This window comes from Hyla sarda, chromosome 8 (genome assembly GCF_029499605.1).
Source record: "Hyla sarda isolate aHylSar1 chromosome 8, aHylSar1.hap1, whole genome shotgun sequence".
NCBI lineage: Eukaryota > Metazoa > Chordata > Amphibia > Anura > Hylidae > Hyla > Hyla sarda.
The window spans coordinates 84,575,484-84,697,379 of NC_079196.1; the positions used below are offsets into that span (position 1 = coordinate 84,575,484).

The 121,896-nt window shown below is 43.4% G+C and overlaps 1 protein-coding gene across 2 annotated transcripts; it reads left to right on the forward strand.

The window, feature by feature from the left end:
* Window positions 1-13,855: 13,855 nt before the first annotated feature.
* On the forward strand, window positions 13,856-120,904 carry BARD1 (BRCA1 associated RING domain 1). 2 transcript variants are annotated; one of them, XM_056534046.1, is made up of 11 exons: window positions 13,856-14,333; window positions 32,462-32,518; window positions 33,562-33,710; window positions 70,126-71,135; window positions 91,327-91,407; window positions 94,300-94,472; window positions 107,369-107,474; window positions 110,919-111,051; window positions 113,372-113,464; window positions 117,166-117,263; window positions 119,689-120,903. In XM_056534046.1, exons 1-11 carry the CDS (start codon window positions 14,203-14,205, stop codon window positions 120,016-120,018), a joined length of 2,361 nt encoding a protein of 786 aa, XP_056390021.1. In that variant the 5' UTR covers window positions 13,856-14,202; the 3' UTR covers window positions 120,019-120,903. The 2 variants fall into 2 exon arrangements, with proteins under 2 accessions (XP_056390021.1, XP_056390022.1); XM_056534047.1 differs by lacking the exon at window positions 13,856-14,333 and adding an exon at window positions 14,790-14,866 and having other exon boundaries at window positions 119,689-120,904.
* Window positions 120,905-121,896: the final 992 nt, after the last annotated feature.

Here is a 121,896-nt window from a genome sequence, read left to right on the forward strand (position 1 = left end):
TGAGCGGAGGGTCTGGGAGCGAGTGAAGTAGCTTTCCAGATCCATCTGGGGGGTCAGTGATGTCGAGGCAGATTTCTTCCCCCCGGCCGTGAGTTTTCCCCATGAATACCAGCAGGGCAGGTGCAAATATAACAGCAGCAGGCAGGAGCTCCGAAAAGTGCGACTTCACGCGGCCATGACCAGACACGCCCCCTCCCCGCCTTCTAAAAATCATAACTCTCTTATATTTCCATCCACAGACCCATATTGATGGCTTGTTTTTTGCGTCACCAATTGTACTTTGTAATTACATCACTTATTTTACCATAAAATGTACGGCGCAACCAAACAAATATTATTTATGCGGGAAAATTGAAAAGAAAACCGCAATTTAGCAAATTTTGGAAGGTTTTGTTTTCACGCTGTACACTTTCCGGTAAAAAATGACATGTTTTCTTTATTCTGTGGGTCAATACAATTAAAATGATACCCATGATTATATTCTTTTATATAATTGTACGGCTTAAAAAAAAAAAAACTCAAACCATTTAAACAAAATTAGTATGTTTGAAACTGCCCTATTTTGACCACCTATAGCTTTCTCATTTTTCTGTATATGGGGCGATATAGGGGCTAATTTTTTGCGCCATGATCTGTAGATTTTATCAGTATCACTTTTGATTAGGTTTCACTTTTTATAAATTTTTTTGGAATCAAATGAGACAAAAAAGCAGCAATTTTGGACTTTTATTTTTTACGCTTACGTCGTTCACCGTACAGGATAATTAACAATATATTTTAAATAGTTCAGACTTTTACGCACGTGGCGATACCAAATATGTGTATTAGTTATTTTTTTAACGCTTTTTTGGGGGGTAAAATTGGAAAAACGGACGTTTTACTTTCTTATTGGGGGAGGGGATTTTTCAACTTTTTTATTTCACATTTTTTATGTCCCCATAGGGGATTATTCATTGCAATCAGTTGATTGCTAATACTGTGCAGTGCTCTGCATTGGACACAGCACTGCTCAGTATTATCGGTGATCTTCTGCTCTGGTCTGTTCGATCTCAGACCAGAGCAGAAGACCCCGGGAGACGGCCGGAGCCAGGTGAGGGGACCTCCGGCCGCCATGCTGGATGATCGGATCACCGCGGCCGCGCTGCGGGCGATCCGATCATCCGTGCAAAGTACCGCACTGCCGCAGATGCCGTGATCTGTATTCATCACGGCATCGGAGGGGTTAATGGCGGACATCCGCGCGATCGCGGATGTCCGCCATTACCGGCGGGTCCCTGGCTGCTGATAGCAGCTGGGCATGATGAGAGCACCACTCCGGTGCTCGTGATCATGTCGGCGCGTAAATGTACGTCATTGTGCGTTAAGTCAGCGTTAGAAACTGCAAATTGCAGAGGATGAAAACTTGGACCCTCTTGGCGCTCACCCGATGGAAGAATTAGCCGTGGAGGACAGTGGATAAAATATTCAACATTACTTTAATCAGCGCTAAAGACTACGTGTTTCAAGGGGTGGGACCCCCTCTTCGTCAGGTCATCTGATATGATAGATGTCATACACGTCATATATATACGGGGGAAAAGCCCGCAAAACAATATATTAATAAATTCAAATATACAAATAGCATATGTAAAATCGCAGAATAACAATAATCATGATATACACCGTTTGTGGATGAAAGGTGTTTTCAAGTACAGATAAAATATCATTATAAGAAAAATAATAAAAATAAAACATGTGGACCCATTCCTCTTGGAGTCTCTTGATCTAACATAGTTAGCTAATAAGTATTCGATGGCTAAAGAGCAAAAACACAGGGCTGCTTACCAAAGACGGCACAGCACACATCGTGGCCAAGACAGGGATGGGAGACGGCCCGCAGCCAAAAAAACGGCCCAGCCGCAGCAAGAGGGCCATCGCCAAGCCGAGGAAAAAACAAACACCGGCTGCTCCAGCCGACACACACATCCACGGAAGGCGACATAAATATTGTGTCAAGTCGGTTGCTCTCATCCAGCGAGCTCATATCTACATACATACATATAGAAAACCAATAATGCTATTAAAAGGTAATACAAAAATTCCCACAAAATATCCAATTTAGACATAAAAACAAAATAATGATAACTGATGATTATTAGATTCTAGACGCTCAATTGGGTGAATAGTAGTTTTAACAAACAAGTTCAGTAATCTCATTCAAGCCGAACGGTTGCAGGGAATGTAATGTATAGATCCAATACATTTCCTTACGGCATAGAACCTCAAATCGATTCGGTACTGATATTGGAATATGTTCAATTGGCATAATTGTAATTAAATTAGATTCTTCTAATTTGTGTGTTAGTGCAATATGACGTGAAAGACCATGTTGTAAAAACCCTTTTTTAATATTGTTGCGATGTTGATTCAAAGGTAGATGTAGTTGTTGGCTTGTACGTCCAACATATTGCCTGCCGCATTTACAGGTTATTAAATAGATGGTAAAGGAAGTTTGACAATCCATATGGGTTTTTATGGAATATTTCTCTCCAGTATGGGTACTTGAAAAGCTGGTACTCCCATGGTTGATCGACCGGCAGCACAGGCATCTAGATTTGCCGCATTTGAACACTCCTTTCTTGGCTAAAGAGCTGGAGGTCCTAATCGGATTTATAGTCGATGTAAGTTTATTTCTGCGACTCGGGGCAATAATGTTGCGCAGGGAAGGGGCCCTACGGAAAGTGATGCCAGGTTTATTGGGTAGTGTTTTTCCCAAATAGGGATCTGATCTTAAAATTCCCCAATGTTTTTGAAGGATCTTCTTAATCAAAAAATGTCCTCCTGAATAGGTGGTAATGAAATTATTCCTGTATTTTTGTCCCCCTGTCAACGGTGGATTGTGCGTTAAGTACCACGTCACCATGACGTACATTTACTTCCATTGTTGTTAAGGGGTTAAGTATTAGGGCTGCAAGATTTGGGGGAAGATGTGCAATTGTGATTATGGAGGTAAATATTGCGATTGCGATAAAGAAATTGTGAAATCCCCCCATGTTACATCAAATCCACTAATTTCCTATAGCCAACCCCCTTCCCAATACCAAGTTCATTGACTGAACATAAAATAGAGGGAACTGGATATGAAATGGGGAGAAGTGAGCTTAAAGAGCACCTCTCATGATCTTGTTAAATGTTATAATCTTCCCAGTTCACCACCCCCATCATGATAAACCATCCCCTGTCTTTATTTTTATTAATTTTTAGTTTTCTACCTTGATATTGATCTGTATTTTCTGCTCAGATTCACAGACTGGGAAGGGGCATTACCCAGCAGCTGTGACATCCTCTGAGGCCATACAGGGGAGAACTTCCTCCCTCACTATGCTACATGCAGCCCAAAGCAGTTTAGTGTGTGAGATGAGCTATGATTGGCCAAGGCTGCACCCCCCCCCCCCCCCCTCAGCACCCCAGACTGCATTTCCTAATTTTGGACTTCTGCCACGCCAGCTTGAGTCAAAAGTCTGTGCAAGAGATGGGAGAAAATGTGCTCTGGACAAGTAGAGAGACACCTAGTGGCAGCTTTTTTAAACACATTTTTTTTTTTTTTTTTTAAAACAAAGTACATTAGAAATATTTACCATACAGGTGTGCAATAGCAAAAATTTGTTTAAATGAGAGTGCCCATTTAATTCCTCCTGGGCATGGTTCACTATAGTCTGCACACTCTCTGGAGTTGTTGAGTTGCTCTATGGTTATTTTCCAGCTACAGACCTATATGAGGCTTGTGTTATTGTACTTTGTATTTACATTACTTATCTTACCACCAAATCTACAGTCAAAAGAAATAAATAAGAATTTTATATATATATATATATACACATTTTTTTGTGGGGGGGGGGGGGGGGGGGGGGAGAAGTTGAACAAAAAAATAAAAAATAAAAAGCAATTGAGCAACTTTTTTATTGGGGGAGGGGACGGATTCTACACAGTGCACTTTTCAGTAAAAATTACATATCTTTATTCTGTGGGTCAATATGATTACAAATATACTCCACTTATTAAGGTTCTGTTCTACTTTACTTCTTTTAAAAAAAATTATAACTTTTTGTACAAAAATTTGTATGCTTAAAATTGTGCTCTTCTGGCCCCTATAACTTTCTTATTTTTCCGTACACGGGGCTGTATGAGAGCTTATTTTTTGTGCCGTGATCTGTATTTTTTTTCTTTTTATCAGTATCATATTTTAATCATTTTATACATTTTTTTTCTGGGACATGAAGTGACCAAAAATTTATCGTATTGACCGTGCAATTTAACCCCTTAAAGGGGTACTCCGGTGAAAACCTTTTTTCTTTTAAATCAACTGGTGGCAGAACCCAAGTCCCCAGCACTGCAAGGCAGCAGTGCTAACCACTGAGCCACCATGCTGCCCTTAGCATACATCTGCTATGCATGGTTGCTAAAATGGACAGAGATGTCAGCAGAGAGCACTGTGCTCGTGATGTCATCAGTGTTCCAAAAAGAAAGGAATTTCCTCTGTAGCATTCAGCAGCTAATAAGTACTGGAAGGATTAAGATTTTTTAATAGAAGTAATATACAAATATGTTTAACTTTCTGCCACCAGTTGATTTAAAAGAAAAAAGGTTTCCACCAGAGTACCCCTTTAAGGACCAAGCCAATTTTAACCTTAAAGGGGTACTACCGTACTAACAAATTATCCCCTATCTAAAAAGATAGGTGATAAGTTGCCTGATCACGCAGGGTCCCGCCGCTGGGGACTCCCGCGATCTCGCATGCAACACCCAGCTCTCATCAGGTCCCGGAGCGAACATCCGCTCCGGGTCTGAGTCGGTGATAGTGACACCACAGCTCCGCCCCCATGTGATGTCACGCTCCGCCCCCTCTATGCAAGTCTATGGCAGGGGCAAGACAGCTGTCTCGCCATAGACTTACATTGAGGGGGCAGAGAGTGACGTCACATGGGGCGGAGCCATGATGTCACGATACTCCGGCCCCTTGATCGGCAGTCATCAGACTCGGAGCGATGTTCGCTCCGGGCCTGATGAGAGCGGGGTGCTGCGTGCTAGATCACGGGGGTCCCCAGCGTGATCAGGCAACTTATCTATCCTTAAAAAGGTAGAGATGAGCGAACTTACAGTAAATTCGATTCGTCACGAACTTCTCGGCTGGGCGGTTGCTGACTTTTCCTGCATAAATTACTTCAGCTTTCCGGCTCTCCGGTGGGCTGGAAAATCGAATTTACTGTAAGTTTGCTCATCTCTACTTAAAGGGGTATTCCAGGAAAAAAACGATATATATATATATATATATATATATCTCAACTGGCTCCAGAAAGTTAAACAGATTTGTAAATTATTTCCATTAAAAATCTTAATCCTTTCAGTACTTATGAGCTTCTGAAGTTAAGGTTGTTCTTTTCTGTCTAAATCCTCTCTGATGACACCTGTCTCGGGAAACGCCCAGTTTAGAAGCAAATCCCCATAGCAAACCTTTTTTAAACTGGGCGTTTCCCGATACACGTGTCATCAGAGAGGATTTAGACAGAAAATAACAACCTTAACTTCAGAAGCTCATAAGTACTGAAAGGATTAAGATTTTTTAATAGAAGTAATTTACTAATCTGTTTAACTTTCTGGAGCCAGTTGATTTATTAAAAAAAAGTTTTTTCCTGGAATACCCCTTTAAGATAGGGGATAAGTTGTCAGCACGGTAGTACCCTTTTAACCACATAGGGACCCAGGGCATACAGGTATGCCTTAGGTCCCTGGTACTTAAGGACCCAGGGCATACCTGATATCGATCAGCAGGCACCCCGCGCAAATGCCCAGTGGGGGGGGGGGGGGGTCATCAGACAACTGAATTCACAGCTGCGATTTGCGCCGATTCCGGGTCATACGGGTCTATGGTGACCCGGAATAATAGGGGGATCGCGGTTGTCCATGACACCCACGATCCCCCTGAAGGGATAGGAGTGAGGTGGCAGGGGTGCCACAAGTTTTGGGGGGCTTTTTTCCTTTTACCCCTTATGAAAAGGAACAGTTTGGGGCTACACCAGCCTGTTAGTGTAAACATTTTTTTTTTTTTTTACACTAACATGCTGGTGTTGCCCTTAACTTTCTATTTTCACAAGCGGTAAAAGGAAAAAAAACAAAAAACAAAATTTTATGTGGGCGTAAAATGCTCTGCGGACGCACAACAAGGTTCAGGAGTGAGAGCGCACTATGTACATTTGAGGCCTAAATTGGTGATTTGAACAGGGGTGGCCGATTTTACAGCGGTTCTGACATAAACGCAAAAAAATAAATACCCACATGTGGCCCCATTTTGGAAACTACAATCCTCCCGGAACGTAACAAGGGGGGACATGTATCATTTCCAGTGTATAATAGAAGTTTTTTTACCCCTCTGCCTGTTGTCTAAATTTGGCGCAGCTGCGTTAAATTTATCATTCTTGTGCAGCTACTTTCTTGAATTGCATTTAAATTTAGAATTCTCCTCAGAGCATAAATTTACACGGCAGCTCTATTTAGTAGGAGTTTTGTCTGCAGCGTATCTGCACCAAAACAGTAAATGTGTCCTCGTTATTAGTTTTAGAATTTTTTTTCTTCATTATGTACAGTTTTAATCTCACAATAATACCACTTTTTGCACCCAATTATAACACATCAATTATACCAATGTCCTTATTCTTCATTTAACATCTGTGACACCCCTGTGCAAATCACCTCAAATGTACATGGTGCACTCTACCTTATGGGCCTTGTTGTGCGCCCACAGAGCACTTTGCGCCCACATATGTGGTATCTCCGTACTCTGGCTAAATTGTGTCCCAAAAAATGGGGATCTTTTTTCCCCATTTACCTCTTGTGAAAATGTAAAGTATGCGGCAACACCAGCATGTTAGTGTAAATAATTTTATTTTTATACACTAACATACTGGTGTAGACTCCAACTGTTCCTTTTCATAATGGGTAAAAGGAGAAAAAGCCCCCCAAAATCTGTAAGGCAATTTCTCCCGAGTACAGAGATACCCCATATGTGACCCTAAAATGTTGCCTTGAAATACGACAGGTCTCCAAAGTGAGAGACCGCCATGCGCATTTGAGGCCTAAATTAGGGTTTTGCATAGGGGTGGACATAGGGTTATTCTATGCCAGTGTTTCCCAAACAGGGTGCCTCCAGCTGTTGCAAAACTCCCAACATGCCTGGACAGTCATTGGCTGTCCGGCAATACTGGAAGTTGTTGTTTTGCAACAGCTGGAGGCTCCATTTTGGAAACAGTGCCATACCAGACGTTGCTCATATTTATTGGGGAGGGGGGCTGTGTAGCGGTATGTGTATATATAGTGTTTTTTACTTATTTTATTTAAGTGTAGTGTAGTGTTTTTAGGGTACAGTCACACGGGCGGGGGTTCACAGCGAGTTTGCTGCATCTCAATCTTGCAGCACTCCCTGTAAACCTCCGCCCATGTGAGTGTACCCTGTCCATTCACATTGGGGGGAGGGGAAACATCCAGATGTTGCAAAACTACAACTCCGAGCATGCACTTTGGCTGTCCGTGCATGCTGGAAGTTGTAGTTTTGCAACAGCTGGAGGCACACTGGTTGCGAAACACGGAAACAGACTCAGTGTTTTGCAACCAGTGTGCCTTCAGCTGTTGCAAAAACTTCAAATCTCAGCATGCAGTGACAGCAGAAGGACATGCTGGAACTTGTAGTTATGCAACAGCTGGAGGCATACTGCTACAACTCCCAGCATGCCCTTTGGCAGTCCGTGCATGCTGAGGGTTGTAGTTATGCAACAGCTGAAGGCACACTGGTTGCAAAACACATGAAAGTTTTTTACTTAACTTAGTGTTTCCAAACCAGTGTGCCTCCAGCTGTTGCACAAGTTCAATTCCCAGCATGCATGGTCTGTCAGTGCATGCTTTGGAGTTTGGAGGCACACGTGTTGGGAAAAAGAGTTAGGAAACGAACAATGTTTCCCAACTAGTGTGGCTCCAGCTGTTGCTAAACTATAATTCCCAGCATGGCCAGACATGCTGGAAGTTGTATTTTGGCAATATTTGAAGGGTCAGATGTTGACGAACTACAACTCCCAGCATGCTTGGGCAGTCTGGGAATGCTGGGAGTTGTAGTTTTGCAACAGCTGGAGGTCCACAGTTTGTAGACCACTGTATAATGGTCTCCAATCTGTGGTCTTCAAGATGTTACAGAACTACAACTCCCAGCATGCCTCGACAGAGTGGGCATGCTGAGATTTGTAATTTTGGAACATCTGGAAGAGCACAGATTGGAGACCATTATACAGTGGTCTCCAAACTGTGGCCCTCCAGATGTTGCAAAACTACAACTCCCAGCATGCCCAGAAAGCCAAAGGCTGTCTGGGCATGCTGGGAGTTGCGGTTTTGAAACTCCCAGTGGCAGCAGTGAGCGCTTTACAGCGATCTCACTGCTGCCAATGAAGATGCCGCCCTGCTGCCGGAAACTCACCGCTGGGACGCACGATCCCCGGGACCGCCTGGAGGACGCCGCTCGCGCCGGAACCGCTCGAGACACCGCATGGCCGGGTAAGTGACGCCGGGGGACGGGTAAGGGACACTTAGCAGAGCGGTGTGTGTCCCGATCCCCGTGATCCGGACTCACACACCGTGCTGCTATCAGCTAGTCAGATTTGACTAGCTGATAGCAGCGATCGCTTGGGGGGGGGGGGGGGGGGGGGTTGGGGGGTAATGGAACCCCCCCGTGGTCACATGGTAAGATGGCTGGCTATCAGTGATAACCACCATCTTACCGGGCGCTGGGGAAAAGTATAACGGAAAGCAGTAAATTTTAAAAATAAAAGGAGAATGATCTAGTGTTAAGTGGATTACAAAGCTATTTTAATGTGACGGATCTTGTTCAATGATAAGTAAGCTATCAAACATTTCCTATGTAAATTGTTGGATCATAAAATAACAATACCAATGTACAAGTGATCTAATGAATGTAATGAACTGTAAACAAATATTCTATATGCAAATTATTTTAAAAGTGCTTTGGAATAACCAAGAAGTAAAAATATAAAGCAATATAAAGCAAACCACATGAGGAATTGAGATCGGAAAGTGATAGCATTCTGGTGGTTCCTTAGTAGAACTTTCCTTCAGAAATAGAAAGGATCGCTACGTGCAGTTAAAGTTGGCTTATATTTATGGGGAAAAAGACGCACGTGCGTCAAAATTTTTGGTGCAAAGGAAAAGTACGCAGTTAATAAATCCATGTGTACTATAGATGTCACTCCAAGGTACCCTGATTCAGCCACATCTGGAGGACATGCTCTACCAAAACGTTTGCAAAAAAATGCGCAAAAAAAGGGCTTGCGCAAAATTTTGCGCAAAAAAAATACACACAAAACAGGGGTAAAATCTTTGATACATGTCCCCCAAGGTGTATAGTGAGTCTTAACACCCCACAGGTGTTTGACGAATTTTCATAAAATTTGGATGGGAAATTTTTTTTCCCACTAAAATGCTGGTGTTACCCTAAATTTTTAATTTTCACAAGGGAAAAATCCCCCAAAATTTATAATCCCATTTCCTCTATGAAAATACCCCACATGTGAATGTAAAGTGCTCTGTGGGTGAACTACAATGCTCAGAAGAGAGTGAGCGCCATTGGGATTTTGAAGAGAAAATTTGTCCGGAATTGAAGGCCACGTGTGTTTACAAAGCCCCCATAGGGCCAGGACAATGGAACCACCCCCCCCCCCCCCCCGTGATCCCCATTTTGGAAACTACACCCCTCACAAAATCTAATAAGGGGTACAATGAGCATTTAAGCCCCACAGGTCTCTGAAAGATTTTTGGAACAGTGATCCGTGATTTGCACAGCCCACTGTTCCAAAGATCTGTCAAACGCCAGTGGGGTGTAAATGCTCACTGTATCCCTTATTAAATTCTGTGAGGGGTGTAGTTTATAAAATGGGGTCACATGTGGGGGGGTCCACGGGGAAATACTCCATATGTGGCCCTAAACTGTTGCCTTGAAATACGACAGGGCTCTGAAGTGAGGGAGCGTCATGCGCATTTTAGGCCTAAATGAGTCATTTGCAATAGGGGCGGACCCGGATACAAGGATGGGGCTTGTCGCCACCAAAACCTTACGGCAGTGTTTCCCAAACAGGGTGCCTCCAGCTGTTGCTTGACTCCCAGCCTTCCAGGACAGTTTATGGCTGTCCAGCAATCCTGGGAGAAGTTGTTTTGCAACAGCTGGAGGCTCCATTTAGGAAACACTGCCGAATGAGAAGTTTTTCATTTTTATAGGGGGTGGGGGGGTGTATGAGCTTGGAGTCTGCGCTGCGGCGAAATATTTGCCACAGCTCAAACTTGTAGAAGGAAACTCACTGTTAACCCGCCCTGTACATTCACATGGGGGGGGGGGGGCACCCTAAACCTTCAGCTGTTTCAAACCTACAATTCCCAGGATGCACTGACAGACCGTACATGCTGGGAGTTGTAGTTTTGCAACAGCTGTAGGCACACTGGTGGGGAACCACTGAGTTAGAAAACAGACTCTAGCTCAGTGATTCCAACCCGTGTACCTCCTGATGTTGGAAAACTACAACTCCCAGCATGTACCGTCTGTCAGTGCATTCTGGGAGTTGTAGGTTTGCAACAGCTGGAGGCCCATGGGTTGGAATCACTGAGTTAGGAAACAGACTCTAGCTCCGTGTTTCCCAACCAGTGTTCCTACAGCTGTTGCAAAACTACCATTCCCAGCATGCACAGACAGTAAATGTTGCTGGGCGTGTAGTTCTGAAATATCTGGCCCTTCAGATGTTGCAGAACTACAACTCCCAGCATGCCTGAACAGTCTGGGCATGCTAGGAGTTGTAGTTATGCAACAACTGGGGAAGAACAGTTTGGAGACCGCTAAGTAGTGGTCTCCAAACTGTTGCAAAACCACAACTCTAAGCATGCCCAGACTGTCCAGGCATGCTGGGAGTTGTAGTCCTGCAACATCTGAAGGGCCAACTATTGCAGAACTACACACCCAGAATCCCTGACTTCTGGGCATGCTGGGAATTGTAGATTTGCAACATCCGGAGGGCTACAGTTTGGAGACCACCGTATAGTGGTCTCCAAACTGTGCCACTTCAGATGCCCAGACAGTCAGTGCATGCTGAAAGTTGTAGTTTTGCAAAATCTGGAGGACCACAGTTTAGAGACCACTACACAGTGGTCTCCAAACTGTGGCCCTCCAGATGTTGCAAAACTACAACTCCCAGCATGCCCAGACAGCCCTTGGCTGTGTGGGCATGCTGGGAATTGTAGCTTTGCAGCTTTTAGAAGGCCACAGTGAAGATCACCTACCGGCGATCTTCACTGCAGCCTCCTCCACGCCGCACTTTCCGGCCGCACTCCTCCTGCTGCTGCCGCTCCTCAATGCCGCTGCTCTAAGTCGCTGCCGCTCCGGGTAAGCTGGCCATGCTCCCCCCTCGCTCTGCCCAGACTTTGATCAGTGGGCAGAGTGGGGGAAATGAACTCTAAACCCCTCCCCCCCTGCAAGTGCCATTGGTGGTCGTACTGACAGACCAATGGCAGGGGATAGGAGGAGGTGGCAACACTGCATCCTCGCTCCTATCCTTAAGGATGGTTAGAGCTGTCTCTGACAGCTCCGATAATTCTTATTTTTCGGGTGATTGGGTCTGAATTTACCGGCGATTTCCGACATGGGGGGATTTACCGACGATTTCCGACATATATATCAGCAGTCATCCAGGTCCGATCACAGCCCGGCGAGCGGCGGTGATCGGAAATACGGAGGGCGTACTTGTACGCCCTCCGTTCTTTAATACTGGGAAGCGAGGGCGTATCCCTCCTCCCCCAACAGGTTAAAGTGACAGTGGTCAGATGTGCAAAAAAGGGCCGGGTCCTAAGGTGAAAATGGGCTGGGTCCTTAAAAGGAGTGGTCCAGCAGTGAAAAACCTATCTCCTATCCTAAGGATAGGGGATAAGTTTCAGATGGCGGGGGTCTGACCGCTGGGGCCCCGACAGCCCACGGGAAGGGGGCGTGATGACCACTGCACAAAGTGGCGGCTGACACGCCCCCTCAATACAACTCTATGGCAGAGCCGGGAGCACTGTCTTCAGCAATCTCCGGCTCTGCCATAGCGATGTATTGAGGGGGCGTCAGCCGCCGCTTCGTGCAGTGGTCAACACGCGCTATCTGGCCAGCGAGCCGGGGCCCCATACAGAGAGTTTGCAGGGGACCCAGTGGTTGGACCCCCGCGATCTGAAACTTATATAAGTTTTTCACCACTGGACTACCCCTTTAATAACGTATACACCTGAATGGAGTCGCAAGGTGCCACTGAGCTAAATGACATCCGCTGCTTTCTGCCACTGTACATGTGAGCATTCCGTTCTTGCGAGTACTTGTGGCAGAAGCCCTAAACACTGTGGCCAAAGGCTAGGTTCACACTTGTTAGGGCTTCTGCCACGCGTACCCGCGCAAACAGGCTGCCACGCGTACCCGCGCGAACAGGCTGCCACGCGTACCCGCGCGAACAGGCTGCCACGCGTACCCGCGCGAACAGGCTGCCACGCGTACCCGCGCGAACAGGCTGCCACGCGTACCCGCGCGAACAGGCTGCCACGCGTACCCGCGCGAACAGGCTGCCACGCGTACCCGCGCGAACAGGCTGCCACGCGTACCCGCGCGAACAGGCTGCCACGCGTACCCGCGCGAACAGGCTGCCACGCGTACCCGCGCGAACAGGCTGCCACGCGTACCCGCGCGAACAGGCTGCCACGCGTACCCGCGCGAACAGGCTGCCACGCGTACCCGCGCGAACAGGCTGCCACGCGTACCCGCGCGAACAGGCTGCCACGCGTACCCGCGCGAACAGGCTGCCACGCGTACCCGCGCGAACAGGCTGCCACGCGTACCCGCGCGAACAGGCTGCCACGCGTACCCGCGCGAACAGGCTGCCACGCGTACCCGCGCGAACAGGCTGCCACGCGTACCCGCGCGAACAGGCTGCCACGCGTACCCGCGCGAACAGGCTGCCACGCGTACCCGCGCGAACAGGCTGCCACGCGTACCCGCGCGAACAGGCTGCCACGCGTACCCGCGCGAACAGGCTGCCACGCGTACCCGCGCGAACAGGCTGCCACGCGTACCCGCGCGAACAGGCTGCCACGCGTACCCGCGCGAACAGGCTGCCACGCGTACCCGCGCGAACAGGCTGCCACGCGTACCCGCGCGAACAGGCTGCCACGCGTACCCGCGCGAACAGGCTGCCACGCGTACCCGCGCGAACAGGCTGCCACGCGTACCCGCGCGAACAGGCTGCCACGCGTACCCGCGCGAACAGGCTGCCACGCGTACCCGCGCGAACAGGCTGCCACGCGTACCCGCGCGAACAGGCTGCCACGCGTACCCGCGCGAACAGGCTGCCACGCGTACCCGCGCGAACAGGCTGCCACGCGTACCCGCGCGAACAGGCTGCCACGCGTACCCGCGCGAACAGGCTGCCACGCGTACCCGCGCGAACAGGCTGCCACGCGTACCCGCGCGAACAGGCTGCCACGCGTACCCGCGCGAACAGGCTGCCACGCGTACCCGCGCGAACAGGCTGCCACGCGTACCCGCGCGAACAGGCTGCCACGCGTACCCGCGCGAACAGGCTGCCACGCGTACCCGCGCGAACAGGCTGCCACGCGTACCCGCGCGAACAGGCTGCCACGCGTACCCGCGCGAACAGGCTGCCACGCGTACCCGCGCGAACAGGCTGCCACGCGTACCCGCGCGAACAGGCTGCCACGCGTACCCGCGGGAACAGGCTGCCACGCGTACCCGCGGGAACAGGCTGCCACACGTACCCGCGGGAACAGGCTGCTCACATGTACAGTGGCGAACATGTCACTGCTTCCATACAGATGAAGTGCCGGTGCCCGAATCTTTGGGGCATTCATGTTATATCCCATGAGGGGGTCCTGTCACCAGCCCCACGTCCTCTCCACCAGTCATCCACGAATCCACCTCAGGGAGCCGTCACCTCCTCCACGTCCTCTCGCCTCAGGACTCCCATGCAGTCCCCGCCGTCCTCCTCCCTCACACATTATGGCCGCGCCTCCTGCTTTCTGGCGCCATTTATAAGTTCCCGCCCGGGGTGAGCCGGACTGAGCCGTGTGTGATCCGGGCAGTGTGTATGTATGCTATCCGCCATGTTATTGAGGGTCCGCTCAGGGAACTGTACTGCAGACACCATGAAGAAGCTGCCTGACTGGAACCGGACCCGGACGGCGCTGCTGGAGCTGGAGGGGAGACTGCGCTGCTCCGTGTGGTGAGTATTACTGGCGGCGGGAACACGGCGGTCACCTCTCCCGTTATTATTGTGTGATATACGGGGTAAAAACCCGTGATTAACGTTACACAGGTACCCGGCGGTGGGCGGAGTCTGGACTGCATGATATCATGGGGGAGGGGAGGATTCAGAGAACAGGCTATTGCATAGGTGTGCGCTACAAGGTGACATCTGCCACGTGATCATAAGTGTGAGGGTCATGTGACCTGGCGCAGTAATAGTACTGTATTCTGCAGCATACATTGGGACAGATTTATCAAAACCTGTGCAGAGGGAAAACTTGCCCAGTTGCCCATAGCAACCAGCTTGCTGCTTTCATTTTTATGAAGGCCTGTGAAAAATGAAAGAAGCAATCGGATTGGTTGCTATGGGCAACTGGGCAAGTTTTCCTCTGCACAGGTTTTGATAAATCTCCCCCATTGTATGATATTACACCAGGGCTGGCTTCACACAGGTTCACATATGTAAGGGTGCCGCTGCTTTCACACTATGAGGCTCTCCCGTAATTACACGTACGTTTGAAACATAATTATTAACACACGTTAAACAACCCCATTCAAGTCAATTGTTTTTTTATTTTACCCTTTGTCACATGTTATAGCCCGTCATGACTAACGTACGTTAGTTGTGACGGGAGAAATAACGTGACATGCATACATTTTTCGCACATCACAAGAAACGGGTATATTAACATATGTTTATTTTTAACATTGAAGTCTATGGCCGACATAGATTAGAAAATACACCCGTTAATGCCCGTTATTATAACGGACATTATTTTTATTCATGCTCAGAAGAGGTGACATCAGTAGACTCCTGCAGTGCTGAGGGACAACTACTACTCCCATCATGGAACAGACTAGTTTCCATGATGGGAGTAGTAATTCCCCACTGCAGGAGTCTGCCAGTGGCTGGGGAGGTTACATTAGTGTTTGTACTACTACCCCCATCATGGAACAGACTCTTTTCCATGATGGGGGTTGTAGTACAGGGGCTGAGGGATTGATCGCACCGGGTCTCACTTCTGACACCCGATGCGATCAGAAGTTATTAAGCAGGGGAGCGGGCGGCATGCGCCGCAACCCTGAGATCACGATGTATTTTTTTACTTTCATTTTTAAATTCCCTGCGGGGATCCCTGAATGACCGGTACTGAGGAGCCAATCAGGGATCCCCCTGGGGTTTTAAAAATGGACAATGTGAGGGGACATATGTATAATAAAAGTGTTTATTTGGGGGGGGGGGGGGCATAGAGCGCTATATATCTAGCCCCCGACAGCGCATTAATAAAAATATGACCCCCGCCAGCGCATTTATAAGTATCTATACCCCCGCCAGTGCATTTATAAGTATCTATACCCCCGCCAGCGCATTTGTCCTTATTTTCTATTGCAGCGCTATGAGTGACAACCATACCTATCAGCTGCAGCCTGGCCAGATGATCCTGACAGATATACTATTCATTCATAGCGCCGGCAGCTGTATATGTATATAGATGTGCTGGGGGGGCAGACATATAGCGTTATCTGCCCCCCACAGCGCTTCTATATACATATGCAGCTGCCGCGATATGAATGAATTGTATATCTGTCAGGATTATCGGCCGAGCGGCTGCTAGATGCGCTGCTGACATATATATTTGTCATATATAGCGCATTTGTACAGCGTTATATATGACAAATGTCAGGAGCGCATCCAGCAGCCGCTCGGTTGATGATCCTGACAGATATGCAGCTGCCGCTCTATGAATGAATAGTATATGTCAGGATCATCGGCCGAGCGGCTGCTGGATGTGCTCCTGACATTTGTCATATATAACGCTGTACAAATGCGCTATATATGACAAGTATATATGTCAGCAGCGCATCCAGCAGCCGCTCGGCCGATAATCCTGACAGATATGCAGCTGCCGCGATATTAATTAATTGTATATGTATATAGAAGCGCTGTGGGGGGCAGATAACGCTATATGTCTGCCCCCCCAGCACATCTATATACATATACAGCTGCTAGCGCTATGAATGAATAGTATATCTATCAGGATCATCTGGCGGGGCTGCAGCTGAATACGTTCTGATAGGTATGGTTGTCACTTATAGCGCTGCAATAGAAAATTAGAACAAATGCGCTGGCGGGGTCACTGTATGCGCTGGCGGGGGGTATAGATATATACTTATAAATGCGCTGGTGGGGGTCATATTGGGGGCTATATATATAGCGCTCTATGCCCCCCCAATAAACACTTTTATTATACATATGTCCCCTCACATTGTCCATTTTTAAAACCCCAGGGGATCCCTGATTGGCTCCTCAGTACCGGCCATTCAGGGATCCCCGCAGGGAATTTAAAAATGAAAGTAAAAAATACATTGTGATCTCAGGGTTGCGGAGCATGCCGCCCGCTCCCCTGCTTAATAACTTCTGATCACATCGGGTGTCAGAAGTGAGATCCGGTGCGATCAATCCCTCAGCCCCTGTACTACAACCCCCATCATGGAACAGACTCAGTTCAATGATGGGAGTAGCAGTACAAACACTAATGTAGCCTCCCCAGCTGTCTGCAGACTCCTGCTGCTAGGGATTTACTACTCCCATCATGGAAACAAGTCTGTTCCATGATGGGAGTAGTAGTAGTCCTGGCTGTGGGAGTCTGTAGGCAGAGGTGTAAAAACGTCCAGTACATGACGGTTGTTTTGTAGCATCCCTTAATTCACCCGTTATTAAGCGTCTATTAATAATAAATAATAACATACGTTTATTAACGGGTGAACTTCATAGTGTGAAAGCAGCCTGATATGGACGATACCATCAGTATTACATCCGTACTTCAGCGCTGAGAATACTGCTGGACTGGGCGTGCAAAATAGATAAATGAAACATAATTCAATTCCTCATCACATACAGTACTTGAATAGGAAAATCACAAAAGAAGCAAAAAACGGTCTTAAGAGGCACTGCTTGTTGAGGTCACAAATAGGAGAGATACAGGCCAGCACAGGACTAGTAAATTTATTTGTAAAAAGGACAACGCGTTTCGGCACATACAGAGTGCCTTCCTCAGGTCCAAACGTGTACAGAACTCTTCATATAATGATGGGTGCAAGAGATACTGGAGAGGATCCTGTGTGACGCGGTGCTGGCGTGGGTCAGGCCTTTTTGCAAATAAATTTACTAGTCCTGTGTGTGCCTGTGTCTCTTCTACTTGTGACCTCAACAAGCAGTGCCTCTTAAGACCGTTTTTTGCTTCTTTTGTGATTTTCGTGTCGTACAACTGGCTCTTCCGCCAAGAGTCTAGCCTCCAATCCCCTCTACCCACCCACTCACAACAGAGACTTGTGAACCAAGACCCCACACAACCTGGGATCCAGTCTTGTCACCCAACGGGTGAGTATATCAACTAGGTGTGCTGGAGGGACATACCTAGTCGATACACCTTACATAGGGAGCGCCCCCTGTCTCTCCTTTTTTGTCTCTCTATTTCTGATACTTGAATAGGAGTAGAACATGCATCTGCATAAAGATAAGTACACACTGTGTTAGGCTGGGTTCACATTACGATTTTCAAATATGGTAACCGTATACGGTTTTCCGCAAAAAAACATATACGACTGTATCCGAAACCGTATGCATAGAGAATGCATTGTAAACCGTATTCCAAATGTTGTGTACAGTTGCATCTGTTTTGCCTCGGATAGGGTTTTGCCGATTTTTCAACCGTAGGCAAAAACGCAGTCGACCACGTTTTTGCCTCCGGTTGAAAAACTGTATGCGAACCGTATGCGGTTCTTTTAACATTGTTGTCTATGAGAACCGTACACAGAATTTCAGAATACAGTTGCACACGGTTTTTCTAATCTGTTTTTGGAATTGACACATGCGCAGAAGGAATTTCAATAGAACAATAGTAACTTTATTAAATTGCTTGAAAACTAATTCCAACAAAATAGCAAAACCGTTGGCAAAAACAGATAGAACCGTACATACATTTTGGAACCGTATACGGGGAAAAACCATATTTGTAGTCATACGGTTGCATACGGTTTTTGCCATACGTTTATTAGCAGAAAACCGTATACAGTAAACCGAAAAAAACATGGTGTGAACCCAGCCTTGGGGTGCATTCACACCACGTTTTTGCAATACAGTTCCCATATCAGGTTTTAGATGAAAAAACAGATTCCTCAAAACCGGACTAAACTGTATCAAAACATGTGTACAAATTTCAACCCGTATACAGTTAAAAACCGTATACGGTTTGCAAAATGATGTCTGGTTGCACCCGTTTTGTAAGAAAAAACGTATACGTTTTTAACTTTTCACTCCATTTTGAATAAAGTTTCACTTGTTTGATTGAAATTCCAAGAAAAAAACTGTGCAAAGTCCAAAACCAGATGTCACATACAGTTCTGTACGGTTCCCATTGACTCCCATGTTAAAAAAAAAAAAAAAAATGTATACGGTTTAATACAGTCTTTCACCTGGACCAAAAAACATGGTAGACTACGGTTTTGGGTATGGGGGAAAAAAATGACAAAAGCGTACAGGATGCAAAACGGACACAACCTGATTCATCTTTTGGCATACGGTTTTCAATGGAGAGTCAATGCATACGGTTTTCAATACGGTTCCGTACGGTTTTCACAGTGAAAACATATATGGGAACTGTATTGCAAAAAAATTGTGTGAATGAACCCTTAGTGATGTCAGATGCATCCCACCAAAATCAGTATCCCATACTGTCATGGAGGCCAACGAATGCCATTCATTTCAATGGTCACAACGGAGTCACCGTTTGAGATGTATCCTCTATTTTACTAGACTCAAAAGTGTGGTCGGCTGCGATATCCATTCTTCTGAAAATAGGGCATTGCCATTGAAATAAACTGCATTCATTGCCGTTCATTGCAGTTTATATAAGCATTCATTTTGTCAGGATGCCAATGGATACTTCTGATGGAATCACTGATGCAGTGTGAACCTAGCCTAAATGTTGTATGCTCATATAAACAGCCCCACTGGGTAACACAAGCTAGGACCACACTGCGGAATCTCCAGACGGAAAAATTCCATCTAGAGATTCCGAGTGCGGCCAGCACCAACTGAATCAGTCGGCGCTGGGACCGCGTGGACATTGCCATCCCCAATAGATGGCTATGTCTTCTGCGAGTAGGTCCGCCTGAAGAATGAGCACTGCCATTCTTCAGGCGGAAATTTGAAAGCGAATTTTGCGTTCACAAATTATGCTTCAAAAAAGTTTGAAATGGTGGAAGGAAAACCCATTCACTCGCTTGTACATTTCAAAGCGGAATTGCAGGGAGAAATTCCGTAGTGTGAACCTAGCCTTACATACTAGGGATCGACTAGGGACCCCCCCCCCCCCACCACTGCAGATCATTGATTTAAAGTGGGCGCTTTAAATCAATGAACTGCAGCGGCTTTTGCGGTGCCATAGACCGCCGCCAGCACCCGCTTCTCTCCCCCTGCCTGTCCGGGGGTCCTGAGTCCTATCACCGTGTCCGCCCCACAGCCGCACCGTGTCGAACCCCCCTCCGCGCCGCCCCGGCCCCATTGCCTCCCTTATCCCCGGTTTTATAATTGCCTGTTCCCGGGGTCCACTCTACATCTGGCTCCGGTGGCGTTCTCCTGAGCTGTCACTGTGTGCGGTGACGTCACGTCACTGTGCACAGTGTAACGCAGGACGCAGCAGGAGCCAGAAGTAGCGTTGACCCCGGGCCCCGGTAATTATAAAACCAGGGATGGGGGAGGCAATGGGGGGTGCGACGCGGGGCACCCGGAAAGTCCGCTCAAAGTATTCTGCCAGAAAATGAAACTTTTAACTTTTTCCGCTCCACAGACGTTACCATCTATATGGATGGCAATGTCTGCTTGCCGCACTCGGAATCTACAGCTGGACTTTGTCCAGCCAGAAATTCAGAGGTGTGAACCCCACCCTACCATCTGCAAAATACAAGTGTAATATTAGTGCTATATACACTAGTGTGAAAGAGCACAAAGGGGTATCTTCACATGGTTTTTGACTAAACATGGGACATATATTATAAAAAATCAATATTCTGTTTGTAGAAGGTTTGGGAGGGCACTGCTCTTTTTCTATTAATATAGAGTGCTAATTGCGGTTTCAGTGGCCGTAGCTGCTTAATTAGACTTCACTGCCGGGGCGCTAAGTGAAAACAAGTGCTAGTATACTTCTACAATATCGAAGGAGAATATTCACTTGCACTCACCGGTCCTGTGACTTGCTGTATTTCGGACGGTTCAATAATGCTGGGAGACGACTGGATGAGGGTGCTCAGAGGCTAACAGCCGTTTTCGTGCACAGCCGTGCGCTTCTTCCGGTGAGTGCAAGTGAATAGTCTCCTTCGATATTGTGTGTGTGTGTGTATGTGTGTATATATATATATGTGTATATATATATGTATATGTATATATATATATATATATATATATATATATATATATATATATATATATTAGAGTAGCCGTATTAGTCCAGTGATGCAAAATCATCAGTAGTTGCAGTATCTTGTAATACTTTTTTATTGGACTAACAAGATTTTGTAGAGACAAGCTTTCGGGATTCCTCCCTTTATCAAGTGATAAGCATTTCTGAGCTCACAAGGGGAAAACACACATTCTATCTCACAAAATATGCAGGGGTTAAAGCAACATATGTGGAGAATGGACATTAAGTTGGGCCATAAATTGTATAGCTATAGGACGACTATCGTCTATAGTCTATCGTCCTATAGCTATACAATTAGTATGCAATTGTATAATAAATATGTTGCATGTAAGCACAACCAAGGCTAAAGTTAAATTACTTCTAAACACAGTTTCAAAACACAACATTGATAAATCTCTCTATGACTACTAAAGTCACTACTTTTAATGCTGATAGGCTCTGAAGCTTTCTTAAAGGAGTATTCCAGCACAAAATAATTTATCCCCTATCCAAAGGATAGGGGATAAGTTATAGATCGCGGGGGTCCGAGCACTGGGGCCCCGGGATCTCCTGGACGAGGCCACGGCAGTCTGCAGGAAGTGAAGTTTCACGCCCCTTTCACGGCGTGTCGGCAGCCACGTCATGTGGGGACGGAACGCCCCCTTTCCAGCATACTGCTGCGGCCCCGTCCAGGAGATCCCGGGGGCCCCAGCGCTCGGACCCCCCACAATCTATAACTTATCCCCTATCCTTAGGATAGGGGATAAGTTATATTGCACTACAGATCTCCTTTTAAGGGTAGGGTCACACATACTTCATCCATAGTGCATTTCACACTGCGAGAAATAAACTTCTGATCTGCTATGAGCAGACACACAGGGCTACCCAGCTGCTGCCCTGTGTGTGCAGTAAGGTTTGGAAGCTGAATCATATGTCGGTGCCAATCTGCACTGTGAAATGCGCTGCAGATGCAGTATGTGTGACCCTACCCATGGAGGTAGGGTCACACTGAGCAGAATTGCAGCGCATTTGACACTGCAAGAAATCTGGCGAGCATTGGGAAATACGCTGTGTATGTGCTAGGTGCAGCCACACAGCTTCTCCCCCCCCCCCCCCCCCCCCAGCCCTGTGTTTACAATAAGGTTCGGGCCGGCCTCCGAACCTTATTGCAGACATTGGGCTGTAGCAGGGAAAGCTCTCTGTCTGCTCCTAGCGCATACACAGCGTATTTCCCAATGCTTGGCAGATTTCTCGCAGTGTCAAATACGCTGCAAATCTGCTCAGTGTGACCCTACCCTTAAAGGGGTTCTCCGGTGCTTAGACATCTTATCCCCTATCCAAAGGATAGGGGATAAGATGCCTGATCGCGGGAGTCCCGCCGCTGGGGACCCCCGGGATCTTGCACGTGGCACCCCGTTTGTAATCAGTCCCCGGAGCGTATTCGCTCCGGGTCTGATTACTGTCGATCACGGGGCCGGCGGCGTGTGATTTCACGCCTCCGCCCCCGTGTGACCTCACGCTCCGTTTCTCAATGCAAGTCTATGGGAGGGGGCGTGACAGCTATCACGCCCCCTCCTGAGGGGGCGTGACAGCTATCACGCCCCCTCCTGTAGGCTTGCATTGAGGGGTGGAGGCGTGATGTCACACGCCGTCGGTCCTGTGGTCGCCGGTATTCAGACCCGGAGCGAACACGCTCCGGGGACTGATTACAAACGGGGTGCCGCGTGCAAGATCACGGGGGTCCCCAGCGGCGGGACTCCCACGATCAGGCATCTTATCCCCTATCCTTTGGATAGGGGATAAGATGTCTAAGCACCGGAGTACCCCTTTAAGTTGTTGTCTGGGGAGTAAAAAAGGTCCTTCCTCAATAAATTATAAAAAAAAAAAAAAGTATAGGGAAATGCATTTGGCAGAATTTATGTCCAATGCACCAAAAATTCCTGACATCGATATTGACATTCAACAATGTCAGGGAAAACACTCTAGAAATTTGATATAGGAATGAAAAAAAAGATTTATTGATAAATAAGACATTGGGGAAGAATTTATCAAAACCTGTCCAATGGAAAAGTTGTTGAGTTTCCCATAACAACCGATCAGATTTTTCTTTAATTTTTCAGAGGCCTTTTCAAAAATGAAAGAAGTGATCTGATTGGTTGCTATGGGCTGTACAGGCCCCGGCTCGGCCACAGCTCTGCTCTTGTACACGATGTTTTGCACCCAGCCTGTCAGCTGGTCAAAACACGCCCCCTCCATTCATCTCTATGGGAGAGGTGGAGACACAGGAATGTTTTGTCTCCGCCTCTCCCATAGAGATGAATGGAGGAGGCGTGTTCCGACCAGCTAACGTGTTTTCGTGACATTCTACTTTATGTTAGTGGTAAATTTTCGTCGATACTTGCATCATTTGTTGGTGAAAAATTTGCGTTTTTCTAACTTTGAAGCTCTCTGCTTGTAAGGAAAATAGACATACCAAATAAATTATATATTGATTCACATATACAATATGTCTACTATATATTTGCATCATAAAGTTGGCATGTTTTTACTTTTGGAAGACATTAGAGGGCTTCAAAGTATAGTAGCAATTTTCACATTTTTCACAAAATTTTCAAAATCGGAATTTTTCAGGAACCAGTTCAGTTTTGAAGTGGATTTGAAGGGCCTTCATATTAGAAATACCCCACAAATTACCCCATTATAAAAACTGCACCCCTTAAAGTATAAAAAAAATGACATACAGTGTGTTAACCCTTTAGGTGTTTCACAGGAATAGCAGCAAAGTGAAGGAGAAAATTCAAAATCTTCATTTTTTTTTTACACTTGCACGATCTTGTAGAGCAAGTTTTTGAATTTTTACAAGGGGTCATAGGAGAAAAACACCCCCAAAATTTGTAACACAATTTCTCTCCAGTAAGGAAATACCTCATGTGTATGTCAAGTGTTCGGAGGGCGCAGTAGAGGGCTCAGAAGGGAAGGAGCGATAATGGGATTTTGGAAAGTGAATTTTGCTGAAATGTTTTTGGGGGGGCATGTCACATTTAGGAAGCCCCTATTGTGCCACCACAGCGCAAAAAAAATTATGAAAAAACACATGACATACTATTTTGGAAACTACATTCCTCAAGGCACGTAACAAAGGGTCCAGTGAGCCTTAACACCCCACAGGTGTTTTACACATTTGAATTTAACAAAAAGTTGTCACTGAAAAAAAAAGTTGTCAATGGAAAAAAAAAAATGTTTTCACTAAAGTGCAGTTTTTCCCCCAAATTTACCATTTCTACAAAGGGCAATGGGAGAAAATGCCCTCCAAAATTTGTAACCCCATCTCTTCTGAGTATGGAAATACCCCATGTTAGGATGTAAAATGCTCTGCGGGCGAACTACAATGCTGAGAAGAGTCACATTTGGCTTTTGGAAAGCAAATTTTGCAGAAATGGTTTTTGGGGGGCATGTCACATTTAGGAAGCCCCTATGGTGCCAGAACAGCAAAAAAAAAATAAAAAAAATAAAAAATAAAAAAAAACATGGCATATTATTTTGGAAACTATACCCCACAGGTGTTTGACAACTTTTTGTTAGTCAGATGTGTAAATGAAAATGTTTTCGTTTTCACGGACCACTGTTCCAAAAATCAGCCACTTGTGGGGCGTAAATGCTCACTGTACTGCTTATTAAATTCTGTGAGGGGTGTAGTTTCCAAAATGGTGTCACATGTAGGGGGGGGGTCCATTGTTCTGGCACTATGGGGGCCTTCAATTTCGGACAAATTTTCTATCCAAAAGCCCAATGGCGCCCCTTCTCTTCTGAGCATTGTAGTTCGCCCGCAGAGCACTTTACATCCACATATGGGGTATGTTCTTACTCAGAAGAAATGGGGTAACAAATTTTGGGGGGCTTTTTTCCTATTTTCCCTTGTGAAAATGAAAAATTTAGGGTAACATCAGCATTTTAGTGAAATTTTTTTTTTTCATTTTCCCATCAAACTTTAACGAAAATTTGTCAACACCTGTGGGGTGTTCAGGTTCACTATACCCCTTGTTACGTTCCGTGAGGGGTGTAGTGTCCAAAATGGGGTCACACATGGGTATTTTGGGGGTCTTTTTTTTTTCTTTTCTTTTACCGCTTGTGAAAATAAAAAGGATGAGGCAACACCAGCATGTTAGTATACATTTTTTACTATTTTTTTTTTTTTTTTTACTAGGGAGTTTTTTGTTTTGCAACAGCTGGAAGCTCTAATTTGGAAACACTGCCGTACAATACGTTTCTCATTTTTATTGGGGGGGGGGGGGGAAGTGTAAGGGGGTGTATATGTAGTGTTCTACCCTTTATTATGTGTAAGTGTAGTGTTTTTAAGGTACATTCACAAGGGTTTACGGTGAGTTTCCCGCTAGGAGTTTGCACTGCGGTGGAAAATTTGCCGCAGCTCTAACTTGAAGCAGGAAACTCGCTGTAAACCTGCCCGTGTGAATGTACCCTGTATCATCTCTAATGCTATTTCATTATATTTTTTCCACAGTCTCCCTTAGAAAACTGCCCCTATAAAAGTGGCCACTAAAGGTCCTCATAAAATGTCCCCCACCTGTTACTATGGTCCTTTCCGACTGTGGCAACAGCAGCATCTCAGTCAGAATACAGGAAGCGAGGGGGGGGGGGCATTATAAACCGGTGTGCGCTCCCTGTGTGAACTATGAACACACAGGGGCACATTTATCAATGATTTTACCCCTTTTTGATGTTTATTTTTTGACGCATAAATTTAAATTTGCGCAGTGTCACTCATTGCGTCTGTTTTATGCGTCTTTTTTGGTGGAACATTTTCATATGTTGTCTATTGTTCGTGAACCGTGGAGTGAAAGATCCACTGGACACTTATTTATTACCTGCGCAAGGTTTGTTTACGCTGTCAAACTTTGTGCATTACCGACATTAACGCAAATATAGAACATCAAGGAGCACACGTACCAACTGTCTGCAGACTCCGGCAGCCAGACTTCTACTACTACTCTCATCATGGAACAGACTCCTTTCCATGATGGGAATAGTAGTAGTCCCTCAGCACTGCAGGAGTCTGCTAATGTCGACCTCTTCTGAGCATGCTCAGAAGTAATAGGTCAGAAACGGATATTATAATCCGGGGCAAATGGATGACATTAAAGGTTCATCAGTTTGCCATAGACTTCAATGTTAAATTTATAATATCCATTTCTATTCCATAATTTTTGACGGGAGAAAAAATACTGCATGCCCAGTCTTTTCTGCTGTAAAGCAACAGGAAACAAACGTGTGCAAACAGGTGATAAAAGGATTGTAAAAAAAAATCCCATTGAAATCAATGGTATTATTTTACAGCTGTTTGCAACCCGTTTAAAAATGATCACATGGATTGCAGAACTAGCATCTAAGAATACCACTGTATGCACAGGGAGGGAGAAGGAGGTACAGCTGTTAGGTCTATGTATATGTGTAATCATGTGTATGCAGCAGAGCTGAGTGTGTAATTGTGTGTATGCAGCAGAGTTGAGTGTGTTTGCATACCCACAATCACACATTCAGCTCTGCTCCATACACATTGCACACTAATTTCTGCTCATGTACGTGATCACACACTCAGCTCTGGTACATGTACACAGTGTTTACCAACCAGGGGGCCTCCAGCTTATGCAAAACTGCAACTCCCAGCATGCCAAGTTTTTCAACACTTGGAGGCATTCTGGTTGGTAAACACTGATAGGTATGAGGAGGAAGTTTGTTGCAGTGTCTCACCCCAGTAGTAAGGAGATGGCATGAGGAAGGGGGTGTTAATGTGTGGGGGTACAGACTAGAATGCAATGCTCTGCATATACCCCAACTGTATAGGAATGTACATACACACACTGCTATACACATGGGGGGGGGGGGGGGGGGTGTATGTGCGCCCTAGGGAGTTCTGTAGGGTGCAATGCTCTGCAGTCTGCACATACCCCCCCCCCCCCCCCCCCAATGTGTATAGCAATGTGTGTACATTCCTATACAGGTGGGGGTATGTGCATAGCATTGAATCGGTCAGTGACTCAAGGCCTCTGAGTCTGCAGTCCCTGTTATTCACATCTGTACATACACTAGGGTGCAATGCTCTACACATAGCCCCATGTATAGCAGTGTGTGTACTACCCACACTACTATACATGGGGAGTATGTGCTGGTGTGAAATTTTCGATGTAAACTGGACTCTCACCCATTCGAAAATATCATATAAAGCAGACAATATACGTGGACATGCCCACTTCTAAAAAACTGATGTGAACAGTGTAAATCGTGGCACAAAGCTCTTTGAAAATGTGGTGGATACTTTTCGCTCAAAATTATATTTTTATTTTTTTTGGCGCAAAAAAGATCTTAATAAAGATTTATTTTACTATTGTGCAGAGCTTTGTTCGGTGCACACTGCTGCTCCGGCACTTCTAGCTCTGTGAGCAGTGTACAGCGGAAAACGCCACAGCTCTGTGAAGTGTGAGGTAGAGAAGGAGTGTATGGTAGTGAAGGGGGGGGGGGGGGGTTATATTTGCACAAAATTTATCAAAGGACAACTTTAGTAAATATTGAGCAAAAGTGTAAATTAGACAAGAAGTGTAAAGGGGTAGATCTGTGTCTAGACACCTAATGCTAAATCTCCCCCATAGTGTATAAGGAGAACAGCAGTAATCCTTCTTCCTCTCTGTGTAACATGTGCAGCATAAAACCAGATAGGAAAGGGTTACAGAGCAGAGTGCGGTGATTGGCTGACATCTCAGTGACACACAGTGAGGGAGGAAGTTCAGTCATGTACAGTGAGGGCAAAAGAGGGACACATCCCCTGCCTGAGAAAATATAGAAATTCAGTGTGATCTGATATAAGCTGATTTTAAAAGAAATACAGAAGCTAGACACATAAAAGCTTTATGTACATGATCAGGATGAGGTACTGAGTTACTAACTTTTTTTTTCTGGGCTATGATAGGTACGCTTTAAGCTCCTTCAGGTTGAATGGAGACCATCGGTGGACAGCTAATTTCGGGTCTCTCCAGAGAGTTTTTTTTTATTTTTTTTTATACTGGGTTAGGGCTCTGGCAGGGCCATTCAAAGATTTTAATTTTATTTATTTTTTATCAACTGGTGCTAGAAAGTTAAACAGATTTGTTAATTACTTCCATTAAAAAAATCTTAATCCTTCCAGTACTTATTAGCTGCTAAATACTACAGAGGAAATTATTTTATTTTTGGAACACAGAGCTCTCTGCTGACATCATGACCACAGTGCTCTCTGCTGACATCTCTGTCCAGAGTAGGAGAAAATCCCCACAACAAACATATGCTGCTCTGGACAGTGCCTAAAATGGACAGAGATGTCAGCAGAGAGCACTGTGTTCCAAAAAGAAAATAATTTCCTCTGTAGTATTCAGCAGCTAATAAGTACTGGAAGGATTAAGATTTTTTAATAGAAGTAATTTACAAATCTGTTTAACTTTTTGGCACCAGTTGATTAAAAAAAAAAAAAAAAAGTTTTCCAGCCGGCTTCTTACATGACAGTGGGCTCAACCTATCAACCGGCCGAGGCAGAACATCGCTGTGGTAGGTGATAGGCTGACGGCTGTCCGACATTCCCTTCCCCAGGAAGCTGGTCTGGACCGACTGGGAAGGTGATTTAAAGTTTATTTTGTTTATCTTTTGCAGCCCGGTCATAGGGATACAGCGTACAGTATAGAGTGTTAGCGCCGGCGGCCGCAACAAACAGGAGGACGAGGAGGGCAGCGCTGGGCTGATAACTCATTCATTCCTGAGGGCAGGGGTGTGGAAATTAAAAAAAAAACTACTTGTCCAAGGGACTAAAGCTGAACACAATCTACTTGTCCCTCAATTAAATCCACTTGTCCTGGTAGATAAAATAATTTCGAACAAAATAGTCTGATCCCCCCCCCCCCCCCCCCACAAGACCACCAGGGATTGTTATAAGATCCCTTTAGACACTGATGTCAACTTAGACAGCTGTTATCTAATGGTTTAATAGCGGCCACGGTGATCGCAGCATGCCAGGCTATTAGCGGAGGGAGAGCTGTAGCTCCTTTTACACCCGAGGCAAGTGCAGGAAACTTTTATTAGGAAAGGGGCTTATTCACATATATACGCACTTTTTAAAATATTTTAATCACTATTTTTCAGTCTTCATAGGGACTTGTGTGTTACTGGGGGTTGTTCTGCTTCTCCAGTTTATGTGGTGCATTTTGTGTCAGAAAATGCTGGAAGTTGCATTTAGTTACTAGATAACTACAACACCCAGCATGCACTGATGCAGCCTATGGTTGTGTGGGTGTTGCAGCATGTTGCACTGTATAGTTCTACAGTTAAGGTTATTGCGTAACATGCTGGGAGTTGTAGTTTTGGTTGGGGCGTGTTTGCGTGCATCCGTGGGGCTCTTGGTCGGCGGGTGAGTATGAAGGCGGCGGGATTCTGGGGGTGCAATTTAGTGCGGGTGACCGGAAACCACTAAAAATAAATAAAATTTAGATGGCACAACTGGTGGCGGTGGCAGTGCCCCCCCCCCCCCCCACATCATACATTACATACACACATCACAGATGCATCATACACATATATACACTCACACCATACATATGCACACAATCATACACCCGCCACTGGCCCCCCCACATCATATATTACATATACACACACATCATACATACACCGCTCCCCACATCATACATCACATACATTCACACATAGACAGACATCATACATTACATACACATCACAGACAGACATCATACACACATGATACATTACATACACATCACACTCAGACATCATACACACATTATACATTACATACACATCACACACAGACATCATACACACATCATACATTACATACACATCCCACACAGACATTAAACATTACATACACATCACACACAGACATCATACACACATCATACATTACATACACATCACACATAGACAGACATCATACACACATTATACATTACATACACATCACACATAGACAGACATCATACACACATCATACATTACATACACACACACACAGACATTATACATTACATACACACACACAGACATTATACACACATTATGCATTACATACACACAGACATTATACACACAGACATTATACACATCACACATACACTCACACCCTACATATACAACCACCCTGCATTGTCTGCCTCCTCACCTGAGCCGGCCATGAGTGGACATCAGAGCTGTAGTCCCGGCCGGTGTGAGGTTACATGGGTTGAAAATTCTCCCCTCACACCGGACGTCCTCTCCCCTCCCCTCTCCCCCTGCTCTGTGTTTTCCCCGTGCAAATATGCAGCCTCCCCGTGGTGGATTAGGTCCTGTGAAGAAGGGGGAGGGATAGAGCTGTGTGCGGGGGAGGAGCTGTGTGCCGAGCTGTGGACATCCTTTCTCTCCCCCTGTCTTCTTGTGTTATGTGTAGCTGCATCCTCCATCCTCCGGGAGGATTAGATAAGGGGGCGTGGTTCAATTATGTAATGCGAACGTGCGACCTCGGGCTCTGCGGTCAGCTGGGGGCCCCGCATTTAGTTAGATAACTACAACACCCAGCATGCACTGATGCAGCCTATGGTTGTGTGGGTGTTGCAGCATGTTGCACTGTATAGTTCTACAGTTAAGGTTATTGCGTAACATGCTGGGAGTTGTAGTTTTGGTTGGGGCGTGTTTGCGTGCATCCGTGGGGCTCTTGGTCGGCGGGTGAGTATGAAGGCGGCGGGATTCTGGGGGTGCAATTTAGTGCGGGTGACCGGAAACCACTAAAAATAAATAAAATTAGATGGCACAACTGGTGGCGGTGGCAGTGCCCCCCCCCACATCATACATTACATACACACATCACAGATGCATCATACACATATATACACTCACACCATACATATGCACACATACATACACCCGCCACTGGCCCCTCCACATCATATATTACATATACACACACATCATACATACACCGCTCCCCACATCATACATCACATACATACACACATCACACATAGACAGACATCATACATTACATACACATCACACTCAGACATCATACACACATTATACATTACATACACATCACACACAGACATCATACACACATCATACATTACATACACATCCCACACAGACATTATACATTACATACACATCACACACAGACATCATACACACATCATCATACATTACATACACATCACACATAGACAGACATCATACACACATCATACATTACATACACACACACAGACATTATACATTACATACACACATTATACATTACATACACACAGACATTATACACACAGACATTATACACATCACACACAGACATTATACACACATCACACATACACTCACACCCTACATATACAACCACCCTTCCTGTCGCCTGCATTGTCTGCCTCCTCACCTGAGCCGGCCATGAGTGGACATCAGAGCTGTAGTCCCGGCCGGTGTGAGGTTACATGGGTTGAAAAATCTCCCCTCACACCGGACGTCCTCTCCCCTCCCCTCTCCTCCCTGCTCTGTGTTTTCCCCGTGCAAATATGCAGCCTCCCAGTGGTGGATTAGGTCCTGTGAAGAAGGGGGAGGGATAGAGCTGTGTGCGGGGGAGGAGCTGTGTGCCGAGCTGTGGACATCCTTTCTCTCCCCCTGTCTTCTTGTGTTATGTGTAGCTGCATCCTCCATCCTCCGGGAGGATTAGATAAGGAGGCGTGGTTCAATTATGTAATGCGAACGTGCAACCTCGGGCTCTGCGGTCAGCTGGGGGCCCCGTCGCCCCTCCATACACTCTGAGTGCCGGTGTGAGGTGTAGACTTGCATCCGCTCCTGCGCCTCCCACCGGCAGTAAAGAAAAATAAGGGGGAAGTCGGTCTGTCCCTGCTAGCCCGATACAGGGCTAAATCTATAAACAATTCACCTGCCCAGCACCCAAAACTACTTGTCCTGGGCGTCGGGCGATAGAATTTCCACATCCCTGCGAGGGGGAGGGGCCAAACCGGTATTGCGGTATGGGGAAAAATTCATATCGTGCAGCACAAAAATTTCGGTATTCGGTATGAACCGGTATACCGCCCAACCCTAAGCCTACCTCCTGGGCACTTTCTGTAGCTGCAGCCTGGAAACCGAACAGAATTTTTCTCGGTCATGCAAGCAGGAAATAGAATGTGTGCTATTACTATCAATGTCCATGTATAGTTCTGCATATTGAATTTCTATAACTAATTATCTTTTCTTGTGCTGAAATAGTAAAATGCCATATGCGTGACAGTAATTGGGTCTGCATCCTTTATACCTGCTTTCTTAGTAAATTCTCTCCAAGCACAATATGGACAAATGAAAATTGATGGCGATGAGCTCAGAGTGTCAGATGTGTTTTGTCAAGTAGGTTGTCAAGAAGCTCAGCAAATTGGCAAATGAATATGTTTTCTTCCTTTTGTAGCGATTATAGAAATAGAGCACAAATGAGCTCTACTAACACTGATGTGGAGAGTGGCTTTAATGCAATGTCTTTTGTTATCCAGCAGTGTGTTGTGTTTATTTCATGCCCTTGGAATAGTAGATCTATGTATGCATCATTATTTATTCTTTTTTCTTACAGTTTGTCGTTATTAAAGGAGCCTGTGTGTTTGGGTGGCTGTGAACATGTGTTTTGTAGGTGAGTATTAGAAACAGTACATACCACATTCCTAGTCTTTCAGCGTAAACATGTAAATCATGGATGAGTATGACTAACAAAAATGGTTTACTTTTTTATCATGCCCTGTTCTTTTTACATTAGAAAAATAAAGCCTAGTCCTTGCATATGCACTGATTATTTTTCAGCAAGTGACCCGCTACTGATCTATGGCTTTTTTTCTTTTTTTTTTTTTTCTTTTGCGCAACCTTATTTTCTGCCTTACAGCTCACCTGAGTCATGAGCCCACGTGAGGAGGCAGAACTGAATGAAAAGTCATTCCAGAGCAAGCATAAATCAGTAGGAAGCCAGGTCTCCTGTATCATTGCGTGCTTTGTATTCAGGCTCATTCTGTGCAGTGGAGATATGCAAATCACACACAAACCTATATGTATATACTCCTCTTACAAAAGCATTTTCTTGTTTCTTTGTGTCACAATACCGCCCCCCCGCCCGCAATCTCCACTATGGGGCCCAGTTCGGCCTCAGCTCTGCTTCCGGGAGTGACGTTTCGCACCCAGCACTGACGCTGGTCGAAACACGCCTCCTCTATTAATTTCTATAGGAGAGACAGAGACACGCAAACTATGTGTGTCTGGTTCTCCCATAGAAAGAATGTAGGGGGCATGTTTCAAAACATGTCTGTGCTGGGTGTGACAGTCAACCTATTGAAGCAGAGCTGGCGCTGAGCCGGGGCCCCCTACGGGAGATTGCGGGGATCCCTGCGTTCGGATCCTCCGTGATCAGACACTTATCCTCTATCCTGCAGATAGGGGATAAGTTGTCTTCCACTGGATTTCTTTTTTAAGTTTATTCCGTTCACCAATCCCTGCGGGGCCGGTGGTTTTCAGTCTGGAGATCCAGCGGGCTTCCCTCTGAAGGAGATCTTTCAGGCTCAATTACATCAGGGATGTGGAAATCCTTTCACCCCATGCCCGGGACATACAGTTCTGGGTGACGGGCAGGTGAAGTTCTTTTCACATTTAGCCCTGTTGCTATATAACTTTTTTTCCTTTCATATCTAGGACATGTGTAGGTGAGAGTGTGGGTAGTGAATGTCCTGTATGCCACACACCAGCGTGGGTGAAGGATGTACAGATCAACCGGCAGCTTGACAATATGATTCAGCTGTGTAGTAAACTGCATACCTTAATCGATGGAGGAAAGAATGATGGTAAGTGATCTGTTAAAGAGTAATGTCATGATCTTGTTAAATTTAATAATCCTCCCAGTTCACTGCCCCAGTTCATTATAAACCACCCCCTGCCTTTATTGTTGTTATTTTTTAGTTTTCTACATTGATATTGCTCTGTATTTTCTGCTCAGTTTCAGTCAGATTCACAGACTGCGAAGGGGCGTTCCCCAGCAGGCGTGACATCATCTGAAGCCATACAGGGAAGAACTTCCTCCCTCACTCTGCTACACACATCCCAGAGCAGTTCAGTGTGAGATGAGTTATGATTGGCTAAGGCTGCAACCCTCTTCCCCCAGAACTCCAGACTGCATTTCCTGATTTTGGACTTCTGCCAGGCCAGCAGGAGTCAAAAGTCTGTGCAAGAGACGGGTGGAAATTTGCTCTGAACAAGTAGGGAGACACCTAGTGGCAGCTTTGTAAAACACAAATAAAACATAGAAAACGTGTGTGTGTGTGTGTATATATATATATATATATATATATATATATATATATATATATATATATATTTTTTTTTTAACCCCTTAACGACAATGGACAGAAATGTACGTCATGGTGACGTGGTACTTAACGCACCATGACGTACACTTACGCACCGCCATAATCGCGAGCACCAGAGCGGTGCTCGCGTCATGCGCGGCAGGTCCCGACTGCTATCAGCACCCAGGGACCCGCTGGTAATGGCGGACATCCGCAATCGCGTGGCTGTCCGCCATTAACCCCCTCAGATACAGTGATCAATACAGATCACGGCACCTGCGGCAGTGCGGTACTTTGAATGGATGATCGGATTGCCCCCAGCGCTGCCGCGGCTATCCGATCATCCAGCATGGCGGCCGGAGGTCCCCTCACCTGGCTCCGGCTGTCTCACAGAGTCTTCTTCTCTGGTCTGAGATCAAGCAGACCAGAGCAGAAGATCACCGATAATATTGATCAGTGCTATGTCATTATACATGGCACTGAACAGTATTAGCAATCAAATGATTGCTATGAATAGTCCCTTATGGGGACATAAAAAGTGTTAAAGAAAAAAAATGTAAAAAAATTTGAAAAATCCCCTCCCCCAATAAAAAACTTAAACGTCCATTTTTCCCATTTTACCCCCCAAAAAGCGTAAAAAAATATAATTAATACACATATTTGGTATTGCCGCATGTGTAAAAGTCTGAACTATTAAAATATATTGTTAATTATCCCGTACGGTGAACAGCGTAAATGATAAAAAAAATAACAAAAGGGTCCCGAATTGCTGCTTTTTTTGTCACATTTTATTCCAAAACAAATGTATAAAAAATGTATAAAAAGTAAAACCTAAGCAAAAGTGGTACTGATAAAAACTACAGATCATGGCGCAAAAAATTTAAGCCCTCATATCGCCCCATATACGGAAAAATGAGAAAGCTATAGGTGGTCAAAATAGGGCAATTTCAAACATGCTAATTTTGTTAAAATGGTTTGAATTTTTTTTTTTAAGCAGTACAATTATAGAAAAGCATATAACATGGGTATCATTTTAATCGTATTGACCCACAGAATAAAGAAAACATGTCATTTTTACCGGAAAGGGTACAGCATGAAAAAAAAAAACTTCCATAATTGCTAAATTGCGGTTTTCTTTTCAATTTTCCCACAAAAATATTTGTTTGGTTGCGGCGTACATTTTATGGTAAAATAAGTGATGTAATTGCAAAGTACAATTGGCGACGCAAAAAACAAGCCCTTACGTGGGTCTGTGGATGGAAATATAAGAGAGTTATGATTTTTAGAACGAGAGGAGGAAAAAACGGAAATGCAACAATAAAATTGGTCTTGTCCTTAAGCCAAAATGGGCCTGGTCCTTAAGGAGTTAAGGACGCAGGGCGTATCCATACGCCCCCCGTTTCCGAGTCCTTAAGGGCTCAGGGCGTATGGGTACGCCCTGTGTTCTTCCGGCCGCTCGCCGAGTGGGGACCGGATCAGGATGCCTGCTGATATCTTTCAGCAGGCATCCTGGCATATCGCCCAGGGGGGTTCTGAGGTCCCCCCATATAGGCAATTGCCGGTCAATTCAGACCGTCGATGTGCTGCAATTCCGTTCCCCGCCATTCAGCAGGCATCCCGGCAGAGTGCTGAGGGGGATCCTGAGAATCTTAGCTATAAAAGAGCGGTCCTCCACCGGAAGCTAAAGCTCACCCGCCGCTGATCAGTTCCGTAGTACTAATCAGTGTTTTTTTTTTTTTTTTTTGTGGTGCAGGCACTTTTTCGGGTTATAGCGGCTTTATTTTTTGCACCTATAGGCGGTCCGTGCCACCAGTAACAGGCCTGTGCTGTGTGGACGGACCGTACCTCTGTGTGTGGCCTGCCTCACTGCTGTCATTGATTTATCACTGATCAGCATTTTTTATATTTTTTTGGGGGGTTCAGGCGGGTTAATTTTTTCGAGGTTAAGTGTTTTTATTTTATTTTTTTCAGAAGGACACCACCAACTCAGTGTGACACTTGCCCCGATCATCCGGGCCTCTGCATTAAGGATTGCTTCAGGGAGTATCTCACTTCCATGGAGCACTACATTTTTAATCCTCTTCTCTGATTTTAATTCCTCAGAATTATACCCCAATGTTCCATTCCAGAGTACATTGGTTTTAAAATTTGGAAGAACCCCCCCCCCCCCCCCCCCCCGAAAAATACAAAAAAAAAAAAAAATCTTCTCCAATACCCCTGATATTTCCCCCCCCCAAAAAAAGGGTTCATGGGACAGAGAATAAACAGCATCGAGGGTTTGCAGTTGCCTCAAATGTGCAGCGCTCTCTCCCCACCTGAGCGTGGTGCGCATTTGAGGTAACAGGTTAGGGACGCCACACACATCACATTCCCAGAATGATGATTCAGGGCATAGAGTTTGGGGCGGGCATCATTTTTACTTTCGGCTTAGAGCTGGGCGGTATGACCAAAAATCCATATCACGGTATTTTTTGGAAGTTATGGCAGTTCCACTGTATTTTACAGTATTCTCCAAAAACCACCCCCCCCCCCCCCCCCCCCCCGTGACCCGTGTGTGCTGCTCTGCTTCTCAAACCCCCACCAATGAATTATCAGCCGCTGCGCTGTCCCCCGTATCGAACTAATCATATTTGACCCGCCGGCGCTTTAAATTAATTAGTTGCGTGCCGCGGTGCTGGAAATGATTAATAGATTAATAAAGGACATCTGTACTGTGCCCGGGCTGCAAAAATAAACTAAACTTTGGATCACCTTCCTATGTTTCCCCGTTGCTCCGGTATCGGCCTCACGGTTCTCCGCTGCGATCTTCATGCTGCTTCCTGGGGATGGCGCTCAGCCTATCACTGGCTGCAGTGATGTCCCGCCTCGGCCGGTGATAGGCTGAGTGCACTGTCATGATGTAAGGAGCCGTCCGGCTCCTTACATGACAGTGCGCTCAGCCTATCACCGGCCGAGGCGGGACATCGCTGCGGCCAGTGATACGCTGACGGCTCTGTGATGTTCCTGTCCCTAGGAAGCAGCGTGGGGCCGATACGGAGCAGCTGGGGAACGTAGGAAGGGGAGTCAAAGTTTATTTTGTTTATTTTTGCAGCTGGGGCACAGTACAGATTTCCTTTATTAATAATTTCCAGCGCTGCGGCACGCAACTAATTCATTTAAAGCACTGGCGGGTCACATATGATTAGTTCCCCGATGTGGGGGACAGCGCAGCGGCTGATAATTAATTGGGGGGGGGGGCAGGTTAGAGAAGCAAAGCAGCGCCTGTAGGTCACTTATGATTAGTTCCCCGATGTGGGGACAGCTGCTGCGGCTGATAGTTCTTTCATTCGAAGGGGGGGGAGGGGCCCGACCAGTATTGCAGTATGGGAAAAATTTATATCGTACAGCAAAAGAAAAACAGTATTCGGTATGAACCGGTATATTGCCCATCACTATTTCGGCTATACTCTGGGTCATCATTCTGGGAATATAATTGGCATATCAGTATTAAAATTGCAATTTTCATCCCCCCCATAGTACACTTCATCCATTCCTGGAAAATTTAATTTAGGGAACAACCGTCTGTTCCAAATCTCCACTTGACCCCTAAGACACCTTCCCTAGGGGGTGTACTGTTTGTAATAGGCTCACATGTGGGTGTTCCTTTCTGGCATTTTCCTCTGAATGTATGTAACATCGGCCTCAAATGCGAAGAGTTCTCGCTCATGAGCTCTGTCGTATTTCCAGGTGACAATTCGGAGTCACATGTTAGTTGTTCCCAGAAAGATGAAGCAGAGCATAGGTTGACAATTGCAATTTTCAAAAGCTACCCTTCATCCATTCCTGGAAAATAAATTTATGTCCTCTTTACCTCTATACCCATTCCTCATGGTGGGTACTTTCTGTAATGGTGTCACATGTGGGTCACATTTTTGTATTTTCCTCTGAATGTATGTAACCGTCAGCTACTGATATGCCATAGGCCTCAATTGCAGACTTACCTCTATGATGTCTGATCCTTGTTGTGCTCCTGCCCAGCACGTTACCCCATATGTAAAAAATTGGGTAACCCCAGCATTTTTGTGAAAAAAAAATAAAAAATCTAATTTTTCAATTTACGGGCCACTGTTCAAAAAACCTGTGAGGTGTAAGTACTCACTGTACTCCTTGTTACCTTCCTTGAGGGGTATAGTTTCAAAATTGTGGTCACTCCCTGTTTTTTTTTTAATTTTGTGTCCGAAACTCAACCATTGTAGTGCAAATCACCACTTTAGACCTCAAATCTCATCGGTGCTGTCTCACTTCTAAGCCCTGTTTTGCACCTGCATAGTGCTATACCTCCATATATGAGGTATATTCTTATTCTGGAGAAATTGAGCTACAAATTTAGTGGAGCTTTTTTTCTCTTGCTACTTGTGAAACTAAAAGATTTTTGGTTAATACCATCATTTTAGTGTTAAAAATCAAATTTTTCACTTTTTGGGCCCACTGTTCAAAAAAACCTGTGAGGTGTAAGTACTCACTGTAACCCTGGAGTGCTCTAGTTTTCAAAATGGTGTCACATTTGGTTTCTGCTGTTCTGGTATCGTGGGAGGTTTGAAAATGCACATGGCCCCCAACTTCAATTTCAGCAAAATTCTGTCTCCAAAAGACCAATGGCGCTCCTTCTGTTCCGAGACCTGTAGTGTACCAGCAGATCACTTAACCAAAGAAAGTTAACCAGATTTTGTTCCACGAGTACCATACAAAGTGGAATTCTGAAGTAAGAAATGAGGTCAGCACCAGATTTGTCACATGCCCTGCAGCATGTATTTTATTTTTATTAATTTATTTTTCCTCAGGAGCACAAAGTGTGAAGGGGAGGTGTCAGGCCCAGGGCCTGTATTTGTGTATAATATATAAATCCAAGACCTGGTTGAAGGTTTACGCAAACTATGTATCCATTGTGTTTGTGTATTCCAGTTTATTTTTTTTTGGGGGGGGGGGGGGGGGGGTCTGTCTGTTTTGTATTATCCCTCCTTTTAAGTCAGGCACTCTGGTCCCATCATAAAATCAAACTGAGATAAGGGACCTGGAAGAGAGAGGCCCCCACTTGGTATGGTCAGAGGGGAGGGGGAAATTGAGTTTTCCCTCCAGAAAAGCAGCTATAAAACTTACATGCTGTACACAAACCTTTGTTCAAGCCTGTGGCAAAAGCTGTACAAGACCCTAACAAACAGTTGGTGACTCAATCACCAAGACTGTTATGCCATCATGCTGTAAGGACCTCATTTTTGTTTTCTGAACTTGTCTTGCTGGACTTTTTTTTTTTTTTTTATAAATATTTTGTACCTGTATGTCATTTGTTTATTTTATATGTAGCGTACCAGTGTGATCCCTTTTTTTTCCCCCCAGATGAAATGTTTAATTAATCAGCTCTGGTCTTTGATCTCTAAATATATGAGCTCACTTTTCTGAAGGAGGCTCTGGTGAAACACGTTTATCAAAGGGTTCATTTGGTGACTTGCTGGGACTAGTAGTGGATAGCCAGAGGTCTGGTCCCTTGCACCATTACACTCTAGCGTCTTGGCAAGAGCGATAGGGTGTGATTGTGACAACTAGTGGCAGCGGTGGGATATATATATTTAGAGATTTTTTGTGGTTGCTGGGTTTTACCTGTAAGGAAATCTTAGCACTAAAAGAAATTGCATACATCTTGGGGGAGATTTATCAAAACCTGTGCAGAGGAAAAGTTGTCCAGTTGCCCATAGCAACCAATCAGATCGATTCTTTCATTTTACAGAGCTTTTTTAAAATGAAAAAAGCAATCTGGTTGCTATGGGCAACTCAGCAACTTTCCTCTAGACAGGTTTTGATAAATCTCCTACCTTGTGTGTAAATTCCAAAGACAGAGCGCAGTGCTGGTTTAAAAGACATACAAAAGAGTGCAAGACATTTCTGCCCTCCCCATCTCCTGTGTTACCTACTCTGTTTCATCTCGGAAATATGGAGGCATTTCGCAAGCAGTCCAAGACTGCACTGGAGCTAATGTGCCAACAAAAGGAGATCCCTACTGAGGGAAAGAACAAGAACAACTTATTGCTTATCTTGTGGAGTTTGATGCCCGTGCAGCCGAGCTGAGTGACATGACAAAGTCCTACAGCTGGAACTACCATCCAAGGACTGACATCTCCTTGGGAACACAGCAACATTACTCCCCATCAGGACAGTACTCCACATGAGGCCTTGGACTTATATGGGGACTGCCTTACAACACCTTGGGAATGTGGATGCTAATATGAAACTCCCATTGCTTCTCCAGTACCAAAGTGCAGAGAGAGAACCATAGGCACGAGCCGCAGAGGGAGAGGCACGAGCCACAGAGAGAGGCAGCAGAAAGAGAGGCCGAGCGGAGGCATGACTTGGAGGTTCTGAGGCTGAGAGGGGATGCTTTATCTGCACGGAGTGATGTCCATGATCAAGACGACCACAAACCTCGCTTGAAACCTTTCCTCATGTTGGATAAAGATGGTGATCTGGATGTGTTCATGAGAGGATTTGAAAATGTTTGCCGGCAGTTCCATCTACCTAAGGAACAGTGGGGGCAGTATCTAACCCCAAGGCTGCGAGGGAAAGCTCTGCATGTGTTTGCGTCTATTTCCTCTGAAAGTGACCAAGACTATGAGGCAATAAAATCTGCCCTGCTAAAAAGTTTTAATCTGACTCCAGAGGCTTATCTGAAAAAGTTTTGGACTTTGCAACAAAGCGCCACAGAAAGCTGCACTGAACATGCAGGTCAGCTAAGGACTGCATTCAGGCAATGGACTGGGGGCCTACAAGTCACTGCTTATGAGGCCCTGGAGGAATTGATGGTCCTGGATCAGCTTCTCCAAAAAAGGAGCTTTGAAGCCAGAGAGTGGATTTTGGACTGCAAGCCCAAGATGGCAGCAGAACTAGGAGATGACTTTGCTAATAACCAGGCACCAACAGCAAAGTGTGGATCTGGACAAGCTGGAGCAAGTACCTGGAGGGGAGCCACTCAACCACAAAGCACCACCAGGCCAGACGGGAAATTCTTGCCATCATCACCAAAAGCAACATGAGACACATTGGGTCAGGGGGACACCTGCTGATGTTACAGATGCAATATGATTGGGCAACTGAGTGCCACTTTCCCCAACAAGAAGAATTCTCCACCGGCAGCTGGAGGACACACAGCCGTTCTTCTGGTGTCCAGAGCAGTGGAGAAAAGAGGAAATAACCTGCAGAGTGTAACTGTGGGTGACCGGGTGACAGTGGGTTTAGATTCTGGAGCCTCATTTACCTTGGCGTGGCCTGAAGTGGTGGATACAGAGCACATCATCCCTGGAAGAACCATTGCTTTAAAAGGAATTGGAGGTGTGCGGCCTGCTGTGCCCATGGCCCGTGTGTACCTGGATTGGGGTACTGGCAAAGATTTGCGGGAGGTGGGGGTCTCTGAGGACATCCCTGGTAATGTTCTGCTGGGGAATGATTTGGGTCGGATGCTCTGTCATTATGCTCTGGAGGACACTACCTGCACACCAGATGGGCTAGGAGAGAGCTCGGTTTGTTCTGAGGTACTGTGCGAGACTTTTGGAGACATTGTGAAATGTGATGACTGGGAGGGAGTGCAGGGGATTGATAAATGTTTACCTGTGACTGAACCAGTGATGTTTTCCAAAAGTGAAATGTGGTGTATTGTAAAATGCGATGACAATGAATTGCCAATGCCAAAACCTAGTGGAGATGGGCTAGCGGAAGTGTTTGGTGTGCCCCTGGTGACATAGAAGGATGGGGGATCAGCAGTGAGTGATACGTCCCAATCCTGTGAGCCTAAGATGGCTGATGAGGAGGAGGAGGGAAGGAGTGATTGGCCTGTGTATAACGCCTGTAACATTATGTCTGGGATTGAGGGGGGAGGAAGGTAAACCCCAGGGAGGCATACCAATGGTGGCAGTGGTAACACGTTAGCAGCTGCCAGGGCTGCAGCTGTAAAAAGAAGAGAGGATGGTGATAAAAGGGGCAAGCTGTGTGACTTGCAAGCCAAAGCAGAGGAAGGTGGAGCTGCTAGTTCACCTAAGTGAAATGTGCTTCCCGATGCCACAAGATGGGAGGAGGGCAATGAGCATTTCCGGGAAGCTCTGTGCAGTGATCCTTCCCTTGAAGGACTGAAAAAAAAAAAAACATGCTGAACAGCCAGGTGTTGACACAGATGGGCATTGGGTATATTGGGAAAACAATATATTTTACTGTGAGTCCCTTTTCAAAGGCATGCTAGGGCTCCAGGAGAGAGACAGGCAGTTAGTAGTTCCTAGGCAGTACAGGAAAGAGCTGCTGAGGTTGGCCCATGAGACCCCCTGGCAGGACATTTGGGAGTGGCCAAGACAAAGTCCAGGTTGGCACACAATTTTTACTGGCCAGGTATGGGTACTGCTGTTGCAAATTACTGTATATCCTGCCGTGTCTGCCAGAGGGTGGGTAAGTCTGGGGATGTTACTCGTGGTCCCATAGTGCCCCTACCAGTCATATCTGTATCTTTTGAATGAGTGGCAGTGGATATTGTGGTGCCTCTAGCTACACCCAGCAGTGCAGGGAAACAATTTATTCTTGCTGTAGTGGATTATGCAACCAGGTACCCTGAGGCTGTTGCCTTATCCTCCGTCCAGGAAGATGCACTGATCAGTATATTCTGCAGGGTGGGGTTCCCCAGGGAAATGCTCACTGATCAGGGCACACAATTCATGTCCAATCTCATGCAAAGTCTCTGTAAGGGTGCATTCACACCACGCTTTTGCAATAGAGTTCCCGTATCAGGTTTTTGATGAAAAACTGATCCCTCAAAACTGTACTAAACTGTTTCAAAACTTGTGCACAAATTTTACCCCATATACGGTTAAAAACCGTATACGGTTTGAAAAAGGATGTCCGGTTGAATCAGTTTTTTTTAAGAAAAAAAAAGTATACGTTGTTTTTAACTTTTCACTCATTATGATTGTTTGTTTGATGAAAAAACTGTGCAAAGTCAAAAACCATATTGTGCAAACCGGATGGAACCGTAGGCACATACGGTTCTCCACTGTTCCCATTGGCTCCCATGTAAAAAATAAATAAAAAGTATACGGTTTTTCAAACGGTGACTCCGGTCAGCTCATCTTTGACCCGTATACGGTTTTGGGACCTGACCTAAAACCGTAGTATACTACGGTTTTAGGTCCGGTCAGGAAACCGCATACGGGTCAAAAATGAGCCAACCGGAGTCACCGTTTGACTCCGGTCAGCTCATTAAAGTAAATGGAGTTCAGCGCTGGTCCGGCTGGGGTACGGGAGAGCCTGGTTTGCCCCTCCCCCAGCCGGATCCAGCACCCGTTATGTAAAAACGAAGTGCGAATGCAGCCTTATTGGGTATGGGAAAATAAATGAACAAAACACTAAAAGACTCAAAACGGATGCAACCGATGCATAGTTTGTCATACAGTTTTTAATGGAGAGTCAATGCATACCATTTTCAATACGGTTCCATGCGGTTTTCAACTTGACAATGTATACGGGAACTGTATTGCAAAAACATGTTGTGAATGCACCCTAAGAAGGTGAATGTACAGCGCTTGGTAGCAAGCCCATACCACCCCAAACAAATGGTCTCTGCAAGAGGTTTAATGGGACCTTGAAACAAATGCTAAAAATCTTTGTAGAATCAGAGGGCAGAGACTGGGAAAAGTATTTACTTAGTTATTCACTTACAGGGAGGTACCCCAAGAGTCTACAGGTTTCTCGCCCTTTGAATTATTGTATGGTCGCAAAGTGCTGGGACCCCAAGATTTAGTTAGGGGGGAATGGGAAGGGTGGCTACATGCCCCTGAGACTTTTGCTGTACAGTATGTTGAGATTCAGGGACAGGATGCAGGCATTGACTGGGCTGTTTCATGACAACCTCATAGCAGCACAGTCCAGGCAGAAGTACTGGTATGATGCAATGCAAGGGACCATTTCTATGAAGTGGGACAGAAGGTAATGTTTCTGAACACCATCAGGCAGAGTAAGTTGCAGGCTGCCTGGGAGGGTCCCTTTTTACAGTGCGTAGAACCCACCACATATGTAGCAGCCCTTGATGATAAAGGTCAGAGGCAGAGATAGTACCACATTAATATGCTAAAGGCATACTATGACCCTGAGGAGGTGGTACTCGGTGTATTCAGTGCACCAGAGGAAGGGCTGGGTAGTGATCCCTTACTGGACCTAGTGGAGGAAGCTAAGAGCCAGGGATGCCTTCAGGATGTGGATATCCATCCACAGCTCTCAGATTAAAGAAAGAGGCAGCCAAATCAGGTACTAGACCCCTTCAGTGCCACCTTTTACTGGGAAGCCAGGGCGACCTACTCTAGCCACCCACCATGTTGATATGGGGGATCAGCCACTGCTAAGACAGGTAGCCTACCATTATCCCCAGAGGTAAAGGCCCACATACAGAAGGAGATCGAGGACATGTTAGAGCTAGGGGTAATTAAGAAGTCGGAAAGCCCCTGGGCCTCCCCAGTAGTTCTGGTGCCCAAAAAAAGATAAATCCACCAGATTCTGTGTGGATTACCAAAGGTTAAATGCAGGGACTACCTCTGATGCTTACCCTGTGCCCATAATAGGTGAACTGCTTGATCTGCTAGCAGGTTCCCAATATGTGACTATCATGGATTTGAGCCGAGGGTCTTGGCAGATCCCTATGACCCCAGAGGCCCAGGAGCGGTCTGCCTTTATCACTCCCTTTGGGTTGTTTGAGTGCTGTGTCATGCCTTATGGGATGAAAAATGCCCCAGACACTTTCTAACAACTGGTTGATCAGCTGCTAGAGGGCCACAGGGAATACTCAGTGGCATACTTAGATGATATTGCCATATTCAGCAAGACCTGGGAGGAGCACCTGATTCACCTGAACAAGGTGGTAATGCCAATAGCTGAGGCAGGGCTTACCAGAAAAGTGTCAAGTTGGCATGACAGAAGTGCAGTATCTGGGACATAAAGTAGGAGGAAGGTCCCTACGCCCTGAGCCCAGTAAGATGGAGTCTATTATGGGCTGGCCACTTCCTAAGACCAAAAAGACAGGTCATGTCCTTTTTGGGGACCGCAGGGTATTATCGTAGATTTGTCCCAGACTAGTACAGTCATGGCCATAAATGTTGGCACCCCTGAAATTTTTCTAGAAAATTAAGTATTTCTCATAGAAAATGATTGCAGTTACACATGTTTTGTTATACACATGTTTATTCCTTTTGTGTGTATTGGAACTAAACCAAAAAAGGAGGAAAAAAAAACCCAAATTGGACATAATGTCACACCAAACTCCAAAAATGGTCTGGACAAATTTATTGGCACCATTTCAAAATTGTGGAAAAGTAAGATTGTTTCATTTGATGCTCCTTTAAACTCACCTGGGGCAAATAACAGGTGTGGGCAATATAAAAATCACACCTGAAAGCAGATAAAAAGGAGAGTTCACTTAGTCTTTGCATTGTGTGTCTGTGTGTGCCACACTAAGCATGAACAACAGAAAGAGAAGAGAACCGTCTGAGGACTTGGGAGACATAATTTTGGAAAATATCAACAATCTCCAGAGATCTAGATTTGCCTTTGTCCACAGTGCCAACATTATCAAGAAGTTTGCAACCCATGGCATTGTAGCTAATCTCCCTGGACAGGGATGGAAGAGAAAAATTGATGAAAGGTGTCAATGCAGGATAAGCAGCCCCAAACAAGTTCCAAAGATATTCAAGCTGTCCTGCAGGCTCAGGGAGCATCAGTGTCAGCATGAACTATCCGTCAACATTGAATGAAATGAAATGCTTTTGCAGGAGGACCCCACTGCTGACACAGAGACATTAAAAAGCAAGACTACATTATGGCAAAATGAACTTGAGTAAGCCGAAATCCTTCTGGGAAACAGTCTTGTGGACAAAATGAGACCAAGATAGAGCTTTTTGGTAAAGCACATCATTCTACTATTTACCGAAAATGAAATGAAGCCTACTAGAAAAGAACACAGTGCCTACAGTGAAATATGGTGGAGGTTCAATGATGTTTTGGGGATGTTTTGCTGTCTCTGGCACTGGGTGCCTTGAATGTGTGCAAGGCATCATGAAATCTGATGATTACCAACGGATTTTGGGTCACACTGTACAGCCCATTGTCAGAAAGCTGGGTTTGCATCCAAGATCTTGGGTCTTCCAGCAGGACAATGACCCCAAACATATGTCACAAAAGCACCCAGAAATGGATGGCAACAAAGCACTGGAGAGTTCTTAAGTGGCCAGCAATGAGTCCAGATCTAAATCCCATTGAACACCTGTGGAGAGATCTTAAAATTGCTGTTGGAAAAAGGTACCCTTCCAATAAGAGACCTGGAGCAGTTTGCTAAGGAAGAGTGGTCCAACATTCCGGCTGAGAGGTGTAAGAAGCTTATTGATGGTTATAGGAAGCCACTGTTATTTTTTCCAAAGGGTGTGCAACCAAATATTAAGTTAAGGGTGCCAATAATTTTGTTCAGCCCATTTTTGGAGTTTGGTGTGACATTATGTCCAATTTACTTTTTTTCCTCCCTTTTTTCGGTTTAGTTCCAATACACACAAAGGGAATAAACCGTGTTACTGCAATCCTTTTCTGTGAGAAATAATTCATTTTCTAGAAAAATGTCAGGGGTCCCAACATTTACTGCCATGACTGTATGAGCTCACCTTTCTGAAGGAAGCACTGTGAAACACATTCATCAAAGGGTTAATTTGGTGACTTGCTGGGACTAGTATTGGATACCTAGGTCTGATGGCTTTAACCTTGCACCATCACACTCTTTCTAGCGTCTTGGCTGGACCGATAGGGTGTGATCTTGACAGGAGGGGAGGGGGGAGATCACCACACAAATGAATGGGGTAAAAAAACGTTCACCTACACCACTCTTGATGAATTCCCCTCCAATGTGTGTAGAGGTAACCTTACTGGAAAACAAGGATAGCGCATGTTTTGACTTTGGCACTACTCATCCTACAAAAGATTATTAATATTGGAGTTGTCTTGCCAAGGTTTATCCCCCTCTCCCTCTGGCAGTAAATGTGCATATTAATAATGGTCATGTCATGTGACACTGCTGTGTCACAATAAAAGATGTTATGAACGGACTTGTGATCAGTAACTAATCAGTTCACAAGTAGAATAAAAATTGGAAATCTTTCAGAAGTGTTGTATTTTAACTTTCTTGAAGGTTCTTGTTTGTTTTATTTCTGTTTCCAATTATAATTACTATAGTAGAGAAATGTGCAGTGCCTGGATTGGCAATACCTTTTGTTACACTTCATTTGCTCACAAGAAGGTAATTAAGCTGTGGATAAAAATATGCTTAGAAGGTAATTATTATGCCTTATCTCTTTTTGATGGACAATTGCTGCTATAAAAAATGTTGCTTTGTGTGAAGATATATCAACATAAGGCTTATGTGTAAAGGTCTTTTCTATGATTGAGAGAAAAATGTTAGCTTAATAATTGGATGGTAAATAGCCTGTCAAGGTTTTTTTGTTGTTGTTATTTAGTGAGCATGTTTAACTTTTTTTCTATAGCAATATCATCTGTTCAAAACAAATATAATACAGTGGTCCCTCAAGTTACAATATTAATTGGTTCTGGGACGACCATTGTATGTTGAAACCATTGTATGTTGAGACCATGGAAACCTGATAATTGGTTCTGAAGCCACCAAAATGTCATCCAAAAATGGGAAAAAAGTGAGAATTAAAGAAAAATAAATAGATAACTAATATAGATAAAGCAAGTCCTTACATATAAAAGTAAGAAAGATCTGCTGGGAGCTGTAATCACTGTCTATGTCAGAGTTTCCGAAGCAGGAAGCCTCCAGCTGTTGCAAAACTACAACTCCCAGCATGCCCGGACAGCCCTCACCTGGTGTCCAAAGAAGCAGGTAACCCTGGTACAGGTAAAGTGTACAGAACATGTAATACCTCCCTGTACTGTATGGGGCGCTACCAGACACCAGTCAGTGCATACTCTTCAGTAATACAGGTGATTTACCAGTGAATGCCCATTCTGATTGGTCATTTCTTCCAACCATTGAAACATTTCACAGATCTGGACTGTCTGTACATTGTATGTTGAGTCTGGTTTCAACTTACAATGGTCCAGAAAAGCCCATTGTATGTTGAAACTATTGTATGTTGAGGCCATTGTAGGTTGAGGGATCACTGTACTTTAACAAAAAGTGTCTGCTCTGTTTACATTACATAAACTCCTGGTGCATACACAATGCATATCCATTGTGCCCTATTTAAGGTGTAAGGTGCTTATAGACGGCTTACTCCGCTGTATGTCTATACCGCGGGATTCATTTCTGCCTTCTGTCAGAGGTGTATGTCAAGAACTGATGCCAGAAAGTTAAACAGATTTGTAAATGACTTCTATTAAAAAATCTTAATCCTTCCAGTACTTATTAGCTGCTAAATACTACAGAGGAAATTATTTTCTTTTTGGAACACAATGCCCTCTGCTGACATCACGAGCACAGTGCTCTCTGCTGACATCTCTGTTCATTTTAGGAACTGTCCAGAGCAGCATATGTTTGCTATGGGAATTTTCTCCTACTCTGGACAGTTCTTAAAATGGACAGAGGTGTCAGTAGAGAGTACTGTGCTCGTGATGTCAGCAGAGAGCTCTGTGTTCCAAAAAGAAAATAATTTCCTCTGTAGTATTCAGCAGCTAATAAGTACTGGAAGGATTAAGATTTCTTAATAGAAGTCATTTACAAATCTGTGTAACTTTCTGTCACCAGTTGATTAAAAAAAAAAAAAATTCCACCCTTTAACCCCTTAACGACGCAGGACGTATATTTACGTCCTGCGCCGGCTCCCGCGATATGAAGCGGGATCGCGCCGCGATCCCGCATCATATCACGTCAGTCCCGGCGCTCATCAATGGCCGGGACCCGCGGCTAATACCACACATCGCCGATCGCGGCGATGTGCGGTATTAACCCTTTAGAAGCGGTGGTCAAAGCTGACCGCCGCTTCTAAAGTGAAAGTGACCCGGCTGCTCAGTCGGGCTGTTCGGGACCGCCGCGGTGAAATTGCGGCGTCCCGAACAGCTGACAGGACACCGGGAGGGCTCTTACCTGCCTCCTCGGCGATCGGCGAATGACTGCTCCGTGCCTGAGATCCAGGCAGGAGCAGTCAAGCGCCGATAACACTGATCACAGGCGTGTTAATACACGCCTGTGATCTGTGTAAAAGATCAGTATGTGCAGTGTTATAGGTCCCTATGGGACCTATAACACTGCAAAAATAATGTAAAAAAAGTGTTAATAAAGGTCATTTAACCCCTTCCCTAATAAAAGTTTGAATCACCCCCCTTTTCCCATAAAAAAAATAAAACAGTGTAAAAAAATAAATAAAATAAACATATGTGGTATCGCCGCGTGCGTAAATGTCCGAACTATAAAAATATATCATTAATTAAACCGCACGGTCAATGGCGTACGCGCAAAAATATTCCAAAGTCCAAAAAAGCGTATTTTGGTCACTTTTTATACGTGTATACACGTCCATTTTTCCTGTGACTTAACGCAAATGGACGTGTATACACGTCCAATACATTTTCTATCACCATGTCCGTTGGCATGGTGATAGAAACGTCATCTCAGCTGTTCTAGACAGCTGACCGATGACACTATGCAGCTGGGGACCAATCAGACTGGTCCCCTGCTGCTGATCGTTGTCATTAGTCAGTCAGTCAGTCAGTGACTGACTAATGACAAGGACTTGCAGGGTTCCGGGCTGATCGGGTCTCTGATGACCCGATCACCCGGAAAATAGGGATGATCGGAGCCGTCAGAGACCGCTCCGATCATCCTGAAGGGTTAGGAGCGAGGTGGCAGCTGACCAATGGCAGGAGGGGGGCGGGAGGTTAAAGGGGAAATCCCCGCTCTGCCCGCCCCTGAATGTCGGCGCAGAGCGGGAGGAAGATGGTGGACGGTTCGGAAATCTCACCTCACACCCGGACCGACGATCGCAGCGGGACTGGCGGCAGGATCGGGACAGGCAGCGCGGGACCGACGGAGGCAGCGGCGGACGCAGCAGTAAAGATCAGCCGTAAGTGATCTTCACTGCTGCGTTCTAGGAGTTGCCAGCCAAAGGCTGTCTGGGCATGCTGGGAGTTGTAGTTCTGTAACATCTGGCCCTTCAGATGTTGCAGAACTACAACTCCCAGTATGCCTTGACAGTCTGGGCATGCTTGGAGTTGAAGTTTTGCAACATCTGGAGGCTTACAGCTTGGACACCACTGAACAGTGGTCACCAAACTGGGACCCTCCAGATGTTGCAAAACTAACTCCTAACATGTCTTTTGGGGGTCTGGGCATGCTGGGAGTTGCAGTTTTGAAACAGCTGGAGGCACCCTTTTTGGGAAACACTGAGTTAAGTAACAAACTCAGTGTTTTGCAACCAGTGCGCCTCCAGCTGTTGCATAACTACAACCCCCAGCATGCACGGACAGCCAAAGGGCATGCTGGGAGTGTTAGTTTTGCAACAGCTGGAGGTACACTGGTTGTGAAACACTGAGTTAAGTAACAAACTCAGTGTTTTGCAACCAGTGTGCCTCCAGCTGTTGCATAACTTCAACCCCCAGCATGCACGGACAGCCAAAGGGCATGCTGGTAGTGCTAGTTTTGCAACAGCTGGAGGTTTGCCCCCCCCCCCCCCCCATGTGAATGTACAGGGTGGGGGTCTACAGCGAGCTTCTTGCTACAAGTTTGAGATGCAGCAAGTTTTCCGCCACTGCTCAAACTCCCAGCGGGAAGCTCGCTGTAGACCCCGGCCGCGTGAGTGTACCCTAAAAACACTACACTATATACTACATTAAACAAAATAAAAAGTAAAACGCTACATACACACATACTCCTACACAGTCACCTCCCCCCCAAATAAAAAAAAAAAATTTCTCGTATGACACTGTTTCCAAAATGGAGCCTCCAGCTGTTGCAAGACAACTCCCAGTATTGCCGGACAGCGATTGACATTCCAGGCATGCTGGAAGTTTTGCAACAGCTGGAGGCACTCTGTTTGGGGAAACACTGCCATAGGGTATTTTTGGTATCGGAGGCAAGTGTAATTCTTGCATCCGGCTCCGTCCTTATGCAAAGCCCTTATTTAGTCTTCAAATGCGCATGGCGCTCTCTCACTTCGGAGCCCTGTCGTATTTCAAGGCAACAGTGTAGGGCCACATATGGGCTATTTTCGTACTCAGGAGAAATTGCCTAACAAATTTTGGGGGGGCTTTTTCTCCTATTACCCCTTGTAAAAATGTAAAATTTGGGGGAAAACCAACATTAGTGGGAAAAAATTTTTTATTTACACATCCGACTTTAACGATAAGTCGTCAAACACCTGTGGGGTGTTAAGGCTCACCGGACCCCTTGTTACATGCCTTGAGGGGTGTAGTTTCCATAATGGTATGCCACATGGATTTTTTTTGCTGTTCTGGCACCATAGGGGCTTCCTAAATGAGACATGCCCCCCTAAAACCATTTCAGAAAAATTCACTCTCCAAAATCCCATTGTCGTTCCTTCCCTTCTGAGCCCTCTACTGCGCCCGCCGAACACTTGACATACACATATGAGGTATTTCCTTACTCGAGAGAAATTGGGTTACAAATTTTGGGGGGATTTCTCTCCTTTTACCCCTTATAAAAATGCTGATTTTGAATTTTCTCCTTCACTTTCCTGCTATTCCTGTGAAACACCTAGAGGGTTAACACACTTACTGAATGTCATTTTGAATACTTTGAGGGGTGCAGTTTTTATAATGGGGTCATTTATGGGGTATTTCTAAAATGAAGGTCATTCAAATCCACTTCAAAACTGAACTGGTCCCTGAAAAATTCAGATTTGAAAAATTTTGTGAAAAATTAGAAATTTGCTGCTATACTTTGAAGCCCTCTGATGTCTTCCAAAAGTAAAAACATGTCAACTTTATGATACAAACATAAAGTAGACATATTGTATATGGGAATCAATATATCATTTATTCGGTATGTCTATGTTCCTTACAAGCAGAGAGTTTCAAAGTTCGAAAATTGCAAAATTTTCAAATTTTTCATGAAATTTTGGAATTTTTCACCAAGAAATTATGCAAGTATCGTCGAAATTTTACTGCTATGTTAGTAAGTAGAATATGTCACGAAAAAACAATTTCGGAATCAAATTCATAAGTAAAAGCATCCCAGAGTTATTAATGCTTAAAGTGACAGTGGTCAGATGTAAAAAAAACGCTCTGGTCCTTAAGGTGAAAATGGGCTTGGTCCTTAAGGGGTTAATAGTATAGGAACAGGTTCCTGAGGCATGGGGGTAGTCCTTATTAGGATGAGTACCCCATCTACGTGCCACACAGCTAGGGGAAGGTGGGGTTAGGGACCAGATCTGCACTACATTATAGGGAATAATAGGGAGTTTAGGGATAGTGGTACATCAGCCTTCCCTATACTGAAATCCGCTATTTCTTCCCTAGGTCCCAATATATGTGTATACTTTTTATGAGCCCTTAAAAATGTGCAATGTAATGGGTCGCTGACAATTGACTTCATTAGTCAAATATCAGTGACTTTTTACACATTAAGTGACAATTGATTATATATGTGCAATAATTCAGGTGGTGGATGTTACACATCTTTTGTTCTATTCTTTTGTGATTTTTTTTTTTCTTTGCGGTCACAAGAGAGTTATGTTTGTATAGTAGGGGTTATATGTTTATCTGAATATACCCAATTAAAGTGTATTTTAAATCTCTAAGTCATACCCCAGGTTTATATTTGATTTCATACTATGATGAGGGATCTATGATAGCCCATTACGGACTTTAACATTGAGCTATCTGGTTTTCTGGTTAAAAAAAATTAGCAGGTTCATTCTTTCTGTGGACACAGAAAATTTAATTTCCGCGCCCAAAATATCTGGCACGGAAATTCTGCCGTGTGCACAGCGCAAGCAGAATCCCATTGGCCTAACAATTGCCTCTTATGGAAGGTTCACCCTGATTTGAACCAAGCCTTAACCTCCTGAGCAGTATTCCCGAGCGTGACTCGGGGTTAATTTTCCCTGCCAGGATCGGTAACCCCGAGTCACGCTCGGGGTAGAATTGCAGCGTTCCCGGCCGGGCTGCTCGATATATCGCAAAAGCAAAGCGATATAGCGATGCGGCCCCCGGGAAAACATGCGATTATCTGCTCTGGTCGGCTCCCGTAGCGGGGGCCGGCCAGAGCAGGTAAAGAAAAATACTAAAAGTCAGTGTTTCCCTACCAGGGGGCCTCCAGCTGTTGCAAAACTACAACTCTCAGCATGCCCGAACAGCCAAAGGCTGTCCGGGCATGCTGGGAGTAGTAGTTTCACAACAGCTGGAGGCACCCTGTTAGAAAAACACTGAGCTAAATGTAAAAGGAAAAAGTAGTCAAATAAAAAAACCTTTTGCTCACCTAGTCCCGGTCCCTGAAGATGTCGTTCCCCTCCGTGCGCTCTGGTCCCTGCTCTATTCATCTTACAGGACCTTTCACTTTTCAGCCAATCACAGGCCGCAGTGGTGTAAAGCCTGTGATTGGCTGAAGGGGAAAGGGCTTGTTCTGCAGCAAATACACTAGGTTTGAAATCTGCCCAGTGTATTCTGCTGCAGGACAAGGTGAGAAGGGGGGAGGGGGGAGAATGTGACAAGGGGGGGGATGTGACAAGGGAGGGGGAATGTGATGGGGGAGATGTGAAATGGGCGGGGGGAGATGTGAAATTCAGTGCAAAAAATTTCCAGAAAGAATCATACCGCCAGGGAGGTTAATAACCTAGGTATATTGCCCACATTCTGATGTCAGAATATTAATGGCAATCCTGCAGAGGCAGTCTGTTGTAGATTTCTTTTGTAAGAAGTTGATTCTCCTTTTCCAGACGCTGACTATCTGTGTTTAAAAAATTTAAATTAAAAAAAAAAAAAAATTTGATTAAAATGACAAAAACTCATTTTGTGTGTTTATTTGAAAAATAACAATCTATGTTATCAGGGATGTGGAATTCCTACCACCCGACGCCCGAGACATGCAGTTCCGGGTGCCAGGCAGGTGAATTTTTCAGGCCCTTAGACCTGCTTCAGGCAAGTAGGGCCGGACCTGAAATCCCCTGACAAGCACGCTGGCCCTCAGATTGGTGTATGGAGTGGGGTCTGGACTTGTGCCCGCTCCATACTTTGCAGCCCCCAACTGTTTTCAGTAGCTGGGGGGCCACCGCTAATAGCCAGCATGCGGCTGGTTATTAACCCTTTGATTGTCACATGGGAATGCTCCCTGGTGGGCTCGCGATCGCGGGGGGTGGGGGCTATCCACTATAGAGGTAGCCGAAGGGCTACATTGATATAGCCTGGCTGGACTAGGCTCTATCAATGGATCGCAGAGCACACAGATCAATGGAGTTCAATAGAACTATATTGATCTGTATGAGGAATTTATTGATTCCTCCTAAATGTCCCCTAAGGGACTAATAAAGTGTAAAAAAAAAAAAAATATTTAAAAGTTTTAAAGACACACATTAACCCCTTACATATTAAAGGGAAAGTGTCACATATTTTTTTTTAATTATTTTATTGGAATTTAAATACCTAGTTATGTTAGTTTTTGGAATATTTAAATGTAAAACAGTGTTCTGGGGGCTGCCATTACTAGAGCAAGTGTGCTGACGTCACTTCACGACACCAGCACACTTGCTCTACGGCAATGTATGTACATAGGCAAGCTGGTACGGGAGACGTCCCGTTCACTTACACTATGGTTGTTCTGCGCATGTATGTCATGCGCAGAACAAAGCCCATGTCCGACACAAGAGTGTGCCGGCGCCATATTATAGAAGTCCCGAAGCAGCCGCTGTGTTGTCAGCTGCTTTGGAACCTATGTTACCTTCCCCAGCTGGCTCCTGTGCGTGCTCCGCTTCTTCTCCCCCAGCCTCTCCGTGCTCCGCTTCTTCTACACCCCCCTCTCCCCTTCCCCTGGCCTCTCCGTGCTCCTCTTCTCCCCCCAGCCTATCCGGCCGCACATACCACCTCTCCCCGTCTGAGCACCCGTAGTCCCGTCTTCCTCCTCTCCCGGGATCTGTCACTGTCAAGCCGGCTGTGTTATAGGAGCTGCGTCTGCTGATAGTCATGTGCATGGCCGGACCAGACAGTGACAGACTTACAGCAGGGGATTGGAAAGGTGAGGAGGGGGCACTCTGCCTTTTTTGAACACGATGCCTCCAAAACTACAACCTCCAGCAGGGCTTTTGCTGTCCGGGCATGCTGGGAGTTATAGTTTTGCAACAGCTGGAGGCACTCTGGTTGGGAAATGCTGATGTGTATGTATAATATATATAAATATATAATCTCAGCGTTTCCCAACCAATTGGAGTTCAATTGGAGTTACGTAAATTGCGTAACTTTTCCATGTCTGCTGCTTTCTCACACAGTGTTTTGCAGCCAGGATCTTGCAAAACTACAAGTCCCAGCATGCCCAGACAGCTAAAGGCAGTCTGGGTATGTTGGGACTTAGTGTTTTGCAACCAGAATGTTGCAAAACTACATGTGAAGCAGTGTTTTTTTTTCCAACCAGGATGTTGCAAAACTACAACTCCCAGCATGCCCAGACAGCTTGGGAGCGGGCAGTGAGGAGCTGCGACGTTAGAGCAGAAAAGTGTGTGAGAGACTTTTGGTAGTCTGCATTTATCAATCACTGACAAAATGGCTCTGGCTAGTGGACTACAGATTCCCATCCCCCGCTCTACTTGCATACAGACACAAGAGGGTGTTGCAGGAAAGCAAGGCCGCATTTTACAGTAATTCCTTTCTATTCATCCAATCCCTCATGTTAGCTCCCTCTGCTGGTCAAGAGTCGGAAATATGACAAGTTATTTTTTAATTTTTCATATTTTGTCACAAATAAAAAAAATGAAAAAATATTTGCAAAATATTTAAAAAATGGGAAACATTTATTAAACCTCTAAACAAAAAATAACAAAATTTGGTGACACATTCCCTTCAAGTTCAAATCACCCCCTTTTCCTATGTAAAAACATGTAAACAAAAAATATAAACATATTTGGTATCGCTGCGTGCGTAATTGTATGAACTATTAAAATATAACATTACTAGCTGAGTACCTGGCGTTGCCCGGTTTTTCCTTCCTAATCCTTGTTGGGGAGGAAGCTTTTGACTATATCCCGTCCTCATATATTGTCATATCCCGTCCTCTTATCCCATCCTATAAGTAACATGAGACCAAGTATTATTGAACTATCTCCAGCCGTTTGGAAGTTATGCAGTATCATATATTTCCCATAGACTTGTGTGGGACTTTAAACAAAAACCCCGCCCCTTTCAAATAGGGGTGAGTAAGGGTTAAATCACCTATCCTATGTTTTTTGTTGACATATAAGTAACGTGTGCCAAGTTTCATGTTAATATCTTTAGCCATTTGGAAGTGATGCTGGAACATACACACACACATTGAGTTTTATATATGCGTATATATATATATATATATATATATATATATATATATATATATATATATATATATATATATATGTGTGTATATATATATGCAGATGTATCCCGTACAGTAAATTATGTAAATGTAAAAAAAAAATACCAAACCACAGAATTGCAATTTTTATAATATCCCAGAAAAAACGTAAAGGCTAAGTTTCCACTTGATTATTTGCTGGAAAACCTCCACTGTGGTTTTTGAGCCAAAGTCAGAAGTGGATCCATAAGGCTAGGTTTCCACTTGGTTATTTTTGTACACCTAAAAAAACGCCAGCAAAAAACTGCCACATGTTTTCCCTGAGTTTTGGCATTTTTTCTGGCGTTTTTTCTGGCGTTTTCCCTGGTGTGTGGAAACAGCCAATTTTGTCCCCTGTGGCAGTTTTTTCACTTTCTTCTGGGTACCATTCTGTGGGTCGGATGCTGAGCGCCCGTTCCACAGAGTGTAAGGAGGTGAGAAGTGATGTACAGCATCACTACTCGCCTCCTCCTGCCATATAGTATACAGGGGGGCATAGTGTACCCATATATACTATACAGGAGCCGGGAATCCTGTCACCAGACTGCTCCTATAGCCCCTTTGGGCTGTATACAGTATATACAGCTATCTATAGATAGCTGTATATAGTGTGTACAGAACAGGAGGTCCACTTACCTCCCTCGTTTCTGTCACCGCCAGTCTGTGTAGCTCCGCCCCCTAGTGATGACATCATTAGGGGTGGAGCTACCGACGCAATCCAGGCTGGAAAGGGTATGAGGCTTTGTTAACATTGTCCTTATTGGATAATGTGAACAGACCCTTCTGCCAGTGTCTACCCAGACAGGGAGACTCCAGCTGTTGCTAAACTATAACTCCCAGCATGCCCAGGCAGCCAAAGGCTGTCTGGGCATGCTGCGAGTTGTAGTTTTGCACCAATTGAAGGCTCACTGTTTAGGTAGACATTGCATTATGGGCGCTCTCCCCTGCAGAGAGCGCAAAAAATGATCTAACCCATTTTTTTTTTTTCTTGTTTCAGATCCGTGTATGCAGAGGATTATGACGGATTCGATGGATTTCGACGGATGAACTTGATTTTTTTTTATTTTAATAAAATGGTTAACGAGGGCTGTGGGGGAGTGTTATTTAAAATAAAATAATTTTTCCAATGTGTTGTGTCTTTTTTTAATTGAATATTCAGGCTTAGTAATGGAGGCTGTGTCTTTTAGACGGAATCCATCACTAAGCCGGGGCTTAGCGTTAGCCCCAAAAACAGCTGGCGCTAACCCCCAATTATTACCCCGGTACCCACCGCCACAGGGGTGCCAGGAATAGCAGCTACCAACAGGCCCGGAGCATCAAAAATGGCGCTCCTGGGCCTAGGCGGTAACAGACTGGCGTTATTTAGGCTGGGCAGGGCCAGTAACAATGGTCCTCGCCCACCCTGGAAACATCAGGCTGTTGCTGCTTTGTTGGTATCTGGCTGATACTGAATATACAGGGAACCCTATGCGTTTTTTTTTCTCCATAAATAAATAAAAAAAACGCATAGGGTTCCCGCTATTTTCAGTATCAGCCAGATACCAACCAAGCAGCAACAGGCTGACGTTACCAGGGTGGGTGAGGACCATTGTTACTTGCCCTCCCCAGCCTAAATAACGCCAGACTGTTACCGCCTAGGCCCAGGAGCGCCATTTTTGACTCTCCGGGCCTGTTGGCACCGGCACACCTGTGGCAGTGGGTACTGGAGTAATAATTGGGGGTTAGCGCTAGCTGTTTTTGGGGCTAGCGCTAAGCCCCGGCTTTGTGATGGATTTAGTCTATTAGACAGCCTCCATTACTAAGCCTGAATATTCAATTAAAAAAAGACACAACACATTGGAAAAATTATTTTATTTAAAAAAACACTCATCCACAGCCCTCGTTAACCATTTTATTAAAATAAAAAAAATCAAGTTAATCCGTAGTAATCCATCGAATCCGTCGTAATCCTCTGCATATACGGATCTGAAAGGAGAAGAAAAAAACACAAAAAAATGGGTTAGGACATTTTTTGCGCTCTCCGCAGGGGAGAGAGCCCATAATGCAATGTCTTCCCAAACAGGGAACCTCCAATTGGTGCAAAACTACAACTCCCAGCAAGCCCAGACAGCCTTTGGCTGTCTTGGCATGCTGGGAGTTGTAGTTTAGCAACAGCTGGAGTCTCCCTATCTGGGAAGACACTGCCAGAAGGGTCTGTTCACATTATACAAAACGGACAATGTGAACAGAGCTTCACAGAGCCTAACTAGCCTGACTCCTGTCTGTAGCTCCGCCCCTAATGTCATCACTAGTGGGCGGAGCTACATGGCCCCGGGGAGACTGGAGGGAGGTAAGGGGACTTTTTCATCTTCTGTATACACTATATACAGCTATCTATAGATAGCTGTATATACTGTATACCACCCAAGGGTTAACCTACACTGTCCAGCAGTGTAAGTTAACTCTTTCCTTGCCGGGCTTGCGCATAGCACACAGCTCAGCAAGGAGTTAAGTGAGCCAGCAGTGTGTATACTGTATACACATTTCAGGCTCACGGTAAGTTCTAGCTGGGCAGCATGTATACGATGTATATATACTGCTCAGCTCAGGATCAGCTGTTCTCCCGGCTCTGTAGCCTTGTTACCGACAGTCACTTCAGGAGGATCGCAGCAGGTGTCAGGAGGAGTGACATCCGCTGTGATCTGTGGAGCGCACACTGTTCCATGCTGGGTGCAGTAGTACCTGCATTAATAGATCGCAACGAGTGTAACTTCTGACACCCGCTGTGATCCTCCTGTATAATGTATGGATGCGGGCGGCCGCTCTTCTATGGTCCCTGCACTGACCTATATATACACATATTCATATATCCCACAGAGTTGTGATTGGCTGGAACCATCTGACCAATCACAGCTCTCTGTGGGAAATATAAATATGTGTATATGTACGGCAGTGCAGGGGACCATAGAAGAGCAGCCGGACGCATCTATAACTTATTCAGGAGGATTGCAATGGGCGATCTGTCTATTAGTACTGGTACTACTACTCCCATCATGGAACAGTGTGTTCCATGCTGTGAGTAGTAGTACTACCTAAAAAATGTGTGTAAAAAAAAAAAAAAAAGTAAAAAACACGTACACACTACATTTTTATTATTGTCGGCTACAGTTTTAGGTCCCCACCCGCGCACATAAATTGATCCCTGTTTAAAAAATAATTAAAATTTCATTCTAAAAAAGATATATTTCGTAAAATACAATTTTTTCCATCACCACTATATCTTTTTAATTTTTAAATGATACCCTATGAAATTTTAATAAAAAAGGTATCTCCATCACATTTTGGGATCGCTAAAGTCCAAAAACGAATAAAAATGCCTGAAAAAAACGCCAAAGTTAAAACCCACATGGCATTTTTCTTGGCGTTTTTTCACTCCCATAAACTTCTATGGGAGAAAAACACCAAAGTCTAAAAACTGCCAAGGAGCCCAAAAACGCCAAAAGGATAAAAAAAAAAAAAAAAAAAAAAAAAAAAGCCAAACTGAAAAACGCCAAGTGGATTTGGAATTTTGCAGTTTACTATTGACTTGCAGCTAACATCTGGCCGCAGCGTTTTTTCCCCCAAAAAAACTACCATGCGGCAGAATGGGTGTTTTTATTGGCGTTTTTGTAAAAAAAAAAAAAAAAAAAAGTGAAACCTAGCCTAAGGGAGGAGAAGTAAAAGTCCTTCTGTTTATATGTCCTATTCCTTTTTGAATACACTTCTGGCTTTGTCTCAAAAACTGCAGTGGAAGTTTTCCAAAAACTGCCAGAAAGAAAGTGGAAACTTTGCCTAAAAGCGATTTTTAAAAAGTCAGATCAATACCAAAATGGTACTGATACAAAAAAAGATTATGGCGCAAAAATGAGCCGTCATACAGCCTCGTATGCAATTAAAAAATTTTTTAAAACGTTCAGAATTATTATTTTTTTTATTTAGTAAAACATGACTGAAACAATACAAACCTGGTATTGCTGTAATCAGGCAATCCTAAAGTATCAAAATAACATGTTAGCAGAACCACAAGGTAAATGGCGTAGAAAAGAAAGCCACCAAATTTGCGAAATTATCTTTTACTATTTCAATTTCAGCAATATTTATATATTTTTTGTTTCAGAGCATATGTTATGAAAAAATGAAAAGGTATCATTACAGTAGTTAGTTATGGCTATTATACGGCGAGGAGAAAAAAAATGAGAGTGTAAAAGTGAAAATTGGCCAGGACAAGTGGATCCGTTTGGGACGGAGGGCATACCTATACACCCTTCGCCCACTCCCCTTCATAACGGGTCAGGCCTGGCCTCTAACAACGGCCGGGACCCGTGGCTAATAGTGCGCGGCACCACGATATTAACCCTTTAGACGCGGCATTCAAAGTTGAACGCCGCGTCTAAAGTGAAAGTAAGACATTGCCGGTTAGCTCAGGGGGCTGTTTGGGATCGCAGCGATGAAATTGCGGCATCCTGAACAGCTTGCAGGACAGCTGGAGGGTCCCTACTTTCCTCCTCGCTGTCCGATCGCCGAATGACTGCTCAGTGCCTGAGATCCAGGCATGAGAAGTCAAGCAGCAGAATCATTGATCAATGGTTTCCTATGAGAAACCATTGACCAATGTAAAAGATAAGTGTGTGCAGTGTTATAGCCCCCTATGGGAGCTATAACATTGCAAAAAAAAAAGCGAATTAAGATCATTTAACATCTTCCCTAACAAAAGTTTGAACCCCCTTTTCCCATTAAAAAAAAAAATGTGTTAATAAAAATAACATAATATATATGTGGTTTCGTCGCGTGTGGAAATGTCCGAATTATAAAAATATATAATTAATTAAACCGCACGGTCAATGGCGTACCTGCAAAAAAAATTCCAAAGTCCAAAATAGCGTATTTTTGGTCACTTTATATCGTGAAAAAATTTATAAAAAGTGATCAAAAAGTCCGATCAATACATAAATGGTGCCGCTAAAAACTTCAGATCCAGATGCAAAAAATTAGCCCTCATACCAGTCCGTACGTGGAAAAATTAAAGTTAGAGGTCAGAAGATGACAATTTTAAACGTATAAATTTTCCTGCATGTAGTTATGATTTTTTCCAGAAGTACAACAATATAAAACCTATAAAAGTAGGGTATCATTTTAACCGTATGGACCTACAGAATAATGTGTCATTTTTACCGAAAAAGGTACTGTGTAGAAACGGAAGCCCCCAAAAGTTACAAAATGGCATTATTTCTTCAATTTTGTTGCACAATGATTTTTTTTCTTTTCCATTTTGCTGTAGATTTTTGGGTAAAATGACTGATGTCATTACAAAGTAGAATTGGTGGCGCAAAAAAAATAAGCCATCATATGGATTTTTAGGTGCAAAATTGAAAGGGTTATGATTTTTAAAAGTAAGGAGGCAAAAAACAAAAGTGCAAAAACTGGAAACCCTCCGTCCCCAAGGGGTTAAGGACAAGTAGATTTTGCTTCATTTTAGTCGCGTGGACAAGTAGTTTATTACATTTCCACACCACTGGCTATACAACAGATGATCATGTATAAAGTAGGGCTGGGCGGTATATTGGTTCATACCGAATACCAACATTTTTCCCCTGCACGATATGAATTTTTCCCGTACCGCAATACCGGTACTGGTACTGGTGGATATTGCACGAGACATTGATTAAAACGAGCCCTACCTTACCCGGATCCGCCCGGCCATTCGCCCGCAATTGAAGTTTTATTCTATGTGGAAATTTTGCTGTAACTGGTACGGGCGGGTTTTCTGCAGGTAACTGGCACTGACGTCAGCGCCGCTTATGAATATTCATCCCCCAGTGCCAGTTACCTGCAGAAGCCCCACCCGTGCCAGTTACAGCAAGATATGCTCATAGAATAAAAGTACAATTGCGGGCGAACGGCCGGGCGGATCCGGGTAAGGTAGGGCTCATTTTAATCACCGTCTCCCGCACATCCACCAGGATAGTGCAGGAGAAAATATCTGACAGTTTACCTTTAAACGTTTCCAGCGCCACGGCCCGCAAGTCATTCATTTAAAGCGCGGCCCACAAGACATTCATTTTAAAGTGCCGCGGCCTGGAGGAGAGCAGGGGGGGGGATGTTAGAGAAATATAGCAGCGCCTGGGGGACATATATGATTAGTTCCTTGGGGGGGGGGGAATACCTTTAAATACCGTGGAACCGCCATAACTTGCAAAAATACCGTGATATGCATTTTTTGTCATACCGCCCAGCTCTAGTATAAAGGGTTTTCTGAGCAATGCTTCTTTCTATATGGTTCTACCGCCCCTTATTTTTATTCCGTTCCACCTAGGCTACTAACCCAGTATTGTCCACTTTGGGAAACCCTGATCTATTCCTATGACATATCACATAGATCACACTTTATAGGACAAAAACATTGAGAGCAAAAATGATGAGTCCACATAAGTCCATCTGTTCAAATACATTTCAGTCTTCAGACAGCATTTATTTCTTGGTAAACACACATTTGCCTGGTTATATATAGCTTGTTTTTTGTGTGCAGCATTTTACATCATAACTAAAGACGAGTTTTTTTTAATGGCTGCCCTTTTCTTTTCTTCTCTTAAGCAAAATAATCATTCCACAGTGAAGGCTAAAATTGTTACCCAGATGGCAACAAACCATTTTTCCTTTGATTTTTTTAATAAGAGACACGTTTATCAAAGAGATTTCTCAACTTCTGTTGGTAATGGGAAATAATTTGAAAGGCACACAGCGTGGATCATTATATTTCTTTGATGCAGATTAATGGCAGCTAAAGCAGCGTTTTGTAATTGCTTCATTTTGTCATAGAGTTTTGTTACATTAAGATGGAAGAAGAACGTCGCTTTAGTCTTATAGATTTTACATACATGAAGGAGATGTTTGGATGTCTGCCAATTTAGAAGGAAAATCCTTTGGTCTTGGAAATGGCACTGCTGTTTTATTTCTGTTTTTAAGTGCATTTGATTTTCCTAAAAACGTGAAAGTAAAAATAATAATAATTAAAATAATACATGCAGTGTGACATAATTTGTCCTAACTTTCATACAACAGCATAAACAAATATGACTTATAGTATATTTTCTTATCTGCTCTTTTCTGTGCTTAAAGGGGTACTCGCGTGGAAAACTTTTATATTTATATATATATATATATATATATATATATATATATATATATATATAATATTTTTTTTTTTTTTTTTTTAAATCAACTGGTGCCAGAATGTTGAACAGATTTGTAAATTACTTCCATTAAAAAAATGTAATCCTTCCACTACTTTTAGGGGCTATATACTACAGAGGAAATGCTTATCTTTTTAAATTTCTCTGATGTCCTGACCTCTGCTGTCCATTTTAGGAACTGTCCAGAGTAGGAGAAAATCCCCATAGCAAACATATGCTGCTCTGGACAGTTCCTAAAATGGACTTCGATGTCAGCAGAGAGCACTGTGGTCATGAGAGAAATCTAAAAAAGAAAAGCATTTCCTCTGTAGTATACAGCCCCTAAAAAATACTAGGATTAAGATTTTTTAATAGAAGTAATTTACAAATCTGTTTTAACTTTCTGGCACCAGTTGATTTAAAAAAAAAAAAAAAGTTTTCCACAGGAGTACCCCTTTAACAACTCCTGGTCAGTCATCTTTGAATGAATGGGCCATTGTGTGTGTATTAATTATCTTCCCTACGCCCGTTCAGGAGATCACGGGCGGCCCCAGCGGTCAGACCCCCCACGATCAGCTTCTTATCCCCTATCCTATAGGGATATGTTAATTCTGGCTGAAGTTCCCCTTTAACTTCAAAATACTGATTATATCTGCATTGTATGAATAAGCTCCTAAAACGAACCTGTCATAAAAAGTGCTGCTTTTGCACAAATCAGTTTTAGAATTAGAAGTATTCTCTTATTAAGACAATATTAAACTAGCTGGTGCAGTGATTTATCATCATGGATCTACCTTTTCTATACCCCAGTGATCACCTGTTATTGCTGGGGAAAGCTGTATTTCATACATTTTCTGCTGCTACGAAAATTACTTTGATTCAGGGACAGGACACGTGCAGTGTATATACGGCGCTGCTGCGAGTAACTTCCAGCAAAATGCCGTAAATTTATAGCTCCTGCACTCGAATCATAGCCGCGCTATCGGCAGTGGGGGACTCGACAATGGCAGCTGGTGTCCTCTGTTAACCCTTTCGATACCTTGATCGATGATACTGGTTGTTTTGGGGGAACTCATCAGACCCCTGCAGTACAATTGTGGGGGGGTCCGATAAGCGCAAATGGCTGCCGGAGGTCTCTCTTACCAGTCTCCGGTGTGCATAAGAGTTATGTCTCTAAAAAGACGAAAAGGAAAAACAAAAAATGCAAAAATGAAAGCTAGCTGTATCCTCAATGCCAAAATGGACTGTGTCCCTAAGGGGTTAATATAATTTGAATTGGGAAGCGGCCCCAAAGATTGTCTCTTAGGGGCCAAATTTTTAGTTTGGTTTAGTTATGCATGGCATATGCTGTGTTATCTAATTAAACCCTCTTTAACTCAGAGACTATTCTTTGTGGAAATACAGTTTCTTTTGTTTTTGTAGCATTCTCAGAAGGTCACAAGGGACACTTCAATAACTGTACAACGGCATAAATATTTGATTATTGCACAGTTTCTTCCCTAACTGCTGCTCACATATCAGGTCCAGTTAGAGCCAAAACATGTATTTAAATATTTATACATTTCTTACAATAACAGCTGATGTGGGTCTTTATGGAGCCAGCAGCTCCCCTGCCTGCAGCGAGCGTCTCATCCTGGCAGGTAGTGACAGTCTGGTCTGTGCTCTGAGACCTTGTTCTGCCAGCAGAAATGCCAGCAGTAAAAAGTGATGGAGCACATTCAGCACTTTCAAAGCGAGAGAGAGAGAGAGACTGCTGCCTGCCTATAATGCACTGTGGGATGACAACATTTGGTTAGATCTTCATTTTCCAATACATGCAATAGATAAATAACATATATAATTTTTTTTATTTTTTGGGGGGATGGACAACATATAATTTCTATAATAATTACACCTTGGTAATATATGCAGCATATATATATGGTACAGCCCCCAGGGACTTAGTGTTGTACCTCATGACACTGTCTCCAATTAAAGGTGGATTCTGCCCCTGACAGCAGACTACCTTTACTCATTGTCCACGGGCAAATTGTGCCACCCCTCACCACCGTATTGGTGATTTGTTACAAATAGTTGTCCAAGTTTTTGCATCATAATAAGAATTCAGAGTGCCCACCCACCTCATGACTCATGACCAATTACTGTGTATTAAAAATGTATTCCTCGAACATTTTAGCACCAAGTTTGCCCACGCATACACCCTAAAAAGTACTTTTAAGCATAGAGGAAAGTCGGGGCACACCACTGCTAAACATCACACTGCGCATAATTACCTGCCATCTGAGCAAATTAAGGTAGTTTGGATAAGGCCATGGAGTGCATAAAACATGAAAAACCATGTCCAAACTGTGCAGAATAGTAGAAATTTTTTTTTAGCACTCACTATAAAATGTCACTTTTATTGAATCATCTTTAAAATTTGCAGGCCTTAAGAAGGGAGAGTTAACCGCACAGCCGTAGCTGAGCAGAGAGACGGCTACAAGTCTTGTTTCACAGTCTTAACGCTTCCTCTGGTCTCCCCATTGGATGCTCCTGGAAGTCTTTAACAGGAAATCCAGGATCGCTGTCCAGAAGGAGGATTCAATTCCAACAAATCTTCAAAAGTGCAGACCTACTCATAATAATAATAAATAGGTATAGAATTAAAGTTCTTTAAAAACAAAGGTTCATACAAGTGAACTAATCATAAAAACACAGTAAGCTCGTTCCTGTCATTCAGACCCAGGATACCGACTGCTTCCATGCACAGGATCCATTGAGACTCTCGCTGTCTCAACGTCCATTCTCGCTCTGGACTGTGTCACTTTCTCCAAGCTGAAAAATAAGTTGGGTTCCATCACTGTTATGCTTGTCCTTCATATGTTCTATGAGTCTTGCTCATTCCAGCCCGTTATTAAGGAGCTTTTTTGCTCCCTGGAACGGGAGAATAGGCACCACTTTGTAGAATCAATAGCCACCCACTCTGATCTGCAAAATATGAATTCCGTGACTTCTGTGACTTCCAATCTGAAATATGCTCCTTTTTTTTTTTTTTTTTTTTTTTTAAGACAATTTCTGATGCAGTAAATGCATTCGTGGTCCGCAGCTAAAAATAAAGCCACATATTTCAGATTGGGAGGTACAGAAGTCACGGAATTCATATGTTGGGTGAGTGGTAGGTAAAAGGCAGTCTAAGAGGCGCTGCTCAAGGTTGCTCGCAGTAAGACGGACACAGGCCGTCACAGGACAATAAATATTTTTATTGAAAAATACGGATAATGCGTTTCGGTACTCAAGGGTGCCTTCCTCAGGTCCAATTTGGCAGTACTAAAAAACACACACATGGATAGGAATGTATTCATATATGTATATATGGTCAATGAAAATAAAAGACATTAAAAAAATGTGGATGAAAGGAGAAGGGTTTTCTGTAATATTGACAAAAAATTCTGTACACAATATAAGTAGGCTCAGGGTATAAGAGCAGTGGCGGCAGGCGTTATGGATTTTACAGACAAAAACTATTATACACATAGTATAGGCGGGCTTGTTAATGCAAGCAGGTGTGATACGCGAGAGTAGTAGTAGAAAATGTTATGAATATTATAGAGGTAGTATTGAAACAAGCTTAGTGAGTATTACAGACAGTGCACCATATAGGCAGGCTTGGAATGCAGGTCTAGTGGTTACATAGGTTATGAATATTTTAGCTATATTATATAGATAATATAGGAAGGCTTAATTCATAGTACAGACAAGTTAAATATAGGCTAAATACACTCTGGCATAGTATTAATGTTTTTGCGGGCTACATACAGGTGGAATTCATATTAATATATTTCAGTCAGAATTGCAGTGCTTTTGGATATTATCCCATGGTATACATATGGCTGGTGAAGTGTCATGTATAAAGAATTTAGGTTACTTATCACTCTGTAGGGCAGGTACCTTCAGAGAGTGTGCTGGAAAGATGGACATTATGAGGGTGTAAGAATAGGGGTTAAAAATACACTCTAAGAATAGTGTGTGGGAATTCATATGTTGCAGATCAGAGTGGGTGGTCTATGCCATTATTTGCCCCAATTTCTATTACATGGGTTCTACAAAGGTGCCTATTCTCCCGTTTCAGGAAGCATAAACGCTCCTTAATAAGGACAAGCATAACAGCGATGGAAACCAACTTACTTTTTTCGGCTTGGAGAAAGTGACACAGTACAAAGCGAGAACGGATGTTGAGACAGCGAGAGTCTCAATGGCTCCAGTGCATGGAAGCGGTCGGTATCCTGGGTCTGAATGACAGGAACTAGCTTAGGCTAGGTTCACACCACGTTTTGTTAACTACAATTCCCGTATACGGCTGGGAGGAGGGGAGAGCTTAATTTCGTCCGTATGCGGTTTCCCGACCTCAGGCAAAAACGTGGTCGACCACGTTTTTGCCTGTGGTTGGGAAACCGCATACGGCCAAAAACGAAGCTGACCGGTGAGTGTTAAAACAAAAAAATGTCTCTTTTCTGTAACCTAAAAAGTACATTTGCATAGTCTAGTCACCAAGTCCTAGATTCCACCAATAGTTGACCGGTTAGGCAAAATAGGGAATTAAAATGTATAATCTGTGCAGTAGTAGCTCTGGGCACACCCACAGGTTTAGAGTTTACAAAATGGAGGATGTCTGAATTGAACCCCTAAAATGCTCCCTCTCCCTTCATGTTAGTAGAAAAATACAGTGAGATTCTCTGCTAAACCAAGGTTACCACTTCCACATGGATTAAGTATATACCACCTCATTTTGAATGTCCCATCCAGAGGTACTGCAGCTTGTGGCACTGTGTGCAAAAAACAGAAATACTCCCCTAGATCACAGATTGGCCAAACCCTCAGATGGGACTAGAGCAGGGTTCAAGTACCTAAGCTGTGTAGTGCTATGCAGAAAACACAACATATAGCACAGTATAATGCTTATGTGCTATGGTTATGTGCAGGCCACATTGGAACATTCCTTCAGATTAAGGAGCTGGTGATAAAGGTCCTGATATTTGAAAAACAAACACTCCTTGAAATACGCCTGAAAATACGATTTGGCTAAGGAGTCAAAGTGCATATTGCACATTGACTCCTAAACCAAATGGAAATAACCCACATGTGGCCGTGAGCTGCAACATCTTGAGTGGTGCAACTTCCGAAATTCCTGGATTATTTTTTTATTTTATTTAATGCACCACTGGAACAGTGGGTCTGTTTTGTAATTCCCCATATTCAGCCTCAAATGCATATTCATGCATTTCAGTGGTGCATTAAATAAAAAATAAATAAATAAAACTCCAGGAATTTTGGAAGCTGCACCACTCAAGATGTTGCAGCTCATGGCCACCTGTGGGTTATTTCTATACTCTGCTGAAATTGAACAATTGGGGTTGCTTTTTCTCGCATACCTCCTTGTGCACATAGAAATTTATTTTATTGCCAAATATCAAAAAAATGTTGTAAAACATATCTGTGGTCAATATGCTCACTAAACCCGCAGATAATTATTTAAGGGGGTTAAGTTTCCCAAATGGGGTCATTTCCCTGGCAACCGTATCATGAGAATTATCAGTTGAACAGGATAGTGATTCCTCACAGGTGGGGTGTGGGGGAGCCTGAGTGCCCCCTGAACTTGGGACGGGTAAAATTTGAATCCACTCTGGCTTGTACAGATAAATCACTAAAAACAATAGAAAATTAACTGATTAATATAGCACAATTGACTGGGCTGTGTTGTCTTTAAGTATCCTGGCGTTACCTAAATTCGTGAATGTTTATTGTGTTACCTTTTTGAAAGTTGGTTTTAATCTATTATGCCGATAAGTTAAATTTTTTTCCCCCATATTTCATAAACTTTATATTACTATTTTAACAAAAGTACGATTCCTCTTCCTCACACATTTCACTTTACACCTTCTTTGGTTGTCCCCTGTCTTAGACCATGTACTTTGTATTCCTTAAAAGTTCTGTAGCCCTACTTGAAAACTGCCATAGCAAGACAATCCTTTCCTAGCAGGTAAAATGTATTCCCATAAGTACACTATTTTAGCACCATTTAAAGAGCACCATTTCAAACAATTGCTTCTATTAGGAACTAATGGTGCTTACATAAACTGCTGAAAATGACTTATAATTTTCACTTCTCTTGCAGGAATCAAAATGGATTTATGTCAAGATGCATCACTCAAACAGAACACTACAGAAGGAGAGTCTAAGAAAAGAAACATAAAGATGTGGTTTAGCCCCCGGAGAGGGAAGGTGAGGTATGTTTTGGAACGTGAAAAAAACAGTCAACAGAAGGCTCCATTGTTAGAGACCTATGAATTTGTCTCTTCTTCACCCGCTACGGAACATGCAAAACCGAAGCCTGTGAAATGTAGGAAAGCGAAGAAACGGCTGGAGGACATTAACAAAAAGTGGGATGTTGAAACACAAAGTGAAAATACTCAAAGTGTCAAGGAAAACAATTACCAGGAGTCCAATAAATCGGTGTCTTTTTGCAACCATCCCCATGTTTTTCTTTTGTCTGATGTGCAAGAAAATGATTATGAATGCAGCAAACCTATTAAAAATCACCAAGAAGAGATTGGGCTCTGGTTAGAAAATCAGACGGAAGAAAAAACAACTGAGATCGGCAACTTGAAAGACAATGATGGTTTGAAGTCTGAGACTGTGACATATGGCCTTCTGTCACCTGGTGCTGGACAAGAAACTGACCACAGCATTGATCCAAAGCAAAAAAATATACCAAAGGAGATATCTGTGGAAGAACAGCCAAGTTGTGAGAAGTTGTTACAATGTACACAGCTAAAGGATGTTTCTTCTGGAAGACCCGTGAAAGAAAAGACTCCTCTAAAACGGAAACATTACCCATCGGCATCCCCTCATTCCAGTGCTACAAAACGTCCCAGAAAGGCAAAGGTTGCTGATGATTCCAAATCAGAAGGTGATACTGGTGGCCTTGAGAAAATCAGAAACAATGAAGTCAGAAAATCTCCAAAAGCAGACACAAATCCTAAACCCAATTCCACACCTCGCACTCCCAAGGATGGCCGAAGAAAGAGCCAGCTTGGGACGAACGTACAGACATCGCCGAGTAATTTTCCATTGATGAAGAAGAACCACAAGGGTGAGACAATGCTCCATGTGGCTTCCATTAAGGTAAGATTATTTTTCCCCTGTGTTCTAAGAGGAAATATTTTTAATACAGTTATTTAATAACTGGGGTAGGTACTTCTTTACAAAAAGCTTGTTCTGTAGTGTGAATGGAAGCAATGAAAACAAGTCTGCAGCTGCCCATACACATGAAGATGTTCTGCAAACAATAAATGCTCTTAGATAATCTGCTCAACACTGATAGGGTTGTTTCATGGTAATCCAGACAATATATGACTTTACTCCTCTATCCAGTCTAGAATTATGCTCTTATATCTACTCAAAGCAGAAGTTCAGTGATCACTGTACAAGATCTGTGATGGTCCCCCTTTATCATAAAGTTATGACTAGTGGGGTATGCCATTGCTTTATGAGATTGGAATACCCCTTAGGAGTACTGCTCACAAACATCTAGTTTACTAGTATACACCTTTTACTATATTTGTGAAACTTTCTCCTTGTTTCTTTACTGCTGCAGCCCTAAATATTTTATAGGTTGCATTAAATGGGTACTCCTTAATCCTTTCAGGACTTATTGGCTACTGTATGCTCCAGAGGAAGTTTTGAAGTTCTTTTCAGTCTGACCACAGTGCTCTCTGCTGACACCTCTGTTTGTGTCCAGAACTGTCCAAAGCAGGAGCAAATGCCCATAGCAAACCTATCCTGCTCTGGACAGCTCCTGACATGGACTGAGGTGTCAGCAGAGAACACTGTGGTCAGACTGAAAAGAACTTCACAACTTGCTCTGGAGCATACAGCAGCTAATAAGTACTAGAAGGATAAAGATGTTTTAATAGAAGTAATTTACAAATTTGTTTAACTTTCTAGCACCAGTTAATTTGGAAAAAAAAATTTCCCCCGGAGTACCCCTTTAAGTAATTTAAAGCTTTTCCTATACATTAGAAAGCTGTTGATTGACAACTTTTTTTCTGATTCCATCAGTAAGGCAGGATTACTTCAAGGGGGAGAGTCTCTAGTAGGGACTTGTCTCCAGCCTCTACATAAGCTTTTGGAGGGAAATTTTACAAATTCAATAAAATACACACTCTACATTAATAACAACATTGACTTTTCATGTTATTTATGCAAAATAATTGCATTGCATCCACACTGGGTGGTTCATTTTCAAGCTTAAAGAGCGCCTGTCTTATCCCAAAAAAACAGGAATGTTACTTAGTACCTAATCCCAATCATGTACAAATACAAAAAAATGTATGTGTCTAGCACCTATATTTCTCTCACAAATACTTTACTTTCTTTTTGTTGCTCACTTGGTTTCATTCTTCTTTTGTCGAGGGGGTGTGTCCCTCTTCTCTCCTTCTCCTTCACCTTACATGCCTCTTCCCTCAGTCTGCTTTGAGTCACTGGATCTCTGGAGCAAGCCTGGGCAGTCATCCAATCACTGCAGGCTGCTCTGTAACCCCTTCCCTATATTTTCCTCCTGAATTCAGAACAGATACACCATACTGTCCTTATGGAGGAGGCAGGTTGTAGGTTGCACAAACTACCTAATTTGTATCTCGATAGCAGTGTTTTCCAACCAAGGGCATGCTGGGACTTGTAGTTTTGCAACAGCTGGAGGCACCCTGTTGGGAAATACTGCTCTCTAGGCATAGCACAGGCTTTCTCCCTCCCTGCTGTCCGTGTCATTACCCCCCATTGCTGTCCTGGTATCTCTCGCTACTAGGGACAGGGTGCCGAAAAAAATCTGTCATTGAGGGGGAAAGGGCAGGAGACAAGTTGCTACTAATATGGAGGTAGGAGGGAATGAATTTATGTTAAATTCTTCCTGTCCTCCCTAGTATTTTAATATGGAGCTGCTTCCATTACCGGGACAAGAGATGTCTGCTCCTTTAGGGTGAGTATTTCTGCATGCAGAATCTTCTCTGCAGTTCTCACAGGAGGAATATCTCCACACTGACTCTGGGAGCACATTTGCTCTGCAAAATATAATAAAGTTTTTATTTAATTTTTTTGTTTTTTAAATGACAATGCCTCTTAACTCCTTATCGACCCATGATAAGTATACATGGGCGCCTGACTTTAACCAACGCCATACCCAGCCAGAGTATAATTATAATTTATATTAAAAAAAAATACTCCATGGAACACTGCCTATAACTCCTTCTTCTATAGGACATATGCATACGATCTACTGCTCTGTGAGACTGTCCTTCACAACTGGGATCACGCTGCAGAGCCCGAGATTGTCAAAGAGGTATTCTGTGATTTTTTTACTTGACTGTGCTACAGAGGCTGTAAAGTTAGGCTAGGTTCAGACTACCGAATCTCCGGGCAGACAATTTCCACCCAATGTGTTACGCAAGTATTTCCGCCTGAAGAAAGAGCAACCCCATTCTTCAGGCGGAAATTTCCAAGTGGATTTTCCGTTTACAAATTCCACTTCACAAATTCCGTTCACTACACTATACATTTTAGCAAGCGGAATTTCCACCTGCAATTTCAAAGTGGAATTGCAGACGGAAATTCCGTTGTCTGAACCTAGCCTTAGTGTAGTTCATAATATAGTGTCTGTACCTGTGTTTCATGGGGGTCTTGCATTTCTTCTGTGATGTTTGCCCCAATGTTTATTTTTAACCGCATACAAAATGACTGTCGCCTCAAGTTTTCCCAAATTGCAGTGCAGTCCGAGACATTACATCATTAGTCAGGCGTTAAGGGGGTGCTTCAATGGCTAGAGGAACCAATGGGTAGGAGTGAGATCATTCTGCGACAATTGTTTTGCAACAACTAGAGGCACCCTGGTCAGAAAACAGTGGTCTATTGCATGGAAAGCATTACAGGTGTGTTTCAATGGTTGGGGTGGCTGATGTGTGGGAGGGAGAAAAGTGACAACACACTTACAAACAAGGAATCATGGGACTTGTTGTTTGAGGGAAAAAACTTCAACAGGAAATAGCCAGTTCACAAAAAGATAGCTTCGGCATTATGGTATCTCACAACATAGCCATTTATGTCATCAGCTGACTAGTGAGTCAGGTCTCGACCGCATTGCAAGCTGGGAAAAATCTGAGACAACAGTCATTTTGAATGCTGGTAAAAATAAATATTGGGGTGAAAATCACAGAAGAATTGTGAGAAAACAGTCACATACAGGTACAAACACTATATTATGAACTACACTAACTTTACAGCTTCTGTAGCATAGTCAAATAAAAAAAATTCTTGGAATACCACTTTAACCTGTTGGTGACGAAGGGCGTATGCATATGCCCTTGCGTCCTGATACTTAAGGACGAAGGGCGTATCCATACGCCCGTGGGAATTTCGGTCCAATCATCAAGCACCCCGCTTAAATGCCCAGGGGGCGATCGGCGCAAATCGCAAGTGAATTCACACTTGCGATTTGCGCCGATTTCGGGTCATAGGGGTCTGTGGTGACCCGGAATATAAGGGGGATCGCAGTTGTCCATGACACCTACAATTCCCCTGAAGGGATAGGAGTTAGGTGGCAGGGGTGCCACCCCTCCTATCCCTGCTATTGATCGTCAGAAGCGATGACCAATAGCAGATCGGGGGGGTTAACTTTCGTTTTCTCCGTCCTGCCCACCCACAATAGGCGGGGCAGAACGCCGAAGGTCCAATTACCCCTCCGGAGGCTGCGGGCGACGGTGATCGGCGGGCGGCGATGTTGTGCGGAAGAAGAGGACGGCTCCCTGGATCCTACGGAAGCCGGTAAGTTGCCTAGCAACATCTGGAGGGCTACAGTGTGAGACCATTATACAGTGGTCTCTAACCTGTAGCCCTACAGATGTTGCAAAACTACAACTCCCAGCATGCCCAGACAGCTGTATGTGCATGCTGGAATATGTAGTTTTGCAACAGCTGGAGGGCTGCAGTTTGAGACCACTATACAGTGGTCTCTAAACTGTATCCCTCCAGATGTTGCAAAACTACAACTCCTAGCATGCCCAAATAGCTCTTTGGTGTCTGGGCATGCTGGGATTTGTAGTTTTGCAACATCTGGAGGGTCACAGTTTGGAGATGACTGTGCAGTGGTCTATAATCTGTAGCCCTCCAGATGTTGCAAAACTGCAAATCACAGCATGTGCAAACAGCTGTCTCGGCATGCTGGGAGTTGTAGTTGCATACCTCCAGCTGTTGCATAACTACATCTCCCAACATGCCCTTCGGCCATCAGTACATGCTGGGAGTTGTAGTTGTGCAACAGCTAGAGGCACACTGGTTGGAAAATACTGAGTTAGGTAACAGAACCTAACTGAAGGTTTTCCAACCAGTGTGCCACCAGCTGTTGCAAAAGTACAACTCCCAGCATGCACGGTCTGTCAGTACATGCTGGGAGTTGTAGTTTTGAAACAGCTGGAGGTTTGCCCCCCCCCTCCCCCATGTGAACGTACAGAGTACATTCACACAGGCAGGTTTACAGTAAGTTTCCTGCTTCAAGTTTGGGCTGCGGCAAATTTTTCGCCGCAGCACAAACTCCTAGCAGGAAATTCGCCGTAACACACCAGTGCAAATGTACCCTAAAAACACTACACTACACTACACTAACACATAATAAAGGGTAAAACACTACATATACACCCCCTTACACTGTCCCGCCCAATAAAAATTAAAAACTTATTGTACGGCAGTGTTTCCAAAACGGAGCCTCCAGCTGTTGCAAAACAACAACTCCCAGCATTTCTGGACAGCCACTGACTGTGCAGGCATGTTGGGAGTTTCGCAACAGCTGGAGGCACCCTGCTTGGGAATCACTGATGTAGAATACCCCTATGTCCACCCCTATGCAATCCCTAATTTAGTCCTCAAATGCGCATGGCGCTCTCTCATTTCGGTGCCCTGTCGTATTTCAAGGAAACAGTTTAGGGCCACATATTTCCGTAATCGGGTGAAATTGCACTACAAATTTTGGGGGGCTTTTTTCCTTTTACCCCTTATGAAAAGGAAAAGTTGGGGGCTACACCAGCCTGTTAGTGTAAAAAAAATAAAAATGTTTACACTATCATGCTGGTGTTGTCCCATACTTTTTATTTTCACAAGCAATAAAAAGAAAAAGACCCCCAAAATTTGTAACGCAATTTCTCCTGAGTACAGAAATACCCCATATGTGGGCGTAAAATGCTCTGCGGGCGCACAACAAGGCTCAGGAGTGAGAGTGCACCATGTACATTTGAGGCCTAAATTGGTGATTTGCACAGGGGTGGCTGATTTTACAGCGGTTCTGACATAAACGCAAAAACAACTGTCAAACGCCACTGCACCCCTTATTAAGTTCTGTGAGGGGTGTAGTTTCCAAAATGGGGTCACATATGGGGGGGTCCACTGTTCTGGCACCACAGGGGGCTTTGTAAACTCACATGGCCCATGACTACCATTCCAAACGAATTATCTTTCCAAAAGCTCAATGGCGCTCCTTCTCTTCTGAGCATTGTAGTTTGCCCGCAGAGCATTTTACGTCGTTACATGGGGTATTTCCATACTCAGAAGAGATGGGGTTACAAATTTTGGGGGGCATTTTCTCCCAATACGCTTTGTTATATTTGTAAATTTTGGGGAAAAACTGCACTTTAGTGAAAAAAATGTTTCTTTTCATTTACACATCCGATTTTAACGAAAAGTTGTCAAATACCTGTGGGGTGTTAAGGCTCACTGGACTCCTTGTTACGTGCCTTGAGGGGTGTAGTTTCCAAAATGGTATGCCATGTGGGGTTTTCTGCTGTTCTGGCACCATAGGGGCTTTCTAAATGTGACATGCCCCTCGAAAACCATTTCAGCAAAATTCACTCTCCAAAATCCCATTTTTGCTCCTTCCCTTCTGAGCACTCTACTGCTCCCGCCGAACACATTACATACACATATGAGGTATTTCCTTACTTGAGAGAAATTGAATTACGTATTTTGAGAGGATTTTTCTCCTTTTACACCTTGTAAAAATTCAAAAACTGGGTCTACAAGAACATGCAAGTGTAAAAAATGAAGATTTTGAATTTTCTCCTTCACTTTGCTGCTATTCCTGTGAAACACCTAAAGGGTTAACAAACTTACTGAATGTCATTTTGGATACTTTGAGGGGTGCAGTTTTTATAATTGGGTCATTTGTGGGGTATTTCTAATTTGAAGGTCCTTCAAATCCACTTCAAAACTGAACTGGTCCCTGATAAATTCCGATTTTGAAAATTTTGTGAAAAATTCGAAAATTTTTCACCAAAAAATGATGCAAGTGTAGACGAAAATTTGCCACTACCATAAAGTAGAATATGTCACGAAAAAACTATCTCGGAATCAAATTTATAAGTAAAAGCATCCCAGAGTTATTAATGCTTAAAGTGACAGTGGTCAGATTTGCAAAAAATGCTCCCGTCCTTAGGGTCATAATGGTCTCCGTCCCCAAGGGGTTAATAATAATAAATCTCCATAGTACAGTAACCCCCGGAAATGCGATGGCCCTGACATATGATAAAATCGACATATGATGGCCTCTCATAGGCCATCGCATGTCGATGTCAGCATCGACATACGATGCTTTTATATGTCGGGGCCATCGCAATAACTGCTATCCGACAGCGCAAAATGCTTAAGCTGCTGTCGGATAGCAGTTTAAGCATCCCGGGCAGGTTCGCTTACCTATTCCCGCTGCTCCGGGTCCACTTCGCGATCCTCCGGTGTCTTCTGCATCTTCTCCGGGGTCCGGGTCTCGCTTTCAGCGTTGTTATTACGTCACTACACACGCCATGCCGGCGCAGCAGCGTAATAACGTCACCAGAAAGCGAGGCCCGGACCCTGCAGAAGATGCGAAAGAAGCCGGAGGATCGCGAAGAAGACAGTGAAGCAGCGGGACAGCATCGGGAGCGGTGGGGATCTGGTCCGGAGCGGCGGGGACAGGTGATTACAGCTTCCTATACTTTACATTGCACAGATCCTTCAACATACGATGGATTCGACAAACGATGGGTCGTTTGGAACGAATTACCATCGTATGTTGAGGGACCACTGTACTTCTTTAAGGCTTAAAACTTGCAATAAAATTATCAGAAGATGGCATCTATCACAAAAATGGTGCCAATAAAAAGTACAACTAAAAAGTGCAAAAATAAGCCCTCAGATGAAAAAAGAAAATGCTGCATGTATCAACAATAATTTACCATTATTATAAAGTACAATAGGATACGAAAAAACAATCTTAGAATCTCTTTGCTCAGTAAAACTATTTCAAAGTTATTACCACTTAATCAGATTTGAAAAATTGCAAACAGGTGTTGTACTTTAGGGGTTACATGGGCACTGTCAGATACAAGAACTTTTGATATGTTGTAAAGCATGTATAACCAATAGGTTTTGCAATTGCTTTCATTAGAAAATTTTCAGTATTTCATACTGAAAAAGTCAGTCAAACAACTGCCCCCCCTGCCTGCTTGGACACATACTAGTCCTGCTGTGTCCATGAGTGATCACCTATGTCATGGACACACTTCCTTGATTGACAGCTGTGAGCGCAGGGCTCACAGCTGGAGGAAAAATCCTCCCACTGTCAGCTTGTGTCCCGGTACTGTCAGTGAGGACAAGCTGGGAGTTGTAGTTTTGCTAATGCTAGGGGAGATGTGAGCAGACAGCATACTGAGGGAGGGGGTGGAGACCTGCACAGTGAGGCCACGCCCCCTCCCTTTGAGAGGAATTCAGACTAGTGAGCTAAATTAAAAGAGTAATAAAAAACAAATAAAAGTGCTAGACACATAAAAATTCGATGTACATGGTCAGGATTAGGTACTGAGTGATATATATACAAAAAAAAAATGTTTTTTTTGTTGGATCTGACGGGTACGCTTTAAGCTTGGGGATAACCCCATTAATGTTTTGCAGCATTCATTGTCTATACCAGGGGTCAGCAACCCCTGGCACGTGTGCCACTCATGGCACTCGGGGTGCTTTTGAGTGGCACCCAGGGCGCCGGGCAGTGAGGCGCTGACTCCGCTAATGCGGATCCAGGACACTTGTCCTGGATCCCCAGGTGAGCGAGCGCCTCTTTAAGCTGTGTGCACACACACACACAGCTAAAGCCTCCTCTCAGCGTGTGCCGCAGGACCTGCGGCTTCACTAAGAGACCTGTGACCTCTGCCTTCACGCAGCGCAGGCGCCGATGACGTCACTCATCGGCGCCTGCACTGTAGCAGGAGAACAACGCAGCCAGCTTGTGCTGCCCAGGGGATCGCTGCGTGGGAAATAGGAGTAAAAGTTTGTTTTCTGTATTCATCCTGGCATCAGCAGAGCAGAGCAGTTGAGGGAAGGTGACGGGAGGGGATGGGAGTGCAAGTGATGATGAGGGAATGGGGGAGTGCAAGTGATGATGAGGGGATGGGGGAGTGCAAGTGATGATGAGGGGATGGGGGAGTGCAAGTGATGATGAGGGAATGGGGGAGTGCAAGTGATGATGAGGGAATGGGGGAGTGCAAGTGATGATGAGGGGATGGGGGAGTGCAAGTGATGATGAGGGGATGGGGGAGTGCAAGTGATGATGAGGGGATGGGGGAGTGCAAGTGATGATGAGGGGATGGGGGAGTGCAAGTGATGATGAGGGGATGGGGGAGTGCAAGTGATGATGAAGGGATGGGGGAATGCAAGTGATGATGAGGGGATGGGGGAGTGCAAGTGATGATGAGGGGATGGGGGAGTGCAAGTGATGATGAGGGGATGGGGGAGTGCAAGTGATGATGAGGGGGTGGGGGAGTGCAAGTGATGATGAGGGGGTGGGGGAGTGCAAGTGATGATGAGGGGGTGGGGGAGTGCAAGTGATGATGAGGGGGTGGGGGAGTGCAAGTGATGATGAGGGGATGGGGGAGTGCAAGTGATGATGAGGGGATGGGGGAGTGCAAGTGATGATGAGGGGATGGGGGAGTGCAAGTGATGATGAGGGGATGGGGGAGTGCAAGTGATGATGAGGGGATGGGGGAGTGCAAGTGATGATGAGGGGATGGGGGAGTGCAAGTGATGATGAGGGGATGGGGGAGTGCAAGTGATGATGAGGGGATGGGGGAGTGCAAGTGATGATGAGGGGATGGGGGAGTGCAAGTGATGATGAGGGGATGGGGGAGTGCAAGTGATGATGAGGGGATGGGGGAGTGCAAGTGATGATGAGGGGGGGTGCGGAAGTGAAAGTGGTGATGAGGAGAGGGAGGGGTGCAAGTGATGATGATGATGATGAGGGGGGGTGGGGGAAATGCAAGTGATGATGTGACAAGCCATACACCCACAACAAACCCCACCCACAACAAGCCACACCCATATTGCCATCACACCAAGTGACTTTGAAACATATTTGGGCACAGCACTACCAAAAGGTTGCCTACCCCTGGTCTATACATTTGGTAATCTGTATATAATAATTATACTTTTGTAAACCAATAATGAAGGGCTGCAATTAGAGATGAGCGAACTTACAGTAAATTTGATTCGTCACAAACTTCTCGGCTCGGCAGTTGATGACTTTTCCTGCATAAATGAGTTCAGCTTTCAGGTGCTCCCGTGGGCTGGAAAAGGTGGATACAGTCCTAGGAGACTCTTTCCTAGGACTGTATCCACCTTTTCCAGCCCACGGGAGCACCTGAAAGCTGAACTCATTTATGCAGGAAAAGTCATCAACTGCCGAGCCGAGAAGTTTGTGACGAATCGAATTTACTGTAAGTTCGCTCATCTCTAGCTGCAATGATTTATCGATATTATCGACTATATATTATGAAGATATTATAGATTTGACTGTTATGGGGCATGGCCTAGTAACATAGTATCCTTTCTATTGTTACTACTTTCCCTGCATTTTATCCCCTAAGCTTGCCCCTTAATGTCCCCCTCTGATTCCCCTGAGTTCCCTTTTAAAGATGCTGCTGGCCTGCAACCTAGGTCCAGCACAGAGACCGCAGCCTGAAGTGCAGTCTGGAAGCCGCCTCCGCCTCCTTGTCCTCTTGACTACGGTCCTGACATCGCGGGAGCCCCCCTATTCGGCCAGAGGCTCCATTCTCCATCGTACTTGCAGTGACAGATCTTCTTGGTGCAGGGAGTATAGCCATCATTAAGGTCTGTGAATTGCTCCTCCCCCCACCCCCCTGCAGGGAGGCTCCTAGATTAACCCTTCAGGTTCTGCTCCCTCTCTTTTATCCCCTGTTAACTTTTCAGTTCTGTGTTCTGTCCCTTCACATTTACCCTCTGTTAATTCTTCAGGTGCTGTCACCTCTCTTTCCCCTTAAAAATGTGGTCTCCACTTCCTCGCGTTAACCCTTCCCTTATTCCCTAATCCTTTTTTTTTTTTTTTTTTAAATCAGATTAATCGATCAGTTGAACCAACTAATCGATTTTACAAATGATCCTAAACTGCAGCCCTACAATGATGTTTGGCTCAAAAGCCTATTATTCATTTGAAATTCTCATTAATCTACTGAACATCTTTTTATTCATTTTTTTGTTTCAATTCATTTTATTTTTCCCATACACTTTTTTCCAAGGTGAGAATTCTGCTCTTTGCCTGTAAAGGTATGCTACAGATGTGAATGTGTTTAGATAGATTACAGTGTGTGAAGGGGAAAAAAACTCCTTGATGAAGTTTTTATCGCAGAGCTTTAATGCCGTACTTATTCCCAGCTGTCAGATCTGAAGTTCTTTTATGTGCGGCAATCGTTATCGCATTTTATGACCATTCTTGGATTCTTATTAGTTCCATTTTTGGCTTCTGATTTGAGTTAATTTAATCTTTTGGAAGGCAACGGGAGCTGCGCTTGATTATTGTGCGTTTTCCAGGAAATGCTCCATTGGTAAGAAAATTGGTCTGGAACTAGTCGCAGTCTCCAGGAGAATACTAAAAATTTTGAGCTGCTGCAATTAAGCTATCTGTGCCTATTGTGTGACTGACAATAACTGTGCAGGAAAGATGAATGAAAGCTGATAACCTGGCCCACAAGAACGCTTCCTTGCCGACTGTGATTTCCAGCTCGATTTCCAAAAGTCTGAACTTTCATTTAATAATCTTTTCTTAAAAAAGATTTTGCTTCGGACGAAAATAAACACAAATTGAAAAATAACTGCTCCCGGTGTGCCAATGCAATCGCCCAAAATAACTTGGCTACGGTAACAAAAAAAAAGCTAAATGCCCGTATCTGAGAAGGCACTGGATGTCGGATGCTTTGCTTTTGGCTTTGATTTTTATTTTTTTATTTTTATTTTTTTTTTAATACAAAGTAGCAAGAACAAAAACTGTAGATCTAGTTCAAGGGTGAAATATGGTTGGGTTTTCTCTTCTAAAACAAATGATTACGACGCAAGGCAATAACCGTTTATCTGTTTTAAACGTTCATTGTTACAATGATAAAAGGAGTAAGACGTTGTGCAGATGTAATTTATTGTTGTTACAAACTCTTCCCTTTCTCGTCTAAAATGCACTTCTTAATTACTCCAGAATTATTTTTAACATGTCCCAATATTACAACATGGCTTTTAAATTGCCCTGTGGTTAACCACCATCTTTTTAAATATCCATCCTTTAACACCATGTCATTGTGAGGACCAGCATTGGCTTTATGTCGATGCCTCAAATGGATTTTCCAGGCAAAATTAATTGATGGCCTATCTTCAGGATAGGCTATTGATAGTTGCCCTGCATTTCTGTTGGGGCTGGATCTTTGGCGTTAAAAGGGTACTCCAGTGGAAAACTTTATATACCGTATATAAATTTCTTTTCTTTTTCTTTTTTTTTTAATCAACTGGTGCCAGAAAGTTAAACAGATTTGTAAATTACTTATTAAAAATTCTTAATCCTTCCAATACTTATTAGCGGCTGAATACTACAGAGGAAATACTTTTCTTTTGGGATTTTTTTTCATCACGACCACAGTGCTCTCTGCTGACACCTCTGTCCATTTTAGGAACTGTCCAGAGCAGCATATGTTTGTTATGGGGATTTTCTCCTGCTCTGGACAGTTCCTAAAATGGACAGAGGTGTCAGCAGAGAGCACTGTGGTTGTGACAGAAAAGAAATCCCAAAAGAAAACAATTTCCTCTGTAGTATACAGCCTCTAATAAGTAGTGGAAGGATTAAGATTTTTTTTTTATTAATAGAAGTGATTTACAAATCTGTTTAACTTTCTGGCCTCAGTTCATTAAAAAATAAAAATAAATAAGTTTTCCACCGGAGTACCCCTTTAACAGGGCAGTAAACAGTAGGTTCTGTTCACTGCATAGTGGCTGTGCCTTGTTAAGCTTCTTTTTAGTTAATGGGTGCTGAGCTGCAGTGACCAGGCATAGCCTCTAAACAGTGTGTCTCCAGGTGTTGCAAGACCACAACTCCCAGCATGCCCGGACAGCCTTTGGCTGTCCGGGCATGCTGGGAGTTGTGGTCTTGCAACACTATTTGAAAAACACTGCTCTATAGCTTATACAGACCCACTGCTTCCAGCCCTGTTCACAGCGTGTTCTAAACCAGCACGGAGAGCAGACCATAAATTATGAATTCCTCCTTTAACCCTACCTGCATTGTCCTATGCATGTGCCATGTGCTTCAGGGAAAAGAACCCTTTCCATCTTAATGTGCGTGATAGACTTGCCCATACAGCCTCCTACCATGACAGCAACATTTCAGCACTAATGGCCAGGAACAGAGCAGCCTTCCATCAAGCCGCTTAACCTATTGAGAACTGCAGTGCATTTGCTGCTGGTAATTGACACAGCCCTGGGCCTTACAGAGGCCCCCAGGGCTGTCTAGTCAGAGTCTCTGTTAGGGCATGCTTCAGGTATGCCCTAGCCAGTAATGTGCTGACATACAAAACATATGGCAGTAAGTTATGTTTAAAAAAAGGTGAAAAGGAAAAGTCTCCTAGGGACTTAGAATCAAGCAAACAGAAATGAAAAAGATAGTTAAACCAAAGGCAAAGGTTGCAATAAGCTAATTTTTTTTATTATAATTTATTTATCTTATTTATTTAATCAACGTCACAAAAACATATAAAGGCCTAAAATCGCTATATTGGCCCTCATTTACTTAGAAAATCAGGTTGTAAGTCTATCTTGCTTTCTTACCCGACTGCTTTTTCCCTCTGGTATTTATTATTATGTCGCATCCTGTTTGTCGCACTGGGTTTTGTAGGTTTTGGTTTCCAACTCCTCTGAGCTGTCGGGAAAAAATCCACAACAATTCAACAAATTCGGGTTGGAAACCTTTATAAATACGTGGAAAAGGTCAGAAATGTCGGGTTACGCCCCTTTTTCGGGTTTGGGAGAATCCACATCGGGTCCGTCGGGAAAAAATGTCGCATCGTGTCGCAGACTGGCACACGATGTCTGCGACATGTTGCAGACAACGATGCGCCAAAAAAACCCGACAAAAGAGGTCGGGTTTAGAATAGTAAATGAGGGCCATTGCCTTAAAAATAAAAAGTGCTTGGGTTGCAACTATAGTTCTTAAAGCCAAAAATGGCTTGACTACGTAAAGAAGCACCCTGCAGTATCAGATAGGGTTAATGAATGGCTGTTCTTCTCCCCTTCTTACAGCTGGCTCTGGTCCCTGCTGCTCCCAACTCACTAGCTCGTTCACGCACAGTTTTTTGTGTGGGACCAGAATTTACTTTCTCAGTATAACCGTGAGATTCTGAAGGTGAATCTTGTAAAGTTATATTAAGTGGGTGACACCCAGTCCACACAGCCAGCACTGTGTGAATCATCTATAGGACAGCTTGAAGCAGGACGGCCATTTACCCTCACCACCCTGAAGCTGGGGAGGGGATCACCCTGAAGCTGGGGAGGAGATCACTCTGACGCTGGGGAGGGAATCCCCCAAGAGAACCCCCCCCCCTACCAGAATGCTTCAATAAGGACAGCACTATGGCTCCCAAGCCTTGTCCCTACATTCTCAATGCTGCTATGATGTATCAGTAAAGGGGTTATCCAGGAAAAAACTTTTTTATATATATATCAACTGGCTCCAGAAAGTTAAACAGATTTGTAAATTAGAAAAGAACTCCGTCTGGCACCAAAGTATGGGGTAAAGGCTTGTCTTTAGTTATTCCACAGCAGGATACATACAGATCAAGATGTCTGACGCGTTTCGCCCTTTACAGGACTTAATCGTAGACTCGATTAAGCCCTGTAAAGGGCGAAACGCGTCAGACATCTTGATCTGTATGTATCCTGCTGTGGAATAAATAAAGACAAGCCTTTTACCCCATACTTTGGTGCCGGACGGAGTTCTTTTCTAGTATAAGGAGTTGCCGGAGGCGGTGCCGGCAGTCCGCTGCACAGGTGTGTGAGGTTTCCAACGCTGGTGAGAGCGGTATACATTTCCTTTTTGCCTTACAGATTTGTAAATTACTTCTATTAAAAAATCTTAATCCTTTCAGTACCTATTAGCAGCTGTATGCTACAGAGAAAATTTATATTCTTTTTTTAAATATTTTTTTGTCTTGTCCACGGTGCTCTCTGCTGACATCTGATGCCCGTATCAGGAACTGTCCAGAGCAGGAGAAAATCCCCATAGCAAACCTATGCTGCTCTTGACGTTTCCTCACAGAGAGCACTGTGGACAAGACAAAAAAGAAATTCAAAAAGAATAGAATTTCCTCTGTAGCATACAGCTGCTAATAAGTACTGAAAGGATTAAGATTTCTAAATAGAAGTAATTTACAAATCTGCTTTAACTTTCTGGCACCAGTTCATTAAAAAAAAAAAAAAATACATCGGAGTACCCCTTTAACCCCTTAAGGACTCAGGGTTTTTCCGTTTTTGCACTTTCGTTTTTTCCTCCTTACCTTTTAAAAATCATAACCCTTTCAATTTTCCACCTAAAAATCCATATTATGGCTTATTTTTTGCGTCGCCAATTCTACTTTGCAGTGACATTAGTCATTTTACCCAAAAATGCACGGCAAAACGGAAAAAAAAAATCATTGTGCGACAAAATCGAAAAAAAAACGCCATTTTGTAACTTTTGGGGGCTTCCGTTTCTACGCAGTGCATATTTTGGTAAAAATTACACCTTATCATTATTCTGTAGGTCCATACGGATAAAATGATACCCTACTTATATAGGTTTGATTTTTTCGCACTTCTGGAAAAAATCATAACTACATGCAGGAAAATTTATACGTTTAAAAATGTCATCTTCTGACCCCTATAACTTTTTTATTTTTCTACGTACGGGGCGGTATGAGGACTCATTTTTTGCGCCGTGATCTGAAGTTTTTATCGGTATGATTTTTGTTTTGATCGGACTTTTTGATCACTTTTTATTCATTTTTTAATGTTATAAAAAGTGACCAAAATACGCTTTTTTGGACTTTGGAATTTTTTTGCGCGTACGCCATTGACCTTACGGCTTAATTAATGATATATTTTTATAGTTCGGACATTTACGCACGCGGCGATACCACATATGTTTATTTATTTTTTTACACTGTTTTATTTTTTTTATGGGAAAAGGGGGTGATTCAAACTTTTATAAGGGAAGGGGTTAAATGACCTTTATTAACACTTTTTTTTTGCAGTGTTATAGGTCCCATAGGGACCTATAACACTGCACACACTGATCGCTCATCCTGATCACAGACGTGTATTAACACGCCTGTGATCAGCATTATCGGCGCTTGACTGCTCCTGCCTGGATCTCAGGCACGGAGCAGTCATTCGTCGATCGGACACCGAGGAGGCAGGTAAGAGCCCTCCCGGTGTCCGATCAGCTGTTCGGGACGCCGCGATTTCACCGCGGCGGTCCCGAACAGCCCGACTGAGCAGCCGAGATACTTTCAGTTTCACTTTAGAAGCGGCGGTCAGCTTTGACCGCCGCTTCTAAAGGGTTAATACCGCACATCGCCGCGATCGGCGATGTGTGGTATTAGCCGCGAGTCCCGCCCGTTGATTAGCGCCGGGACCGACGCGATATGATGCGGGATCGCGGCGCGATCCCGCTTCATATCGCGGGAGCCGGCGCAGGACGTAAATATACGTCCTGCGTCGTTAAGGGGTTAAAGGGTGTTTTATAGACAGCATCTGGTCTGTGACATGACTATAGATGATCATACAGCTGTAGGGGAGATTGATCAAAACTTGTCCAGAGGAAAAATTGCTGAGTTGCCCATAGGAACCGATCAGATCACTTCTTTCATTTTGCAGAGGCCTTGTTAAAAATAAAAGAAGTGATCTGATTGGTTGCTATGGGCAACTCAGCAACTTTTCCTCTGGACAGGTTTTGATAGATCTCCCCCGTTTAGTATGTTATCTGTTGGTGGGTTGGCGCAGGAAGCAACAAAACTTGAAATGAAATGTTATTGACCTTTTAAATTTGTAAACATAAATTAGGAGATTGCTTATATTGCAGAAATAAAAGCAATAACGTTCCCAGAAGTCTTAGTGTGGCTGCCGTGTTGGGCTACCATTTTTAGACAGTGGTCAAATGCACCAGATTTATCTCAGATTGATAAATCTGGCATATTTGAAGACCGACAATTAGTTGACTTGAAAAGTGCCCGAATGTGCAGCCAACTTTGGCATATTTGTCTCATTGTAAACTACACCCCTGTTTCAGAGGCCATGCCTCTTTTAGACCAAACAAAAAACTGTGTCTAAAAAGATCTTAAACTCGTATAAATGTGGCACAAGTCATACAAGACTGGATTCTGGTGCAATTTGTGCCAAAAGCTGACACTTATACAATAGTAAATCTGGACCTTTGTGTTACAACTTTTAAGCTTACAATTTATACAGATGCAGCAGTACAATAGAATTGCATTTTGTTATGCAGGGCATTTGCCCATGTTGAGTTCTAACATGGCAGCTGTCATGTGACTCTTAAAATTGTGCTGTATCAGAAAGTGTACATTTTTTAACTTCACCCCTAAGGCTATGTTCACACATCCGGAATGTCTTCACAGAAAATCTCTGTGTGGACATTCTGGAGACTGTGGGCGCCTCCATAACATGCCGGCACTAAGACCGCACGGGAATGCGCCGTTTCATAGACTGATAATCATTCCGTGCGTAGTCGGCAATATGAATGGACAGGTTCATTTCCGTGTGACAGATGGAGATCGGAATTTCTGTTCCAGAAACATCTGGCACAAAAACTCCACCATGTGTATAGCGCAGTAGAATTCCATTGAATACAATAGGACTCTGCTGCTCCGCAATCTCTGGCAGAATTCCGCATGGAAAATCCGGATGTGTGAACCTGGCCTAAATGTTCTGGATCTCTTTGGAAACACATTTAAGACAATAATAAAAAAAATTAAGATGCCTGATCGCGGGAGTCCCGCCGTTGGGGACCCCCGGGATCTTGCACGCGGCACCCAGTTAGTAATCAGTCCCCGGAGCGTGTTCGCTTCGGGTCTGATTACCGACGACCACAAGGCCGGCGTCGTGTCATGTCACGCCCCCGTGTGACGTCACGCTCCGCCCCTCAATGCAAGCCTACGGGAGGGGGTGTGATAGCTGTCACGCCCCCTCCCGTAGGCTTGCATTGAGGGGCGGAGCGTGACGTCACACAGGGGTGGAGGCGTGACATCACACGCCGCCGGCCTTGTGGTCATCGGTAATCAGACCCGGAACGATCACGCTCCGGGGACTGATTACAAACGGGGTGCCGCGTGCAAGATCCCGGGGGTCCCCAGCGGCGGGACTCCCCCGATCAGGCATCTTATCCCCTATCCTTTTGGATAGGGGATAAGATGTCTAGGCACCGGAGAACCCCTTTAACTGGAAAAAGTATTGTAGCAGAGATAAAGATATCATATGTTATCTGCTGGTGGGTTGTAGAAAGCAACGAAGAACTTGAAATGTTATTGCTCTGTTATATTTGTAAACTTGCTCTTATGTGTGCTTTTACTACTAAGCACTGATTCACAAATTGTTAGGGGCTGTGTGATTTTACAGGTAAAACTGCTGTCCATCTGTAAAAATTAACAAACATGAACAATCAATTTGTTTTTATTAAAAGTTTGTTTGCACAGATATTTTAAACACAAATCATATCAAACTTTACACATAGCTAAGATGAAAGGTATAAACTGACAGACTAACAACCAATTTGCATCGATAGCAAACATCAATAAGTTTCTGACTGCAAGGACATACTGTCTTATTGGAAAACACTGAAGGCAACTCCTCAAAGAAAGGAGAGGAACCAGTAGTGGGGTCACTTTGGACAAAGAACACAAGAAAAAGATTGATGGAAGAGGTCCAGAGGGAAGGAGAGTAAGAGAAGAAAGGCGATAGCCATAAGGCTCTTTGATCCCATGAGTATAATTTGAAGAACATTTGCCTTAGACCCAAATAGTAAGGTGGGGGATCTATGGAAGGAGGTTCATGGTAACCAAGTGAGGCATAAAGAGACAGGAATCTGCGCTAACAATACTATCAAAAGATATAATCTCGTCCATTGGCATGATAAAATGGTGTAAAAGATTCCCATAGCCTAGTGTTTACCTTCCATAGAGGCATTAGAAAGTGTCTGAGCAAACCCTTCCAAAAAATCAAACCTGGTAAGCAGGATAATAAAGCAATCTCAAGAGTGCTAAAAGAGGTATTCCAGTCCTAAGAAAAAATAAATAAAAGGTGACTTAAAAAAAGAAACTATACTCTCCTGCCCTGATCCCTCACAGCTGCTCGACTGCTTCTGGTCTCTGATGCTCACCACAGCTTTCTAGTTCTTTTTGCTGTTTCACAGGCAGGAACCCAGCTAGACGGCCCTGTGATACTCCAATGGGATACCTTTGTGGAGGTTGAGCAGTGTGGCACCACAGCCTTGTCACAGATCACAGGCATATATGGTCTCTACAGATAATAATCGCTGCTCTAAAAAGGTTGTATAGGATATGAGGATAGAGTGGTGTAGGTGCAGTCAAACTCTTTAGGGTTAATTTAAATCGTACTTGTCAGATCCCACAAAAAAAAAAAAAAAAATCTTTTATGTTGCTCAGTACATAATCCTGATCATGTACATGTAATTTTTATGTATATATATCACCAATATTTCCCTAGAAAATAGCATATCTTGCTCAATGGGAAAGATTTTTCAAAACCTGTCCAGAGGGAAAGTTGCTGAGTTGCCTATAGCAACCAGATTGCTTCTATCATTTTTAATAAGGCCTCTGAAAAATTAAAGAAGATATCTGATTGGTTGCTATGGTCAACTCAGCAACTTTTCCTCTGCAGAGGTTTTGATAAATATCCCTTAATGTCTTTTTTTTATCTTCCCAGAGGGAGGGAGCGTGTCCCTCTCTTGCATGCACTGTGATGACTCCTCCGCCTCCCTCACTCTGCTGACTCACTGCTCTGGGGAGCCTGGCAGCCCTGCTCTGTAACCCTTTCCTCTCTTGTTTTAAGCTATACATACACACACGCACAATGATTATTGGTGATTGCCTGTACTCTACCACCAAAGACAGTATGGAGGCACATGATTGGTAAAACTCTGTCTTACAGCCATGTTCCTGCAAGCTGTGTTCCTTCTGCAGCCTTGTCAATCAGTATTCTTGTTTCTCTGACCCTTGGACACTCTGGGGGACTCATCAGTGTTTTTTTTTTGTTTTTGTTTTTTTTAAGTATATTAGAAAATCTATTGTTTTGCCAAGATGTACAACATATAAAAAGTTTTTATATCTACCAGTGCCCATTTAAGAACAGTCTCTTTTTTTTATTTTTTCAAATGAGAGGTAACAAAGGCTTGTGGCATGGAAATACATCCCTACCCAAACCCCAAAACTTTGCCTATAACCGGTTTTATTTTTACATAAAGCTTGAATTTCTTTTTATATTTGTGTTCCGTAAACACACTGTCTGGGATGTGACACACACAACACAAGTTAGTGCGGCATCTGTTGTTATAGCCTGAAGATGCTTGTAACATTCCAATGCAGAGCTGCTAAGCATAGGCCCAAAATCCTTTAAAAAAAAAAAAAAGTCTTCTTCATTGCACCATATTCATTACATTTGTGAAGTGCTTCAGCCTGTGACTGCAGTCAGATAATATTTATTCTTTGGCAGCTGTACAGGAAAAAATCTTACATTTCTAATAATAACAGCGGCTGTATCTTGCCATTTTACTGTTATGTTTTAATGTAACACCGAAAAAGCATCTATAAATACATTTAACTATATGTGTTGTTGTTTTTTAAGTCCTTTTTGGCTAGAATTCTAGTTTTTCCTCCTATGTTTTGTAGATTATTAAACTGTTTTATAAAACTGCACACAGGGTGAAGTGGGAGCGGTGGAGGAACTTCTGAAGAGTGGAGCAAACCCAAATGTCAAAGACAATGCTGGATGGACACCTTTGGTAACTTTTCTTTTGCATGTAAATCTATCATTTTTAGAATTAAAGGGGTACTCCACTGCTAGACAGGTTATCCCCTATCCAAATGCCACTGGGGACCCCCGCGATCTCTGCTGTGGCACCCCAGTTCTCCGGTGCACTAAGCGAACTCTGTGCAGTGCTGGATGACTGGCAAACAGCCACCACGCCCCCTCCATTCATGTCTGGGAGGGAGGAGGCGTGATGGCTGTGTGCTAGCCGTCACGCCTCCTCCCATAGACATGAATGGAGATAGCGTGGGGTGATGTGGCGATCACGGAAGCCCCAGGCTTCCATGAAAATAACGCCACAGCTCAGGCACAGAGATCACGGGGGGTCCCTGCGGTTGGGCTCGCCGCGATCAGACAGGTTATCCCCTATCCTTTTAGGATAGGGGTTAACAAATATAGGGGCGGAGTACAACTTTAAGGCCCATAACAACCAGTCATTGGTTGGTTTGGGAAAAAACTAACCATTTTGGTTTTAGGCAGATTGATAAATCTGTGGATCTGCCCTCTAGAGCTTGCACTGCATTTGTTAAGCTTTTTGCATTGTAGTCTACAAGAGTTATAGAAACAACCACCTCTTATCTCCTTATAAGTGAGGACCCAGAAGGTCGGAACCAAACCTATCAAACTTTTGTGGCTTTTTCTTTGGCTATACCATATATGTCTGAATATAGATTACCTCTTTAATAACAATGCAATGCTCTCTAAGCAGGGATTTCACCCTGAGAAAGGCACATACCAAAATAGATATTTCTGATCCTTTGAACAACGTGAATGTGCCATTAAAGTAGACCTATCGGCAGGTTTTTAGGGTATAAAGAGAGGCCGTGGCTGTATAGGGCTTTTGACAACCTTTCATTAGTTAGCAATGATAAACCAGGTTCAGACCTTGGAACAGCAGATACACAGCTTGCTGATTATTTCCACGATACTCCACTCTGTTATGGGTGGTGCTAAACATGACATTGAGTGCAACAGAAGTATCCAAATAAATCTAAATAATGCATAAGAAAAGACATGTAGCAACTTACCCTTTTGTTATGCTCATTATTTTCTTTAATCAGTAGATTATCTTGTAATACACGAACACAGGTGGTCACATAGATGCTGGAAGGGATCAGCGTGCAGGGGATTCATTGTTCCGCTGCACGCTGATACCTTCCAGCACCTATGTGACCACCTGTGTTCGTGTATTACAAGATAATCTAGTGATTAAAGCAAGTAAAGAGCATAACAAAAGGATGAGTTGCTACATGTCTTATTTTCTACATTATTTAGATTTACCTTTCAATAGTTAACTGACACTTCCAGCACCGAGATGCAAGTTTAAATAGATCTGCAAATGAAGCTTTCCCTTAGCTGCTAGAGCCTATCAGAGTTCGGCTCCCTCACCAGTTAGTCACTCCTCTATGTGCAAGGGTTACCCTCTCCACCCCCTGATTGATTGGTGAAGGGGCCGAACTGTGCTGGGCTCTAGCAGGGTAACATTCAGTGGGCTCCAAGGTATAATTTACATATTGTTTAAAACTCTGATATTTTAGCGCAAGAGGGGTAGATTTACTAATGAGAGTTAAATACAGATTAAGGGTCAAAAGCTCTATACAGCCATGCCCTTACTTTATACCCTAAAAACCTATTGAGAGGTCCACTTTAATTCACATGTGGATAAGTGACAAGTCACCAATTTGTAAATATGTGGCATACGATCTCTGCTGTATATTTGCAGCCTAATTTTTTAAAGGATTTTTGCCATGTGAACTTATCTTAGTAATTAAAGGGGAACTTAAGTGACTGATCACGGGGGGGTGGGGGGTCCGTCCTGCACAGAGCGATTGCTGACACGACCCCTCCATGCATCTGTATAGGAGAGGCAGAAATACAGCGCTTGTGTAGGCAGGAGATCGTTGGGGGTCCCAGCAGTCAGACCACCCATGATCAGACACTTATCCCCTATCCTGTGGATAGAGGATTAACTACGTATCTCTAACTACGTATATCTAACTACGTTCCCCTCTAATGAGCCCTCAGATGTACAGCTGAGTGGTATGACCAAAAATGTGTATCAAGGTATTTTTGTAAATTATGGCAGTTCAGTTTCATGGAATTTAACGGTATTTAATCACCCCCGATTTATCGGGGGACTAAATCATATGTGACCCGCGAGCGATGCAACCGATAATTAATCGCCGCTGCGCTGTACTGTACTATCCTGTGCCCGGGCTGCAAAAATAAACTTTAACTCACCTTCTTCCTACGTTCCCCTGTTGCTCCGGAACCTGCCTCACGGTCCCTCCGCTGCTCTTACTGCTTCCTGGGGATGGGAACGTCCCAGAGCCGTCAGCCTATCACCGGCCGCAGTGATGTCCCGCCTCAGCCGGTGATAGGCTGAGTGCACTGTCATGTAAGGAGCCGGCCGGTATGAACCGCTATACCGCCCAGCAGTACTCAGATGTGTTGTTGACTTCATGATGTATAGGGAATTCATAGAACCGTGTTTTCTATGCATGCTTAACCTGTACCTTAGGTGGGAATACAGTTAGTCATTCTGTTTTATTAACAGTTTGGGCTTAATAGGCTGGTATCTTCCGGTGTCTGTGATTGCACAAAGTTTTTCTATAAAATCAAACAGTGGTACTTTTGTGAACCTACTAGTTACTCTCAATTTACATCTAATATATTCTTTGTCTAATAAACTCAAAATGCTAAAAAATTATTCCATAAGCAAAATGGTTATTCTCGAAATCAGCTGAAGAACAAGATCAGGGTGTATAATCCTATATTGCAGATGTATTAATACCAAAACCCAACAATTTTTTTCTGAGCACTTCAAGAATAATTAGTGGATATTATTTATTTTAAACACATCTAGCATGAAGCTTGTAACCATGGGCACACAAATGTGGTAGAAGTACTTCTTCAACATCAGGCCCTAGTGAACACGACTGGATACCAGAACGACTCCCCTCTTCATGATGCTGTAAAAAATGGCCACATAGCCATTGTCCGGCTTCTTCTCCAGCATGGAGCTTCACAAGATGCGGTGTAAGTATTCCAGGCTGTCCTGTATTCTGAAGTAGGATTACTTAGGGTTGTCAGGCCTGTGGCTATAGTAGATAGGATTGGTCTAGTTTGCACAGCTTGGAAGAATTCTATTTACCATATACAGTATACTCTAGTATAAGCCGAGTTTTTCAGCACGATTTTTCGGTTTATACTGGAGGGAACTCTCCGCCTGTCAATCCCTTCTCAGTGGTCTTCAACCTTCGGACCTCCAGATGTTGCAAAACTACAACTCCCAGCATGCCCGGACAGCTATCTGCTGTCCGGGCATGCTCGGAGTTGTAGTTTTGAAACCTCTGGAGGTCCGCAGGTTGAAGACCACCGCGGCCTTCGTCATCATCCAGACCCCCCCCCCCCTCTTTTAGTTTTCTATTCACCTCCCCTCGGTGGGAAGGAAGGGTGAGTTGGTCCGGGCCATCTATCCTGCAGGGACCGTCCGGTGGGGAGGGTTAGCCGTTCTGGGCTGTCCATTTTCACCGGGGGGGCCTCTTCTCCGCGCTTCGGGCATGCCCCGGACTAGTGACGTTGCCTTAACGATGACGCACAGGGACGTTCATTCGCAGCTTGGATGCGGGGTCTGGATGATGATGTAGGCCGCAGTGGTCTTCAACCTGCGGACCTCCAGAGGTTTCAAAACTACAACTCCCAGCAGGTCCCAGTAGTTGAAGACCACTGATGAAGGGATTGACAGGCGGTGATAATAAAAGGGGGGGGGGGTGATTGCATGGGGGGGGGGGGGAGATGATGTATTTTCCACCCTAGGCTTATAGTCGAGTCAATAACTTTTCCTGGGTTTTTGGGGAGAAATTAGGGGCCTCGGCTTATATTGGGGTCAGCTTATACTCGAGTATATACGGTAAGTAAAGACTCATACTTATCACATAATTAAACGTCATTCTGTGCAATTATATCAGAAAACGGGTTTTAAGAACTGTCAGAGATGTGAAAGCATTCATAATTGTTTTGTACTTTTACTGTACAGCCGAACAATAATTGATTTAATCATTAGTTTCTTTGCATAATTGTCTCTTGAAAAGAAGGCTTGTCTCTGCGGCAAGATGATGGAACATTGAGACAAAAAATACTTAAGTGGGTTACCTAAGAAAAGGATTATTGTTCCTGTGAAGTCTTGTGGCTTTACAACAGTATTGCACGTATTATTTTATTTTCTTTCATTTTAATTGATGTAATACAAACATAAAATTGTCAGAACCAATATTCACCTAGGATTAATAATAGTAATGATCACATTGCATGATTTAGCTTTGTGGATGTAGTCCTATCCTCCTGATCAAGAACGTGATTTCTTTCCATTGCCACTATATGGATGAGCTAATATGGAGCGAACGCATCCTCATCATCATGAAGGAGAGGAGCAGGCTCACATTTTGGAGCGGAGTGTAATTTCATAGCCATTGTCACCCAGTGTGCCCTGTAGATTGCTGGATGATCTGCGCTGCTGCTTAGATATGCAGCTGGTGTACAGTCACTTGGCTGCTGCAGACTGTACTGCAGTGTGACTGTGCAAGGCAATAGTGAGCAGCGCTTTCTGCTTCAATGTATCTTATTGGTTGGGCTTTTCTTTCTTTGTTTCCCCTTCTTCATACAGTTTAAGAAGAAAAATTATGTTTTGAATATTATTTCTTGTGGTTTTCATTATGGTACTGGGAGAGCATAATATAAATGAAGCGACAGCGTATGTCAGTGAAGCATCTACGCCGGCTGAATCATTTCGTGAATTGCCTGTAGGAATTCAGAGTATTTTCAGCTATGAGCATTAATAAGATAATGTGTTGCGTGATGCATTAAATTAAATGTAAGAGCCATATGTCATAGTATGTGGGTCTGTAATAATGGAAAGAAGTATAGATTAATTTAATCAAAACCCTTTGGGGAGAGTAACTAGAAGTAAGATTTACCTTTAGATCTGCAGTGTTGGTCAACCGTTTTAAGCCTGGTACCTCCTAGTCTAAGAAATATCAACTAACTACAACCAAATGAGGTACAATCTTTAAAAAAAAATATTTGCAGCAGATATATATCTATATATACAAAACTCTGTGTGTGTGTATATATATATGTTCTAGCATCACGTCCAAACGGCTAAAGATATTAAGATGAAACTTGGCACACATGTTACTTATATGTCAACAACAAACATAGGATAGGTGATTTAACCCTTACTCACCCCCATTTGCCAGGGTCGGGGTTTTTGTTTAAAGTCCCATACAAGTCTATGGGAAATATATGTTACTGCATAACTTCCAAATGGCTGGAGATATTTCGATAATACTTGGTCACATGTTACTGATATGTCCACTTAAAATATAGGATAGTTAATTTAACCCTTAACTACCCCCATTTGTGAGGGTCGGGGTTTTCGTTTAAAGTCCCATGCAAATCAATGGGAAATGTATTTTCCCACATAACTTCCGTACGGCTGGAGATATTTCAATACCTGGTACACATATTACGGGTCGGGATATGAGGATGGGATGTGAGGTCGGGATAGGAGGTCGAGATATGAGGATGGGATATAGGGATGGGATATGACAACAATATATGAGGACGGGATTTGAAGTCAAAAGCTTCCTCTGTTGATTTTCCTCCACAACAAGGATTAGCAAGGAAAAACCGGGCAACGCCAGGTACTCAGCTAGTATATATATTATTCCTGAGCACTACTGAATCAAGAATATTTATTTTATTATTTTCCCACATAGTAGCATCCAGGTATGGACTGACTGGCTTGAATGTAAGTGATTAGGAACCTTCTCCTCCCCTGTTCCTCCTGCACTGATCGTTCACTATTCATTCACTTGAAACACCTGCCTTTGTAAAGACAGATATGGAGACAGATTAGGAGATCAGGTTGCTGCTGCAAGTTAATGTTACTCAGTCAATGTTTAGATTTAATTTATTCCGCCATCCAATGTTTTCTCAGTACAGTGCTCACATAATACTTGTTACCAATACTAATATTAATCCCCTAATGCCACCATTCAGTGTACAGACAATGCTGTGTGCCACCAGTGCTGCTGTACTCTATCTCTAGCAGCTGAATGGAGTTGAGACAACCCCATTAATGTGGCTATCCACAGTAGAAGTGTACTGTGTATGGCCAGAACAAGCTACATTGCTTTAACTGTGCGTGGCTACATTAAATAATGTCACCTACTTAGGGTATGTTCACACTGAGGAATTGGGGCGGAAATCACGCTGAAGATTTCCGCCCCAAAACACAGGTTTTTTTCCGCTCAGAATTAGCAGCGAATTTGCACGGAATTCCGCGCGGAAATGCAGGTTTCATGCGGAGTAGGAGTATCAAGTATTTCTATTCATAAACATTTTTTTTTCATGCGGAAATTCCACATGAATTCTGCGCCAATTCCGCGCGGAAATGCTTCTGACTCAAAAAAACAAACAAAACTTGATCTCTATGGGAGAACGACGCTGATTCCGCCTGAAAGAAAGAACATGTTCTTTCTTCAAGCGGAACATGTGAACTGAGGGGAAGAAATTCTGCACAGCTCTATGGGGATTTTCACTGCTGAATGAATTGGAGAGGAAAAAGCGAACAGAATTACTCGTGGAAATTCCTCTCCAATTCCAATTATGTGTGAACATACCCTAAATCCCACCATTTACATGCAGTTCAGTTAACACCCACTTCCATGTCTAGTACAATTAATGTTGCCACCCACTCCTAGTACAGTAAATGCCATCATCCACCCTCTGAGAATATAGTAGAAATACAGTTAACAGAGATGGCGATATATAGTGATGTTACCCTTGTAAAACTTATATAGAGGGTAGAAGTGATTAAAGGCTTTTGTTCTGCTGGCAGGCACAACACTTTACATAGCTTTCAAAATAGTATAGAGTTCGGGAGCATCTGGCTGGTGGGTATCGGTTCCGTTGTGAAGTGGTGAAAGATTTAGGTTAAACAGATGTGTTGTGGTATTCCTGACAGGGAATCTCTAGACTAGTAGTGCTTCGCCGAATGAAGATGGTACGATGCATCAAAGGTGCAGAAGATAATGATGTTTATTTACATAGATATGTAAAGGACAAATTTGGACCTGATGAAGAAAGAAATGTACCTTTTGAAACGCGTTGTCCTGTACATATGATTTGGCGAAGCGCTAGTAGCCACTCCCACTGTTAGCAATCTCCCGTACGGCTCTCATTCTAAATGGACATGCCCCCTCCATTCAGCTTTATGGGAGTGCTGCACTCTGGCTCTCCCATAGAGATGCATGGAGGGGAGCCTGTTGGCCACCACTTTGTGCAGTGGTCGACACCCTAATTCAGGAGGAGAGCCAGGTCATCGGGTGGGAGATTGCAAGGGGTCCCACTGGTCTAGCGGTTCCTGCAATCTGAAACTTATCCCCTATGCTTAGAATAGAGGATCCATTTTTCTATCCTGGAGTACTATGTTAAAAGGTTTACTTTTGTCTAAGAAAAAATGTGTTCACCCCAGATTTAGAGGTTAGAAAGCATTCCCTGTTAAACATGCTCTATCCCCTTGGTGTCCTTGCATTCCTATGCCGTCACTCCTCCCTCTCACCTGGAAAAATGCAGCTTGTGAAACATATAACATGCAGAATGATAGTGACCGGCTAGAAGATGGCTTAAAGAGCCAGGAGAGACCAAGTGATTATACATGGTTTTTCTTCTGTAACCGTGGAGCATAAGCTGCATATGCCTGGGGCATATAGCATTTTACAAATTCAAAACATTGGGGCAAATATATTAACACTGTCCTAAATTGTGAAGGACACATAAGATGAGCTGAAAACAATGACAAACCCATTTATGACAGTGGCCCATGCTTTGCTAAAGGGGTACTCCATTGGAAAACAAATGTTTTCATATCAACTGGTGCCGGAAAGTCAAACAGATTTGTAAATTACTTCTATTTAAAAATCTTAATCCTTCCAGTACTTATCAGCTGCTGTATGCTACAGAAAAGTTGTGTAGTTCTTTCCAGTCTGAACACACTGCTCTCTTCTGCAATCTGTCCATGTCAGGAACTGTCCAGAGCAGAAGCAAATCTCCATAGAAAACCTCTACTTCAAAACCACTTCCTGTGGAGTATACAACAGCTGATAAGTACTGAAAGGTTTAAGGTTTGTATATAGAAGTAATATAAAAATCTTTTTAACTTTCTGGCACCAGTTGATTTAAAAACCTTTTTTTTTTTTTCTTTGCACCGAAGTACCAACTCTAACATGTCTAGCAAGAAGCACCAGTATAAGACCCTTTTTCCCACCTTTTGGTTGGCTTGCTATACATGTATATTTTGCACCAAAGTAATAGCACATGACATTGATATACATGGCTCCTTTTGGCCATGCCCCTTTTCTAGACCCTTTTCAGAACTGTCTACACGGTATCTTAAAACACAATGCATTTGTAGGTGAATCTTTTGGCTCAATTTAAAGGGGTACTCTGCTGATCAGTGTTTCGAAAAAACTGTTCCGAACGCTGGAGCCGGTGCCGGGAGCTTGAGATGTCATAGCCCCGCACCTCATGACATCACACCCACCCCCTCAATGCAAGTCTATGGGAGGGGGCAGTCACGCCCCCTCCCATAGACTTGCATTGAGGGGGCAGGGCGTGACATCATGAGGCGGTGGGGCTATGACGTCACAAGCTCCCGGCGCCGGTGTTCGGAACAGTTTGTTCTAATCGCTGAGCAGCGGAGTACCCCATTAAGCCAGGATATTTTGTAAAGTAAACATCTCCTAGTAAATATAAAATAAATAAAATAGTATTCTTTATGCACATGGATCCAATGAAAGCATTCTACAAGGACATAACAAAGTGTGTTTACTCACTGGTCTTACAAAATCTCCTTTTTATTTTATTTTTTTTAAACTGTGCAGGTGTGCACTTTAGTCATTCACCAGCTGCTAACCAGAGCCCTGATTTCTGTTTAATCCTTAACCACATTTCTATTCACTTGCAGAGTTAGGCATCTAGAACATGGTGCTGAATGAAGTGTAAGGTTAAATCAGAAAACAGTTCCTAGAAACCACTAAGGAGGAGGATGATTAGAAGCATTCTCTGTAACTACAACACATAATTGTAACATAATCACACTTTATTCTGTCCTGCTCAATCCTGGGAACTGTTATTGAACAAATAGACATTGCAAATATACGAGTAAATCTATACTCAGTATATAACTGCTTTACCAGTGCGGTCACGTATCGCTCATTCTTGCCATCTATCTTCCACCCACACTCTTTCCGTTATCAATTACTGTCCTAATAATGACATTTTATAGAAAAGACTAATGAGTTGTTCAGTGTCTTAGAGAAATCACCTGCAACTTTTAGAAAATTACGGTATGTAATACCTAGAATTAGCAAAACATAGGAAAAAACATTACTAACCCATAAATCTTCTGGCGTTCACCAGTGTACCTCCAGTGATGATGTTGTATATATGACTCATGTGACTCTACAGCCAATCACTCTGACCGCAGCAGTTTATCTGCTTTACATGTAGGGAGAGGCTACTGAGGCCAGTGACTGGTTGCAGTGTCATGTGACATTTAAAACAAAATTTTCTCCTATTTTATGCAAGTTCCAGCTCAAAGCTCAATACATTTTTTAAGGATTTTCAGTAGAACCATTTTTGGGTTCATATTACTTATTAAATAAATTGTACAATTTTTTTTGGTGGTGGGGCATGATGTTGCAAATGGAAATGATTTTTGTCTTTTTATTTGTGTTTTCAAATTTACACCATTCAACGTGCAATAAATATAACATTAGAATTTAATTCTGTGGGTCAGTACGATTACAGGGATACCCAAATTATGTTCCCTTTCTTTTCAAGTATTTTGGAACAAAAGTAACTCCTTTTTTTTTTTTTTTTTTTTTAATCTGCTTTAGCTGGTTGGAGACTTGGGGTTTTTTACTGGTGTAATTATCATATGACTTTTTGATTGCTTTTTGTTTTATCATAATTTTTATTTTTTTTTTACTTTTTGACTACAGGACTTTTACCAGCGATCTTCTGATAACTTTTATATAATAGTGCAGTGTTTTATGTCTTTTTACGTTAAGCTGACAGGCAATCTATATAGCCATGCTTCTGGCACAACTGTATACAGGCTTATCCATTGCAGGCCAGGGGTCCTTTAGACAGACCCCAGCTGCTATGGAAACCGGACTACACCTGTCAATCTCTTAGCCAGGCTGAAGATCAAATAGGAGATCCTACATGCAGGGGGTCATGTTTTGACCCTGGCATGTAATGGGTTAACTGACAGGAACTGAGGTTTCTCCACAGAATGACAGCCGGGGGGCTTGTACGGATCAACCCGACTGTCACCGTTTAAAGCAGGCAGTCTGTTTTAAAGGGGTACTCCGGTGCTTAGACATCTTATCCCCTTTCCAAAGGATAGGGGATAAGATGCCTGATCGCGGGAGTCCCGCTGCTGGGGACCCCCAGGATCTTGCACGCAGCACCCCGTTTGTAATCAGTTCCCGGAGCGTGTTCGCTCCGGGTCTGATTACCGGCGACCACAGGGCCGGCGGCGTGTGACGTCACACCTCCGCCCCCGTGTGACGTCACGCTCCGCCCCTCAATGCAAGCCTACAGCTATCAGGCCCCATCCCATAGGCTTGCATTGAGGGGCGGAGCGTGCCGTCACACACCGTCGGCCCTGTTGTTGCCGGTAGTCAGACCCGGAGCAAACACGCTCCGGGGACTGAATACAAACGGGGTGCTGCGTGCAAGATCCTGGGGGTCCCCAGCGGCAGGACTCCCGCGATCAGGCATCTTATCCCCTATCCTTTGGAGTAACCGGAGTACCCCTTTAAAGCCCATTACTGACCACCAGTTTTAGACATCACTAAGGGCCTAAAGGGAATCTGGCAAGAAAAGGGCAATTTTATAAGTACCATCAGCTCATGGAAAGGTACAGTTTCCTTTTTCATCAGCTATCCAGTGGTGACTGCAGCTTTTAGTAGCAGATAGAGCTGACAGATTCCCATGTTGCTTAAATCCTGGGCAACTCCTTTAAACTGTATTTGGATAAATAGTTACAGAACCTTCATAATTAAAATGATTTATCTTTTCTAGCTGTTCATTTTAGGATTCTGTATTGTGCTGTACATATACCTTGTTGTTGATTTCAGTAGAGATGGGCTTTAAAATTCTCCATCAGAGCTTTCCATAAAACCCTGCAGAAAAGAGAATGGTTTGCGGAATGGCTCATTTCTGACAGTCATTTCAAATAAAAAAGGATTTTCGTTCAGTAGGACTGCAAGGTTAGAGGAAGAAGGTTGTTCTTGCCTTTGGCTAGACACCTGAACTGTCAGTATGGGCAAAGCTGCAACGGTTCACTTGGTTAACCTCCATTTTAGCCCTTTGGGTTTAAGACTGCTGAGATTTACCTTGCTCTTTAGCAGGTCAGGTAGGTGGGAGGTCATCCAGAAGCTGTTTATTTAATGCCAGGGTTAAAATAGTTCCTTTCACTGTTCATATCATTATTAGTAATGGATGTGACATAAAGGTGCGCACAAATTCATGACATCTAGATCATGATCATACTGAATCATCCGGAGTTTAGAAGAACGGCATTTCAACAATTAGGAAAGCTCCAATTTATGTAAATCTGACAGCAGAAAATCTGCTCTGCAGCAGGTTTCAATTAAGCGCTTAATAGGATTCTCTAATATTAGTGTTCTGAAATTGCTTGGCTTTGCTAATGAAAAGGTATGTCTAGATATGTAGTGTAGATCTTCATATAAGAGACAAAGAGGTGTCCTCTTCAGGTGCCAAGTCTGAAATCTCAAAGATTCCACAGTTCCGCTGCTTTCCCCTCCATTCAAAGCATTCCCCCTGTGTAGGCAAGATAGCAAACTGCAAATGGAAAATGTGATCTGGACCATTGGACCTATTAATTGCCCCGTTGGTCTAGTTAATTTTTTTTCCCTCAAGTTAATCTTCTGCACAGAACTAATTTATATTTTTATAGTGGCTTTCCTTCTCATGTACAGTCTCCAGTTCGTGTGCCTCCCTCTGTCCTGGGCACAGCCAGCCAAGTCATTGACAAATTAGATCTGCACATTTTGCAATTTCACAGTTGTTCATAAACACTTCATCTGAAATGGACTGTCCTGCCTGCTTTTCATGCACAGCAGGCCTAGTATTAGGAAAAGCTGTTTCCATTCTCCACTTTTCACTAGGGATATGAAATTATGGTGGGTGTGTGTCCGGATTTACTTGTTCCAGACAAATTGGAGCTTTGCATTAAGTACTTCATGTTTAAGGGTCGGAGATTCAGTACTTTAGCCATCTCATTTTCTCTGAAATTGAAAAGAAAGGTTTGTTTTATGTCTATATAATTTATAAGAGGCTAAGGTAAAAAAAAACTGTATAAAATGACTTATGGGCATGAAGTTAACACAGACAGAAGGGATCCAGTACTGTATTCTCTACCTATTATTACCTTAGCCTCGTAGGTTGCTATCTATTCAGTATTGTGGAGTTGTGCTGAGAGGTGATCTTTATGCTGCGGAGTTCAGTGAGTCACTTGTTGGACTGTAAATTGCAATAAATATAGCTTATCATATGCCAGGTCTTGGGATCAGATCAAGAGTTGGTAGTAGTGGTTATATATCTCTTATGGCAAATAAATTCTCTAGAATAAAATGTGTGTGTGTGTGTGTGTAAAATCACAGATTGGTATTTATCACAATCTCTCATTTGTGTGCAATACTTATTTACTCCAAAATATGCAACTTTTTGGCCCATGTTATGCCGTGTCTGCCTCTCTTGAAAAAGGGGACAGAGCTTCGCAATAAAGGGACATTTTAGACAAAATCTATGCAAGCTCATAGCTGGCCTATATATCAAAGGCTGCCACATGGGCACACACAGATGAACCAAATTTATCTAGAGGCATGCACATCTAGATAAAAACCAGAGCATCGAACACTGGCAGGCTGTTAATATGAAATGCACCATTCGAGACAAATGTAATTGGACATCCTCATTGATTGCAGCGCTGGAGCTTGGACAAAGCAGGCCGCCTCCCCGTGTGGAGTAATAGACAAAAGTTTGTGAGTCCAGCTTCTCAGCGTAAAGTATTTCTGTTTAAAATTCAAGCTTTAATAGTTCCAATTAAAACATGGTGCAAAAAATCTAAACTCAAAATGATAAAAACATACACACCAACGCGTTTTGGGCTCAGTACATGCCCTTAGTCATGACTAAGGGCTTTCACTAAGCCCAAAACGTGTTGGCGTGTGTTTTTATCATTTTGAGTTTTTATTTCTTGCACCATTTTTTTTATTGGAACTATTAAAGCTTGAATTTTAAACAGAAATACTTTACGCTGGGAAGCTGGACTCACAAACTTTTGTCTATTAATAAATGCATGTCATATATATATACACATAGATATATAGATATTACACATGAATCCTGGCACTACCTTCCTGAACATTGTTGCAGGCTGTGTCTCTCCTCTCCACCTTCATGACCGTAGTATTGTCTGTTGGCAGTGCCCTCTTTCAGTAGGATAATGCCCCTGCCACACTGCAAAGCTATTTAGAAATTTTTGAGAAACATGACAAAAAGATCAAACTATTGCCTCCAGATCCCTTAGTGAAGAATACCACAGGACACATTTTAGAAGTCTTGTGAAGAACGTCAATGGGTCAGAGCTGTCATGGCAGCATGAGGGGGATCTACAGAATATTAGTCAGGTGGTGGGCTATGGCTGTACTATGTGTGAATGTCTTTATGTATGCAGTTACATAGCCTATGTGTTGCAGTCATGCCATCGGTATATTCAAATTGATGTTGCGATTACGTTAAGATACATTTGTCAATGAGCCTACATTGCACCTGAAAAAGTAGCTGGCTTTATGAAGGGCCAAGTACCTGCCCCTTTGATGCATGCCAGAACAGAGTAGCGTGACAGTATTTAATGGGCTGGAACTCCCAGGATGCCGTGCTGAGGCTGAACCAATTATCCGTTAATCTGGAGCATTTGTAATGTGCCAGCTCCCAGCACATTATTAATGCAAGAGAACCGGGGGCTTCTATTAGTGTAAAATTAATCAGGGCATCCCAGAAAAAAAGAGCTGATCTAAAAGTTCTGTTGCACTAAATCCATTAACCCTTTTGTTGTCCTGCTGGCTTAAACATACTTGCTAAAAATGAGTTGGATTCAGTGTATGACATTTTTATTCATATACACCACTTAATTTATATTGACTTTATTTTATGGAAAGTATATTTTGCTGAGGTCTTTAAGGAGTGTGGTATGCAGGTGGAAGATAGTTTAATGTAGTTGTATGATTATACTGGGAGTTGTAGTATGAGAAAAGCTGGAGCGTTGCCAGTTGTATACATTTTTTTTTCTTTTACTATGCATTTGGCATCTGACTGATTTTTTATTTATTTATTTATTTATTTAAAGGGGTACTCCAGTGAAAAACTTTTTTTTTTTTTAAATCATCTGGTGCCATAAAGTTAAACAGATTTGTAAATTACATCTATTAAAAAAAATAATCTTAATCCTTCCAGTATTAGCTTCTGAATACTACAGTGGAAATTATTTTCCGCTTGAAACACAGAGCTCTCTGCTGACATCATGAGCACAGTGCTCTCTGCTGACACCTCTGTTCATTTTAGAAACTGTCCAGAGTAGGAGAAAATCCCCATAGCAAACATATGCTGCTCTGGACAGTTCCTAAAATGGACAGAGATGTCAGCAGAGAGCACTGTGCTCATGATGTCAGCAGACAGCTCTGTGTTTCAAAAAGAAAATAATTTACTCTGTAGTATTCAGCAGCTAATAAGTACTGGAAGGATTAAGATTAAGAAGTAATTTACAAATCTGTTTAACTTTCTGGCACCAGTTAATAAAAAAAAAAAAAAAGTTTTCCACCGGAGTACCCCTTTAAGCAACCTTAGGTCAGTGGTCTCAAACTGTGTCCCTCCAGATGTTGCGAAACTTCAACACCCAGCATGCCCGGACAGCCTACGGCTGTCCGGGCATGCTGAGAGTTGAAGTTTCGCAACATCTGGAGGGACACAGTTTGAAACCACCGCCTTAGACCTCATTCATATCTGCATTCAGTCTTTCTGGTATTGGCTCCATATATAGTGCAGAACACTGGATTCGACACCTGTGCCCCATCTGCTAAATGCTGAACAGTGATAACATCAAGTGGACCCTATGGACTATAATAATGGGCTCCATCAGATTTTTGGCATGGCGTCTGATTTTGGCACGCAGCGTTATTGTGTCTAAGATTTTTGCCTCAATCTGTGTTAAAGGCTCTTAATAGAACCTCTGATATGAACGTGGCCTTAGTATATTATATTCAGAAAATTGTATTTATTTCCTGTAAACTTTTTATGATTGTCCTTTTTGTAGGTTTAGGTCGATCTAGTCTACCAAGGCATGTGAGATACATATGAAATATCCTAGAATACTGGGTTTTCTGGCTGTGGGGTTGGACAGTGACGAAGCCTTTTGGGAAAGCAAATACAGAAATTGAGCTGTGAGATGTCTTTGTCCGATGTGTGTTATTTGAGACTTTCCTTTTGGCTATTTAGTGCTTGTTGTATTACCAGCAGACAGAAGACATTGGTGTGTGAGGAGAGACGTTGGCTTCTGTGTTTTATTCGCCTTGTTTCATTCAGCAGCTTGTCTGCCTGCGGTCCATCTGTCTTGCCTGCAATTCCAAGGCTTATGTTTTTGTGTATGTGTTGAGAGTCCAATCTACGGAGAAACAAGACACGGGAAATAAAACTTGATTCTTGCTAATGTATCTAGTTAAGAATCCAGTCACATATTGTATTTACTTAAAACCCATCTGTGCTTGTTTTACCAGTAATATATTCGGTCGGCGGCCCGTAGACTATGCAGAAACAGAGGAGATAAAGTCGGTATTGCTGCAAACACAAGCAAAAAAGCAACTCCAAACTCCAGGCCCTACAGTAAGTAGTGAAGTCTGCCTCATTGCCTACAACTGCTACATTATATAGACACTGATACTTTGCAAAAAGTTTTTAATGTACTTCTAGTAAAGGTTTGTGCACTCCTTGGCATAGGTTCACATGTAGCATATCTGTCACAAATTTCATGCACGGAAATCCACTGATGAAATCCAAAGCTTATCCGAAGCTGCACCCAGTTCTGTGGATTTGGTGCTGAGGATTTCATTGCAAATTTTATGCTGTGGCCAATGAATAAAGTGAATATTAAAACTTGCTAAGGGTATGTTCACACTACGTATAATGAACGGAATCTTAGCTCGCAGAATTCCGCGAGCGGAGATTCCATTCTGGCGGCCGCCGCAATACTTTGGCGGTAGGACCGCACGGCACTGCGCTGTCACCATTGACGGCTATGCAGTGTTCGCGGACTTCCGCGCAAAGAATGAACATGCTCTTTCTTTGCGCGGAACAATTTCAGCGACGAATTGTCCACTGCTGAAATTCTGCAGTGTGAACGAGTCTCGCGGAGACCCATTCACACTGATGTTTTTGTTCAGAGCACCTAATTCCGTTCGCGGCATTCCGTGGGAATTACGTAGTGTGAACATACCCTTAAAGAAGAAGGTTCTGTGCACAGTGCAGCTATAACACTTGTCCATTCAAGTTCAAAGCAGGTGAACGGGAGTAATGCTGAAATGAATGAGTTGTGGTACACCAGCTAACATTGCTGCCCCTTCATTCTGATGACTGGTGGCATTTCTACTTCATATGTTCTTTTACAAGTACATAGATAAAAACTTCTCAGTTCAGTGGGGCATTTAGCATTGTTCTCTCTACTGCCTAGTGTACAGTTCAGGATAGCTATTTAAAGGGGTACTCCGCCCCTAGACATCTTATCCCCTATCCAAAGGAGAGGGGATAAGGTGTCAGATCGCCGGGGTCCCGCTGCTGGGGACCCCCGGGATCTACCATGCAGCACCCACCTTTAGCGGCTTCCGGAACCGCTGGAGATCCTCAGGCTGAGTCCATCTCGACCACGAGGATGGAGCATAGTGACGTCACGGCTTTGCCCCGTGTGACGTCACGCGCCGCCCCCTCAATGCAAGTCTATTGGAGGGGCGTGTGAGCTGTCATGCCCCCTCCCATAGGCTTTCATTGAGGGGGCGGAGCCGTGACGTCACTATGCTCTGTCCCCGTGATAGCCAGTAATTAGACCCAGAGCGTGCATGCTCCGAGGACTGACTGACTGGGTGCGGCATGGAAGTTCACGGGGGTCTCCAGCGGCGGGACCCCGCGATCAGGCATCTTATCCCCTATCCTTTGGATAGGGGATAAGATGTCTTAGCGCTGGAGTACCCCTTTAAAATAAAAAACAAATAGAAAAAAGAAGTAATGTAGCTCTACAATAGGAGGAAGGGATCGAACGAGAACTGGTTATTAGGTTGTGTAGCCTATACAACCTCAGAGTAAATAAATAAGAAGAGAAAAGGTAACTGTTCTCTAGTAAGATCCTTGTGTCTGTATATATAGTGTATGGGAGCTTGTTGTGTGCAGTGAATCCGATATTACTTGTATATACATTATTGATGTTGTATCCAATCAGTAGAAAAATAGAAATCAAATTACATCATTAAAATATACACATTTATTTAGTATATGATTACAAACTCGAGCTGTCTGCAGGGCCCTTGCAGAAGCTCACTGTATTTAATTGTAAATACAAATATTTCATAAGAAACATTAAAATGATAATAAACATATAAAGCAGAATATTGTACTGCCACTCAAGTATAAAATGAGTCCTGGTCAAAGCTTATCTAAGGGGATATTGCAAAGGTATGATAGTTCTAGTTCCTGAAAGATAAGCAGAAAATCTTGTTTTCTGATCTTGGGAAAGCAGGGTGGTGATACAATTAGATGCTGTGCATCCGTTGGTGGTATAGTAGAATCCTGTAGTGGAAAAAAGGTGATAGGTGCTATACACCGTACTGTAGGTGGTATGTCCTATTTGTTATTGTATATACATTGGTGGTACAGTGGTAACCTATGCAGGAAACCTGTTGGAGGAAAAGGGTGCGTGCTGTGCACTGCTTACGGATCCCGATGTTTGGTCCCGCGGCGCTCTCACACTTATCCACCTATGGTTCCAGCCGGATAGTGGTATCGCCTGTCCTGTTGGCGATCCATTGTCGCCTGCGAGCCTGGGGAGGGAGAGATCCCTGTATGATGTCTGGAGTTGAAGTCCTGTAGATGCTGCAGGTGGCGTCTTCCACGGGGTTTAGTGCACCGGGTGCTAAAGTCCTGTCTTTATGTCCGATGGGGATAAACTTAAAAGATATTGAAGTGTCAGTGCTGTATTGCTAGTAGCCTACCAGTCACCTCCAACAGGTTTCATGCATAGGTTACCACTGTACCACCAACTTATATACAATAACACATAGGACATACCACCTACAGTACGGTGTATAGCACCTATCACCTTTTTTCCACTACAGGATTCTACTATACCACCAACGGATGCACAGCATCTAATTGTAACATCACCCTGCTTTCCCAGGATCAGAAAACAAGATTTTCTACTTATCTTTCAGGAACTAGAACTATCATACCTTTGCAATATCCCCTTAGATAAGCTTTGACCAGGACTCATTTTATACTTAAGTGGCAGTGCAATATTCTGCTTTATACTTTTAATATAATTTTTTTTTGTTTATTAAATATTTTTATTTACGTTTAAATACAATGAGCTTCTGCCAGGGCCCAGCAGACAGCTCGAGTTTATAATCATCATATACTATATAAATATGTATATTTTAATGGTGTAATTTGATTTCAATTTTTCTACTGATTGGGATATCTGTAATATATATGATTCATTGCACATAACCAGCTCCCATACACTATATATACACAAGGATCTTACTAGAGAACGGTTACCTCGGTTAACTCTTCTTAAAAAAAAATAACATTCATTGCCAGAACAATGTCCGCAGATTTTGTTTTTAAAAATGTAGGCATGGGCTGTACACTATTAGGCTTTGACAGAATCTTCAGCATGTGAATGTGGTCTTGCAATCTACTTCTGCTTCTCTATATAGCAAAGAGCCCCTGTTATAAACACACACACAAAATTACAATATAGGCTATTGTTCCCCACAGCTGACACTCTGGGTCCCAACCTATCGCCCCTTCTTCCTTGGTTCTGCTGTGACTTGTTGTCCCCACTGGCTGCCCCCTCCCCCCACACACACAGCCAATGACTGGCCAGTCATTGGCTGAGTTCCTGTGGGGATGACTAGGCGTGTGGTACGCCGAGACCCAAAGTGGCATCTGCAGGGGGATCAGCACAGGTGAGAAGTCTTACATTATGGTTGACCTATTTGTGGTTTGTACTTGACAATTAATTGCAATAATGGTGGATTTTTATGTCCTCTATTTTTACAGCAAAAGGTTGTCCAGTGCAGAGAAGGTACCATTGTCATTTTAGCAAGTGGTTTGTCTGCCTCTCAAAGAACTGATCTCAACAAGCTTGGTTCATTATTAAAAGCAGAAATATGTTCCAACTACAACAGCTCAGGTAGGTGTGAATGTTTCCTCTAGGCCCTTATAGCGAGTAAGTAGGCCATTTAGGGACTTGGGCACTGTTTTTTTTTTTTTTTTTTTTTAAGTTGGACAATGTAGAACTGAATCTAATAGATAATGTATTGTGCCTTAATGCCCCAACCAGATATACAGGGCTACATAGCATATAGGCAAGTAGGTTTAAACCGCTTCTAGGTTTATCTAATGATTGCTTATAAAAGTGCCCTCTGGGGATTTATAAAGTGGGAAATAAATTTTAAAATAAAATAAATATATCAAAGCCCCTCCCCAAATAAAAAACACTCTTTTCCCCAAAAAGTTAAATAAATAATATATTTGGTATTGCCGCATGCGTAATTGTCTAAACAATTAAAAATAATAACAGGTGAAGAAATGAAGTGATTGCACTCACCACTCTGTAGCAGCAATGTTTGTTCAGTCATGTACAAAGGGTACAGTCGTGCAGGGGTGCCTCCAAGGGACAGATCTGTTTCGCGAGGTAAGCAGGCTTTGTCTAGCCAATGCTCCATAAGTGAGCGAGGAGGCGTGTGGAGTAAATGTCAGAGGTCAGAGTAAATGCAAATATACATAGACAAAAAAGCATATTAAAAACAAAAATCAGACAAGAATAACTTTATAGAAATGGACTTAAATCATTCCTATGGTTAAGACCAATAGGTCCAAGAGCATTGAGTTTCAGAATCCAACATGCTTCATTTTGTAGGAGTATCTCATGCCAATTCCCTCCATTGCATGGAGAATTAACTATTTGCAGTCCTGCAAACTTCATTACAGTACAATCGTTGTTGTGTTGTTCTTGTATGTGGGCAATCATACGTGGGGCTCCCTTACCCGTGCGTACGGAATAAAAATGTTCTCGCCCCCGGGTGCATAGGCTTCTTTTTGTCTTGTCCACATAGAAGAACCCACATATTAGGAAGCAAGAGCGGCAGAAAATAAATTGATTCACTACATGTGTATAAATGCTGAGTTTTACTATGCGACTATTTATAAGAGCAAAAATTACAGTGACCGCAGGCAAAATTCCCTTTTGGTACACCACAGTCTAGCCAAGTGCTTATTGACCGTAGTGTACCAAAAGGGAATTTTGCCTGCGGTCACTGTAATTTTTGCTCTTGTACTATAAAAAGTCGCATAATAAAACTCGGCAGTTATACACATGTAGTGAATCAATTTATTTTCTGCCGCTCTTGCTTCCTAGTATATGCCCTAATATGCCCGTGCGTGTTCTCCTATGTCGGCAAGACAAAAAGAAGCCTATGGACCCGGGTGCGAGAACATTTTTATTTTTATGATTGCCCACATTCAAGAACAACACAACAACGATTGTACTGTAATGAAATTTGCAGGACTGCAAATAGTTAATCCTCTGTGCAATGGAGGGGATCGGCATGAGATACTCGTACAAAATAAAAAATGGTACCGATAAAAAGTACACATCATGGTCCAAAGAATGAGCCCTCATACATCCCTGTATACAGAAAAATAAAAAAAATTAAGTTATAGGGGTCAGAAGAGGAACATTTTAAGCATACTGATTTTGGTTAAAAATGTTTGCCTATTTTTATTTTTTTTACTTTTTTTGGTGTATCGTCTTAACCACATTGACCTACAGAATAAAGATAATGGCCCTGATTTACTATTGTAAACCCGACATGTTTTGTTGGGATGTGTGCCAGATTCTGGCGCATTGCGCCAAAAATCCTGGCTGCATCAGAATTTGCGCCAGAATTGGAAAAAAAAAAACAGACTGACTCTCCAGAAAAATGTAGGGAAACTTTAGTACATACTGTGGAAAAATTATTATAGGGAATTAAAACCCACAAGGAAACCTACACTCCATTCTTAGTAAATCAGGGCCAGTGTGTAATTTTTACCATAAAGTGCACTGTGTAAAAACAACCATCCCCCCATAAAAAAATTTTTAGCAAAATTGCATTTTTCTTTCCAATTTCCATTCCGCCCCAACAAATAAAATCATTTTTCTTTTTTATGTTGCCGTACTTTTTATTGTAAAATGAAAGATGTTGCGCATAAAACAAGCCCTTATGTGCCCGTAGATGGAAAAATAAGAGTTGTGGCTCTTAAAAGGCGTGGATTTGTCTGTGGGTGGCAGCCTAGTCTATGGCCCTTAAGTGACTGCTGTAAATACATGTCTGGGTGGTCACTAAGTGGTTTAATGTAAACAAAAACGCAGTGGTTACCTTGCCTTAGTCAAAATCCTAAAACGTTTATGGTTGAGCTTATGATTTTGTTATGCCAAATAAAACAATTACCTGTCTCCTTAATTTTAGTTACTCACGTTATAGTTGGAGATGAACCTATGCTGCGTACGATGAAGTGCATGATGGGAATATTATCTGGATGCTGGATTCTCCGGTGTGCTTGTAAGTGTGAAATCTAACACCACAGCAAGTATTGTACGGCATGATGCAGAATTCCCCCCCCCCCCCCCCCCCCCCCCTCCAGTGTATTCATAGACCTACAAATGCCCACTGACACAGCAGAGTAACTATACTATTCTGAAAGGGGAGCTGTTCTGGGGATAGTACTTTATATGTCTTCACAAGCAAACAGTTTAACTACCCCCTTACCCATTCTTACTTGTACCATTTCTATAACTTATTTTGGGAATATTTTTACTCATTTCAAATAGCATAGTCTACCTCTTACCGTTTATACTCGAGTATGAGCCGAGTTTTTCAGCATGATTTTTCGTTCTGAAAACGCCCCTCTCGGCTTATACTCTTGTGAACTCTCCGCCTGTCAATCCCTTCATCAGTGGTCTTCAACCTGCGGACCTCCAGATGTTGCAAAACTACAACTCCCAGCAAGCCCGGACCGGGCATGCTGGGTGTTGTAGTTTTGAAACCTCTGGAGGTCCGCAGTGGTCTTTGTAATGATCCAGACCCCCCCCCCCCCCCCCCCCCTTTGTTTTGTACTCTCCTCCCCTCGGCGGGAAGTTAGGGTGAGCTGGTCCGGGCCATCTATGCTGCAGGGACCGTCCGGTGGGGAGAATTAGTCGTTGCGGGCTGTCCATTTTCACCGGGGGGGGGGGGGGGGGGGGCCTCTTCTCCGCGCTTCGGCCCCGGCGTAGTGACGTTGCTTTGACGATGACGCACTGGGACGTTCATGCGCAACGTCCCTGTGCGTCTTCGTCAAGGCAATGTCACTAGTCCAGGCCCGAAGCACGGAGAAGAGGCCCCCCCCCCCCCCCTGGTGAAAATGGACAGCCCGGAACAACTAATCCTCCCCACCGGACAGTCCCTGCAGCATAGATGGCCCGGACCAGCTCACCCTAACTTCCCGCCGAGGGGAGGTGAGTACAAAAAAAAAGGGGGGGCTGGATGATGACGAAGGCCGCAGTAGTCTTCAACCTGCGGACCTCCAGAGGTTTCAAAACTAGAACACCCAGCATGCCCGGACAGCCATCGGCTGTCCGGGCATGCTGGGTGCTGTAGTTTTGAAACCTCTGGAGGTCCGCAGGTTGAAGACCACTGATGAAGGGATTGACAGGCGGTGATGATTAAGGGGGGAGGATGATGATGGGGGTCTGGATGATGACGGGGTCTGGATGATTACATGGGGGGGGGGATGATGTATTTCCCACCCTAGGCTTATAGTCGAGGCAATAACTTTTCCTGGGTTTTTGGGGTAAAATTAGGGGCCTCTGCTTATATTCGGGTCGGCTTATACTCTAGTATATACGGTACTTTATTTATTTATTTATTTATTTATTTATTTTTTTTGAGAGAATTTATTGATCCCCCCCAAAAAATGAAATCTACAGCACAAAAGCTGAAAGGGGCATTTCATGCACAGGACCTTTTCCCTAAGGATAAGATTAGGTTGGCTTCACATCACATTTTCTCCCATACGGGAGCGCATACGGCAGGGGGGAGCTAAATCCTCGCGCTCCCGTATGCTTTCGTATGCGCTCCCGTATGTAATTCATTTCAATGAGCCGGCCGGAGTGAAACGTTCGGTCTGGTCGGCTCATTTTTGCGCCGCATGCGCTTTTACAACCGGACCTAAAACCGTGGTTGACCACAGTTTTAGGTCCGGGGAAAAAGCGCATACAGCGCAAAAATGAGCCGACCAGACCGAACGTTTCACTCCGGTCGGCTCATTGAAATGAATGACACACGGGAGCGCATACGAAAGCATACGGGAACGCAAGGTTTTAGCTCCCCCCTGCCGTATGCGCTCCCGTATGGTAGAAAATGTGATGTGAACCCAGCCTTAGCTGTAATGCTAGGGGAATCTGTCGGGAAAAAAAATTATTATATGTTCAACCATTCACTTGTAATACTACATCAATGGGCCCCACCAGTGTGGGAACTGCTCTTGCTTGGTGGCTTTCCATTCTGGGCTGTAGAAAGGGATGGTACTCTATGATCTCTATATGCACCAAGGAAGCATATAGACAAATGTTGTCTTTAGGTCCATAAACTTACTTGAGGTGGAAAAAACAGTTCAATTTCTATTTATAAAGAGAAAAAAATATTTAAAAACCTAAACTCTCCAAACATGGTGTTCCCTCTGCAATATCATACATAATGTACCATAATACTCTGTTAGGATGCAGTCACCTAATTTTCAGTCCCTGGCTGCTGGATATGGTGGGAAAATTTCAATACCACCTCCTGCCATATCCTATTCAATCCAGGTCATTTTCTGACGACATCCGATTTGTGGCTCTGACTGAAAACTGTGGTTTTCAGTGTGGGCCAAACACAGGATATTGTCTAAAAAATTACTCCAGCAAAGTCACTGTCTGACTCTGTTTTGCTCATTGAATTAAATTGGGGAGGTGGTATTGAAATTCTCCCTCCATATCCCGCTGCCAGAGACAGTCCTACACTTTGATCTCTAGTCCATAGATTTCTAGTCATTTAAATCTCCAGGCCACCCACCTACCCTTGGCAAGGTTCCCCTGATTACTTTTTGATGTGCACAGAGAGATGTCCCATACAGAAATGCGCAGGCTTCATGTGTGGTAACGTGTATGGGAAGTGGGTAGGCAAGGGGGATAGGCATCCCATGGATATTTCATACATATCTGTAATGACAAACCTTATTTATGAATAAGGCATCTTTCTTGTATTTGTACATTCATATCTACATCATTTATGTATTATGGAAGATTATATATTCAAGCCACCTGAGATAGTACCAACACTAAAACAGAATAATACTTGTCTATCTAATAACAAGTAGCTAAATGTTCACAGTGCAGTCAGCGTCTCAAATGAGCACTCTGACTGTGGGGATCTCAATTATTTCAGGATATACTGCTAAGTTTTAATGACTTGGAGACTCCATACCTCTAAATGGAGCCCAAAGAGAACTATTAACTATCCGTATATTTATGCAAAATGTTTAAAGCCTTAACTCCAGCAAATTACAATGCTGTGTTTTATTCACTTGTGGATTTCAGTGCACAACATGTTTGTGGTTAAGGGTTCATTCAGTCATTACAAATTCCAAGTGTAATGGCTTGCTGGGATTGTAGGAAAAAAAAAGTTACTTGCCAACCCACAGTCCTCATCAGTTCCTGCTACATCTCCCAATATCTCTGCTTCCAGTGCTCTTCTTCTTTTCTTCTGCCTGCTTCTGAGACATGAGCTCTGAGCAGGACCAAACTGCTCAGTCAATCACTGGCTCAGACAGGACATTGCTGCAGATATTATTAGCTGAGTGAGCAAGTCCTATTCAGAGCTTTCGTTTTGGGATTGGTAGGTAAGTATAGCTTTTTTTTTTTTCTATGGCCCCAGCAATCTATATTATTTTTGGAATATTGCAACAGAAATATAATTTTGGTACGTATATATACCGTATGTATGTATGTGTGTGTATATATAATATAGTTAGGTTTTTTTTTTATATTTACTCTGCTATGGCTATTATTCTAGGTTCTAATTTTTTACATAAGCAAAGATATAATAACCAATCTGTTGTCATAACGTTCACTGTGTTCTGTATTTTTCTTTCACAGTTATTCCTTGTAGCAAAATAGTATTATTAGAAACTAGGTGTACCTGCATTTCATGGTTCATGTACAGTGCTTCTTGTGTTTTTTCTTTAGGGGTAAAGGCTTGCCTCGAGACAAGAAGACGGCAGCCAGAAGAATTTCATGAAGTAGACAGTGGACCTCATAGAGCTCGGCTCAATAGAGAACAGCTGGTAATTTTCATCTTTACTGCTTGATTTCCTTAATCATAATGGTAAATAGAATGTTACCACCTAGTTATTATTGCAGCAGTAAGATTACATGGAAATAACTGCATAATAATTTATCTGGAGTAGAAGGGTAAGTGTTACGGTTGATTGTAACCATACTTGCCCTAAAGCTGGCCATACACATAATATAACTCAAAAGTGTCAGCAGAGCTCTCACTGGGGTTTCTCCAAAGATTCTCCTCCAGAACACATACTGAGTTGAGTACTTGTGTACTTGAACAGGGTGAGGGGAGAAAAGCTGCTGCAAGACTCTTTACAGCAGCCCGCATCCCAGAGAACAAGTGGATCGGCAGTCGAATTTAAACATGCCAGATTCTTCTCTCCCTAAACATCTTTTAATCCATTTACAGGAGCAACTGGTCCTGCCAAAATTGGCAGGTTTGGCCAACACATATCTGATGCGTATGGCTAGATTAAAGCGCAATTTCAGGCACGATCTTTATCTCCAAAGTGTGGAGACTCAAACTGTGTCTTCCCACGCTGGAGCGGAAGATAACACGGACCTTTGGACTTGCTCTTTAAGGGCCCTATTACTCTGAGCAATTATCGTCTCAACAGGCCAAACATTTTTGTTTGTGTGGCCCTGGCACATATCTACTAGATTGGTACATGTATGGTGCCAGGGTCTGCCCATGCAGTACCTCCTTAACAGTGGAGATCAGAAGAACTACAGATCAAACAGTCCATAATGCTTGCATTGTATAGTAAACTTTACAGAAGGGAACTCCTTTGATTTAATCTTAAACTCTTCTAAATGCATCTCAATTTGCATACATTTGAGATATTCATGTTGTGTCCTTGAGTTCACATGCCTTTTCTTAAAAAGTACCTGTCACCAAATAAACTTTTCTAAACTAACTCAGGCTATGTTCCCTAACTACTCTAACACTCCTCCAACCCTTACAAAAATCATCAGAGCTTTAAAAAGCTGTGTATCTTACCTTTATTCTTGCTCACATAGTGCAATGTCCCAGAAGGAGACATTGGGTGTTTCCCAGCAGGCATGACCTTGCTGAAGCCTGCTGGGGGACCACTTCCGCCTTCACATTGTTGCAGTGCTGTGATGAATAGAAGACCTTAGGCTCTCTGCATCTTTCAGTGAGGCTCTTTGCAGCCTTTAATGAGGTTCTGTGCAGCTTTCAATGAGGCTCTTTACAGCTGTCAATCAAGCTCAGTTCAGAGAAACACTTCCTGAGTTTGGTCTCCTGCCAGACCAGGAGGAGACCAAACTCACTGTATTAATTGTGGCAGGGAACAGAACAGAGCCACTTCGTGGCTGTTTTTTTAATTACATTTTAAACATATTAATCTTGATAATTTTAAAAGCAAGTTAATGGGGAAGTGTCTGCTAATTACACAAGGAACACTATATTAAAAGTTTTATTTGGTGCAGGTACTCTTTAAGCTCTAGGGCAAATGCATGATCATCCTGAAAAAAATTATTTCACTATGACCAAACCTCTTTTTTATGAATTATTAGAAAAGTGTTGTGATATTAATTGCTATCTCTACCTGATCCTTTACCTGGCATGTATGTAAAGTGAATGGGGACATGGAAGTGCTTTTTTTTTTTTTTTAGGTATCATCCGTCCTGTTTCACTAGAAGGGCACCAGGCAAAAAAAATAAAATAAAATCTAGCATCATTCCATTACCAGTGCAGATTATTGATTCTTTACTGAATACCTGTTTTATCCAATCCACCACACTCTATTATTCTTCTCTTTGGTAGTCCTTAGTTTATCCTTTTAAGGTTAGGAGAGGTTTCACACACTGCTTTTTATGGCAGTTTTTCCATTGAGTTTTTAAGCCAATGCCAGAAGTGGATCCAAGAGAAAGGAGAAGTTTCCGTTTTTGCTTTTTGTTTCCCATTCCTTTTGAATCCACTACTTTCACTTAAAAAAAAATATATATAAAAGCGAAAACTGCTAAAAACTGTGAAACCCTCTTAGAAGAGCCAAATAAAACAAGCTCTATGTGCATATCCCATTACATTCAGCCAATTGCTGGGTCCATCACGATCTCCTGCCCGACGCCCAGCTCTTCAGAACAATGGCTCTCCTCATGCACGGAACAGCAGTGGTGAACAAGCCCCCTCCATGCAGTGTTTGTGTGAGAGCTGGAGATAAAAGAGCACTGTACTATTCTCCCTGTATTGGGGTAATTGGTTATCAAAATTTTTATGTTGCCTAAACCACGAGTTATCAAGGATGACAGGTTCCCTTTAATGCACACCACAATAAACAGATTGGTCAAGCAGAAGGGCACGTTAAAGACCATCATCCAATTAGGGCCAACTTTAGAAGCAATTTAAGGTATAGTGAAGTCATTATATTACTTCTCTTATGTAATTTGGTTTGTTTCACTCAGCTGCCAAGCCTGCTGGATGGATGTCATGTTTACTTCCTTGGATGCTTCAAAGAACACAAAAAGGAAGACCTCATTGAACTGGTTAAAGCTGCTGGTGGTCAAATCCTAATTCGTCAACCAAAACCAGATAGTGATGTAACTCAAACTATTAACACTGTAGCATACCATGCAGATGCAGATTCTGACCAAAGGTTTTGCACACAGTATGTAATATATGATAAAACTTCCAAATTCATTCCAGGCAGGGTGCGCCAAGGTAAGGTTTGGTTTGCCCCCTCAAGCTGGCTGATTGAATGTATTACCAGCTTTCACCTGCTGCCAGTGCCTTAAACATAGCATATCCTATAAAATTCAATATATCCAGAAGATACTACATTTCTTTACATTCAAGCCTTGCTGTATTTGTATATGCCAGTATCATTCACTGTGTTTTGTTTTCTCAAAAAAATAAAAAGTATAAATAATGAAAGCACCATCTGCTAAACATTAATTCCCATTGCTTGCTGTAGCTGGCTTTATGCATAATTGGTATAAAGATACAGGGCTACATTCTCTTCTACTGGCTTTGTAGTAGCCTTACTCTTGGGCTTTTAGAAACCAGAGTGGGGTTTATATCTTTATATAAGTAATTTATTACAGGTGTGACTACAGCCAGAGACCAAAAAAAGTAATTCTTACAGGCTTTTAGCTCAAATAACTGCATTGTCCCTATCATGAAAGTATTATATTATAAAGATGTAATACATTGTTTGTCTTTTCATTTTGGATGTTTTTTGGTTGTTGTTTTTTTTTTTTTTTTTTTTTAAATCCCTGCTATTTTGTTTCTATCCATTGCTGGTGACATCCATAGTTTGTTAACAATGAAATAAAATAAGTTGATCTTTTATCCTAATCTGTTATTTTGCAAGCATATGAACCATGATGGTTAAAGGGTTGTCTTATTAGACAATAATAACCTTTCAAAAAAAACAACTGAATTTTATAATGTGTGAGTGTGGAAAAAAGGTTGTTTAATATTACATTTACAGACATACACTTAACATCAATATTTAGAATGGGTTTTTACCACCAGCAACAACCATCACCTATCTTCTTTCCGAGCTGTCATCTGCTTTTTGTTTGGGAAGAGAGTTGAATAAAGCAGCAGAGTGCGTTTTCAACCAGGGAGCACACTGGATCGCATGTCTATTCTTTCAAGCCAGATAGACTTTCACCTGGAGATGCAGAGCTTGTGGAGTAAGGTGGGGCTGAGCTGTAATAAAGAGATTGTGGTTAAAGGGCATGTGATGTGGGTGTATCTGGCAAAAATTTAGTTTTTGACCTTTAGCCAAAACAAAAAAGCACCTTAAATAGAAGGGGTGTGGTTTATGCGAGAGGCATTGATTGCTGGATGGGAGTAACCTGCAAGCTGGACCGACACACTCACGAGGATATAACCGAGCTTGTGGTGTAAGGTACCAGAAGTCACATAGACCTGCATGGGACTTTAGACAAGAACTTCAACCCTTGCAAATCGGGGTAGGTTAGGGTTAATTTTACTACCTTATATTTTTTGTTCACATATAATGTACCAAGTTTCAGCAAAATATCTCCAGCCGTCTGGAATTAATGCTGGAACATACACACACACCTGGAGTTTTATAGATAGTTGTGTTTCTGCAGTCCTTATTTATATTGGGCAGCCACACAAATTTCGGAAGTGACTCTGCCCTGTGCACATGACCACTGTGTATACAGCTCCCTGTAGCCATAAGGCTTCCACCTTTCCATCCTGACAATAATGTGATGGGTGAGGGGCTGCTGTATCACCTGGAACTTGAGTAAATACAACAACTATAGCGAAAATCATCAATAAAACACATTTTATTATGGTGTTAAAATGCCCCTTCCTTCTGCAAAGATCTTTTATGACTGATTGACGTCACACTAAATAAAAAAAAATAAAAAAGTGGTCCATGAAGATTGGCCCAGTCTGGAAGTGGTTAAATCATATCTCTAAAAAGAGTAGTTACAATTTGGCTATTGTAAAGAATTGCTATTTCTTTACATAGTTCATAAGGTTGAAAAAGACCAGAGTCCATCAAGTTCAACCTATAACTCTGAGTCCCTACTGAGTTGATCCAGAAGAAGGCAAAAAAAAAACTCATATTCGAGGTAAAAATTCCTTCCCGACTCCAAATATGGCAATCGGAATAGATCCCTGGATCA

Coding starts and splice junctions, on each gene's coding strand:
- BARD1 (XM_056534046.1), top strand. CDS start 14,203: ATGCTATCCGCCATGTTATTGAGGGTCCGCTCAGGGAACTGTACTGCA. Junction 71,136..91,326: donor TCCATGTGGCTTCCATTAAG/GTAAGATTATTT, acceptor AACTGCACACAG/GGTGAAGTGGGAGCGGTGGA. Junction 113,465..117,165: donor CTGGATTCTCCGGTGTGCTT/GTAAGTGTGAAA, acceptor TTTTTTCTTTAG/GGGTAAAGGCTTGCCTCGAG.